The sequence below is a fragment of the Capricornis sumatraensis genome, chromosome 22, assembly GCF_032405125.1.
Source record: "Capricornis sumatraensis isolate serow.1 chromosome 22, serow.2, whole genome shotgun sequence".
Lineage (NCBI taxonomy): Eukaryota > Metazoa > Chordata > Mammalia > Artiodactyla > Bovidae > Capricornis > Capricornis sumatraensis.
The window spans coordinates 24,541,341-24,664,990 of record NC_091090.1 but is presented as its reverse complement, the minus strand read 5'-3'; the positions used below and the strand labels follow the sequence as shown (position 1 = coordinate 24,664,990).

At 40.8% G+C, this 123,650-nt stretch overlaps 2 protein-coding genes and 2 non-coding genes across 6 annotated transcripts; 1 reads left to right on the top strand and 3 right to left on the bottom strand.

Annotated features, from left to right (window-relative positions):
• Window positions 1–7,398: 7,398 nt before the first annotated feature.
• On the bottom strand, window positions 7,399–30,915 carry SLC25A27 (solute carrier family 25 member 27). The gene is made up of 9 exons (XM_068960973.1): window positions 30,810–30,915; window positions 28,121–28,312; window positions 26,254–26,338; window positions 25,508–25,630; window positions 22,632–22,744; window positions 18,965–19,049; window positions 13,985–14,077; window positions 13,277–13,379; window positions 7,399–7,470 (listed from the first exon to the last, which is right to left on the bottom strand). Exons 1-9 carry the CDS (start codon window positions 30,913–30,915, stop codon window positions 7,399–7,401), a joined length of 972 nt encoding a protein of 323 aa, XP_068817074.1.
• A 572-nt stretch (window positions 30,916–31,487) lies between these two features.
• CYP39A1 (cytochrome P450 family 39 subfamily A member 1) lies at window positions 31,488–118,987 on the top strand. 3 transcript variants are annotated; one of them, XM_068960649.1, is made up of 12 exons: window positions 31,488–31,705; window positions 43,872–44,007; window positions 46,468–46,582; window positions 49,706–49,855; window positions 50,772–50,865; window positions 56,492–56,599; window positions 64,700–64,790; window positions 85,012–85,145; window positions 93,827–93,922; window positions 94,779–94,867; window positions 114,236–114,323; window positions 117,842–118,987. In XM_068960649.1, exons 1-12 carry the CDS (start codon window positions 31,529–31,531, stop codon window positions 117,911–117,913), a joined length of 1,350 nt encoding a protein of 449 aa, XP_068816750.1. In that variant the 5' UTR covers window positions 31,488–31,528; the 3' UTR covers window positions 117,914–118,987. The 3 variants fall into 3 exon arrangements, with proteins under 3 accessions (XP_068816750.1, XP_068816749.1, XP_068816751.1); XM_068960648.1 differs by having other exon boundaries at window positions 46,408–46,582; XM_068960650.1 differs by lacking the exon at window positions 56,492–56,599 and having other exon boundaries at window positions 46,408–46,582.
• On the bottom strand, window positions 54,146–54,218 carry TRNAG-CCC (transfer RNA glycine (anticodon CCC)). The gene has a single exon. It is a non-coding gene; the product is annotated as a tRNA-Gly (tRNA).
• LOC138069863 (U6 spliceosomal RNA) lies at window positions 71,025–71,131 on the bottom strand. Its single transcript, XR_011144129.1, has one exon. It is a non-coding gene; the product is annotated as a U6 spliceosomal RNA (small nuclear RNA).
• Window positions 118,988–123,650: the final 4,663 nt, after the last annotated feature.

The following is a 123,650-nucleotide window of genomic DNA, read 5'->3' as shown; positions in this document are numbered from 1 at the left end:
TGACCTTATATCTTGTGATTTTTGAAAACTCACTTATTCTAGTAGCTTTTTTTTAATATAGATTTCTTGGGAATGTGCACAATTCTACACAATTATATGGCTACATAATAAATGTAGTTCTATCTCTCTAATTTTTATACTCTTTATTTCTCTCTCTTACCTTATTATAATAACTAAGATATCCAGTACAGTTTAGACATGGTGAGAATTGATATTTTTTCTTATTCTTGATTTAGGGAGAAAGCGTGATATTAGCTGTGTGATATTAGCTGTAGGTTTCACTTAGATCCTTTTCAAGTTGAGGAAGTTCATTCTGCTCCTAGATTGTTGAGAGCTCTTATCATGAAAGGTTATTGAGTTTTATCAAATACCATTTCACATTCTATTGAGATAAATTGTCTGTTAGTAAGTTGAATTATATTGATTTTTGAATGTTGAACCAACCTTGTATTCTTGGGATATATCCCACTTGGGGATGATGTATTATCCTTTTTATAATGCTGAATTGAATCTGATAGTATCTTTCACCTCTATATTCATTTTTAAACTTTTTTCAGATTGATTTTTTTCTGTTGCAGTAAAATATCCATAATATAAATATCCTTACTATTTTAATCATTTGTAAGTGTTCTGTGACGTGACATTAATTGTATTCACATTGTCGTGCAACAGTCACCTCTGTCCATCTCCAGGGCTTTTCATCATTCCAGACTGAAACACTGTACTGATTAAATACTGACTTCTGATTCTCCCTCATTCCAGCTCTGGTAACCACTAATCTACAATTTGTTTCTATGAATTTGATTATTCTAGGTATCTCATACAAGTAGAATCATATACTATATGCCTATTTGTGTCTGGCTTATTTCATTCAGTTTCAAGATTTATCCATGTCATAATATGTCTCAAAATGTCCTTATGTTAAAGCTGACTAATATCTCATTGTATGGACATACCACATTTTGTTTATCCATTCATTCATCTGTCAGTGGACATTTAGATTGTTTCCACCTTTCGCTTATGTGAAAATGCTACTATGAACATTGGTATATAAATATTTGTTCAAGTCCCTGCTCTCAATCTGTGGGTTATACCTAGAAGTGGAATTGTTGGATCATATAAGTCTGTGTTTAATTTTTGAGGCAACCCCATATGATTTTGTATAGCACTTGCATCATTTTCTGTTGTCACTAGCAATGCACAAGGGTTCCAGTTTCTCCACATCTTTATCAACTCTTAGTGTTTTGTTTTTTAAATAACTGCCATCCTAATGGGAGTAAAGTGGTGCTCGTGGATTTTTTCGTGTCTATGTATATAAGAGAAATTGGTCTGTAGTTTCCTTTTTGTAAATGGATTTAAGTATTTGGGGCAGTATCTTATGTATTTTGGACAGCATTTATTTTGGATGGTAAGTAAACAAATGAGAAGTCAAGGATGTCCTAAAGGTTTCCTGGTTGTAGTACAAGGTGTGTAGTGCAACAGAGACTCTTGAAGAAGAGTAGATTGTAAAGGGCAGGGAGAAAGGATTGGAATGAAAAATACTGATTTAATTATTGTGAATTCTGAGCTCACAAAGACTATGGGCCATCCTGGTGGAGATATACAGGGCGAAGTTGAGAAAACATAAGTAAAGCTGGAGGAATGAGTAAGGACCAGGAACACAGATAAAGGTAACTTCTATTCCGGGAGATAGTGAAGGACAGGGAAGCCTGGCGTGCTGCAGTTCATGGGGCCACAAAGAGTCAGACACGACCAAGCGACTAAACAATAACAACCATCTACTGAGTGCCAGTTACTCTAGGAATTACCAGTCCAAGTGTACTAGCTGAAGTCACAGAAATGTACAGGTCCTCCGAGAGAGAGAAGGCCAGGAACAGAACATTGAAGAACAAAAATTTAAGGATGTGATAACAAAGAAACAGTCAATACTGATCCGTTCAGTCGCTCAGTTGTGTCTGACTCTTCGTGACCCGATGGACTGCAGCACGCCAGGCTTTCCTGTCCATCACCAACTCCTGAAGCTTGCTCAAACTCATGTTTGAGTCAGTGATGCCATCCAACTGTCTCATTGTCTGTCGTCCCCTTCTCCTCCCACCTTCAGTCTTTCCTAGCATCAGGGTCTTTTCCAATGAGTCAGTTCTTCACATCAAGTGGCCAAAGTATTGGAACGTCAGCTTCAGCATCAGTCCTTCCAATGAATATTTAGGACTGATTTCCTTTAGGATGGACTGGTTGGATCTCTTATAGTCCAAGGGTCTCTCAAGAGTCTTCTCCAGCACCACAGTTCAAAAGCATCAATTCTTCAGGGCTCGGCTCTTTATTGTCCAACTCTCACATCTATACATGACTACTGAGAAAACTTTAGCTCTGACTAGATGGATCTTTATTGGCAAAGTAATGTCTCTGCTTTTTAATATGCTGTCTAGGTTTGTCATAGCTTTTCTTCCAAGGAGTAAGTGTCTTTTAATTTCATGGGTGCAGTCACCATCTGCAGTGATTTTGGAGCCCAAGAAAATAAAGACTGTCACTGTTTCCACTGTTTCCTCATCTATTTGCCAGGAAGTGATGGGACCAGATGCCATGATCTTAGTTTTCTGAATGTTGAGTTTTAAGCAACAAAGTATGTGTTCTTTTTGCTGATAGAAACATTTCAAATCTGACGTTCTAAATTAAGCTACTTTCTGTTTCAATTTTGAAAAGTAAAGATAAAGCTTTAAAAATCGTCTCTAAATTTGTTATTATTTGAAATTCAAAGATGCACCAGGATGAAATCACACGAGGACTAAACAAAGCCCTTGACAACCCATTAGGCATTTTAAAGCATTTATTTTAAAAATCAGAATGATGCGCTATATTTACTCACATATATTCCTGTTTGTTACCAGATATTTTCAGCAAACAGACATCTTTAAGCCTCTTCATCTGCTTTTATCAAACCTTCAAAGTGGATCCTGCTGCTGTTGACAATCACAGCAGCCCGCTAGGGGTAAAGTGTGGGGAGAGAAAAATAATCACATACTCCTCAGAATTCAGAAATAATAAAACACTTGAATGGGTAAAATGTACATACAAATAGTGACAGAATTTTCATACACACTCTAAAAGGAAGAATAATATAAACATATCACATATTTATTAATTGCTCATCATCCAACCAAATATTTTGTATTTAAAACTATCAAGTTCTAGATTTTTGCAGGACAGCTATTAAACTGATGACTACTTCTTTAAAATTACCTGTTTAAAGACACATGATCTTTTGAAAATGCAGTTAAGCACTGCATACGGTAAGGAACTGCATGAAATCGAGTGTTACTGACCTGATATAATTATCCAGAAGGTAGGAAGAATACAGCATGACTTACACGTGTACATGCTTTTTTCTCTCCACCCACCCCCACCCAATCTCTGACTTCAACAGATTCCTTCTAATTGACTTCTATTTGAAGTTTTAAAGAGAAACAGAGACAGTCCTTGCTTGCAAGAGTTCATTCATCGAGGGGAAGCAGACTCACGTCCATGCAGACAGACAGACATCTGCAGGAGGGGAAGCCATAGGAACAGAGGTGTTGAAGGTCTTCAGGTCTTCAGAGATCATTCTAGATGTTAAAGTGAAGACGAATGGGTAGTAGTGGTGGGCAAGAATGTTAGGCAAAGAGCACAACATGAACATTGCCTGGGAAGCTGCCAAACGAAGAACATCTTCAGGGGCGAGGCATTTGTGAGGAGTTTGAGTGTGGGTGTGCGGTGAAATGCAAATGTTAGAAATATGGGTTGAAGCCAGGTTGAGAGGGGCCTGGATACACTATGAAAGATTTTAATTTTTCTTGTGTGTGTGAAGGAGTAACTGAAGGTAAGAAGGTGGGATGACATGCCCACTGTTGCCTGAAGGATGATGTGTCCGCTGCTAGTTGAAGGATTTCCAGCCACATAAAAAGCTTGTATTCTGCTGTAAGTCCTGAATAAAACTTTGCTCATCTTAAAACATGAGAAATTAAATAAATCCAGGAAAAAGAAAATCCCAATAATTTTAAAAAATCTTTTCTTTTTTTAACATGACATTAATATAATGACCCTCTTCAAGTATATGTGCAAGATTCAAGAGTTCAACCACTTCGTCTTAAAAAGAAATGGACCATCAAGAGAAATGAAGGGACTTGATTATACTACTTTGTCAGAAGTAGAACCCCAAATGTTGGGTTGGCCAAAAAGTTCATTTGGGCTTTTCCACACCACGTTATGGAGAAACCCAAATGAACTTTTTGGACCAACCCAGTAGGATAAAGGTCTTGAGAATCCAAGTTCAGCCTTTTCTCCACATTTCCTGGCATTCAATAATATATGTATTTTGGGGAAATCATTTTTGTAAGAGTTCTGGTTTAACTGAGGAGAAGAGCAGCAAATATTTTCACCCTCAAGGAACCAGCAAGCATTAAAAGATTTTTTTGACCAACAAGTGTTGAATGAAAGAAAGATTTTTCCAACGGAGGTCCTGAGGGGACCTGTCTTCATACGTAAGTGGTTATGCCTAAAAATTTAAAGGTGACAGAAAATCAGTTTCTCATTTAAAACTTCCTTGAACTTGTTTCCTTCCTTTTTTCTTGGCACAATGAAAGACATTTCAGACTAGTCTTTTGATAGTCCCAGATCTTCAAATAACGAAGACAAAATTATTTGATTCATACCATCTGTAAATTTTGTTGAGTACCTAATGGCAAATAAATGCTACTAGCCCTACCACTAGTGGCTTATAATTAAAATAGGATTTGGAGCACTTGATGAAGATACATTATTCCTCACTGAAAGCAAATTTAAGAACTGTTCTCTATTTAGATATATGCTAATTCACTTATAAAGAACAAAGAACTGTATATAATTAAAAATAAGAACACGTATATTTTTTCAATGAGAAAAAAATAATTTGGGAAGGGGAAAAAAGTGGAAGCTAAGCAAAAGAAACTTAGAGGTGAAGTATTATTGATACTGAGCTGAAGATAAACACCAAGCACAGTTATGTTACAAGAAAGCGAGACTGAAGTGTTAAGGGAGACTGAAGTGTTAAGTTACAAAATTACTGAAGTTCTTTCTTTTTATTTACTGTGGGTTATTCTGGAGAGGAACAAGACAATTTCAAGGTGGTAAAATAAAGCAAAGTTCCAAGATACATTAATGAAGATGATTTCACTGGAAAAGCATGACTGTGCTAGGATATACGTGTTATCTACAGGATTTGGTCAGATTCTCGGGGGTCTTCAGGTTTTAGCTGAAGTGTTTTAGACTCACGCTTTAGACTCCATTCTAGAATGTATGCCAAAGGCAATTCAAATTCATTTAAAATGTCTATGACAAGAAAGATGCCATGAAGAAAATCCTGTTCTTGGAGGATTCAGTAGTCCTGGACTGGGATGTTACAAAAATGCCATGAGACATTTACTCAGTACCTAATTAGTGTATAACAACTATACACTGTCAGTGGTAACAATAATTAGAAGATCTGTATTTTTATCCTGATTCTGCTACTGAATAAATTATGAGCATGAACAACTCTACTTCTCCAGGCCTCAGTCTCCCAACATAGAAAATAAGACAGTTAAACCAGACCATCCCAAGGAGTCATTTCAGGTTTTTTAAAAAAATCCAATCATTCCAATCCAGACATCAAGGAATAGTCTTACTATGTAAGCAATGCTTTCACCTCGAGCCCCTCAAAGAATAAAGTTAAATAAATTTTTCCATGGTCCAGTTTGCATATAATTATTTTGATCTAATATTTACTTGGTTTACAAAATGATAAAATACACACAAAAAACAAAGTTTCCTAAAGTGGTTCCAATACAGATAATTTGAGAACTTAAGTACATATTATTATTTTAAGTATATTTAACAACTCAGTTCATACAGGTTGACAAATACAATGGAAAAGTAGACCGCCTAATGATTTTAAGAGATTAAACTCCACGTTCTATAAATTCTATTAAAAAAAATAAGCCACTACATATTAGTACATCACATTAATATATTTTAAAGTATACGTTCCCTCTTAAATGGCAGTGATTTTACATTAGGGCAACCACAGAGCACTTGTAAACTTTTTTCCCTTCAACATCATTCATACCTATGATACATCCTGTTTGGTCAGCGCCAGTGTCTCTCTTGGGTCTGAGCTTTTGGAGTTTTCCTATTTTGACAGTTACAGCCTTTTCCCATAACTGTAGCTATCCATCCAGAAATGCCCAGTGTCTGAGGCTGGGGGAACAGGTGCCACAGAGGTGAATGTGAAGAAATCTCTCACCTTTCTAAGAAAAGGGATATGATTCAGTGACTGGAGACATAATTGTGTACCACAGGCAGTTTATACAATCACTTTTTAGGCAGGAAGCTTTGTCAGACTGAGTAAGATTCAGGCTAGAGACAGCTTTTGTGTGATTTCTGAGTTCTCCTTCCCTCTCTCTCAGGCCCTTAGAGTTAGGGAAGGGGGGGATTAAGACAGGCTGTATGTCGGCTGACTTCATGTTACCTTTGCTGTTAAATGCCACTGAGAAACTGATGATACCAGATGTTTCTTTATTAAAAGGACCTGTCCACCTGAGCTTTAATCAAATAAGCCCCGTTTTTCATATATTGAGATTCTTGAGAGCGAGTGACAAATTCAGGCTGGAACGGGATATAGCACAAAGCAGACGTTCTTTTCTGTTTTCATTCAGATGTGGTCTGTGGCTGTCAGGAAGTCCTTAGCCGATGTGGCAGAGACCTAACCAAGAAGCACAGGTCACAGGGCACTGAGGGAATGAGGCTTCTTCCCTTGAGATCCAGACTTTTATTTTTTCACTCTCCTGGCAAGAAAAGGTACATCAACCTCCTTCAACACTAGGGAAACTCAAAATGTTTCTTCATTCACCTCCCTTCAGTTTATAGTATATGCACTTTAATGACAACAAAAAAGTGAATTATCAGATTTCAGTTGTAAATACTGACACAACACATTAAGTATATTCCTTGGTCCCTATGGACGGATGTATTTTTCCACATCCCTACTGTCCACTTCAGGTCTGAGATGCTGTCTCCCTTCTGGCACTTTCTCCTCTAAGCAGGCTCTACAGCATAGCATCTCAAAGCTTGAATCTTCTCGCTCAAGTTAAGTAGTCAGGATTTGATCCTTCCTTAGAAAATGCTGTGCTGGGGTCTCATTGGGTGGTCTTGTGTGATCCAATCAGATTGCTTGTGAACAAAAAGAGGAGTCAAAGAGAACTTGGGTTTCCAGGTAAAAATAAAGTGCTGCCCCCTATAAATCACAGTCTCTGTGGAGTAAGGTGTCTTCCTAAAGAGGTAGAAATAATAGGGGGTGTGTGTTGCAGATGCCCGCATTTCAATGATACTGAACACTGTATCTTTAAGGGCTTAAAATGGACTGACTCCACTCATCTCTCTGATTTTTTCATAAGTAAGCCAGAACACCAGTGACCAAGGGGTCTGAAAGATTAACCAAAGAAGTTAGTGCATATTTCAAAGCAATTATAAATCTTCTACACATATGCATACACATCTTTGAATGATGAACTCATTTTGAATCCACTTAGGCTGAAAACAAATATTTTGGCATTTCACCTTTCTAGAGCACCTTATCATTTACAAAGCATTTTCAGGTCTGATTTGTCACAGATTTCTCCAAACAATTTACAATTTATTGTTACCCCTGTTTTACAGATGAGGGCACTAAGGGTTAGCAATCAGATGCCTGCCAGCATGGTGGAGTTGGACCTTGGGCTTCTGACTTCCATTCCAGGGTTCCTTTTACTGACCATTACTGGATAAAAGGCTAGGACTCAGCATGCCTGAATTCTAGGCTGGGCTCTTTTCTTCTACATGTAGTTTGTGTAATGTATGGAGCATGACAAGGAAGCCTTGAAGAACTTGAAAGTAGAGATGAAAGATTATCCTATGAGAATTTGATCATAAAACCAACACCTGGTATATCACATAATGAATATAACAATGCACATAAAGTGGGGAAAAGGGCTTTCACCTCAGAAAGAACTGGCTATGAAGGTGTCACTGTGCCAAAAGGAATTATAAGGGGATGCTGCTGTTGCTGCTAAGTCGCTTCAGTCGTGTCTGACTCTGTGTGACCCCATAGATGGCCTCCTACCAGGCCCCTCTGTCCCTGGGATTCTCCAGGCAAGAACACTGGAGTGGGTTGCCATTGCCTTCTCCAATGTATGAAAGTGAAAAGTGAAAGTGAAGTCGCTCAGTCGTGTCCGACTCTTAGCGACCCCATAGACGGCAGCCTACCAGGCTCCTCCGTCCATGGGATTTTCCAGGCAAGAGTACTGGAGTGGGGTGCCATTGCCTTCTCCGTATAAGGGGATGAGGGTTAATCAAGAACAGAAGATAAAAATGCTAAAGACACAGATGGAGATCACAGAGGAAACACTGGAAGTAATCATCAGAGAAAGTATGTCTTGGAACCAGTTCTTATCTGGTTTGGTTCCTAAGTTATGGGTAATGTTGATCAGAGAGAAACTCTAATCACACTAGAGTATAGAGAAATAAACTTAAGCAATTAGAATGTAAAATGTATTTGCTTAGAGTGTTTATAAAGCAACATTTATGTCATATATGTTTAGAAATGTTGAGCAAGTTATACTAGTAAACTGAGAATTCACTAGTGTATTTAGGAGAATACACCTTTCCTCAGTTAAGTATATGAAGACATAGACAAAGAAGCTGTGACAACACCACAGTCTTGTGACAATAAAAATGAAGTGAGCCAAGGATATGACTGCAATTGGATCTAGAAGCAGGGGTCTCAGTTAAGTATGGACTAGGCAGTCATTCCTGATGGCTCTGGTTATCAGACTTCTTCCTCACAGCAACCAAACTATATGCAAAGGAAATAAATATTAATCAGGGATTGAGCAAAGCGAGGGCATGCTCTCTCTAACTAGTGTAAGGAACTAGGATTAGGTTTAGCTGGGTTTTGAAGAGGAGTTAAAGAGGGAGAGCCAAATAGCATGTGCAGGATATAGACTGGATATACTGAGCCTCTGCAGAAGGGCATATGGCCAGCACCTTCTTTTACTTGTTTCTTCCTCACTGGCATAGTTGTACCACTGAAAAGAATCCAAGTGTGTATAACGCCATGTTATCATAACTGCTGGAAAAAAATTTTTTTTCTCTGTGCTTTTTACTGTGGGGTTGAACACACAGGGACTCTTGGGTTGATCTTTTTCAATATCAAGTTTACAGATCAGCTCTTCCTGTTATTATTATTCTGTGTTCAGCAGGCAACCTTCTGATTATGACTTGGCTCCCCTATAGTTTGAATTTAACTATCCAGAGGACTTCAGGATTGAGATCACTGGCCAGATCTATTTCTCAGTGTGGATGGGCCCATGTTGTGGTCCAGTCGTCGGTTTCAGTGAGTCTGGCTGAAGGGCAGTTGTATGTGCAAAGGCCGATTTACTTGGAAGTGCTCATGAGTCAACAGGCTTCTACGCTCAGGTCCTGCGCTGTGGCAAATCAACAAAGCCACGCCACCCTGGTGATCTTGGGTGGTTAGCCAGTCTGCTCCAGTAACCTCTCTTCATCACCATGCCCTGTCTCTGTTTTAAAACTTCCATAATGAGCTGCAGGACCTTGAGATACTCAGTATACCATCTTAGTTAGGACCATGGGTTTAGTTGGAGTTGAACAAATCTGCAGTAGATTCCCAGCTACATGAACTTGAGCAAGTTTCTTATACTTTGAGCTGTGTTTTTCTCATCTGAAAAATGAGGATCACACTACCTGTAATGTTAGGTTCTTGTAAGACTTAAAAAAATTATGTGTGTAAAGAGCTTAGCACAAAGCTTGTCATACATTAGATATTCATTCTGGGGTCATTTATACTTCCTGAGTCTCACGTTACAAAGACAATGGGTCAGATCAAGTGGTCTCAGTGCTCCTTTATACTGGGCTGTTCTCCATCACCTCTTGGTTTCGTTTTTCATCCCTGGTCTCACCCATCCTCATGGTCTTTCCCACCAGAAACATCAAAGTCTCATTTCCCTTCTCTCCCTCCTTCCCTTTCTCTGTCTGATCAGTTTGACTCCTGTGGAGTCGAACACAAATGTTCTTGAAATTCACCTTCTCTCCATTTCTACCATCATCTCCTGGCGAGACCACCGCCAAAACTTCCCTTCTTGCATTCTAACTTTCATGATAGTTTTGACATTGCTGCCACAGTAGACTTGTCCCCAAGCAAATACTAGCACATGGCTCCTGGGTTCAAACAGGTGCTTGCTACTGCAGTTTCGCCTCAACTACTGAATTGGCCCCCCAGGTCCTTCTCAGCCTGGTGCCTGAACGCTCTTCTATGTGCTATTCCGATCACCAGCCCTCTCAGGACCTACAGTCTAGCCACGCAGAATTTTCTGCAGTTCACCAGACATTTTGGGGTCGCCCGTGACTTGCTTATGTTGCTTCCTCATGGTTTTCTTGACAAACACCTACTGATCCTTCAAAGCTCAGATCAGGGATCACCTCTGGGAGCCCTTTTGGGACTTCTCAAAGAGTTCAAGCCATTTTTCTCGACTATGTGTGTCTCCATGTTTTGTTCACAGCACTGGCAACCCTCTTTAGTAATCTGTGTCCTCTGAAGCCAGACTGCCCGGGTTTGAGCCCCTGATGCCAGTAGTTAATAACCACCTAGCCTGGCCAAGTTACTTAGACACTTCACTTTAGTTTCTCCTCTATAAATGAAATATATGATAGTAACCTTCTAAATAGATTGTTGGGAGAACTCAATGAGTTAAGCCATGAATATGATTAGCACAGCACTGGCCATATAGCAAGTGACTTCATAATCTTAACTTTATCATCTCTGTAATGTTAACTACATACGTGTCTATCTTCTCCCATCACATTGTACGCTCCTTGAGAGCAAAAAAATACACATCTTATTCCTTTGTGTTACCAGCACTTATAATAGGACCTGGTCTATGTAGGCCAGGTCAAAATCTTCCTTTCCATTAAATATCCATAGATTTGCAATAACTTCAAAGTATAATCAGGACAGTGAAAATAATCTTTTAGAGCTTAGGTGTGCTTTTGTACCAAGGGCTTTGGCTGTTAGTTTCATGTTAATAGATAGATACCTACTACCCTTGGTGACGTCATTTATCCCCAGTGCTTCAGTTATTATCTGTGTGTAGACGGTGCTCAGGTCTAATTCGCCATCCTCATGATTCTAAGATCCAGGCCAATATGTGAAGCTAGTCATCTAGATATATCTCTTCTTAGATGTCCTGCTGCTGCTGATGCTGCTAAGTCGCTTCAGTCGTGTCCGACTCTGTGCGACCCCATAGACGGCAGCCCACCAGGCTCCCCCGTCCCTGGGATTCTCCAGGCAAGAACACTGGAGCGGGTTGCCATTTCCTTCTCCAATGCATGAAAGTGAAAAGTGAAAGTGAGGTCACTCAGTCATGTCCGACTCTTCGCGACCCCATGGACTGGAGCCTACCAGGCTCCTCCATCCATGGGATTTTCCAGGCAAGAGTACTGAAGTGGGGTGCCATTGCCTTCTCTACTTAGATGTCCTATGAGTATCCAAAACTGAACCTATCCAAACTAGACTTGAGATTCCACCACGAAATCTTCTTCCCTGCAAATGATCCCATTTTAGGAAACTACATCACTGGTTGCTCAGGGCAGGAATCTGGGAATGAAGCTCGATTTTCCTTTGCTTCTCCAACCATTTCCCCATCTCCATCTGGTTGTGTTCTTTTTTATCTCCTTTCTATCCCCACCCCTCTTTTTTTTTTTTTTTTGTTTTAATCTATCTTCTTCTGTCCTCACTGTCATATTCTAGTCTGAGTTATCATTATCTGTCATCTGTCACAACTCCTGGTCTTTCGTCAACCCACACAGCAGCCAGAATGATCTTCCTAAAAGCGCACGTCATCAGGCCAATGCCCCTCCCTCTCATGGACCGTGTGGCCCCTCCCAATCCCATCCCTGCCTCTCTCTGGCCTCACCCTGGGCTTCTCTCCTCCACATCTCCGTGCCCTGGCCAGCTGGCTTTCCTTGAGTTCTCGGAGTGCATCATGTCCTTTGTCTACTCCAGCTAGTTCCTACACCCAGAGTGTTCTTTTCTTCCCTTTTAACCTAGTTAAGTCCCAGTCATTCTTCACATCTCAGTGAGAAATCCATTCTCCAGTGAGGTTTACTTAACCTCTTAGCTTAGGCGGTCCTTACTTGCTGCCTATTCTGAAAGCGCCATGACCCTCCACCCTGCCCCCTCCCAACTCTTCACTCAGGGTATGTCTTGCCCTAGACTGGAAGCTCTAGCACTGGAGTAGGGACTGGAGCTCTGAGGTTCCTCCTAAAGTCAGGGATGGAGAACAGGGCTTTGTATGGAACACGTGCTCAATTCATATGATTATTCTATACTGTGTAAAGCATTGACTGAATTTCTAAACCTGTAACTCCTATTTTTTCAAATATGTTCTAACTCACAAAATACTTGAGTGCCTTGTTTTTATTGTATTTGTTATGTTATTTAGATAAGTCTATCTAACTCTACATGTTAATTCACTTTAGTAAAAACACAGTATCCAAACCAAATGAAAATGATATGATGTCTTCTTCCTAAGCAGAGCTTTGTGGTGACAGGTATTAATGGGTGGTAGTAGTGGTTTAGTCGCTATGTCATGTCTGACTTGCTACCCCATGGACTGCAGCCTGCCAGGCTCCTCTGTCCATGGGATTCTCCAGGCAAGAATACTGGAGTAGGTTGCCATTTCCTTCTCCAGGGGATCTTCCTGACCCAGGGATTGAACCCGTGTCTCCTATATTGCAGGTGATCTGCATTGCAGGCGAATTCTTTACTGCTGAGCCACAATGGATAATCCAATATTTATCATCAAAGTAACAAATTTTGTTTGAAATAGTGACATTTTCATAACAATGGTCTCTAGTATGAAATCTGTATACCTGTCTCAAACTGCAATATTTTGGCTAAATAGCAAAAGTCTTTACATTTCAGAACAATCTATCCACTGGCTTTGTAACATCAGACTATCAACCTATTCTTTTCTGATGTAACTGAATTATTTTACCTTAATCTACCAAAGGGGTTGGAGGTAAAAGAAAACAAAAAGAGAAAAGAAAGAAAGAACCATGATTTGGCAGCAGAACCATGCCAGAAGCCAGAAGTGAAAAGGGAAAATATTGATAGATGAAAAGTAATTTAAGTACAATAAAAACAAAAACAAAGGCAAGAAAAACCTAACTTTACCATTCGAAGCCAAGATGGTAAAAATCCTTTATAGAGACTCAGGAATCCTTCTCCTTGAACAGCTTGAATCAAGCAGTCAGTAGATGATTTATACAGAAGGCCCCTAAAAAGGAAAGAAGACAATTTTGTTAAATTTCCTACATGTAAATAGATGTATAAATAAAATTAAAAAAAATAGTCTATGAAAACTTATTTAACTATCTTCTGCTAGTTTAGAACAAATAATATTTGTGCTTCTGTATACATAGGACACCTCTTTTGAGTTTAAAGATATTTTTCAAGGTTGGTTCTTGGGATTCACCCCACCCTTGGTCTGATAACTTAGAATTCACTCCATCTAGTCTCTTCAGAGAGAACATACTGTTTTATAGCCAATCAAATTACCCATGTTACTCATAAGTCATGAGCTTCTGAAAAAATGCCCTGCAAATTCTTAACAAAGTATATTTTCAAAAACTATGAAATCAACAAAGTCACAATAAACACCTTGTATCTAAACAATATGATGGTTAAATTAGCTTATTTCCCCAAATGCACAGTACTTTTCCATCAGACACAAAGTGGGTAATTGCATAAAAACAATTTCCTGGTTGAACACATGTAAACACAAAAATACATTTCCAGCAAGAATAAATATGAGGAAGAGTCTTTAAAGAACATTGTTATTATAGACATTCAGATACACGCAGACTAAGACTTTCTATCTACCTTCCTTGTTTGTCTCGTGGTTGATTCATTATTCGGCTTTTGATGACATCAGCAGGTGTTCCCAGAATAGAAGCTACCAGTCCAGAGCAAAAACTGTAGATACAAATAAATGAAATTGAAAGGTGGTATGTAGCAGCTTCCAAATTTTAAAGAAGGGGGATTTGATATTTGGAAAGAATGAAATACTAAATCTAGTCCAATAATATTCTTCGTACTGATGCTCTTTTAGCTTAAAATCAATGATAAATTCATTCATTAAAGAGCTAAAAAAAAAAATTAAAACAATATCTGGTCAACAGATATACACTGAACATCTGCTGGAGGCAGGCACTTTTCTAGGCAGTGAACAAGACAAATAAGATCCTGTCCTCAAGGTACTTAACTGGGGAGAGGCAGAGGAGAAATGAATAATTTCAGGTACGCTTAGTGCTGTGGGGAAAAAAAAATTAAATGAGATCACGTGATAGGGATTAACCAGGTGAGAGGCAGTCATGAAAAGGCTCTTGGGTGAGAGCAGATCTTGACATAGATGGTTCCTTCTCACCAGCCAGATCAGAGACTAAAGATGCAGGCTGAGAAGGCTGAGATTTTATTCTCAATGCAAAGAGAAAGGATCTTCAAGTGGGGGGGCAGAAATCACATAATCACTCCTTTTTGAAAAAGGCTTCTGGTCAGTTATTCAAGACAGACAAAATGGATGCGGCCAACCCACTGCAGACTAAATCAAGATTCTTTTAAATGAGTGACTCAACAGTTCAGAGGCCACCAGCAGCTCATTATGTATTGTGGGCATGAGAGAGGCAATACAGGAATATGACTGACATCCCATAATCCGAGAAGCCATTAACTGCTGTAAACTTTTCTAGGAGAAACACAGATGACGAGAAGATGGGTGGTCATCCTGAATCAAGCGAAATGAAGGCCGGAGACCCAGAAGTTGGCAGCTGGGTCCAGAGATGGGAATCGGGGGGGTGGGAAGATTGTCTTATCTTGGGCTAATGGAAAGCTAGAAAGGAAAACTGTGGACAACTTTTATCTCTTCCCAGAACATCAAGTGTCTCCCAGAGATAAGGACCGCTGACTTCCGGGTGAAGCAAGGCCTTTGAAGTTTCTGAAGACTGTGTAGTGGGGAGGTTGAAATTGCATTAGGAATCTTCACACTCTCTTACTTTGAACTGCTGGAGCAACAAGCACCCAAGTTCTTTTATGACTCTTTCAGATCAGGATTGATCACTCAAAGGAGAAACATACTTCAGGAATACCTGAATTCAAGAGAAAGAACCCATATAACCCATGTACATTTTCCAGCAAGTGACCCGACTGTGTATATAACTCTTCTTGGGTCTGTGTTCACACGACAGGCCTATGTGCAAAGAACTTACTGTTTCACCATATATATCCCGGGAGGGATATATTTAACATTCTTTCTTTTAACATTTTTAACATTCTTTTAAAATTCTTTCCTATTTGTTCAGATCCTCTGAAAGTCAAGATTTAATATCACAATTCTCCAGGCCAGAATACTGGAGTAGGTAGCCTTTCCCTTCTCCAGGGGATCTTCCCAACCCAGGGACTGAACCCAGGTCTCCCATATTGCAGGCAGATTCTTTACCAGCTGAGCCACAAGGGAAGCCCAAGAATACTGGAGTGGGTAGCCTACCCCTTCTCCAGTGGATCTTCCCAGCCCAGGAATCAAACCAGGGTCTCCTGCATTGCAGGCAAATTATTTACCAACTGAGCTATGAGGGAAGCCCTCATTTTAATATACCTTCATTATTTTTACATAGAAGCAGGCAACCAACTACAAAATTCACCTACATTCGAAAACTTAAGTCTACTAGAAACAGCATGCAAGACCAGTCAAGAGATGAGAAAAACAAAGAAGACAGAAAAATATACAATTTCCCCTTTTTGACTCAAAAGACTGGAAAGAAACACTACGTTTTCACCAGTTCACTTGCTTCAGAGAGGCTGGGTGCCGGCTCAGCTATACGTATGTTTCAAGAGTGGAGATTACTTCTACCAGACTGTTAATATTATTAATAAATTCTACTTTTAAAAGATAGGCAGCCCTCATTCATTAGTAGTCATTAATTAACATACTTATTAAAGGATTTTTTTAACCTGTATAATAACCACATCAAGGATCCCCTTTGGCAACTGTGGGCCTGTTCAGCACACAGACACCTTGGGGGGCAGCTGCCAGTGGCCTGCCTCATCCTCCTCTTCTCAAATTGTTTGCAGGGGGTAGTGTGATCTGGCTAGGCTCCTTTAAATATTAAGAGAGCAAATACTGCATTAAGGAGGCCTCAGGTAAGGTCGTATCTAGAGTCAAAATAAGACAGAGCCGTAAAAGTTACATCACTTTTGCTTAGATACTTGACAGGAACATGGCTACTTTTTGCTATTGACCTTTATCACTCCTTGCCAGTGATACCCGCCGAGTGAAGCCCAGAATGTTCTTAAGTGATGATAGACAGAGAATGATTGGGTATGTCCTCTGTTCTCTCCAGGAGACCAGATGGCTCTGTGCAAGGCTAGTCTGTATTAGTCCACAAGCACGGTTTCAGGATAAACAATCCTCTTCCGCATCAGCTAAATAACCATGCTCATATATGATCTTCACACAGTGTAAGCTAATCTTTTGCCCAGTTTCGCCTCTCAACAGCCTCATGATTTAAAAAGAGGGAAAGGGGGACTCTTCTGGTTTTCCCGTTCTGAGTAATTTCCTTTCTACTTCCTCCTATATTAACATACCCTTGCCACCTGCCTCCCCATCTCCCTAAAATCCTAGCCACACGTCTTCTACTGCTCCTTCCCTGCCCTAGAACTTCAGCGTACCTACACCACTGCTTTTAGCAGATGTGCTGCTCAAGTGAGCACAGACACCATTGTTTTTAATTATGGTAAAATACATATAACATACAGTTTACCCTTAACCATTCTGAAGCACCCAGTTCCGTGCCTGCACTATTTTCACTCCTCTTCTTCATATCAAACTCCCTTCCCTCGGATGTTGATGGCTCCTATAAATCTCTCGATTGCACAGCTGCAACCCTCTTTAGACCTCGGTGAGCACTCATTCTACCCTGTGATGCAGCGTCCAGGACTTCTGGATCACACAGCACTGTTTACCCAGCTGTGAGTTCATGGACAGCAACTTTTGAGCTGCCTCACGGACCACACACACTCCCCCTGACCCCATTTAAAAACCTGATCCAGTGGGTAGGGCTAAGAATGAACCAAGTACCAATCATCTCAGCACCCAATGATCTCAATCATTTGCAAAACCTGAATTAGAGAACATAGGATAAACTTATTTCAGTTAGGGCTGAATATAGTCATGGGAAATCTTATGTCTTTCCAAAACAGGCAGATCCATTAAGTGGAGCTGTGTCTATTAGGCAGATTTACATCTGTTGGGAAATCCCTGAATCTTAGGTTAGAGGCGGTATTTCAAAGATCATCTGGGTAAAGACAATGAAAAAGAAACAAAGGTAACATCCCTGTGGAGCTGTCAGAACGGAATATCCTGCTCCCAGAATAGATGGCAACACTGGAATAGCAAAGTCCCTTGAGAGTTGAGACTATTTCACAGGATGACTTGACAAGGAAGAACAGGGGAAGAAAGTCTCACAAGCAGAGAGAACAGCATGAACGGAGACAGTGAAGGGAAAGTCACGTTGGGTACAGATATGATACATATGTTTATAGGATGGAGGCCCCAAATCCTGTTTGCTTTGAAGGAGGCGGTTGGGCTATTGGCTACAGAAAATATGTTATTGCTTGTGAACATACCTGGATGAGATTTTAGAATATGAAAGGTGAGCAAAGATAGACAGAATGATTGCCCTAGCAGCATGAAAGATAACACTTATTTTAAGAGGACAAATGAAGAAAAATGATACTAAGAATATAAAGTTAAAGTGAACCTAAAATTAAGAATCATTTCTATCTAGAGCTACACCTCTAAATATCACTGACCTGGCACTGCTTAAACAGTTTTGTGTGCGTGCATGCTGAGTCGCTCAGCTGTGTCTGACTGCTTGCGACCCCACGGACTGTAACCCACCAAGCTCCTCTGTCCGTGGAATTTTCCCAGGAAAAATACTGGAGTGGGTTGCCATTTCCTACTCTAGGGGATCTTCCCAACCCAGGGATCAAACCCACGTCTCTTAAGTCTCCTGCATTGGGAGACAGATTCTTTACCGCTGTGCTACCTAGGAAGCCCTCTTATACAGTTTTGGGGTTGTCTAAATAGCATTAAGGGTTCTAGAATTTGGAAACAAGATCAGAAGCTAAACACAATCATAAGGCCACTCAACATCTATAAAGTAACTCATCTTAATGGAGAATCTGAACTTGTGTTGCAAAGAATTTAAGCTGTTTCTCCTTCCTAGGAAGCACTTCTTTATCATGTCTCTATCCATCAAGAGCCACAGCCCTTCAAAACACTTATCTAATCCTATCTCCTTTATCTCCCTTCTAAGTGGTTCTTTTTTTCTCCCTTCCCTCCCCACTGCCCAACTCTATGGTAACTAGTCCCTTTCTTTCAGCACTTACTGTGCAGTGTTTTTATACTTGTTTTGGTTTTCCCCTTGGTAAGCTCCCTGGGAAGCAGTGTCGTTTACCTTTTGTATCTACTGCAGGCCTTGCACAGTGTCTTTAATGCAAACAATGCTCAAACATACCCACTGAATTGAGTTGGATAATCAATTGTCAGAATCTGACCCTGGGATAGCCCTACCAAAGTGCAAATATTTGGGGAAATTTAACCTGAAATATCCTGCCCCTCTCTTCCACATTTTAACTGCAACACACTTTAAGAAAATTGCTCTTTATAAAGGTACTATCACCTTTCTTTAAGGGTGTTATCACTAGGTTCCCAATCAGAAGAGATGAAAGTTAGAATTTATGCCAAATATGGAAGAAAGAGTGAGACAGGAAAAAATAGAAAGAGACAAATTAAAACAGACTTACCTTGATAAGCCATGAGTCACGATGTTGTCCTCAAGTGGAGTATTCAACACCAAGTAGTGTTTTACTGTGTCGTAAGTGGTTAAATCTGGCAATACATAGAGAAAGAAAGTTTAAATGTCATTCACTCAACAATGAATGTCTTCTGTGTCAAGAATGTGCTAAGCGTGGGACAAGAATGTATACAAAGATGAAAGATCCCATTCTTGTTCTCAAGCAGAGAAAAGCAGAGCGACAGAGGGAGGGGGAGGAAAAAAGGAAGAGAGACAGACACTCAATTATATCATCTGCACATCTGAATCCAGCTTTGTTCAGAGTCAGCTCAACCCCTGCACTCTTCAGTGCTGGAGCTCACGAATTCCTTTTTTAGCCTAAGCTAGGCTGAATTGAGATTCTATCACTTTAAACAAAAGATCCTGGCCATTATTCTACATTAAGCTTTTTGTACTTTTTTTCTAATGACAATGAAGAGCTGTTGAAAGGTTTTAAACAAGGGAGGGCTAGATCACAATCATGGAATTTTATAAAGATTACCTACACCAAAGAATAGGGAAGTGAACTGTAAAGAGCTAAGAATGGGTAGATATATTTGATCATTCACCGGACATCTGAGAGCGTACCATGTGGTGGGCATTATTCTACGCACTGGGGAAAGAGCCATGGACAAAAATGAACAGAATCGCCATTCTTTGTTGAAGGAGGAGACAATAAACAAGTAAGTAAGCCACGTGGCATTTCGGATGGCAGTAACTGCTCTGAAGACAAATCAGGCAGGAAAAGGGGACAGCGAGGGTGTGAGGGTGGAGAAGGATGGTTCATATGAATTTTAAATAGAACAGCTGGAGATGACCTCAAAATAATATTTGAGTGGAGACCTTCAGGAAGTTTGAGGAAGTAAACTTTGGAGATATCTATGAGAAAGTGTCCTAGGCAGAACCACAGTAGGTCAAAAAGGCAAAAAGTCAGCTTTGTATGTTAGAGGAACGGCAAGAACACTGGTTTAACAGGAGCAGAGGAGGCAAGAGTCGGAGAAGGGGACTGGGGCAGAGGAGTGGCTGACCTGGGCTAGTATTTACAAGATGACTGTGATAGTCTACTCAGACTATCAGGAGACAAGGCACATTAGATACGACTACTAATTAGATTAGAACTACGGTTCTTCTGGTAAGAGAGAGTGGTGGCTTGGATACTGGGGTGTGGAGCACTGGTCAGATTCTGAGTGTTTTGAAGACAGAATCAACAGATCAGCCAGCAGACTAAATATGGAGGGAAAGAAAGGAAGCAAAGATGACTACAAGGCTTTGAGCTTGAACAACTGGAAGGACAGAGCTGCCGTTTATAGCGATGTGAAAATGAGAATGGACTGATTTAAATGTTTTAAAATGACAGGCACTGGTGATCCTGATGAGAACAATTTCAGATGCATAGTGGGGCAGAATGGCTGTGGGATGTATGTGTGTATGTGTGTGGGGGGACCAGTTAGGATATATTTGTAGTGGTCCAGGAGGAGGAGATTAATAGTACTTTGGACCAGGGCATAGCTCTAGGGATAAAGAGAAGTGGAAGAACTTGAGATCTCTCTGGGAGACAGAACTGGCTGGATTTGGTGACTGGTTGGCTGTAAGCAGTAAGTGAAAGCAGAGAGATCAAAATTATGCCTAGGTTTCTGGGTCGTTCAACTAAAAAGCCATCATAAAAATATGATGATATCATATTTTGAGATTGGGAAGAACAGAGAAGGAAGTGATTCAGTAAATGATTTGGTTTGGACACATTCAAAGTAATATATATTTGAGATACCAAATGAAGATGCTGAGTAGATAGCTAGAACTTGGAAGAGAACTCTGGGCTGCAAAGATATTGAAGCAATCAATTGAGGAATGATAATCTGAAAGGTTTTCTGAAAACCAGAATATCTACTAATATGATGCAGGAGACATCAATGGACTGAAACAGCAAAATATAAAACAGACTTACTTCCTTTGGTGTTAAGTGGTATGTTACTCTAACTCTCAAAACTGCTATTTATCAGTTTCTTAGAATCATATAATTTTGGTCTTAGAAAGGAGTCCATTAAACACTTGTTGATTATGTCAGAGGGACTGGGAAAATAAATGAATAAAATACAGTCCGTGCCTTCAGGGGGCTCAGAATCCAGGGGGAGGAAATAGACGCATAGAAGAAAGCAATGAAACGAGGTAAGAACATCAACAGAGCTAAGCACAGACAACTACGGAAATACACAGAGGGGCATCCAGCACACCATGGCCTGGGAGGGCTGGCTGTGGGAGGTTCAGGTAAAGCGCATGATGGAGAAGACACCTTAGCCACATATTAAAAAATCTGCAGAAGTAACTAAATAGAGAAGAGGGAAGAGGACACACAGTACAGACGTTGAGGCAGTTTGGTGTGTGTAGGCAGTGGAACCTTTTCACTTATGGCCCTGCTTCACTATGTGCTCCAGAATCAATGAACTGCTCAAACCCAGAAGGCACAGGTTGATTTATGCAGACCTTCTGTGTTATGAAATTTCCACTTTGTTCTGTGAGTGATGAGAAGCCAGTTAGGGTTTGTAGGGATACCAGTAACATGTTGAGATCTGTATTTTCGATAAAGTTCTCTGGATATTGGGTCCAAATTTGAGGGCAGTGGAAGAGATCGGTAGATGCCGTAGCAGGGGTCTAGTTGTGTTTTGATGGTTACTACTGTAAAAATGGTCATTGTAAGGATACAAGGGTAGTTGCTACTGGATGGGAGAACCTTTTTCTTTTCAATGAAATATAGCTGACGTTCAATATTATGTAGGTGTACTACACCGTGGTTTGACAGGTACGTGCATTATAAAAAGGTCACCATGACAACAAGCCTAGTAATCACTGGTCCTCATAGAAAGGTACTGCAGTATACTGGGATACTTCCTTATGCTGTACATTACAACATCCCCGTGGCTCGTTTTTGTAACTGGAAGTTCATACCTCTTAATCCCTTAAAATTACTTTGGTTCCCTACTCCTCTCCCCTTGAGCAACCACTCATTTGTTCTCTGTATCCATGAGTCTGTTTTCATTTTGGTTTGTTTTTTAGATCCTACCTTAAGTGAGATCATCTGGTACTTGTCTTTCTCTGACTGACTTATTTCACTTAGCTTAAGGCTGGAGGGGGGAACTTTTAAGAAATATTTAGAAGACAGAAGAAATCAGTGACTGACTATGGGAAGTGAGAGATGGGAATGAGTGAAGGAAACATTGAGGTTTCCAGCCTGAGGTGTCCAGCTGTACAAGATGGATTACATAGCAAGAGGAGCAGGATTACTGGGGGGAAAGATCTGTAGACTAGACGTAATGACCATCACATATGGTACATACGCCAGTTTGAATCTTAGAGGAAGGTATGGGGTGGGGAGGAACCCTTAGTAATGGTTTGGTATTATCTCCTTACTGTCACAAGTTGCTAGTTTTAGGAAATCCTTTTCATACATCATTGTAGAATAAAGTGAAACCACTCTAGGGAAAATATTCAATTACAACATTACAACATAAAATAAGACTGTTGCCAGTACATATTATTAAAAATAATAAGATAAAAATTCTCATTTTCCCCATTATAAGTGCTTATAGTTCAAATAATTAAGGTGATCAGGACTTCTCAGAACTCAATAAAGTTTCCGTTACCTCCCATATTCACCAGCGCTGCTCTTTGTATATTGGGTACCCAGCCTGCCCAAAGCCCACGAATTCCTCCTTCAGCTAAGATTTTTGCAAAGGCATGATGCACACCACGAAATCTAAAGGGAAATAATAATAAATGTGAAAACTCTATGCATTCCTGTGTATGGGATGCAACTGCATAAGCTTCATCTATAACTGTTAATGATTTGGAGTACAATAATATCTTAACTATCTAGAATTGTTAACAAGTAAAGCAACCCATGTACGTCTAATTCCCAGATAAACTTAACAGTTTTTTTAGAAAAAAAGGCCAATTTTTTATTTAAACATTTTTATGGAAATCTTTATAAACTGTAACATCCATCCTCTTCTCAGATTATTAAATAGATTAAAACTCCTTTCTTGACATTTTACATCGTCTGTGCACATATTAATTATAGGAGGGAACAGTGTCTATCAGACCTCTAAGTTCATTTTCCTCATATTATTTGAGACCTTCAAATTTTGTAATTTTATCAAATGACAACATTAAAAGATTAATTCTCATATCACTTCATGAAAGAAATGATATTTTAGACCAAAAGTTAGGATGAAGAATTTCAGGAGAGTTCTTAAAACTGAATACTTTTAGCTTTATGAAAATTTATCTTTTCCTTATTTTGCACATTTTTCTATACACAGATGAAAATGATGCTGGTAAACCAAAGTGGGAGACCTCTGATATAAAATAAAAACCTAGGTTGTATATAGCCAGAAATACCTGGTGTCAAATACCACCTTATCACTTACTAGCTGTGTGGCTTCACTTAGGCATTAACCTCTCTGAGTCTCACCAAAAAGATAATATGATCTGTTTACTGGGCATTCATAATTGCTATTCTGCTGCATAAGAAGTATGTTCATGAATAACGGTCACCATAGATAGAATTTATTTATTAATAGAATTTACTTATTAATGCACTTACTAAGCACCAGGCTTGTTTTATATATATATATATATATATGATACATTTCATTCCTAAAAACTCTATGGAATATGTTATTATTATTCCAATTCTCATCTAAACAAAGAGGCTTAGGGAAGTTAAGAACTTGACTAGGGTTATACAGCTAAAATGTGGTAAAGGCTGGATTTGAATCCCAGGTTGCTTGATCCCAAGGTTCATGTTCTTTACAGCAATTTTTTAAAACTAGTATATTAAAACCAAAATGTCTAACATCAGAGACAAAGAGAAGGAAAAATATTGAGTTGATCAGTGAAAACTCAGACATTTCTGGACCCCAACAGTTCCTTTTCTACACGTAGCCAAGCCCTGCTCCATAGTAATCAGACTTCCCTGGTGGCTCAGACGGTGAAGCGTCTGTCTACAATGTGGGAGACCCGGGTTCGAGCCCTGAGTCGGGAAGATCTGCTGGAGAAGGAAATGACAATCCACTCCAGTACTACTGCCTGGAAAATCCCATGGACAGAGGAGCCTGGTAGGCTACAGTCCATGGGGTCACAAAGAGTCGGACACGACTGACTTCATTTACATTTTTTTTTATAGTAATCAGAAGTTGTTACAAGATGACAAAATGGGTCCTGGGATGCTGTAAACTATATGGTTAAGTCAGAGTGGTACCCTTTTCTCCTCTCTGGTCCATGTTACTTAGGTCCCTATTGGGAAGGGGGCCTGGACTGCCACAGCCCACCCTCACTTTGCACTGAGTCAGCTGGAGGGGCTGGAGAAGGCAATGGCACCCCACTCCAGTACTCTTGCCTGGAAAATCCCATGGATGGAGGAGCCTGGTAGGCTCCAGTCCATGGGGTCACAAAGAGTCAGACACGACTGAGCGACTTCACTTTGACTTTTCACTTTCATGCATTGGAGAAGGAAATGGCAACCCACTCCAGTGTTCTTGCCTGGAAAATACCAGGGATGGGGGAGCCTGGTGGGCTGCCATCTATGGGGTTGCACAGGGTCAGACACGACTGAAGCGACTTAGCAGCAGCAGCAGCGGCTGGAGGGGCAGCAGGGCAGAGGGCAGTGGTCGTGGCAAACCACCAAAGGAGACCCCAAACTCTCCTCTACCTCTGGCTCAGCCAAACACCCATAGTGTTCAGGGGAGCAGACCCCTGCATGCTCAGCTCAGCACAGCCTACATTTTCTCTATTTCCTGGCAGAGGCTTATCTGTCTGTCTGCAAGATTTGCCTCTTTTCCAGAAGAAACTGCCTAAGTGATATATGAATAAACTTGAATGAGAGGCCGTTTGAAAAAAGGCAGATTTTGACAATATAGCATAGGGCAATAAGAAGATTTTATATCACAACAGTATAGTAATACTGAAGTTAAAAAAAAAAAAAAAACTTCCTTAAACTTGGGAAAAGAGGCAGAGAGAAATTAGACAGGGAAGTAGAACAATTCATATGGTTTACCTTGCTATTTCCCTTCCTGCAGGGAGAAAGGGAAAGAAAACAGGTTTTCTGGCACCTGATGAGCCAGACCTTCTGTTATGGAAACCATCTCAGATAGTGTCTCTAAAAGATGAAGAAACAGAGGCTAGAAATGTTAAGGGACTTCCACAAGGCCAAGCTGCGAAGGCAGAATTGGAATTCACACCAGGGCAACTGTTAATGATCAGATTCTTTCTATCAAGCACCAGTAGGGGACAAGTCTAGCTGCCTTGGCTGGAAAAGTAGCAGAGTGATGGACGTGCAGTCTGTCTGGTAAAAAACAGGTACAGCATACCCGCTAAAGAGAAGGCCCCCCTCCGGTCTTCTCTTAGTGAGTATCACTTCCAAACTAGGAGTCACAATGAATGCCTTTACTGAATGTTGGGGCCCAAAAATGCAGAGGTCAAAGGGGAAAGGAAAGGTACCTGTTAGTGGAGGACCTACCGCAGTGGTTTTCCTTCAAGTTTCCTTTTTCCTTCCATTTGCATTTGAACCTTCACTAGGTCAGTGGGGTTGGCTAAAAATTGGCCAACAACACCAGCCATCATCCCTCCAATCACTGATTTCCTAATTATAAAAGGAAATACATTTTTCTGAAGGTTGTTATCAATTTCACACATTTTGTAGGAAACAATACCATGCTGGTACAGCCCCTGCGTAAGAGATTTAAGACAAAGTGAAGCAAAAAAAAAAAAAAACAAACCCACACAAATCACAGAGGAGAGTAGATGGTTTGTCTACTGATGGGAGGGCTCAGGGACCAGGAGTCAAAATTCAAATCTGAAGTTTCAGGCCCCTTTAATGGCCTGAAATTCAAAGGAGGGACAGTTGCTTCAAAGATATAATTTAACTGCAGTTTAATTCTGACCACAGGGGAATAAAAACAGCATTGATGTAGTCAGTCTAACAAAGGCTGGTAAGCCAAGTTTTATAGGTTACTGTTTTAGGAGTTTTACGAAATGAAAGGGTTTTGAAAACGTTCCTCTCTTTGAAGAGACTCTGTCCCTGGACTCTTTCTCCTTTCTTTTTATAAAAACTGAAATATAGTGGATGTATGATATTAAATAAATTGTAGGTGTACAATATAGTGATTTACAATTTGTAAAGGTTAGGCTCTATTTATAGTTAAGATACTGGCTACATTCCCTGTGTTGTACAGTACAGTGTATTATTTTCAAAGCAAAACTTACCAAAGGGGATAATGCTTATCTTCACTTTTGCCAAATACAACTTCACGGAGATGTTCATAAGTGACCATTCGACCTCCAGAATACACTGTGCAAAACAGAGCATTGAAAGGATGAATTCAGCCCTACCTTTAATAAAGTAAGAGGATGCTTTGACGTAGCCTAGCTGATCTCCCTAGCCGTGTCTTTCTCTCATATAACCTAGGCTTCTGACACCTGGCCTTGGTGGTTCTCCAAATGTGCATGTCTTGTAAAGCCTCAGGCCTTTTATGTTGCCTGATCTTGAATGGATTATCCCTTCTATAATAATGGATCTATAATAAAGGATTATCATTGCTAACTCCTCCTACTCTCTCAAGACTCCACTCAAAGACCATGTTTTCCAGAAATTGCCCTCTGACCTGGCCTCCAGTGTTCTAGGCCGTCATCACACCTGTCATACTTCTGTGATCCCCAGAACTCCCCAGGTGTGTGTCTAATACTGCACTTAGAAACTAACTTGGTTTACTTGTTCATCTTTCCAGCAGACCATGAGCCTTTCAAGGCAGATTTTGTGTGTTTTCATTACACTATACACCCTAGTACAGAGCTTAGGACAAAACAGGCATTTTCATTCAATAAACACATGCAACTTCACTGGATAATTTACTATGTTAAGGTAATCAATCTCAAACATATGAAATGAATCTTAACTATAAAACCACATATGGTGGTCAATAAAATACAAATGAAAAGAAGTGAAACTCAAAATGATAATGGGAAGCAAGAAGAAGCTATTAAAGAAAAGAATAAGAAAGAAAAATCATGAAAATCAATACACAGTATTCAGAGAGAGAGCTTTTCTTGATATTTCAGGAAGTTTGATGCAGGATTTTAGGATAAAACATATCAAAATCATACAAAGTACCAAAACAATCATATTTCTGGACAGTTCCTGGTGAATATACTGTAATGTGCTCATCTGGAAAACTGAAGCTTTAAAAATACAAAGCTGGTAAATATTGGTACGGGGCACTTTTCTGATCAAAGGTCCCTACATACTTGAGGAATAATTAAGAATATATAGAGAGGAGGAAAATGCCATACCCATCCCTTCTCCTTTTGAAGGCAAGTTTATATTCTATCCACAAGCTAGAAACTCAATAACTTCTATTATTGTGGGTGCCCCACTGGAAGCAGAGCAGAAAAGTTTCTCATTGGCAGTATTGTAACTTCAACTGTTTTCCTTTCAGAGTGACTAAAGGCCCACATATTTAGCCTAGGAAGTGAGGCAAAAATCACCTGTGTTGCTTTTACTTTGTTGCCAAGGTTGGATTAGATAGTCACCCTTGCTCTATTTGAGATCAACCTGGCCTTGGACACAAGGGATAGAGACTGGTAAGATCTGGCATTGCATTCAAATATATTTTCAATTTCAAAGACTGTAAAAAAAATAAATAAATTTTGTGTTTAAAAGTTCCTCAAGCTGATAAAAATCGCAGTGATTCATCTTCTTTCTTAAAATTAAAAAACCTTCTCATTAGGAATCCTTTCAAGCATACAGCAAAGTAGAGAAAAATAATACTCTATGTCTATCATGGAGATTTATCAATTACTATCATTTTCACCTTACTTGCTTTTTCTTTTCCTCAATCATTTCCGAGTGCATTAGAAAATAGCATGACATCATGACAGTTCATCCCTAAATACTTTTGTATGAATTTACAAAGCCCTGAGACTATAATTTCTCAATAAGCATTGGTGGTTAAGAGATTATATATTCATTTATCACATTAGTAAAAGGAAACTAGCTGGCTTTTCAACACAACTCAACAGGAAAGCAGAGGAGACAAACACAGAAATCATGACAAACTAGAATCAAGATAAATACCTATGTGTCTGTAAATGGCGGGTGTCACTCCTTGCCAGAGCTTTAGAAAGCCTTCCTCCTGGACAATCCCTAGGGCGGTGCGTACCATGCCCCTGTATGGAGCAGACTCCGCTGCACCATCTCCCAACCGAGCAAGGGCGGCTTCTCCTTGTATTTGAAGTCGAGTTTTTGTGAGGTCGAGGGGAAAGGTTGCTGACAACAACAACAACAAGAAAAAACAAAACGAGGGGGAAACCCATAACATTCAGAAAAGGGAACAAAATTTTTTTTAGAAAAATCACAGGACCCAGATTTTAGTCACCACAAGATGGGTGATTCTCAAATTTCAGAATACATTAGAATCAACTAGGGAGATTGTTAAAAATTACATTGTTTCCTAGCCCCACGCTTATGGAATTTCAGTAGGCAGATGGGGTTAAGACATCAGTGGATTCTGACACACTCCCAAACTTGAGAATCACTGTCCCAGAGCACCAGAAAGAAAACAAAAAGTGACAAGCCTTGGGTTCTTTTCAGTCATAAATGTCCATCTAAAACCTACTTTTGTCCTCAATTTTTGCTTTCCAGTGGGAATAATTTCAGATATCTATAGTCTAAGATGTGCCTGGGTCTGCAACCGTGATTAAGAGCCAATGTGACTTTTAGAATACTGTACTATTATGGCAGGTTCTTAATAAATGCCAGATGAAGCTGAATTCTGTCATTTCATGGCTAATGCTCCCATGTAGGTGAATCACTGGCCTGACTATCTGAAAAATAGAAGATGCATCATAGAGTTCATCATTTCTTTTCTACCCAAGGGTTGCAGGCTCAATATTCTTTCAAGAAAGGTAGTGTTGAGTTTTTTTTTCCCCAGCACTGATGAGTTTTCTGCATGACCTCCTTAACAAAATACTAACTATACTTGAAATTTTTTTCCCAATGATTACGTCTTGAATTAGAGGTAGACCTTTTGCCTTGAAACAAGTGACGCTAACTGGCTCACATAAGGAAGATCAAGCTCTTAACTTTATATACACAACGATTCAGATAAGTTCATAAACATTAGTGACACTGCATGTCTTTCCAGTGATCACCATCTGATACAAAACCATAGCTGTGCCTTTTCCAAGAGAATAGTCAGTCTGCACCACTGGTCTTTGGAAAAGTTAATTATCTTGCTGATTGTTTTCCTAAAACACAAATTGTGTGCATACAGAGAATTTAAGCAGTGCTTTATTGACATAGGAAGCCTGCAAAATCTTAAGATATAGCCACTTCTATATTAGCATAATTATGCCTCTTCAAATAATTTTTACTTTCTTGCTGGTTACTTAAATAATGCTTCAGGTTCTGATCCTAAATCGTTTTATACTCAAAACTCTCTCATATTTTGATTCCCCTGGTTCTCACTCCTCGCCCCCACACAATTTTCTACAAGTTTTTAACAAGAGGAAGTTTCCTTTACAAAAGCCATTGGTCACAGGTGAAACACTGGGTTAAAAAAAACAACAACAAGGAACTGGGACTATAGCTAATCATTTAGAAATCTGCTTTAAAATTTTTTTAAGTTGATGAATTGTATTTCAGTGAAAACAATGGATAATAATTCTTCAGCTTTAGGGGAACCGAGAGAAAAAAAATAAGGAGGGTTCAAAGAGAAAGAATGGATGAGCACTAGGAGCAAAAAAAAATCATGTTTTGGCGCTGCTGGAAATACAAAGTAAACTTGTTTTAGAACAGGGCAAACTAATACTTACAAATGAAAACACATTGGAGCTACTGCTTTTCCTTTTTTTTTTTAATGGGCAAGAAGATGAAAGCGTCATGTTAAAATGCACAGGGAAGGCTTCACAGGTAAAACACGGGCACTATACTCATAAAATTCCTGCAAGAAGCACCTCCTGTTCTTGCAAGAGCATCATAACTCCGCTCTAAGTAGCCCCTCTGACTTGCTCACGCAGATGTAATTGTTCATCCTCTCTGCCCTTATGATAACACCTCCATTACAATAAGTAGCATAAATTAACTGTCTCTGCATGTCTCCCCACCAACCTGTAAGAAGGTCTTTTTAACCGTATCTCCACAGTCTCCTGCACTGTGGTCATTATAATAATGTCGTGATCAATCGATGCCTTGCCTTGGATTTAGCGTTTATATATTAACCTCTCAGACTCTCGCAAGGTATACACAGTGTAGCTGAGCTCAGCTCAAAGAGGTCAACAGGCAGATGCTGAGTGGATGGATGCTCGGTAAGGAATGGGTTAAGAACTTAAGTCCCACAAGTTGAGTCCACAACTTGGACCCAAAACACAACGATATAGTGAGGCTGGGTAAGAATATAAACAGAGATGTCCTCAATAAAGACGGAAAGTGGATTGTGTTTTTAAAAGGGGCATCCTCACAAAAGGGAAAATGATGCCTATAGGGGAGTAACAGCTCAGGAAGCTTCTAAAAGGACACATTCAGGTGCAACAGCACATCCGACGGAGACAAAATTGGAAGGAAGAAACCTTCGTGACCTCCACTCCCTCCTCCTCCTCCTCCTCCCAAGACTGGCCTTGCCCCCACCCCGCCACACCTGCCAGGAGGACAGGTGTGGACCGACAGGGCTGGATCCACTCGGAAACGAAGCCACCCGCCCGGCCCCCCACCCTCGGGCGGCCCCTGGAGGTCGAGCGGGGGAGGCCCAGGCTGGACGGCCGGGTACCTAGCTCGGCCACGGTGGCCGCGCAGCCCGACAGGAGGAACTTGCTCGCGCGGGGCCATCTCTGGGCGAGCGGCGAGAGCCTCTCCGCATCGTCTGGAGTCGACATTCAGCAGCAGCACGGGACGACGATACGCCCCTTCTGGCCCGCGTCCCGCGCCGCGGCTGGCCTGCCACCCGGCCAGGGCGGCCCCTTCTCAAGCGACACGCTGCGAGGCGGGGATCATTTCTCTAGCTCGGCTCGACCAGGCGGGCCCAACGAACCCGAAGCCTCCCTGGCAGCCCCAGGCTGGAACAGCCCAGGGGATGGGGAGCGGAAAACAGCTCGAAGCCCCCGAGGCTTCTGGGAAATGTAGTCCGCGTGGCTCCGCCCCCTTCGGCCGAGTTTTCTGATTGGTCGCAAGCCAGCTGCCCCTGAACCACTCCCCCGGTCTCCATGGTAACAGGGCTCCCTCCTCCACCTTCTGCACTCGCCCCAGCTGGAACCAACCCGTGCATTCTGTCCCGGATAGCCAGGACTTTAAAAATTCGTGTACGTGGGAGGAAGAGATGTTGCAAAAGTTACCTAAAAATCGGGGCGGGGAAAAGAGGCTACAGTTAAGAAGTCGAACAAGCTGCACAAGTCACAACGGAAAAGTTGGGAGGTCGAGTGAGTGCCCTGTTCCAGGGCGAAGAAGCAAGACTTTTCCCTTCTCTGACTCAGGAAGGTGCTAGACAAAAACATGGAATTCATTTCCCCAACAGTGATTATAATCTTAGGTTGTGTTGCTGTTTTATTATTTCTTCAGTGGAAGAACTTGCGTAGACCCCCGTGCATAAGGGGCTGGATTCCTTGGATTGGAGCTGGATTTGAGTTTGGAAAAACCCCTCTAGAATTTATAGAGAAAGCAAGAATCAAGGTATGTGGCCTGAGCACATGGGGTTTCCGGAAGAGATAATGTTTTCTTTTTTATTTTCCTTCGTTACATCTCAAATGCAATGTTAGAACGTGGGGAACCTACCTACTGCCCGCAGTTAAACGATCTAGCCATTTATGAGTAAGTTAACTAACAATCAACTGTCTTATGCAAGATTTTTCTAAAGAAATAGGTTTTTATGAGTTGTGAAATACAAGACAGCTTGTCAGTGCCTTTTTGGAAGTAGAAATTGATTTAAAAGTGCTCGTTACTTCATCATAGATTAAAAATCTAAAGTGTATATATATATATTAACTAAATTCAGTGATTGGGAAGACAGAAGTGTAATATAATTAATTTTGATTTATGAAAACACTTAATAAATTAGTATCCAAATCAAGATTAACACCAGGCAGTTGTAAAAATGGCTTGCAAACTTGGTCTTTACAAATACAGTGGGCACTGTATTTTCTGCTGGTATTATTTGATTATGGTGAGGTCCATTTTCACTGCACACTAAGGATATTAGTAATCATTGTGGTACGTGTTTTTGCCTTTAAAATCACTTTTAAATATATCTTTGAAAAATAGTATATAGGTTGCTGCTAACTTTTTTCTTTATTAACAGTCTCGTGTGTATGTTCCTGTGTGTTTGCACTGTTTATAGTTTTTCACTTACTGATTGTTTTGTGCTTGCCTGATTGTTTCATCAGAAAGTGAAAGTGAAGTAGCTCAAAGAGTCGGCCTGATTCTTTGCACCCCGTGGACTGTAGCCTACCAGGCTCCTCTGTCCATGGGATTCTCCAGGCAAGAATGCTGGAGTGGGTGCCATTTCCTTCTCCAGGGGATCTTCCCGACCCAGGGATCGAACCCAGATCTCCCACATTGCAGGCAGACTAACCTCTGAGCCACCAAGACAGCTCATCAGAATAAATACCTAAATGTAAGACTACCTAAAGGACATTAAATTGTTTATATTATTGTGTTGCACCTAAGGATTATGTAAGGATTAAAGAATTATGTAAGAATCCTTTTTCTTTTCCTCTGAGTGTGGGAGATTTCCTGACTCTCATATCCTGGCCCACACTAGGTACCATAATTCTTGCCAGTTTGATAGATGAAAAATACTACCTTTTAAAGAAAAACATCTTGGTCTTCTGTAGCCTTCCTTAGATATATGATCTTGATAAATCCTTATGAATGTTTCTGAAAGCTTGTCTTAGAAGCTCAAGCAAGGTCACAAAGCTTATTCTGTTTTCTTCTAAAAGGTTTATAGCTTTCTATTTTACATTTAGGTCCTAGAGCCACTTAGAGTTAATTTTTTTGTAACGTGTACAGAAGGGATGAGTTTTACTTTTTTCCCATCTCTGTGTCCAGTTGTTTCAGTATCATTTCTTGAAGGACTTTCCTTTCCTCACTGAATTGCCTTTTGCAGCATTTCGAAGATTAATTGACATGTATGTGTGGATCTATGTCTAGCCTTTCTATCCTATTCCATTGATTAAATGCCCACTCCTTTGTTAACACTAATACAGTAAATAAATACAGTAAATAAATAAAAACTAATACAGTTATAGTAAATCTTTAAAACAGGTAGTGAAAATTCTTTGAATATTTTGGCATTTGATGTGGCATTCAAGATTCAGTTCAGTTCAGTTCAGTTGCTCAGTGGTGTCCGATTCTTTGCGACCCCATGGACTGCAGTGTGCCAGGCTGCCCTGTCCATGACTGACTCCCGGAGCTTGCTCAAACTCATGTCCATGGTGTCGGTGATGCTCTCCAACCATCTCATGCTCTGTGGTCCCCTTCTCTTCCCGCCTTTAATCTTTCCCAGCATCAGGGTCTTTTCCGATGAGTCAGTTCCTTACAACAGGTGGCCAAAGTATTGGAGTTTCAGCTTCAGCATCAATATTCAGGATTGATTTCCTGTAGGATTGACTGGTTGGATCTCCTTGCAATCCAAGGGACTCTCAAGAGTCTCCCCAACACCACAGTTCAAAGGCATCAATTCTTGGGTGCTCAGCTTTCTTTATGGTCCAACTCTCACATCTGTACTTGACTACTGGAAAAACCATAGCTTTGACTGGACAGACCTTTGTCGGCAAAGTAATGTCTCTGTTTTTTAATATGCTGTCTAGGTTTGTCACAGGTTTTCTTCCAAGGAGCAAGCGTCTTTAAATTTCATGGCTGCAGTCACCATCTGCAGTGATTTTGGAGCCCAAGAAAATAAAGTCTCACTGTTTCCATTGTTCCCCCATCTATTTGCCATGAAGTGATGGGACCGGATGCCATGATCTTCGTTTTTTGAATGTTGAGTTGTAAGCCAGCTTTTTCACTCTCCTCTTTCACTTTCAGCAAGAGGCTCTTTAGTTTCTCTTCACTTTCTGTCATAAGGATGGTGTCATCTGCATATCTGAGGTTATTGATATTTCTCCCAGCAGTCTTGATTCCAACTTGTGCTTCATCCAGTTGGGCATTTCACATGATGTACTCTGCATATAGGTTAAATAAGCAGGGTGACAATATGCAGCCTTGATGTACTCCTTGCCCAATTTGGAACCAGTTAATGTTCCATGTCCCATTCTAACTGTGGCTCAAACAAAACCTTGTGGGCACCAGGATGCAGGGACCCCACAAGAGACTGAGACAGACTTGCCTTTGAGTCTTTGGGTGTCTCCTGTGGAGGCATGGGTCATCAGTGGCCTGCTGCAGGGATAAGGGCTTTGGCTACAGCAGACGTGGGAGGCTCTGCGTGTGTGTCCCATCATAGAGCCACTGAGCAGACGACCCACAAACTGGAGAACCATTATATCAAAGAAGTTCTCACACTGTTGTGAAAGTTCTAGGGCCCACAACAGGTTTTCCAACATCTGGGGATCTGGAGAGGGACTGAGAACCCCCAGGGAATTTGACTTTGGAGGCTAGAGGGATTTGATTACCGAACTTCCATAAGACTAGGGAAACACACTCTTGGATAGCACGAACAAAACCTTGTGCACACCAGGACCCAGGAGAAAGAAGCAATGACCTCACAAGAGACTGAACCAGACTTGTCTGCGTGTCCAGGAGTCACCAGCCGAGGCATGAGCTGACAGTAGCCTGCCATGGAGTCAGGGACACTGAATTCTGTAGTCTGGCATAAGTCCTTTTGAAGAAGATCACCATTACCACCATTAACCCTACCATAATTTGGCTTTAGGCCAAACAACTGGGAGGGAACACAGCCCCACCCATCAATAGACAATTAGATTAAAGATTTACTGAGCATGGCCCCACCCACCAGAGCAAGACCCAGATTCCCCCACAGCCAGTTTCTTCTATCAGAAAGCTTCCAAAGGCTCTTATCCTTATTCATCAGATGGCAGACAGAATGGAAACTACAATTACAGAAAACTAACCCAACTGACAAATAGCTGTGAAAAGAAGAGAAGTAAAAAACAAAGGAGAAAAGGAAAGATATAAGCATCTGAATGCAGAGTTCCAAAGAACAGCAAGAGAAAAGAAAGCCTTCCTCAGCGATCAATGCAAAGAAATAGAGGAAAACAACAGAGTGGGAAAGACTAGAGATCTCTTCAAGAAAATCAGAGATACCAAGGAAAAATTTCATGCAAAGATGGGCTCAATAAAGGACAGAAATGCTATGGACCTAACAGAAGCAGAAGATATTAAGAAGAGGTGGCAAGAATACACAGAAGAACTGTACAAAAAAGATCTTCAAGACCAAGATAATCACGATGCTGTGATCCCTCTCCTAGAGCCAGACATCCCGGAATGTGAAGTCAAGTGGGCCTTAGAAAGCATCACTATGAACAAAGCTAGTGGAGGTGATGGAATTCCAGTTCAGTTCCGTTCAGTCGCTCAGTTGTGTCCTACCCTTTGCAACCCCATGAATCACAGCACACCAGGCCTCCCTGTCCATCACCAACTTCCGGAGTTCACTCAGACTCACGTCCATTGAGTCAGTAATGCCATCCAGCCATCTCATCCTCTGTCGTCCCCTTCTCCTCCTGCCCCCAATCCCTCCCAGCATCAGAATCTTTTCCAATGAGTCAACTCTTCGCATGAGGTGGCCAAAGTACTGGAGTTTCAGCTTTAGCATCATTCCTTCCAAAGAAATCCCAGGGCTGATCTCCTACAGGATGGACTGGTTGGATCTCTTTGCAGTCCAAGGGACTCTCAAGAGTCTTCTCCAACACCACAGTTCAAAAGCATCAATTCTTCGGCGCTCAGCCTTCTTCACAGTCCAACTCTCACATCCATACATGACCACAGGAAAAACCATAGCCTTGACTAGATGGACCTTAGTTGGCAAAGTAATATCTCTGCTTTTGAATATGCTATCTAGGTTGGTCATAACTTTTCTTCCAAGGAGTAAGCGTCTTTTAATTTCATGGCTGCAGTCACCATCTGCAGTGATTTTGGAGCCCCCCAAAATAAAGTCTGTTTCCACTGTTTCCCCATCTATTTGCCATGAAGTGATGGGACCGGATGCCATGATCTTCATTTTCTGAATGTTGAGTTTTAAGCCAGCTTTTTCACTCTCCACTTTCACTTTCATCAAGAGGCTTTTTAGTTCCTCTTCACTTTCTGCCATAAGGGTGGTGTCATCTGCATATCTGAGGTTATTGATATTTCTCCCGGCAATCTTGATTCCAGCTTGTGTTTCTTCCAGGCCAGCGTTTCTCATGATGTACTCTGCATAGAAGTTAAATAAGCAGGGTGACAATATACAGCCTTGACGTACTCCTTTTCCTATTTGGAACCAGTCTGTTGTTCCATGTCCAGTTCTAACTGTTGCTTCCTGACCTGCATACAGATTTCTCAAGAGACAGGTTAGGTGGTCTGGTATTCCCATTTCTCTCAGAATTTTCCACAGTTTATTGTGATCCACACAGTCAAAGGCTTTGGCATAGTCAATAAAGCAGAAATAGATGTTTTTCTGGAACTCTCTTGCTTTTTCCATGATCCAGTGGATGTTGGCAATTTGATCTCTGGTTCCTCTGCTGCCGGGGTCCAGCCCTGGTGGATCCACGGTGATTCGAAGGTGGGGATGGAGTTGGCGTCCTTGGAAAAATACATATTTAATTATAGATATAGAGAGAGATTAGAAATGGATAGTGTAGTAGGAAAATTAGTTGAGAAAAAGAGGCTAAATAACTTGGTTTATGTGGAATAGCATCCATGCTCCAGATGGGAATTCAGCCAGAAAAATGGGGAGCAAGAAAGAACGACATGGGGGTATCAGTCTTTCCGGAAACTGATCCATTTCTTTATTTTTTGGGTTTGCTTATATACCTTTTGTTACACATAGGGATGAATACAGAGTCACGTGGGGGTCAGCAATCCTGACCTTTATAAAAATCAGGTGCTTCACATAAAAAGGTCTTAGGGACTTTACATCATCATCTGGCCATGAGACCTGCTGACATTTTATGATCCTTTCTGATAACCAAAAACTTATTTTTTCCAAGGGTGTTTTTTCTTAAACCAGGCACCACCCTCCAAATAAAGTTGCATTCCTATAGGATAAAGGTGTAGTGAGTTACAATCAAGAAAGGAATTTATTTAACCCAAGGTTAACATGATTAATCTTAAAGGTTAATACTTATTTCTCCTATATGCTTAAAGGTTAATGCTTATTTCGCCTATATGCTAGTTATATTCATTATAAGGGCAGGGAACATGGAGATTTAGCAGCAAACATCAGCCCAACAAATGAAAATCCTTTCACCAATGCTCCCCTTAAGATCTGTTTAGTCTTAAGATAGTGATAAAGTTACATTTTTACATAGCAAGGACACAGTGATTTATAACAAAGTACAGTGATCTATTACAAAAGAGAAAATTCGTTAACTCAAAAAGTCTAGTATTGCTAACCTTAAAAACTACTATATTTCCTTTTCTATATTCCAAATACATTGATTAATATATTCCCAGGTGCCTAAGGATATGGAGGCCTGGCGGCAATCATTGACTCAACAATGAGAAAAGCCCTATGCTAATTAAGACTTTCAAAATACTCCAAAACTCTCCGTGCTGTTTATGGTTGAGAGGTAGTAAACAATCATGTGCATGGTGGCAGGAGTATGGATAATCCTGTCACACAAGCTAGCCTGTCAGCAGAGAGGTTTGACCTGAGACACCCTTGTCACACCGAGGGCAGGGAATTAGCAGCAATTATTGGCACAACAAATGAAAAACCCTTCACCAATATAATTCCTAACCAACCCACTATACTAATAATTTCCAAAAGAATTTGCCTTTAGTATAGATGGGGAAACAGTGGAAACAGTGTCAGACTTTATTTTGGGGGGCTCCAAAATCACTGCAGATGGTGGCTGCAGCCATGAAATTAAAAGATGCTTACTCCTTGGAAGAAAAGTTATGACCAACCTAGATAGCATATTCAAAAGCAGAGACATTCTTTGCCGACAGGTCCGTCTAGTCAAGGCTATGGTTTTTCCTGTGGTTGTGTATGGATGTGAGAGTTGGACTGTGAAGAAGGCTGAGTGCCGAAGAATTGATGCTTTTGAACTGTGGTGTTGGAGAAGACTCTTGAGAGTCCCTTGGACTGCAAGGAGATCCAACCAGTGCACTCTGAAGGAGATCAACCCTGGGATTTCTTTGGAAGGAATGATGCTGAAGCTGAAACTCCAGTACTTTGGCCACCTCATGCGAAGAGTTGACTGATTGGAAAAGACTCTGATGCTGGGAGGGATTGGGGGCAGAAGGAGAAGGGGACGACAGAGGATGAGATGGCTGGATGTCATCACGAACTCGATGGACATGAGTCTGAGTGAACTCCGGCAGATGGTGATGGACAGGGAGGCCTGGTGTGCTGTGATTCATGGGGTCGCAAAGAGTTGGAAACGACTGAGCAACTGAACTGAAGTCTAAAACATCTCGTGCCCCTCAGATTGGGAGGCTGTAAACAATCACATGTGGCCGGAAGAACCTATACAGGTGGGCTAGATAACCTTCAGAGGAGTCCGTAAGCTGAAACACTCTTGTCACGCCCGGGAATTTTTATTGACTTGGAGCTGCAAGTTAACTCCTTCTCTGAGAGAAATGGTTATGGGGAGAGCCCCCCGTAAAGTCAGAGGTGTAGGTGAGAGCATAAAACAGACTCTGTTTTTGGGGTAGATGCTTGGGAACAGGGGGTTTCCTGAGGCTTGATCACGCCTTTGCATATGCCAAGCCTCCTTCCTCATGACCTTTGCCATGGGCGGAGTTCCTCACGCTGGCCCCCGGCACTCTGCCTTTTCTAAAACCAGCTTGAACATCAGGAAGTTCACGGTTCACGTATTGCTGAAGCCTGGCTTGGAGAAATTTGAGCATTACTTTACTAGCATGTGAGATGAGTGCAATTGTGCGGTAGTTTGAGCATTCTTTAGCATTGCCTTTCTTTGGGATTGGAATGAAAACTGACCTTTTCCAGTCCTGTGGCCACTGCTGAGTTTTCCAAATTTGCTGGCATATTGAATGCAGCACTTCCACAGCATCATCTTTCAGGATTTGAAATAGCTCAACTGGAGTTCCGTCACCTCCTCTAGCTTTGTTCGTAGTGATGCTTTCTAAGGCCCACTTGTTGAGCTTAGTCCATTTAGATCTTATTGTTTCCCCAACTCTCCCCAACTGATACCTTTAAAAATATGATTTTTGTAATCTACCCCTCTTTTCTTTTATCCTACACAGACACAAAAGCATCTGCATATGTTTTAAAAGCTGCAGAATATTCCCTGAGTCATAGTTCACTTAGATAGTCACCTAATGATTGACATAGTTTGTTTTCCATATTTCACTATTATAAATAATGTAGCAACAAATGTCATTTCTCTGTGTGCCAGTATATCTGTGGAGTAAAGGGTCAGATTCAAAATGTCAGTGTATTTTTTTAATTTAATTTTTATTTTAGATTAGATTATGGGGTTTCCCAGGTGACGCTAGTGGTAAAGAAAGAACCTACCTCCCAGTGCAGGAGACTTAAGACACTAGGGTTTGATCCCTGGGTGAGGAAGATTCCCCTGGAGGAGGGCATGGCAACCCACTCCAGTATTCTTACCTGGGGAATCCCATGGACGGAGGAGTCTGGTGGGCTATGGTCTGTAGGGTCGCAAAGAGTTGAACAAGACTGAAGCAATGAAGCACGCACGCACGCGTTGGGGCATAGCTGATGTTGTGTTAGTTTTAGGTTACAGCAGAGTTATTCAGTTATACATATACATACATTCATTCTTCTTCAAATTCTGTTCCCATATAGGTCATTACAGATTATTAAGAGAACGCTGTAACTTAGAATGAAGTGGGGAACTTGGTGTTTTCAGCAGAGGAGCAATGGGATTTGATTTAAATTCTAAACGGTCACTTTGGGCACCCTGTTAAAAATAAATAGAACTAGAAGAAAAAAGGTAATCTGAAGGTTTTGGCAAGAATTCAAGCTTGAGACCCTGGTGGCTTGTACCATGGTGATAGCAGTTGGAAGTTTGAGAAGTGACTGGATCTCTCTTAAAGTGGAAGCAGCAGGATTTCCTGGTGAATGGAACGTGCTGTGTGAAAGAATGAAAAGGGTCTGAGGTGACTCTAAAAAGTTGGGCTTGAGAAACTAGAACCTGGACTTCCTATCAAGTGAGATGGACAGTATTACCTCTAATGTGGCCAGAGTGCCTGTACATGTTGCCAAAGGCCACTTTCCTGATGGAAACCTAAAAATTCTCACTTGAGCAAACCTTCAACAATGAAAATGATTCATCTTCTTCTAAGTATTCAGTAATAAACCATTGAAGGTAGGGGACATGGGAAACAATGTAGATGTCTGCATCACTAATGGAAAAATATGAGGCTTCACTATTTTGGGGTATCGGCTATTAGCCCATAGTTGCCTAATAGCATCCAACAGTATGTTTCAGGAATGATCACAGGCCATTTCATGCAGATCTGGAAATGACTCATATTGAAGTGCTGATGAGCCTGATGGTACTTTGAGATATTCATAGTAACTGTTGTTGTTCAGTCACCAAGTCTTGTCCAACATTTTGGCACCTCATGAACTGCAGCATGCCAGGCTTTCCTGTCCTTCACTATCTCCCGGAGTTTGCTCACACTCGTGTCCATTGAGTCAGTGGTGCCAGCCAACCATCTCATCCTCTGTCGCCCCCTTCTTCTCCCACCCTGTCTTTCCCAGCATCAGGGTCTTTTTCAAAGAGTTGTCTCTTCCCATCAGATGGCCAAAGTATTGATGCTTCAGCTTCAGATTCAGTCCTTCCAATGACTATTCAGGGTTGATTTCCTTAAGTATTGACTGGCTTGACCTCCTTTCTGTCCAAGGGACTCTTAAGAGTCTTCTCCAGCACCACAATTTGAAAGCATCAATTTACTATAATGGGATATAAAAGTATGGGTGGTGGTTCCAAAAATAGACATGTTGAATGTGGTGCGGGAAGGTCAGTGTGGCCACAGGAGGAAATGAGAATGAGGCTTGGAAGGAAGAAGGTTATAATACTCGTGGGTCCAAGGCAAGGGTCACTGTGTGCTCTGCAGGGCCACAGCGGAAGAAACTCTTGTCAGTCAAGATGCAGAAGATGGAACAAGAAAAAGCCCCATGCACAGCATTTGTTGGAGTTTCCTCGGGAAAGCAAGGCAAGGTAGGGTAGACAATTTAGGACTGACGACCCTGAAGAGTTTCTTGGGGCTTTGAGCTCTAGGGTTGGTCTCCAGATGCCCGGTGACTTTTTCTGGGATGATTTAGGGCAAGGATCATATTGGCTTGGTGTGTCAGGGGTTGGTGATATAGACTCAAGATGGGTTGACTTCCATATGAAAGGCATGTTCCTGGTTGGCTGAATCCTTTGCTCTCTCTAATTATCAGCTAGCTCTGAGAGGGCCATGTCTACCCAGTAGTGAGGCCACTAGGCTTCCCTGGTGTTTCAGCGGTAAGGAATCTGCCTGCCAGTGCAGGAGAAGCCAGTTCGATCCCTGGGTCAGGAAGATCCCCTGGAGAAAGAAATTGTTACCCACTACAGTATTCTTGCCTGGAGAGTCCCATGGACAGAGGAGCCTGGCAGGCTACATACAGTCCATGAAGTTGCAAAAGAGTTGGACTTGACTTAGCAACTCAACAACAACAATGTGAGGCCTCCAAAGCTAAACAACATGAATAAGAAAACATAGCTCAGGAAGACAAAAGAATCATATAAGTTTGGGACTTCTGTAAATTTTGGGTAGAAGCTACAAAATGCTTTTTTGTTAGTGGAAATTGAAAGACTTGTATGGCTTAAAAACAATTAAAATTTTCTAAATATAATGGTTCCTCTTCTCCATTTGTGCTGCCTGTCCTTTTCTTTTGAAATATGAGATTGGTTTGTGTTTAAATGTGTTCATTTTGAATATTCTAAGAAAATAAAAATACATCTTAGTCAACCCTTTGTATTTTACCTCTGGTTATTTAAATGTATTCTAGAGAACGTTGACGAGAATTTAAGAGTCGTCATTTGAATAGGAAAAGAAAGAAGAAAATGTAGCTAATGTAATTCACCCTGTGATGAATGGATGGCAAATAGACACCAAATCTAAAAAAGTACGATTGGAACAGTTAAGCTCTTTTGAGGTTAGAGTTGTGGGGAAGATTGTAGTTTATTGCCTCCATTCGTAATTGAAGAAAATGTTAAATTATAATTAGAGGCCAGTGAAAATAATGATATCTTTTGGACTCCCTGAAGAAACTCTTGTCAGTCAAGATGCAGAAGATGGAACAAGAAAAAGCCCCATGCACAGCATTTGTTGGAGTTTCCTCGGGAAAGCAAGGCAAGGTAGGGTAGACAATTTAGGACTGACGACCCTGAAGAGTTTCTTGGGGCTTTGAGCTCTAGGGTTGGTCTCCAGATGCCCGGTGACTTTTTCTGGGATGATTTAGGGCAAGGATCATATTGGCTTGGTGTGTCAGGGGTCGGTGGACTCCCTGAAGCCAAACTCTTCACTAGAGGATGTTTGTAGGCTCCTAGGAGTGATCTGTGGAGAAGGCGATGGCACCCCACTCCAGTACTCTTGCCTGGAAAATCCCATGGATGGAGGAGCCTGGTGGGCTGCAGTCCATGGGGTCGTGAAGAGTCAGACATGACTGAGCGACTTCACTTTCACTTTTCACTTTCATCCACTGGAGAAGGAAATGGCAGCCCACTCCAGTGTTCTTGCGTGGAGAATCCCAGGGATGGGGGAGCCTGGTGGGCTGCCGTCTATGGGGTCGCACAGAGTCGGTCACAACTAAAGCAACTTAGCAGCAGCAGCAGCAGCAGGAGTGATCTGATAGAAAAGGCACAGCTGAAGGTGTGTGAGAGAAGGTATCCATGAAGAACAAAGAGAGACTATGGAATCCGTATCACAAGTGAAGGAGGGTAGGCATTGCCCAGGGGCAGGACCCTCCATCTGTTAACTGGAGGGGAAGCATGGAGAATGCGTACAATCCTTTGCCCTGGTGGTGAGAAGCTGAGAGTGCTCATTTTTGCCCAGTGAGTTACAAAGCAGGAACACTCAGAGTGGAGAGGGTTGGGCAGGGGAAACAGGTGAGTCATTTTGGAAAGGGAGAAAATGAAAGAAAATGAACTTTCAATTGTAGACACTGTTGAGTGACCAGGGATTGACGGTGAAATCAGTCAGCCGTTTATCTTTCTCGTGAACAAAGTTCAGCCATAGGTTGCTTATAACCCTCCAGGTATCTTGAAAACAGTGTTGGGGTATCACAGTGTTTAACCTAATTTCTAACGATTATTTCTAAGTATTATTTCCTACTACCAGAATGGTAGGTGCAAACAAATAAAAATACGATCTAAAGGAAGGTTAAATATTATGACAGAACAAATTAGGATTTATACAATTAAATTTCACTCCATCAATCAAAATTTATAACTAATTACTAGGAAATGGAAAGCCACTCCACTGTTCTTGCCTGGAAAATTCCGTGGACAGAGGAGCCTGGCAGGTTATAGTCCATGAGGTCGCAAAGAGTCAGATGCAACTGAACACACATACATTATACGTAATCTTAATAGTTTTTATTTTGATTGTAATTTCAGTTGGGGTTCTTGAGGAACTCTTGTCTTAAGAATAACCCATATCCAGTAACTTGTCTATTAGAAATGCTTACTAATCTGATCTCTACTTATGTGTTTTCTTTCAGTATGGACCAGTATTTACAGTCATTGTTATGGGCACCCGCATGACCTTTGTTACTGAAGAAGAGGGAATTAATGTGTTTCTAAAATCCAAAGAAGTAAATTTTGAACTAGCAGTGCAAAATCCCATCTATCATACAGGTAAACAGTATTTTCAGATAGTCTGTTTGAAATACAACATGGAATCCCAAGAGCAGTTTTAGGTAACAAGCACCTCTTCACTCCTCTATCAAAAATGAGGCAGACCCATTATTTTATTCTAGAGTAGGGATAGAAAAGAGTTTGTGATGAGTTTGGCCTTTGAAAAACAAATTGTGTGCTTAGTCGCTCAGTTGTGACAACTCTTTGTGGCCCCATGGACTGTAGCCTGCCAGGCTCCTCTGTTCATGGGTTTTTCCAGGCAGGAATATTGAGGTGGTAGCCATTCCCTTCTCCAGGGGAATCTTCCCACCCCAGGAGTCAAAGGCAGGTCTCCTGCATTGCAGGTGGATTCTTTACCATCTGAACCAAGCCCTAAAAATGAATTGTTGGCAATGTCATTCATTAGGATCTCCACAAGGCATGTGTAAAAGATAAGGTCACCTCACTGACGTTTACTTGGAAAATATTGGAATTTATATCCTATTAACAGCCCCCAAGATGTCACTGACTCTGTTATGCTGCTGTGCATGTTTTACGGGCTGTCGTTCTTTGTTTGATCTCATGTTGCGCCACTTAGTGAGCCCCGGTTCTTTATTTTGGCTGTGCTCCGTCTTTTTTGCAGTGCAGGAGAGCTTCTGTTTGTGGCATCGGCTCCCTAGTTGCGTGTGTTCCTTTAGTTACACCGCAGTATGAGGGATCTTAGTTCCCTGACCAGGGATCAAACCCACATCCCGTGCATTGGAAGGCAGATTCTTAACCCCTGATCCACCAAGGAAGCCCCAGTAAGCTCTTTACTATGGCATTTCCTGACATAGTCCACAGGGTTATTAAGGTGAGTGGGGCTTGGCTTCATATAATTGGTGCCCTTTCTTTCTTCATCCTCAGAGACTGCTGGACTCAACCAGTATACTTTCAGTGTGACTGTCTGCCTTTATTTCTCCCCAGGATGTGAACATGCATGCTAAGGCCATTTGTCTTCCCAGGGATACAGAGCTGGTTCATTTTGCACCTGATTCTTTCCTCTGCTTTCATAATGCCTGTGCTTGCTTCTAACATCTTTCTTTCTCTTGGCTTCCGTTTTCTGCTTCTTTCTTAGGTTCATTTTCCTATAGCTTTAATGCATTTCTTGCCATTAAGACATGAAAGTTTGTTTTCAAGGCTGTTAGTGATCAATAACATGATTATTATTTTTTGTTGCTTGCATGAAAAATCATAACATGTTGATTTCATTTTTTGACTCTTTAATGCTTCTTGATATTTAGACTGTGGCATTCCAGATCAAAGAAATATAAATACTTGGAAGATTCTTGATCTGTAAATTCGCATATTCCTTCAGAAAAATATACCAACTTACCTATCAGAGGTGTATTGAAATGATCACTTTTTTTTTTTTTTTTCAGCTCTGCCCTGCCTGGAGGACTTTCATGTTTAAATATTTCTATTTAACAGATAAAATATCATCATATTTACTCATGAGCCAGCTTCCCATTCCTTTTAAATATACCTCTACCACAGAGATGATACATATTCAAGAAATTTACAAATTATTTTTCATTAACTTATGTGAAATGTAACCTACATGTAATAGGATAATGAAATATAAAATTAAAAATTAGTTAAAAAAAACTTATTTCAAAGATAATTAAAGAGGGTTAAAGAAAAATATAAAGGAATAATGAGTTCAAAAATTCATACTCTTTAACACCCAGACCAGACCAGGTGTGTCATGAAAGGAGCATGAACACTAAGATGAAGGGAACAATGGAACAGTGTGGGGACTTCCCTGGGGTCCAGTGGTTAAGTGTTCACCTTCCAAGCCGAGGGATGCAGGTTCGATTCCTGGTCTGGGTGCTAATATCCCACATGCCTCATGGCCAAAAAACCAAAACATGAAACAAAAACAATATTGTCATAAATTCAATAGAGACTAAAAATGATCCACATTAAAAAAAAAGTCCAAAAAAAAAGGGGGAGGAAACAGTGGGGCCAAAGCTATTCATGGAGTTAGGAAGATCCTGCTGGTGGAGACAATATTTAAGACACTTAAAGCAGAAAAGTCAGAAGGAGAAATGTATATCTTATGGGTGTGCAAGGGAAGTGAGGGTTGGTTGTCAAGAATAGATAACCTTCTGAGCAGATAGAACAGTTCATGAAGATGGTGAGATGTAAAAAAGAGCGTGTTTTACCTGGAATATATATTTGGAGGGCGAAGACACTGGAAATACCACTGGAGAGCTGAAAAGAGGGGAGAAGGCCTTGCAGACTTTGTTAAGGCTTTCGCCATCTCACAGTCTGTGTTGATTCTTCACCTTTGGCTCTCATTCCTGCTGATCAAGACATGTTGACTGTTTACTTCAAGAAGTGGTTGCTTCTTCTGAAAAGTGTTTTCTCTGTTTATAGCATCCATCGCAAAGAATATCTTTTTAAAACTGCACGAGAAACTTTATATCACGGTGAAAGGGAAAATGGGGATTCTCAACCTATACAAATTCACTGGACAATTGACTGAAGAATTACAGGAACAGTTGCAGAATTTAGGTACTCACGGGACCACAGACCTGAACAAGTTTATGAGGTAAATCGATGCCTTGTTATTTTTGTTTTGTTTTCCGTTTTTGGAATAAGAAAGTTTGAAGCCTATATGTTGGACCTGAAATACAATGTGGTGGATTATGAAATCTACCTTACTAAGCAATTAAAAAATTCTGTTGATCTTTTAAATTCTAATTAATGGGTGGTTTTCATTTAGTACTTCAATTTGAAGTTAAGCAAACAAACCAATAGATCCCAGGCAGCGCTGGTGGTAAAGAACCCTCCTGCCAGTGCAGGAGATGTAAGAGATGGGTTCAATCCCTGGGCTGGGAAGACCCCCTGGAGGGGGGCATCGCAACCCACTCCAGTATTCTTGCCTGGAGAATCCCATGGACAGAGGAGCCTGGCAGGTTACAGTCTATGGGGTCATAAAGAGTCAGAGACAACTGAAGCAACTTAGCAGGCACGTAAAAACAAACCAATAAAATCATTTTAGTACATATACAATAATTTCTTCTTAGTCATTCCTTACAATTTTATATGCTCTACATGGGTTTCCTTCATATAATTGTCATGTATCCATCAGAATTTTGATAAAGCATTCACTGCAATTTGTAATTACTAGAACAAGAGGACATTGAGAGGAGAGGGGAGAGGAGAGAATTGCAAAGTAGAGGGCAAGGTTCCAGGAGATGTTTGTGAGACTTCACAAGGTGGCTGAGACAAAGCCACCATGGGCCTCAGGACTGAGCCCAGAGTCCTCTGAGAGCAGAGATGCTGAGACAGTGAGACAGGAAAGGACAGTATGGGGAGCCAGGTAGTGCTCAGTTCTGTTCCGGAGCTTTTTGACAAATGTCAGGGCTGAGCACGGGAGCCATGTGAAAAATCCCCACCACGTGCAGGGAGATTTGGTAAATTGAAGTTACCAGTGAGGCATTTTTCCATCTCAGGGGGATGCCCTGATACTGGAGGCAGGATTCAATTGTTCGGGCTCAGAAAGCACAACAACATTTACTATTTTGTTAGAAGTCTAGAAATAGAGACAGAAAAAATAAAAATGGAAACAACCAACCAAACAAACTTTTGACATGTCTAATATATACAACAAAACAAAACAAATTCTTGAATAACTTTGAAACTGTGACAGAAGGAGATCCTGAGAATTTTCTGTAAAGGAGACATGGCAAACAAAAAGGGAAGAAACAGCACTTAGTGTTACTAACCTAGAACATAATCTTTGATATTCTTTTACATAAGTATTCCACAGTAATTTTATTCACTTGAGGGAAAACTTACTGATGACCGATACCGTAGACTTCAGAAATATTCACAACCTAAAAGCTGAGAGTTATGTTTTGTTTGGTGGGAATTTTTAGGATTTCAAGCCCTAAAACTTCAACTTTAGCATCTCGAGTTACTCTGAGAGAACTGCTCTGAAAAGGTGAGACCAGGAGCCGGGTCACATAGAAGTTTTGCAACAAAGGACAGGTAGTCTGAACATCTATCAGAAGATTTTTATTAATCAAAGAAAACCACGTACCTCAGGAATTTAGCACCTTTCTTTGTTTGGGAATATGCAAGAGTCTGGGCTCACTGAAATCATTCATTTGATAGGCACCTCAGCTCTCTGGGGCTAATATCCTGTGTTTTCACATCTCGAGGCTCCTGGGGCTCACCGCAGGGAGTGGCTACAGTCTGAGGGCTGCCAGATGGCAGGTGTTCTTTTCCTTCCTGAGTTTCCTCAGGGCTCACCAGCTCACCATCAGTGGTGGCTATAGTTGCTGATGACTATGACATCCTTTGTTTACTGATATGGCAGGAAATATTCCATTTCTCACTACTTCATTTGAATTTTCAGTATGGTTCAAAGTCATAAGCTCCTGGGAGATATTAGGAATTTGGTGACTAATATTGCCCTTGATTCTTTGTTTGGTTATTTTTTTTTTTTTTTTTTTGCTGCTATCTAAAGGTAAGAACAGTATCTCGGTTATTGTTGTTATTTGCTAAAAATAAATGCTTGTTGAAATTGTGTTGAATTTTTCTGTGTATCAGCTTGATGAGGACAGAGTATAGGGACAAAATTAAATAGTTAATCCCACTAGGAGATTGCAAGTAGAAAAAAACATGGGCGGCCCCTTAAGTTAATGATTACTCAAGAAAACAGATTTACTTAACCATGAAACCAGGCAGGCTTGCTTAGCAACAAAACCATGCACAGAGGCACAAGACATGCCCCAAAACAATATAACAATAGTGGCATGAGACCCTCACCCAGCTCAGTGAGCTCAGTAAGTTAGGACATGCTCTCTGTACACATGAAAAACAATAATCTATGGACGTCGCTTGACCATGTAGGGACAAGAAAACTCCCCTGCCCAACCAGCAGGAGGAACTGATGATGGAAGCATGACATCTGCTCAAGAAACAGAAAGTCTTCTCCACTTCCCCACTTTTCCTTTGATTGTAAAACTGTAGCCCAGTAAATTCTTGGGTTGTAGCCTCCTCTGAGCCACTACTCATAAGCCTCGCAAGCATCCTATCCTAATAGATCCCTCCTTATCTATCACTCTGCCTCTCGCTGAATTCTTTCTGTGCTGAAATGTAAAGAACTATGGTACCAGAGCTCTTCAGAGCCCCTCTGAAACACCACCTAAGAGTTTTAAGCTCACATTTATCAGGATCGAACAATACTTGCTTAGAAAGCATTTGAAAATCTTTAGAAATATAAGACCACAATTTTACCCCCAAGTTATCTTGAGCACGGTAACCAAATATTAAAAGCTCTTGGGAGTGACTTCCCTCCACTAAATTTATCACATATGATTGCGTGCATGCGTGTATGCTAAGTCTCTTGAGTCGTATCCGACTCTTTGCTACCCCATGAACTCTAGCCCACCAGGCTTCTCCGTCCATGGAATTCTCTAGGCAAGAGTACTGGAGTGGGTTGCCGTTTCCTCTTCTAGGGGATCTTCCCAACCCAGGGATCGGATTGGCGTCTCTGATGTCTCCTGCATTGGTAGGCAGGTTCTTTACCACTGTAGCCTTGGCAGCCCCACATTCGACTGTCTACCCCTAGTTTATAGCTGTTCAGTAATAGCTTCTTGTATCCCGTGCCTTTCTCCTTTGGTCATTGGCTCTGACATTTTATCTGTTTCTATCTTTGCAGGCACCTGCTTTACCCAGTGACAGTGAACATACTCTTTAAAAAAGGTCTGTTTCCCACAGACGAGAGGAAAATCAGGGAGTTTCATCAGCACTTTCAGGCTTACGATGAAGGTTTCGAATATGGGTCCCAGTTGCCAGAATGCCTCCTAAGGTAGACAGCTGTTTCCTATATTAATTCCCTTTCCAGGTTCCCCTCAGCCATTAATATGTGTCACTCCTTTCTTTGTTCTCCGTAGATATGATAGCAGTTTACGTGGAAGAGACAGAAGCTAATTCTTACGACCAGTTAGGTGTGTGTGTGTGTGTGTGAATTGAGGGAGAAACGGAGGAAGAGTGATGGATCATTTCTTTAGTCTCATTTTGAGGAACAGAAACAAGAGGGGAAGGGGAGAATATGAGAACGAAATGAAGAGTCTGTTTTGAGACTGTCTATGTCGTTTCCCTGCTCTGCCATTTCCAGCTTACTCTTACCAGTCATTCCTGCATTATCACGTGTGACTTGGGTCAGAATCAGACTTTGTCCATATTCTCCCCTGAGGCAACAGTAGTTGTGGTCAACTGTATTTCTCACAATTGGCTCAGATAAAAGTTGATGAAACGGTTTGATTAGAAAGTAATGTGATTTTTTTTTTTTTTTTTTAGTTTCTTGGCAGTTCGTCTACACTGATGACTGGTCAGAAAAGATTAAAAATTTTGCTCTTGGTCGGTTTGCTTTACCTCATTTAACCTAATCACAGGTCGCTGTGCTAGTTTTTCATCCTCCTGAGACTGGCAAGAGCCAGAGTAAACTTAGGCGGAGCAAGTCATAGGCCCTGTTTTCTCATTCAGCACCAGTCCCCTAGGAATGCAAGCGTTTCTTTGCAAAAGACACTAAAATGTGGCTGCCTTGCCCCCTCAATTTTCCTTGGGTACTGATAAATCTGAAGGAAGACCTCTCATGAAGTTCCTGCTGAAAAAGAAGACATTTGGAGAGTTAAGATTCCATGGACAGTGTCCCTTTTCTGCTGTGATCTATTACTCCTAGAGTACTTTTCAGTTAATTTATACACGTATTCTTTCTCACCTAGAAACTGGTCAAAATCCAAAAAGTGGCTTCTAGCGCTTTTTGAGAAAAACATTCCAGATATAAAAACATACAAATCTGCAAAAGATAATTCCCTGGTAAGTATTCCTTAGCTTTTTTGTGTGGTGGTTGTTGTTGCTAAAAATCATGAAATGCGTTAGATACCATTTTGCTGTGGTAACTGTGTTGGATGTTTACATACGTTATTTTATTATTACATCCTCACAACAGGGAGGGAGGACTTAACCCTATTTTCCATAAAGGAAAAACTGAGACTACAGATAACAAGATAATGCAATAGTCTGAGTTTCTTTTTGAATTGATTGATGATGGCACAGTGGTAAAGAACCCGCCCGCCAATGAGGGAGACGTAAGAGACGCCGGTTCAGTCTCTGGGTTGGGAAGATCCCCTGTAAGAGGGCATGGCGACCCACTCCGGTATTCTTACCTGGAGAATCCCATGGACAGAGGTACTTGCAGGCCACAGTCCATAGGGTCACAAAGAGTCGGACATGATTGAAGTGATTTAGCATACACCCATTAATTATAGAGTTGTTTGTGTCAACAGTCTCCGGTGGGAGTTACAGCCAGTTAGGCAAAGATAATAAAGCTTGACAGAGTTGACTTTTTTCCCTGAGCTCACCACCACTCATTGTTTCTCTCCTCAAATGCAACCAGGTAGTATGATATAAAACTTAAAGAGCAAGGCGCCAGGAGTCACCCTTCTGAGCGACCTGCATCTATTGTTCTCCGCGTGTGGTCCCTAGACCGATGGTACCAACATCACCTGGGAACCACTCAGGCAGAAACCCTGGGAGACAAGCCATCTGTGGTGTAATGCACCTTCCAGATGGTTCTGATGCTTGCTAATGCATGGTTCTCAGTCCTGACCGCTCATTAGAATCCTTGGAAGCTTTGGAAAACTACCCAATTCTCCAGACTCACCCTCGGAGGCTGGGCTTCCTTTTGGCCTGGACTGCCTGGACTCAAATCCAGTCACTGCTCTGTGACCTTGGACGTGGTGCCTGACCTCCTGGTCTCAAGTTTTGTCACCTACTTCATAGAGTTGTGGGATCCAGTGAGTTAATATTTGGAAAGCACTTGGAAGAGAGTAAAGACTATGAAAGAATTTATCATTGTTAACATCACTGAAGAAATCACTTCTTATCTTTTAGCACTTAAAGATGATATCAAATATTTTTGTTCATTTGCTTTTAGTTAACAATAGCAAATGTTATTTTAAACAACTCTGCTTGAGGGGAAGTTCACTTTAGAATAAAAAAAAAGGAATGTGTGAATGTTTGGGGATCTCCCTCTTGAATAGATGGGATAGAAAGTTAGATTGGGTACCAGGACAGCTGGAGAATTAAATTATTTAATGCAAACAATCTTTGCTGTATATCATAAGCTGTCATCATATTCTGCAAGGCATTTCTGAAAAAGACAGAAAAGGGGTGAAATCGCATTGCCTTTTATTTTCTTAAATTAAAAAATAATAATACAGTAAAGTACAAAAGAAATATAATCACCATATACACGTTATTCAGAATTAAACAGTCAACAGCTAAAAGGAAAGGAAGTTAGACTGGGATGCCCTTCACTGACAGACTTTGTCTCAGCTAAGAATTCTGTTTTACAAACAGATCTAGACACATTTTTCTTTGCATTACTTTCCAGGATTTAGAGGCAAGACCATATGTGTATAAAAGCTGGACCCAAGTAGATCTGTAATCTAGGAGCCTATAAAACAGGGGTTTTAATGCCCCAGTTAAAACTTCCCGGGATTCCCTTGTGGCTCAGCTGGCAAAAATCCACCTGCAATGCGGGAGACCTGGGTTTGATCCCTGGATTGGGAAGACCCCCTAGAGACAGGAAAGGCTATGCACTCCAGTATTCTGGCCTGGAGAATTCCATGGACTATATAGTCCATGGGGTAGCAAAGAGTCGAACAGGACTGAGTGACTTTCACTTCACTTCACTTCATATAGTCCATGGACTCTCAAAGAGTCGGACATGACTGAAAGACTTTCAGTTCACTTCACTTAAAACTCCCCACTGACAGTAATTCTAGAATAGCATTTATTTTTCTTACTCTGAAGAAATGAGGTACTTTAATCACAAGTACTTGAACTTCCCCTTTGAATAAAGACAAATTTTGAACTTTGGTGAAACTTATTCGATGTTTATGGCTGGGACCGAATTCAGTTTGAACACTCATGAGCTGTGTGACTTCATTTTTTTAAAAAGGCCCTTTCTAAACAAGAGATGCAATCTGCTGGATGACAGAGAGGTTGTGGAGGTGGATCTGGCAACTTTACGGGTCACGGAGGAAACTTTGGAGGTGGTGGACGTAACCTTGGCCGTGGTGGAAACTTTGGTGGAAGAGGAGGCTATGGTGATGGAGGCGGTGGCAGCAGAGGGAGTTATGGAGGAGGTGATGGTGGATATAATGGATTTGGAGGTGATGGTGGCACCTGTGGCGGTGGTCCTGGTTATGGTAGTAGAGGAGGCTATGGCGGTGGTGGGCCAGGATATGGAAACCAAGGTGGTGGATATGGTGGTCGTGGTGGAGGATATGATGGTTACGATGAAGGAGGACATTTTGGAAGTAACTATGGTGGTAGTGGAAACTATAATCATTTTGGAAATTATAATGGACAACAGCAATCAAATTATAGACCCATGAAAGGGGGCAGTTTTGGTGGAAGAAGCTTGGGCAGTCCCTATGGTGGCGGTTATGGATCTGGTGGTGGAAGTGGTGGATATGGTAGCAGAAAATTCTAAAAACTCAGAAGAAAAGGACTACAGTTCTTAGTAGGACAGAGAGCGAGGAGTGGTCAGGAAAGCTGCAGGTTACTTTGAGACAGTCGTCCCAAATGCGTTAGAGAAACCGTAAAAATCTGCCACAGAAGGAACGATGATCCATAGTCAGAAAAGCTACTGCAGCTTAAACAGGAAACCCTTCTGTTCCGGACTGTTATACCCACAGTTTGCAAAGAGTGCAGCTATTGATTAATGCAATGTAATGTCAATTAGATGTTACATTCCTGAGGTCTTTTATCTGTTGTAGCTTTGTCTTTTTCTTTTCATTACATCAGGTATATTGCCCTGTAAATTGTGGTGGTGGTACCAGGAATAAAAAATTAGGGAATTTTTAACTTTTCAAAAAAAAAAATTGTTTCTGTTTTCCTCCAGCAGTGTTCACACAGAGTTTATGTCTTTATACCAACAATTTTTTTAAAAACATGGGCTAAGAAGGAAATAAAAGATTTTGTTGTCTTTTACTGTATAAGTGGATTCAATGACCTAGGGTTTTTTTGTTTTGCTTTGTTTTGTTTTTTACTGCACCGAGTCTTAGCGGCAGCATGTGGGCTCTAGTTCCCTGACCAGGGATTGAACCCAGGGCCTCTGCATTGGGAGCACAGAGTCTTAGCCACTGGACCACCAGGGAAGTCCCTCAATGGCCTAGTTAAGCAAAAGACTAGAAGAAGATTTTTTTAAAAATATTATACATACTCTTATCACGTCATAATTTTATCATATTTTAACTTGAATGACTTCTCCCATGTTATTCTAGATATATATTAAACTAATGTTTTTATTTAAAAAGACTGTGCTACAGAATAGCCTATCAAGAGAATGAAATATATCTGTAGGATTTTTCAATGAAATATTAACTTTGTACCATAACAACTTGCATTGTAAATCTGATAGAAATCAGGCGTAAATGAAATTTATACTTAAATTATTTTCAAACCTGCTAATCCATTGTTACAAAAACAATAAGACATCACTGACATTTATGGGGTGCTTACTGTGTCCCAGCCACAGTATTACACATTTCACAAATTCATTACTCATTTATTTTTCACAACAACTTCAATACCTGGAAAACAGGGGATTGTTAAAACCAGAAAGCCAGGGTTAATCATTTTTGAAACATTACATTCTTTGTAAGTAATAGGAACAGCCTCTAGTCATATGTTTACTTTGATGGTGATGTAATTGGTGTTTTCCATATTATAGAATCTGAAGAAAAACCAGTGCATTCTAGCGTAGTGCACTTCTCCAAATCCCTAATCCATGAGTTAAGGATTGAGTCTCCAAGGGGCAGCATAGGCCTAGTGGCTAAGATTGTTCCTAAAGGGCTTTCCTGGTGGCTCAGATAGTACAGAAAAGAATCTGCCTGTAATGCAGGAAAACTGAGTTTGATCCCTGGGTTGGAAAGACACCCTGGAGAAGGGAATGGCTACATCCACTCCAGTATTCTTGCCTGAAGAATTCCATGGACAGAGGAGCCTGGCAGGCTACAGTCCATGGAGTCTCACAAAGAGTCAGACATAACTAAGCAACTTTCACTTTCAAAGGGCAGATAGCCTAGTAGCTAAGATTATGGGCACCGGAGCCAGGGGCCAGACTCCCAGGATTCAATCCCAGCTCAACCAGTGACAATCTGTATGTATCTAGCAAAGTTCCCCAACTTAATTGTACCTTCATTTCCTCAAATGTAAAACAGTGAAAATAACAGATCTACTCCTTGGAGCTGGGGTGAGGATTGAATACTTTGATCCCTGTGAAGCCCTTAAAACAGTACTTGCCTTCCAAAGCAGTGACTACTCTTATTTCTATTGCCTATTTAAGATTCACAGTGCACAAGTAAGTTTACTGGCAATGTTACAATGTCTGAATTTCTTCATGGTGATGGAGATGACCACTGGCAGAGGCAAATCTGGGAAACCTTCCAATGAAGGAAATGCTTTCATGGAATTTGTGTGATGACCTGAGAACAGCCACAGTAGGTGGCCTTGGATGTAGCCCTGATCTGACCTGGCACCGTCCATGTCAAATGTCAGTTCTCTGCATAGTTCTAGAGTATTGCAGTATTTATAATATACTGATTTAGACACAACCAAGATGCCTTCAATAGGTAAGTGGATAAATGGATAAACTGTGCTACCTACAGAGAATAGAATATTAGTGCTAAAAAGAAATGAGTTATCAAGCCATGAAAAGACATGGAGGGACCTTAAATGCATATTACTAAGTGAAAGAAGCTAATATGAGAAGGCTATGTACTGTCTGATTCCAGTTATGTGACATTTTGGAAAAGGCAAAACTATGAAGAAAGTAGAAAGATCAGTGGTTGTTAGAGACTGGGCAGAGATGAGTAGACAGAGCCTAGAGGACGTTTTAGGGACATGAAAATACTCTGTGTGATACTGTAATGATAATAGATGTCATTATGTATTTGTCCAAAGCCATAGAGTTTACAACACCAAGAATGAGTCCTAAGGTAAGCTATGCACTTTAGATGATTATCATATATCCACTTAGTTTCATCTTTGGTAAAAAAAAAAAAAAGTGCAGTTCTGGTAAGTAATGCTGACAACAATGGAGAAGCTACGCAGATGTGGGGGTAAGGGTTATATGAGAAATTTCTGTACTCTCCTCTCAATTTTATTGTAAACCTGTAACTGCCCTAAAAAATAAAGTGTTTAAAAAATTAAGCCAGGATTTGAACCAATGTGGTAGAAGTATTGAACCCCAGAGTCCCTACTTCCAATTACTATTCTACCAGTAAGTATGTAAATCCCTTAACATGCCTGAAATCGCAAACCTAAGAATAGCAAAAATTGTATCTTTCAGATTAAAGAAAGATGATCTTTATTAATATCAGTCTTGGACACATAGCTCTGGTTTGACAATATTTTTCTTTTTAAACAGACAGTAATGCAGGCTGTACTGGACCTCCTAGAGATGGAAGCAAATGAACAGAAGAGTCCTAATTATGGGCTCTTACTACTTTGGGCTTCTCTGTCCAATACTGTCCCTGTAAGTATATTAGTAAAGGCAGGCATGCATTTCTGTCTACTGTGCTTTCAGTTTTTCCCTTCATTTTTCTTCCTTTTTTATCATTTATTTATTTATCCCTTTATTTTTGGCTGTGTTGGGTCTTTGCTGCTGTGTGGACTTTTCTCTGGTTGCAGAGAGCGGGAGCTACTCTCTCGTTGAGGTGCGTGGGCTTCTCATTGCAGTGGCTTCTCCTACTGCAGAACACAGACTCTAGCGTGCAGGCTTCAGCAGCTCCCAGACTCTAGAGCACTCTCTCAGGAGCTGTGGTGCACAGGCTTCGTTGCTCCACGGGCTGTGGGATCTTCCTGGACCAGGGATGGTACCTGTGTCTCCCTGCATTGACAGGTAGATTCTTTACCACTGAGCCACTAGGGAATTTAAAAAAAAAAAAAAAAATTTTTTTTTTCACATGGTATGGGGCAGAAAATGACTGTAATGGATTTGGTTGTGAGATAGGAAAACAAAACTAAGTGCCTAAGGAAATCTGTTAATATCACAGAGGAGGCACAGCGGATACCTGAAGTGCACTCTGTTCTTTGTAAGGCAGCATGTAAGAGGCTAAGGGAAGAATTTGCACTTTGGGGTCAGATGTGACAACACTTGTGTGTGGAGCACTTTCTGTACTTTCCATGTTGGGCAACATGCTTAATATCAGTGCTGCAAAGATGAGTAAGTCTTGACCCCTGCCTTTTATTGGGGAGAGAGTAGATAAATGGGTAGTTCAGTTAAAATTGAGCTGAATCCAGGTATCCTAGCCACAGCATAGGATCTTATGGAGGTAACAGACTCTCTGATCCTCCATTCTCTTATCGGTAAAAAGGGATAGTAAAACTCCTAGTATGGTCCTAGATTTGAGCCTTTTAATAATCCATAGCCCTCATTTTTCTACAAGATTATTGTGAGGATTCAGTGAGATAAACCAGCTGCTACCCAGGGATCATGAGTTCTTTGTCTTCCCTTGAACCCATTCTCCTTCCGTGTATCATTTCTGTGGGGCTGATGTAGACCTGAAGCTTGTCATGAGTGGAGCTGGTGACATTAGAACGCACCATACTTCTAAAGAAAGAGGAGTTTGTTTTTTTTTTTTCCTTTTTCAGTCACAGATAAGATTTGTTATAGCAGAAGGATACAAAGCAAAATCAGCAAAGGAAAAAGGGGAGTTGGGAGGATGGAGTCCAGAGAGAACCAGGTGCAAGCTTCCAAGAGTCTTCTCCCTGCAGAGTCACGCAAGATACATATCATTCCTTCAGCAATTAAGTTGTGACAAACTTTGGGAAGTGTTATGAACCAGGGAAGCTCATTAGAGACTCAGTGTCCAAGATTTTCTTGGGGGCGTTGATCACAAAAGTGCCCTCTGCCTAGCATCATCAACATTCCAGACTCTCAGAAGGAAAGCAGGTATTCCCTATAAGCCTCGTTGTTTGCACAAAAATGTAGTTGCACTGAGCCCCTCTTAGAAGTTCGGGTGATGGGGATGAGAGCAGAGATTTTTGAACTGTTTCCTTTTAAAACTGTTATGAATTAGAATAAAGCTACAAGACTTGTCTGACACTTGATGATCGATACACAACCATTTCCTGTGTCAGGAGGATTTTATGTTAGCTTAAGCTGCACTTATATAATTTGAGAGTTTAAAGGTTAAACTTTTTATATGTTTGTTTTCTACTAAACAGGAACTTTTAACCCATGTATAATGTTAAATGTATTCTTTTTTTTCTTCTAACAAATAGAAATAAGATGTGTTAAGTATTATTTGTTACTCCTTCCTCAGGCAAAAGTTGTGGAAGGCTTTCTAAGTATCAATATTTTGGTTTCCTGTAACCCATTATAAAGAAAGAGAAAGTTGCTCAGTCATGTCCAATTCTTTGGGAGCCCATGGACTATATAGTCCATGGATTCTCTAGGCCAGAATACTGAAGTGGGTAGCTGTTCCCTTCTCCAGGAGATCTTGCCAACCCAGGAATCAAGCTGGGGTCTCTCACATTGCAGGTGGATTCTTTACCAGCTGAACCACAAGGGAAGCCCAAGAATACTGGAGTGGGTAGCCTATCCCTTCTCCAGTAGATCTTCCCAACCCAGGAATCAAGCTGGGGTCTCCTGCATTGCAGGTGGATTCTGTAAAGAGCAGAAATAGAAATTCTGGCTTCTCTGTTCAAGTGTGTGTCAGTCACTAAAATATATATTTCATCTAGGGTAGGAGAAAGTAAAAATAGTCTACCCTTTCCCTTTCTTTACGTACCTCTAATACTATTCTCTGATTTTTCCTTACGCAGTTCTTTTGGAAACTGATTAAGCTATAGCAAAACTAAAAGGCAGATATCAAAAGCAACTCCCCAAGCAGCAACAAAACAGTCACTCCTGTCACAGGATTAATTTTCAAGATCTCATTAGAAAGGACCCCCTGGAAGAAAGGGACACAAAGCCCCATTGATCTGACCCAGGGGAAGTCAGTTTTTTGGAATCTGTTCCTGGCACTGGTGTGCAAGAATTTAAATCAATAATTTCAGAAAGCAAGTGTCTGACGATCAGTGAAAGTTCCATCTTTACTGCTTCTTGTTGGCACCTCCAAGAGGCAGCTGGCGTGCAGGCAGAGACCCTGAACTGGCTTTCGAGTCAAGACCAATGCCAAATCCCAGCGCCATATGACAGTGGGCCAATTGTTTAACTGCGAGCCGTAGTGTCCATATCTATAAGATAGGATGAATGTTATCTGCCTCATAGGATATTGTGAGCATTATGTTTTTAAGGAGTGGAAAGTGCCTTATAGTCCCTGGCTCAAAAAGCATTCCCTTTCTTTTCTTATAAAAAGCAACACCATTGTTTCAATCAGTCATTTTGTTCAGTGGCCCACTAATAATGAACTGCCTTGGCGTCCAAAACTTGACCTCTCAGATGCCCTAGGGTGGGAGTAGCTACTGCTGTTCCCAGCAGTGGCCTGGAGAGCCTCCAAAAGCCCTGCCAGAGGTGTGGATTATGGGGCCTGTGCTTCCCTGGTGCCTAGATCATATTCTACTCTCTGCTGTGTCTCAAGGTCCATGGAACTCAGAGCTCAGGCATCAGATGGGCTTGGTACGGGCACCAGGAGGCTCTTTGATGAGACCAAGGTCTTGGTGAACTTCGGTGGACTGGTCCAAGATATTAACCACAATTTTTGAAATTATTTCTATAGGAAACCCCATTCCAAAGTCCAAGAAATTCCTGACTACCAAATAAACTTTTCAGGAACATTGTTCGAAACCAATTTCAAAAGTTGGCGTTTTACCTTTTCAATCTGCTTCTCTGAAGCTCTTTCTAAACACTTTCAGTGATGACGATCCTCCACCCCTCCCCAACCCCCACTCAATTCCCACAGCATTTATTGTCTGTACCATCTGCTGCCTGTATATTTAGGTCATTTTTTTCTCTTGTATCTCTCTCATACTTTGAACAGACGTGAAAGTCCTTTGGGCAGGAAGTATGCCTTCTGTAAGTTTTGTGTTTACCGTGGTTGGTGGAAGACTGTCTGGCCGGTTGTAGAGATTCCACCAATATTTGTTAAGTGTTTCCTCTGTTGGTTGGCTTGTTTTCATTTGGCTGTGCTGGGTCTTAGCTGTGCACACGGGATCTTCGGTCTTGGTCATGCCATGTGGAATCCTTAGTTGCAGCATGTGAACTCATAGCTGTGGCATATGAGATCTAGTGCCCAGACCAGGGATCCAACCTGGGCCTGCTGCCTCGGGAGCTCAGAGTCGTAGCCACTGGATAAGCGGGGACGCCCCCTAGTAAATCTAGTTGTGAATGGAAGAACAAAGGAGGCTGAAAAACACGCTCAGTCCATCTTGTCCCTGACTCAACAGGCAGAGCTTTCCTCCCCATCTCTTCTTTCCTATGTTCTTACCTTTTCAAGATGATGGAAAGGCATTTTGGTGGCTGCTTCTGAAGCTCAGTGAGTCCAGTGGTCCTTCTTTTTCCCCAGCCCTTACCATGGATGTGACCCCTCTGACAAAACGTGAACTGGTACTTTTGGGAGAAGTGTTGAACTCTTTTGCCAAATGTGGTGCACAACAATCCCAGGGTCACACATTCTTATTTGTTAACTCAGTCGTGTGTATAAACTTGTTACGCACCATTGCTCTTCTCTGTGCCTTTCTGTTTAAAAGAGTGATTTTTTAAATTTAAAAGATTTTATGCAGACTATAATATAGATTTTTAGAAGAAAATCTGTTAAGAAAAGAGGCATCAAAGACAGTAACTAACACCACTGTACAACCATTTATAGTTTAACTGAATTCCTTGAGTTTGCTTTAAAAATGAGTAATAGCCAATTTTAGTCAATCTCTAAAACTGTAATTAACCACATAAAACTTTAAACCCCTCTTTTGTATAACTGAAAATATATGCAATATTACTAAGATGTATTTTTCCCCCACTTGAACTCTGAGTCTTTAATAACAAGTCCTACTGTATAGCATAGGGAACTATATTCAGTATCTTGTATAAACCTTAATGGAAAACATATGAAAATATATGTAATATTGTATTAATTTCTGCTGTACAGCAAAGTGGCTTAGTTGCATACACATGTATACATGCTTCCCAGGTTGATCAATGTTAAAGAATCCACCTGCCAAGCAGGAGACACAAGAGACAGGTTCAATCCCTGGGTTGGGAAGATCCCTTGGAGGAGGAAATGGCAACCCACCCCAGTATTCTTGCCTGGAGAATCCCAGGAACAGAGGAGCCTGGTGGGCTACAGTCCATGCAGTCACAAAGAGCCGGACACAACTGCAGCCACTGAGCATGCACGTACCCACATGTATACATATATATATACACAAATATATATAACTAAATCACTTTGCTGTACAGCAGAAATTAATTCAACATTATAAATCAATTTTGCTTCAATACAATAAATTTTTTAAAAAGATGGATTGAGTATGGAGTGTCTATTAATTAAATCCAGTAATTTCAGTAATTCACCACTTCCCCTATAGATAATGTAGAACGGGCCCATGTCGGGAGAAGGTGATGAGAGCTCACTGAGCATGTTTCCTCTGAAAATGAACTAGTTGATATCTTGGGTAAGTGTGTCCTAATCCGAATACACCACACAAAGTGAGTGGGTCTTGGGCTTGTAGAGGCCTCAATTCTCCGTTCACTTTGCTTATGTAAACAGCACCGTGTTTATCCCCACAGTATCAGTTCACTGTCACAAAGGGGACAGCAATGAGTAGGATGGAATTTGGTTTTGTATTGTGAAGAAGGCTGAGCGCCTAAGAATTGATGCTTTTGAACTGTGGTGTTGGAGAAGACTCTTGAGAGTCCCTTGGACTGCAAGGAGATCCAACCAGTCCATTCTGAAGGAGATCAGCCCTGGGATTTCTTTGGAAGGAATGATGCTAAAGCTGAAACTCCAGTACTTTGGCCACCTCATGTGAAGAGTTGACTCATTGGAAAAGACTTTGATGCTGGGAGGGATTGGGGGCAGGAGAAGAAGGGGACGACAGGATGAGATGGCTGGATGGCGTCACTGACTTGATGGACGTGAGTCTGAGTGAACTCTGGGAGTTGGTGATGGACAGGGAGGCCTGACGTGCTGCGATTCGTGGGATCGCAAAGCGTCGGACACGACTGAGCGACTGAACTGAACTGAAGCACTTCCAATGGCACCCCACTCGAGTACTCTTGCCTGGAAAATCCCTTGGGCAGAGGAGCCTGGTGGGTCGCAGTCCATGGGGTCGCTAAGAGTCGGACACGACTGGGCGACTTCACTTTCACTTTTCACTTTCATGCATTGGAGAAGGAAATGGCAGCCCACTCCAGTGTTCTTGCCTGGAGAATCCCAGGGACGGGGGAGCCTGGTGGGCTGCTGTCTCTGGGGTCGCACAGAGTCGGACATGACTGAAGCGATTTAGCAGTTAGCAAGCACTGCCCTGGTGGCTCAGTCAGTAAAGAATCCACCTGCAATGCAGGAGGTCTAAGTTCGATCCCCGGGTTGGGAAGATCCTCTGGAGGAGGGCATGGCAACCCACTCCAGTATTCTTGCTTGGAGAATCCCCATGGACAGAGGAGCCTGGCGGGCTGCAGTCCATGGGCTCGCAAAGAGTTGGATGCGACTGAGTGACTAAACACAAGCACTTCCTTTCAGTTGCTGCTTTTCCTCTTCTGACCACAGAGGGGAGCATTGGGATCATTTAAAGATGCTTAGCATTCTCAGGACGGACAAAAAAACTTGAATGACATAAAGTGTTAGACATCCGAGTCTTTTCAGGATTGGTTTTCCTAGATAAATTCTTTCACAATATGTGTTTACAAAAAAAAAAAAAAAAGGATGAAAGGGAAATGCAAGCTTCTTTTAATGATTTGGTATTTTTTCTTTAATGTGTAGTCTAAAATAGAAGCAAAAGCATCTACCTGAACTAAGGGAAAATTTTTTTGTTTTTCAATTGAATTGTAGTCTACTGGGGGCTTCCCAGGTCCTTCAGTAGATGAAAATTGCCTGCAGTGCAGGAGACGCCAGAGATGTGGGTTCAATCCCTGGTCAGGAAGATCCCCTGGAGGAGGTCTTGGCAACCCACTCCAGTAGTTTATTTACTATATTGTGTATAGTTTTAGGTGTCCAGCATAGTGATTCAGTATTTTTTCAGCATATACTTCATGATATGTTATTGCAAGATAATGGGTATAATTTCCTGTGCTGTCCAGTACATCCTGTTGCTTATCTATCTTAGTAATTTGTATCTGTTATCCTCCGCCTTCTCTTTGTTTTCTATATCTATGTTTGTTTTTCCTGTACATTCATTTGTTTTTTGTTTTCTTTTTGTTTTTTAGATTCTACATATAGGTGATATCATACAGTATTTGCTTTTCTCTGTCTGACTTATTTCACTAAGCACAATATTCTCTAGGTCCAACCATGTTGCTGCAAACGGCAGTATTTCATTCTTTTTTTGGCTGAGTAATATGCTATTGTATATGTACTACATCTTCTTAATCCAATCATCTGTTAATGGGTGACTGGGTTGCTTCCATGTCTTGGCTATAGTAAATGATGCTGCTATCAACATTGGGGTACATGTGTTTTTTTGAATTAGTGTTTTCATATTTTCTGGATCTATACCCAGGAATGGAATTTTTGGCTCCTATGATAGTTCTAGTTTTATTTTTATAAGGAACCTCCGTACTGTTCTCCATAGTGGCCGCACCAGTTTACATTCCCAGCAGCAGTGTACGAGGGTTCCATTTCCTCCACATCCTCTCCAGCATTTGCTATTTGTAGACTTTTTGATGACAGTCATTCTGACCAGTGTGAGGGGATGTTTCATTGTAGTTTTGATTTACATTTCTCTAGTAATTAGTAATGTTGAGCCTCTTGTTCATGTGCTTGTTAGCCATCTGTATGTCTTTGATGTTTAGCAGTATAATTTTATTGGTTGGTAGTATTTTCTTGGTTGTGCTATTTTATAATACCACAATGAGGAAAGATGTGAAATAATTTTGTTTAGCCTAGAGCGAGAACTTGCAAACATACTGTGTTCAGTAATACTCTATAAACTTGCAAGCATTCTTGCTTAATAGGGTGTGAAAGAACCCTAATTTTTGGTATTGAGTTTATGAGGTTTTAGATATAGTTTCTGAGGCTTATTTAAAATTACCGTGTTTCATTTGCAGAGTATATGATTTGCTAATTTATTTGTGTTTCAAAGAGATTGAATCTTTAAAAATGTCTTTGTTTTGGACTAACTTGCTTAAGTGTCATAACTTGTTGTTTCTGAAATTCTAATATGTGCTGGTATAATATTTTATACTGTATATAAGTAAAATAAAAAATCCTGATTTTCCCATTTTTTTGTAGTGAAGATAGTTTACTCTGTATAAACAATATAGTAAAGTGGCAGAATAAAATTGTAAAGTTAACCCCTCAGAGATATATAACATCTCTTTGTTCATAACATCCAGTTGTTTTCAAAGATACTCTTTACTAACATGTTTTTAAGTTTAACTTCAATATTTTAACTGTTTGTGGCTAATCCTATGTATTCTTTTGTTCACATTCAAAGAAGGTTATATTTTTTGACACATGGTTTTCTTTTTAAGGTTGCATTTTGGACATTTGCATTTGTCCTCTCTCATCCCAGTATCCACAGGACCATTATGGAAGGCATATCGTCTGTATTTGGCACAGCAGGTACTAACACTGAATTAAATTGCATAATTGCAGTTACATCTAATAATGTGTGCTTGTCACACATTCTGGGCTAAGTTAAATGCCCATAATTTAATAGAATTTCAAAATAATCCAAATTGAACGTAATTTATATGTTTCAAAAATAAGTTGATCAGGTAGAATCTTAGGATTTAATTACTGTCAAGGATTTTAGAATTCATCTGGACCAACTCCCTTGTTTCCAAATAATGAAACATAGAGATTATAATTTGCCCAACTTACCTGTTTAAACACGAGTGTAGTACACAGGGCTTTCCTTCTAATCTCCTGGCCCATTGCCTCAACTGAACCCCAAGTCCATAGTTTTGGAATTCAGGATTTTCCAGATTTTATAAAAGTAATATGGTACATATTCCTTATGCTACTTAACTGTACTAATGGGATATGGATGTTAGTTCCAAAGGAACTTTTAAAATGTTATAATTTTTAAAGGTTTTGTGGCTTTGAACTGCAGGTAGAGATTTCTACTTTGCCATTTTAGATCAGATTTGAGCTCCTCAGTTGTCATCTGTTTTAAAATAAACAGAAGCTTGAATGGAGAAAATTCCAGTCCTTGTTTATTCAGCATTACTTTACCTGTTTGAGAGTAGATTTAAAAAAAAAAAAAAACTTTAATATGTCACATTATATATTCTGATGTGAAAAAGAAACAATAAATGACGTGGTACTCTTGGAAGAACACAAAATAATAATAGGGCAAAGTGGTGTGATGACAATTAAGTTATTCCCTTCTCCCCTTTGTGATTGCTGAAAATATTTTATTTGGATTTTTAAACTTATTTTGACTACTTCCTTTCAAGTTAAGCCAAAAATCAAATTGGCTTGGCCAACATGGATATAGAAGCTGTATTGCCTCTGAGATTTGAGTGTGAATCGGCCACTGCTAGGTCATATTTCATGGAAGTGATGAGCATTAGAATCATTGAGTCCCGACAACACTAACAAGTTAGATTCTGGAGATATTACAGTGGTGGACGAAAGACAAGATGACTTGCGTTTATGGAGCTTGTATCTGCAAATCTAACGGAAATGTGCGTGCCTCTGTGTCTATAGATGACAAAGGGAATGCATCCTTGATCATCACATACTCTCCTTTATCTTACCAGAGTCTTCTTCTAACACAGTGTTCTGCAAATTCCTGGTCTTTCAGAAATAGAAAGGTAGTAAGCGTGGTGGTTGGGATAATATAAGAAGCCTACTGGACCCAAAGGCCACAATAGAAGCATAATATTAATCAAAATTTTTACTGCGTTTGAATCTTGAACTCTAAAATGCAATTCTAAAGGAGAAAGACAAAATCTTTTGTCTTTTTCTAAATTCCTGTTTTAGAGACTGTGCTTCCCTGGTGGCTCAGAGGTTAAAGCATCTGCCCGCAATGCGGGAGACCTGGGTTCGATCCCTGGGTTGGGAAGATCCCCTGGAGAAGGAAATGGCAACCCACTCCAGTATTCTTGCCTGGAGAATCCCATGGACGGAGGAGCCTGGTGGGCTACAGTCCACGGGGTTGCAAAGAGTCGGACATGACTGAGCGACTTCACTTTCACTTCACTTTATTCTCCTGCAGTCCATGGGGTCGCTAAAAGTCGAACACTACTGAGCGACTTCACTTTCTCTCTTCACTTTTATGCATTAGAGAAGGACATGGCAACCCACTCCAGTGTTCTTGCCTGGAGAATCCCAGGGACAGAGGAGCCTGGTGGGCTACCATCCATGGGGTCGCACAGAGTCGGACACGACTGAAGCGACTTAGCAGCAGCAGCAGGCTTCCCAGGGGGTGCTAGTGGTAAAGAACCCTCCTGCCAGGGTAGGAGATGTAAGAGATGCAGCTTTGATCCCTGTGTTGGGAAGATCCCCTGGAACAGGGCATGGCAATCCACTCCAGTATTCTTGCCTGGAGAATACACATGGACAGCTGAGCATGGTAGGCTACAGTCCATACGGTCACACAGAATCAGACAACACTGAAGCAACTTAGCATGAACACATTTCCCTCTAACAGAAAAAAAAAAAAAATCTTCAAATAGGTACCAGTGTGCTAGCTATATTGTGTCAGTGCTTTCAGTTATAAACTAAAAGTTTATAAAGAGTCTTCAAGAGTCTTATAAAGACTCTTGTAGAATTGAAATTAGTCTATAATGTATCAAACATTTTTTGCCATGCTTATACAGAATCAGTTCATGTCAATTCATGAATATGATATAGCAGTTCAAGAATTTAGATAATGGGAGAGGAAGCCACAGATCTTTGGAAGCTGCTATCAGGGGAGATACCCATAGGCCCAAACAAAGGATCTTGTCAAAGGAAGAATGTTAAAAGGGATGAAATAACCTGACACAGCATGCCATTTCTCCCATTTTTATGCTTCTTTCTTTTAGAAGATTGCCTCTTCCTTCTTTGAAGATGTCTTTAGTGAATTTCCACCTCCGAATCTCACTAGCCTCACCACTAGAGCCCATCTCAGACATTTTCCCCAACTTTCTCATACAATAAGTCTTAGGGTAAAGCTGCTATTAAATACTTGGTCCTTTATGTCTGGCTTCTTTCATTTGATATAATGTTATGTTTTGTATGATGATGTTTTAGATTAGCTGATTTTCATGTTTCAACCCCCTTACATTCCTGAGATACATCTTTTAACTGAGATAATTCAGTTAAAACATATGATTTTTATATATGTTGCTGGATTCAGTCTGTTAGTATTTTGTTGAGGAATTTTGCATCTTTATTAATAACATATACTGATTTATAGTTTTCTTTTTTGTGATATCTTTGTCTAGTTTTGCTATCAGAATCAGTTCAGTTAAGTCACTCAGTTATGTCTGACTCTTTGCAACCCAATGGACTGCAGCATGCCAGGCTTCCCTGTCCATCACCAACTCCCGGAGCTTACTCAAACTCACATCCATCAAGTTGGTGATGCTATCCAACCATCTCATCCTCTGTCGTCCCCTTCTCCTCCTGCCTTCAGTCTTTCCCAGCATCAGGGTCTTTTCCAGTGAGTCAGTTGTTCACATTGGGTGGCCGAAGTATTGGAGTTTCAGCTTAGGCATTAGTCCTTCCAATGAATATTCAGGAAAGATTTCCTTTAGGATGGACTGGTTGGATCTCCTTGCAATCCAAGGGATTCTCAAGAGTCTTCTCCAACACCACAGTTCAAAAGCATCAATTCTTCGGCACTCAGATTTTTTTATAGTCCAATTCTCACATCCATACATGACTACTGGAAAAACCAGAGCCTTGACTTTTGTTGGCAAAGTAATGTCTCTGCTTTTTAATACGCTGTCTAGGTTGGTCATAGCTTTTCTTCCAAGGAGTAAGTGTCTTTTAATTTCATGGCTGCAATCACCATCTGCAGTGATTTTGGAGCCCAAGAAAATAAAGTCTGACACTGTTTCCATTGTTTCCCCATCTACTTACCATGAAGTGATGGGACCAGATGCCATGATCTTCGTTTTCTGAATGTTGAACTTTAAGCTAACTTTTTCACTCTCCTCTTTCACTTTGATCAAGAGGCTTTTTAGTTCCTCTTCACTTTGTGCCATAAGGGTGGTGTCATCTGCATATCTGAGGTTACTGATATTTCTCCCAGCAATCTTGGTTCCAGCCTGTGCTTCATCCAGCCCAGCGTTTCTCATGATGTACTCTGCATATAAATTAAATAAGCAGGGTGACAGTATACAGCCTTGACGTACTCCTTTTCCTATTTGGAATCACTCTGTTGTTCCATGTCCAGTTCTAACTGTTGCTTCCTGACCTGTATACAGGTTTCTCAAGAGGCAGGTCAGGTGGTCTGGTATTCCCATCTCTTTCAGAATTTTTCACAGTTTTTTGTGGTCCAGACAGTCAAAGGCTTTGGCATAGTCTGTAAAGCAGAAATTGATGTTTTTCTGAAACTCTCTTGCTTTTTCGATGATCCAGAGGATGTTGGCAATTTGATCTCTGGTTCCTCTGCCTTTTCTAAAACCAACTTGAACATCTAGAAATTCATGGTTCATGTACTGCTGAAGCCTGACTTGGAGAATTTTGAGCATTACTTTACCAGCGTGTGAGATGAGTGCAATTGTGCAGTAGTTTGAGCATTCTTTGGCATTGCCTTTCTTTGGGATTGGAATGAAAACTGACCTTTTCCAGTCCCATGGCCACTGCTGAGTTTTCCAAATTTGCTGGCATATTGAGTGCAGCACTTTCACAGCATCATCTTCCAGGATTTGAAATAGCTCAACTGGAATTCCATCACCTCCACTAGCTTTGTTCATAGTGATGCTTTCTAAGGCCCACTTGACTTCACATTCCAGGATGTCTGGCTCTAGATGAGTGATCACACCATCGTGATTATCTGGGTCATGAAGTTCTGTTTTGTACAGTTCTTCTGTGTATTCTTGCTATCTCTTCTTAATATCTTCTGCTTCTGTTAGGTCCAGACCATTTCTGTCCTTTATCGAGCCCATCTTTGCATGAAATGTTCCCTTGGTATCTCTAATTTTCTTGAAGAGATCTCTAGTCTTTCCCATTCTGTTGTTTTCCTCTATTTCTTTGCCTTGATTGCTAAGGAAGGCTTTCTTATCTCTTCTTGCTATTCTTTGGAACTCTGCATTCAGATGCTTATATCTTTCCTTTTCTGCTTTGCTTTTCACCTCTCTTCTTTTCACACCTATTTGTAAGGCCTCCTCAGACAGCCATTTTGCTTTTTGCATTTCTTTTCTATGGGGATGGTCTTGATCCCTGTCTCCTGTACAATGTCACCAACCTCATTCCATAGTTCATCAGGCACTCTGTCTATCAGATCTAGTCCCTTAAATCTATTTCTCACTTCCACTGTATAATCATAAGGGATTTGATTTAGGTCATACCTGGATGGTCTAGTGGTTTTCCCTACTTTCTTCAATTTAAGTCTGAATTTGCCAATAAGGAGTTCATGATCTGAGCCACAGTCAGCTCCTGGTCTTGTTTTTGATGACTGTATAGAGCTTCTCCATCTTTGGCTGCAAAGAATATAATCAATCTGATTTCGGTGTTGACCTTCTGGTGATGTCCATTTGTAGAGTCTTCTCTTGTGTTGTTGGAAGAGAGTGTTTGCTATGACCAGTGTGTTCTCTTGGAAAAACTCTATTAGCCTTTGCCCTGCTTCATTCCATCCTCCAAGGCCAAATTTGCCTGTTACTCCAGGTGTTTCTTGAGTTCCTACTTTTGCATTCCAGTCCCCTATAATGAAAAGGACATCTTTTTTGGATGTTATTTCTAGAAGGTCTTGTAGGTCTTCATAGAACTGTTCAACTTCAGCCTCTTCAGCATTACTGGTTGGGGCATAGGCTTGGATTACCGTGATATTGATTGGTTTGCCTTGGAAACAACAGAGATCATTCTGTCATTTTTGAGATTATATCCAAGTACTGCATTTTGGAGTCTTTTGTTGACCATCATGGCTACTCCATTTCTTCTAAGGGATTCCTGCCCACAGTAGTAGATATAATGGTCATCTGAGTTAAATTCACCCATTCCAGTCCATTTTAGTTTGCTGATTCCTAGAATGTCAATGTTTACTCTTGCCATCTCCTATTTGACCACTTCCAATTTGCCTTGATTCATGGACCTGACATTCCAGGTTCCTGTAATGTAAGTAAAGAGCTCTTTACTTCATCAGACTTTGCTTCTATCACCAGTCACATCCACAGCTGGGTATTGTTTTTGCTTTGGCTCCATCCCTTCATTCTTTCTGGAGTTATTTCCCTGCTGATCTCCAGTAGCATATTGGGCACCTACTGACCTGGGGAGTTCCTCTTTCAGTATCCTATCATTTTCCCTTTTCATACTGCTCAGTCATGCCTAACTCAGTCAGTTGCTCAGTCATGCCCAACTCATTGTGACCCCATGGACTGCAGCCCACCCAGCTCCTCTGTCCATGAGATTCTCCAGGCAAGGATACTGGAGTGGGTTACCGTTTCCCTCTCCAGGGGATCTCCCTGACCCAGGGATTGTACCGGGTCTCCTGCACTGCAGGCAGATTCTTTACCAACTGAGCTACAAGGGAAGCCATATATATATATAGTGAATTGGTTAGCACAATAAATTTAGTTAATTCCATGACCACATGTATGTTCTTATGATGAGAACTTTTAAAGACCAATTTAAGTAAGTATCAAATATATAATACAGTATTGTTGACTATAGTTACCATGCTGTACATTATATCAACAGAACAATATGGGATACTTTGCAAATTTTAGTGTCATCCTTAGACAGGAGCCATGTTAATCTTCTCTGTATCTTTGCAATTTTAGTATATGTGTTGCTGAAGTGAGAACTGTATAATTCTTCTTGGAGTTTGTGTCTTCTTAGGAGTTTGTCTATTTCATGTAGGTTATTTAACTTGTTGGCATACAATAGTTCATGGTTTTCCCCATAATCTTCTTTATATTTGTAAGTTCTCTAGGAAAACATCTCCCTCATCCATGGTTTTAGTAATTTGTGCCCTCTTTCTTTTTTCATGGTCAGTGTAGCTAAAAGGTCATCAATTTTTTTTTCAGAGAGCTAACTGATGGTTTTGTTCATTTGATCTTATTTTTGCTATTGATTTTCTATTCTCTATTTCATTATTTCTATTTCAATCTTTGTTATTTAACCTTTTATCTCTCCTTACTGATATTCTCTGTTTAGTTCTTTAGACATGATTTCTTTAATTCTTTGAATATATTCAAAGTATCAGATTTAACATCTTTCCTTAGTAAGTCCAATATTTGAGTTTCTTCAGGAACAATTTCTGCTGATTGATTGCTTTTTCCCTGTATGGTCTATATATTCTTGTTACACATCACATTTCATATTTTTGTCATGTGTCTTGCAATTTTTTGTCGGAAACTGGGCATTTTAAATAGTATACTGTGGTAACCCTGGAAATCAGATTCTCCTCTCTGCTCAGTCTTTTTTTTTATTGCCACTTGTTATTTTTCCTTGTTTGTTTACAGAAGTAAACTCCAAAAATATTTGATGTTGTTAAATGCTATGTGAAAAAGAAAACAGCAGATTAGGGATGATCCGGAGTGCCAGAACTGGAGAATAGTGAAAGTGGCTCAGTTTGTCTGACTCTTTGCGACCCCATGGACTATACAGTCCATGGAATTCTCCAGGCCAGGATACTAGAGTGGGCAGCCTTTCCCTTCTCCAGGGGATCTTCCTTACCTAGGGATCTAACCCAGGTCTCCTGCATTGCAGGCAGATTCTTTACCAGCTGACCCACAAGGAAAGTCCAAGAATATTGGAGTGGGTAGCCTATCCCTTCTCCAGTGGATCTTCCCAACCTGGGAGTGGAACCCGGGTCTCCTAGGTTGCAGGCAGATTCTTTACCAAATGAACTATCAGGGAAACCCAGAAGGAGGTGGTAGCATTACACAGTTGGATCAGAGCTGACCTTTCTGGAAAGGTGAGATCTGAGCAAGGACTTAAAAATGGTTAGGAGTTAGCACATATCTGGAAGAGAAGCCTGTTAGAGTTAAATATTGCAGGTGCAGCCTCAATGCATTCTCACAAAATTCTTGCAGACATTCACTTTGGGTCCTGATTAGACTGTGTTTTCAAGCAGTTTTCTTTTCTAATTTAGGATTCCCACTGTGAGTGTCTGCCAGAGAGCAGAAGGTCATTCCATCTTAAAAACAAACAGTAACAAATAAAAATGCGTTTAAATTGTTACCTGGTTGCATTTGACCCTTTTCACCTACTTGTTTTGATTTAGGGTAGCATACACTGCACACTGGTTTGTTTTTTGTGACTTTTTTTTTGCCTGTGTGTTTTGTTTTTGGTTCTTGGTGGCCATTCAGTTGTAATGCACATTTAGTTGAGGGGAAAAAATAGTAAACTTTTTTCTGTTAATTTAAAAGAAATCAGGTTAATTAACAGAAATGCATCTGCATAGAAATAATTCCATAAAACATCAGGAAGTGGTTTTTTTGTCTTACATAAAAATCATGATTTGTGGATCATAAAAGACACACTACAAAATTTTCATTGGATTATAATTTTTGTCTGAAAATTTGATTCATGCCTTTCTACCTGTCACTTAGTAATTATGTGACTTTGGATAAAAGAGAAAAGTTACTCAGAGCCAATCAATAACATTTCTTGATACCGAGTCCTGATTTAGCAGCAGTTCTGCCTGGGGACAGACCAACGCTATTAAGTGACCAGATGCTATTACCTGGTGATAGTGACTCAGTGGCCACACTCATCATGGACTGGTTAGAAAGGATTTTCTCTCCTATTTATAAACAAGCCCAAAAACTAGCAGAGGGATAAATGAGGCTCAGGTCTGATGGTGATGTTCTGGGCAAATTTGATGTCATTTGCATCATTTTAATTAATTCATCAATTTTACCTCATAGCATTGAAACACTTACATTTATTCTTGAGGTCTTCTCTGCAGTCACCTCTTACCCATACTATAACATGTGTGCAATTTTTATCTGCCTGGATGTGTCCCAGTATCTTCTTGTCTAACCTAGAACAACATTCTTGGAGGATTCCATCATGGTATATCAAAGACCTGAGCCCCTCCAGCTAACTGAAGAAGCTTATTCTCATCACCACTCTGCAGCCAGCCAGGACTCAATGGCTGATAGCCAAGGTTGTGTCTATGATAGTTTTGGCCTTTATGCCACACATCAACCAAAATATTGAAGAAAGAGATCATGTAGCAGAAGTTAAGGCCACTCCAGTGGAGTTATGAATGGAGAAAGGTTATTTTATTCATTTATCTTTTACATGATTACTAAGTTTAATTCAACAGCTACACCTACTCCTGCCTTGTAAAAATAACAGGCTCCTCTCAAGGTTACATTGTGATGTGAGTACAGGTTTCTTGTTTTCAATGACAGCTTTACAAAAAAAGTGTTAGTTGCTCAGTCATGTCCAACTCTTTGTGACCCCAGGAGCCCGCCAGGCTCCTCTGTCTATGGGATTTTGCAGGCAAGAACTGCTAGCCAGACAACATGAATCTGATATGGACATTTTGGAAGCTCTAGCATATCACACAGGAATTTTTTTACATAGTCTCATTTTCATTTGCTATCCCAGCTTTTAAAAATCCTAGAATAAACTCAGAAAACATTAAATTATGACAGAGCTGTTCACAAACTACTTCTCATCCATCAATCTTGGAGAACATATGTAGATTACCTAAGAAAATGTTTATTAATGCAAGAGATTTCATTGGAAACCTGCTCTAAATGTTTAATTTTGTTATCTTCTTTTCTCCTTGGACTTAAAGACCAAGATGGTATCATTTTTGGAGCTCAGAACTCATTACTTATCAATCCACTCATTCAGGTACAAAGACCAGGGTGAAATTTCACATATAATATCTGACCCATGAGAGATTTCCCAGGAGGCTAGATTTCCTCCACTATTTTCTGCTTTGAATGCCTGAAGTGTGTCTTGTGACACTTACTCAGGAGATTTTGTGTGAAGTCATTCTGTCCTCATTTATTGCTTAGCCTCAGTAGGCGGAAAGAGATACCTCTGATGGCTGCAGATTATTTACAGGCTTGGAGATAGGTCCTACTCTGGCCCTTCTCATTTTATTAAGTCTTTCACTGTCTCACTCCAGTGTAGCACAGTTAAATCTGCTTTGTTTATCCTCTACACTTTTCATTCGGACACAGTTCTTTTCTCTGCGTGTTCCTTTAGAGAGTTATGCAGGCATTTGGATAACCTTTTTTCCTCTTTAGAAAATGAGATAAAGGTATTCAAGCCAGGTCAACATCTCTCCAGAGAACACAATCCAGAAATTTAGAATTATGCAGGATTTATAAAGAAAGGTATTCCTAGATCAAAATTGATTTTTATCTTTTATTATCTATCCATTGTTGTCTTGTTTTGTCAAAACCTCTACCTTTTACTTATTATAAATTAGGTCGTGTCCTTTATTCTTTGAAAAAGACTGTCATAATTATGAAGCAGTCTTCATTGTGTATTCCAGTAAATAGAGAAATTGATAACCTCTTTTTAATATATGAAAGAAATATTTCTGAAGATAAATAGGATATTGTTTTTTCAGAAGAGAATCTTATGTGGTTGTCTTGGTATAGTTGCATTAATCTTTTCTTTAAATGATATAATAGGATTTGGTATTTTTTATATGTGTGTGTATAAATGGAAGAAGTGACGGGATCAATCTTTTGATTCTTGACTCTATCTTCTATCTGTCTCAATAACCTGTTCTAAGCACCACTGCTGTCCTTGGCATCTTTCTCAGTTCATTGTTATCGCTGCTTCGTTCATTCCTGGTCTGTAGTTATGAACATCCAACTGAAGCTGCTGATTAGCATCTACCTCTGAAAGGTTATTGCTTATAATTTTTCAGTGGGTGTCAAGCAGAGTGCTGTGCACCAGTTAGCAATCCCAGGGGAGGACTCTAAACACTTCTGCCCACTGCATCCTGGTATCAGAGTTGTCAAGGATAACACAGTGCTGTCAGGCACTGGCTGCAACAATGCTAAACTCACATAGAGCAGAAAGAGAGCGAGATCAGCTTCAGCAGTGGGTGTGGGTCCCCTGTGGCCAGCGTGTCTCTCCCTGGAGCTAATGAAGAGGAGTTGGCCTCTGCAAACCCCTCTCACACCGCAGTGAAAGGAGCCCTGTCCTCGTCCCTCTCGGGGCAGATGTAACAGGGGGTTGGACAGGTGCCTCATCCTGCACTTGGATTAAGCAGACACAAAAGAGTGTTTGCTGCCCCTGAAACAAGGAAAGGTATTCCCACACAAGGTGACGAGCCTGGCACAGGCTGTGTGGGCTCTTTGTGTCTCGTTGAAGAACAGTTCCAGGCTTAAGGCCCACCTTTGTTGTTGGGGTTGAAAGACTGAGCGTGAGACCACCTTTCCCAGCAATAGGAATCTGTGTCTTTGATAACAAGAATTTATCCTAAATCCTTCAAATGCCGAAAATCACATCCACTGGAAAAGTCAGAAGAACCAGACCTGGGAGTTCAGGAATGACCGAGGTGTCTGGAAGAAGGTGGTGGCTGGAGGGGGAGAATGGAAGGAGCTGTGACTTGCCAGGCTCCGGCTACAATCCCTAAAGCCCTAATGCCCATTTTCATCATCCGTGGGCAATCTCTAGGCTTTGTGTTTGCTTTTTCCAGTCTATATCCACCACAAACAGCTTAAGCTGTTTTTAAGCCTCCTTTTCCATTTTACTTCTGTTGTTCCTATTAATTTAACTGGTATTTTTCTTATATAAAGCTCTTGGTTTAGGGTAGGACCCTTAGAGAGGAAACTATTAATAACATTAAAAATACATATATATGTATATTTACAAAACGATTTAAATAAAGAAAAACACATAATATGTTCCTATATGGGAAGGTTTAATATCATGAAAATGCCAACACTTTTCAAAATAATCTATATTTAATTAATTATAAAAAGAATTGCAGTGGTTTAGAGGGGGAAGAAATTAATGAAATGGCTTAAATATTTTTTGAAGAAGAAATATGATTAGAAAGACTATTAGCATGAATTAGTAAGGCCATATTTTCCCAACCAGATTTTAAAACTTATTAGAAAGCTGCTATAAGAAGAGTATACAACTGCCACAGGGCAAATAATTGGTCATCGTAGCCCTTGTTTGCTAACCTTTTGCCTCAGTAAAAAGCAAATTCAGATTCTTTTCTTCCAAAGCTAAAAAAAATTATTAGAAAAAGTCATTTTTCTATATTATTTTATATTCTCGAGGTCAAAGTTTCTAAACTATCAGCATTTGCAATGAGTTAATATTCTACAGACCTGCAGTCATTAGAGAGACTATTTTTATAGTCAGTTTATAGGGAAGAGCAGTGAACTAAAAAGCATGTAACTCTACAGCCTAGCCTAGACTTTTGTAATCTTTCATCTACTCTCATCTGTTTTTCTCTTGATTTTTAAAGATAAATTTAACTTGTATCTTTCTCACAGAATTTTGTCTCACAGAACATGTATAATAATGGGCATGTATGGTAATGAACATGCACAATAGTAAAGGAAGGAAACTAGTACTTTATAAAGAATAAAACCCAAAGAGTACCTCTTTTTCCCTCTACTGAACAAATATTTAGTGGTTCCAGATCAAGAAGGCAGAGTAGGAAGATCCTGAGCTCAGCTCCTCCTGTGGACACACCAAGACTACAACTACATGTGCAATGATTATCTCTGGGAATGACCTGAAGACTAGCACAGCAGATTTTCTGCAGCTTGGAATGTAAACAGAATGCCGTGTCAAGGTGGGCAGGAGGGTCAAAGATGCAGGCTAGACAGAACCCATACCCAGAGTGCGTGACCCACTAGCGGGAGAGATATCACAACTGTGGAGGTGCCCCCTATGGAGTGAGGGGTCCAAGTCCCACCTGGGGATCCCCTTGGTACCTGCACAAGGAAGATGAGCCCCATAACGTTTGGCTTTGAAGACCAGTGGGGCTTGCACTTGAAGAGCTGGAGGGCTGTGGAAAACTGAGACTCTGTTCTTGAAAGGTTCACATGTAGACTCACTTGCTCTGAGTACAAGCACAGAGGCAGGAGAATGTGAAGAGCGCCTGGGTCATACCCTGAAGGAGGCTCACTGGTCGTTTTGGGAGTGGTACTGGAGGGGTAGGGAGCTGGGACACTTTCTCCAGGGATGAAGGCACTGGCAGGTGCCATTATTTTTAACCTCTCCTTCACCTAGCTGGCCCAGGACTGGTAAGCAACATTTCTGTCACTCTCCATCAACTAGCTAACACCATGTGCTCCACCCCAGCATTCCCCTGAGGACCCACCCTGCTCAACTACCCCCTTAGTTAGCCCCTTCAAAGTGGCCCCTGCCCCACGTCGCATGTGACCTAGCTGGAACGGGCAACTGTACAAAGTGGCTCCACCTCTGGGGAGCCATTGCCTGCATACCACGAGCCCACAGCGGCCAAAGTAGAGCCACACAGCCCCAGCCAGGGCACAGTTGCTGTCCAAACACAGCAGGAGGATGTGCACAGCACACACATGGGACACCCCAGAGCACCTGGCTCTGGTGACCAAGAGGAATTGCCCCACAGGACACCTTCTACATAAGCCTACTCTTTCAAGAACAGGAGCTGTAGCTGATCTACCTAATGCATACAGACAGACACACAGGCAAAATGAAAAGAGAAAGGAATTCTTACAAACCGAAGCAAAAGATAAAAATGTCAGAAAAAGAACTAAATGAGATGATAGCAACTTACCTGATAAAGTGTTCAAAATGATAGTCATCGGAATGGTCACCACAGTTAGGAGAGGAAGGGATGGACTCAGTGAGAACTTGCAAAGACAGAATATATTAAAAAAAGACCCAGTCAGAACTGAAGAATTCAATAACTGAAATAGAAAACACAGTAGAGGAAATCAGCAGCAGATTAGTGGTTGTAGAAGAACGGATCAGCAATCTGGAAAACAAGTTAGTAGAAATCACCCCATGAGAACAGCAAAAAGAAAAAATGAATAAAAACCAATGAGGATTAAGACTCCCTTGGACAACTACAAGCATACTAACATTTACATTAGAGAGGTCCCAGAGGAGAAGAGAGAAAGGGATAGAAAACCTATTTGAAGAAATAATGGCTGAAGACTTCCCTATCCTGCCGAATGAAACAGACAAGTCCAGGAAGCACACAGAGTTCCAAACAAGGTGAATCAAACACACCCACACCAAGACACATTATAATTAAATGTCAAAAGTTAAAGACAGAGAGTCTTAAAAGTTTTGCAGTATTTCTTTTTACATTTATAAGAATAAGTGCAGAAAAGTGTTTATTGCTATCCCCTTCTGGGGCTTCCCTGATGGTGCAAAGGTTAAAGTGTCTGCCTGCAATGTGGGAGACCTGGGTTCAATCCCTGGGTCAGGAAGATCCCTGGAGAAGGAAATGGCAACCCACTCCAGTATTCTTGCCTGGAGAATCCCATGGATGGAGGAGCTTGGTGGGCTACAGTCCACGGGTTGCAAAGAGTAGGACACACTGAGCGACTTCACTTTCACTTTCACTTTCTGGGAGACAAGTCACCAAATAAAGTCTTCATCTCACTAAAATTTTCCAGAAATCTATAACCAGTATGTTCTCACTGCCTATAAATAACCAATGTTATAGGGTCATTGGTGTATAAAACCTATTGTAAATGCTATTATCTACTTCAGGACATTTTATCCTTTCTTACTCTTTCTGAGATGTTCTAACCTTTTCCAGTGAATGCAGATTTCTTCTGCGAAGGAAACAGTAATTTTATAAATTTATGAAAAATATTCCTGGAACAGAAGTATAATTGTTAAAATTCAATATTTGAACATTATATCTCATATTGCATTTTTTTTTTAATTCCTGAAATGAAGGATAGGGCATAAGATACTTGCTTTGTATTACTCTGCTGCTGCTGCTGCTAAGTCACTTCAGTCGTGTCCGACTCTGTGCGACCCCATAGACGGCAGCCCACCAGGCTCCCCCGACCCTGGGATTCTCCAGGCAAGAACACTGGAGTGGGTTGCCATTTCCTTCTCCAATGCATGAGAGTGAAAAGTGAAAGTGAAGTCACTCAGTCGTGTCCGACCCTCAGCGACCCCATGGACTGCAACCTACCAGGCTCCTCCATCCATGGGATTTTCCAGGCAGGAGTACTGGAGTGGGGTGCCACTCTGGAATACTGTAAATTCTTTATTTACTGTTTAGCTTTGTCTCTTCTCTAAAACCTGATTTTTTTCAGGAGCTGAGAAATATGCTAGGAAACTAGTTTTCTAACTCTGCCACCAATTGATATCATTGCTTCATGACTTTTTAAGACAAGTCAGAGAAATGCTGGTTTTTTCCAAAGGTGTTACATTGTTTCCCCAAATAACAGTATAAAGAAAGCAATAAGTTTTATTATTTGATATTGCTTTTTAAAGAAATTATTATAAAATTTGGGAAGCACATTTCATGACCAAATTTGGTAGGCATCATTGCTTAAGGTTATTACATCAGATTCTTTACTTTCTTCAACCTTTATCTCATGTATTTTTTTTTAATCCTAGTTCACCCTCCTTCGTGTGTTCTATGAACTTTTGTACACACTTTAAATTAAACAAGCTGTTGAAAGACAACCTCTGTGAAGGAAAACAACCTCACAAAATAGAACAGCAGTCAGAACTGAGAATCCTTGCTTTCAAAAGTAAAGAGGTGGTAGGATGTGCAGGGATGCACTCTTTCAATTTCAGTGGAGTTCTGTTTCGTGTTGTTCTAGCTGCTCGGCATTCCGGACCTTAGTTCCCATACCAGGGATCATCAAACCCAGGCCCCCTGCAGTGGAAACGCAAAGTCTTAACCTCTGGACCACCAGGGAAATCCCTCAGTGGACATCCCTTGTGCTTTGCCTCTCTTCATCTTTCTGTGTGCCTTCCATTTGTGGGGAAGCACAGAGCCCCCTCAGTTGGTGTTCAATCCCACCTTCTGATTCAGTCGCCTCAGAATTATGTCTCAAAAGATCTGAATGACTCAGCAAATGCCTGTCATTCTCCCTTTTTCTCAAAACATGTGTTATTTTCCCCAAATGATTAGTTAAATCTTGATGTGATGGTCCTTCAGGACTATAGGAACAGAATTTTTGTATTTTATGTATTTATTATTGAGAGAGAGTGTGCATGTATGTGTGTGTGTAAGAGGGAAGGAGCCTGAAATATGGGGCAGACAGAGGAGTCATCTCAGAGAAGGACCTGCTTTAGTGATTCCATTTGATTCGTGTTCCTTTTTTAAGTCTAAGAAGTCATATATTTTATAATTAATTTTGGAGTTTAATTTCCTTTCTCTCTGCCTGGCTGCATGCTACTCATCCTTCCAGGCCTAGCTGAAACTTTAGCCCTAGGCAAGAAGGGATGAACGCCACTGACACTCGAATTCACTCTTAAGAAACTTATGTTGTGGTTATTTGTAACCAGATATTATTTTGTGTCCAAACTCGTTTAATACAGTGACGGTGTCTTTCTCATTCGTTTCTCGTCTCAGGGAGGTGATGGGACACAGTGCACAAGTATAAGGGCTTTCAGTGTAGACGGACATAGGTTTGAAGGCTGCCCTGTCACTTTCAAGCTTCTCCTTGAACACATGATCACTTCATAGATGGCAGATCGTGATGAGGAATAAATGAAGCTGTCCAACATGTTGGTGACATTATAAAGTCAAAAATTAGTATGATTTCTTCCTATCTCTTACAGCACATGTGTTTGGGCTAGGAAGTAATAGATACAAAGCAAATTTATACTGAGTGAATAAATGGTTGCAGTAATAGAATTTTGATCTATTCTACATCCTTAACAAATATACATTACAGTTACTGCGTTCTAACATGCTTGTCATCATGTGTGCGGAATTCTAAAACTATACATAACAGTTTAGAAGCGTTCTTCGCTATTTCGGAACTCAAGAATTATCCTTTCTTTTATTTGGTTTCCAATATCCTATTATTGGTTTGACTTCTATTGCATCTGTGCCGAGAACAAAACAGATGTCTTCTACGTTTTACCCCAAATCACCCATAGCCTCTTCCCTGGCAGTCTTTTTTACTGGTCCCGGTCTCCATCAGGCACTAGCCCTCCTGATGATTACCTTGGCTTTCTTCCAAGTGGAGCCTTCTAATTTTAGAGCCAAAACACCGGGAGAACAAACCACAGATGTGCATTGAAATATGCACAGTATGGGTACAGGGCTATTTCTAAGAGTTATAATAAGAAAGATCTTTAACCTAAAGGTGTTGTTTGGAAACAGCATCTCTCCCTTTCTTTTTCTTTGTCTAGTCTAAGAATCCTACCTTATTTTTCCTACCTCACACTGGGATTTGAGAAACTAAAAATATCTTATTAAAACATTTATTTTCCAAGTGTAGTCTGCGTCTCTCCTACAATGGCAGGTCATAATAGATCCTAAATATTATTTTCAATTCAGAGCAAGCTTTTGTTTATTGTATAATACAAAACATTTTTTTGCACTTTATAATTCAATTAGTCTCCCTAAGAATACTTCAGAGGAAAAAAAGAAAACAAAACTTTTCTCCAAAAGAAAGTCAGAAACTTCACTATTACTGGAGTCCAAACTTTTTCAAGGCCAGAATTATACCTGTCTCAAAGTAGGTAAGTCACTTTGGAGTCACACAGATCTGATTTCAAACACAAATTCTGACCCTTGGCAGTCATTTATTCTTGATTAAGTAGAGAAATCTTTATTTTCTATATCCTATAACTGCAGTAAAATAAAACACAGAAAATACTAGGGGGATTGTTTAGTGAATTTATCTAATGTAGATGCTCTAGATACATTTTTTCAAGAGAAAACTCTTATTTTAAGTAAGATTTAGAATCTGAATTGCAGATTGCGTGCTAAGTCGCTTCAGTCTTGTCTGACTCTGTGACCTTATGGACTGTAGCCTGCCAGGCTCCTTTGTCTATGGGAACTCTCCAGGCCAGATCACTGGAGTGGGTTGCCCTCTTCCAGGGGATCTTCCCAACCTAGGGATCAAACCTGCATCTCTTATGTCTCCTGCATTGGCAGGCAGGTTCTAAATAGATTTTTAAAGAGAAATGTCATATTTTAAGTAAGATTTAGAATCTGAATTGTAGATTATCACTGATCTATTTGTAATGTCCATCTGGCAAGGGCCCTTCTTGCTGGGGTCACCTTGGTTTCCAAAATAAAGGTGAAATTGTTCTGAATCCCCTGCAAGAATTCTAGGGATCTCTGGAAGGAGAAGTGGGGGAGGTGGCTGAAAGTGGAGGCCTGTGCCTCTCAGAGCTTCTCTTGATTTTCAGTCTCTCACTTCCTAATTTCTCCCCTCCCACTGTCTTTTCCTTTCTGGATGTTCTGCCTCTTTTCTGAATCTCACTGCCTCCTGGACACACCCAGGTCTTTATTTCCGCAAGTGTTAACTTATGGTTTGTGCTATCTGACTTTATTAAAATATTAAAAACAAGGGACAAGGAAAGGGAAAATTGCACAGTAGTCAGAAGCAGCTTAAAAGCGAGTGTATGATATAAAGTTGACTTTTCTGTTCTTGAAAGTTTCATCCAGCATTTCTCCCATGGTGAGTTTTCTCCTAGTGCTTGTGCTTATGCTCACTCAGTTGTGTCCGACCCTTTGCAACCTCATGGACTGTAGCCCACCAGGCAACTCTGTCCATGGGATTTCCCAGGCAAGAATACTGAAGCGCGTTGCCACTTCCTACTCCAGGGGAATCTTCCTTTCCTAGGGATCGAACCTGTGTCTCTAGAGCGTTCCTTAGCCTTCTACTAGGTTGCCGGTCACCTGCCAGGTAGCTGGGTCCCCTCTTGTCTCGAAGCCCCTCCAGCCCTGTCTCACTCTCTTGAGACCCCAGCAGCCCCAGTTCCCTTGGGCTTCTTTGGCACAGTCACCGATACTCCCTTCGTCTCATGTTTCCTATTTATCAGATGACTACGTCAGTCTTCTAATATAGGCCATTAGGCCGTGCTTTTCTTTTCCCTTCTCTGTCTTTTTTCCTTTCTGAACCCAAGGAGGCTGGTGGGCTGCGGTCCTTAGTGTCAAAAAGAGTCAGACAGGACTGAAGCAACTGAGTGCGTACACGTGCACATTCTGAAAGAATCTCAGATCCCCTCATACATTTTTAAGTTGATGTTCTCCAGTGTGTTATCCTGCATTTCAATACCCTCCCTGCTTTTAACTACCTTTGAACATCTTACATCTCACAGAATGGTTTCCTTGTCTGCATGGAAACCAGTTATCCGTGCTCCTCTCTTACGGCCTGGACTGAGTGTATGGCAGGAATACCTTCATGGCTGTAACCCTGGCGGAGCCTGACTCGACTCCTGGGGCTTGCTCAGTGCTCAAAAATCTGTCAAGTTTAGTGGAGTGTATAGAGGCCCCTATGGGGATTAATAGAATCAGGGCTCAAACAAAAACCCTGGTTCCCAGACTCTGCTAAGCAAAAACATTTGCTTCTGACTCCGTGGGAATTTCGCATGTACTGACTGAAAAGGTTTCCCAGGCAGCACTCACCCAGCCCTCTCCTGCAGGATGGGCTGACTATAGAACAAGCCTTATCTAGAGTCAGACAGATGCGTCTGGAGACCCGCATTCCACTCCCAGGCACTGGTCCCAGTACAGTTGGGAAGCAGATGTGAAAGTTGACGTATTCAAACTTACCATGTTGTTGAATTTATTCAGCATACACTGTCAAAATGGAAAGCTGAGTTGTTTCAAGTAATTTTCCAAGTGTAAGCATTTTACTTAAAAGACCATTAATTAAATTGTCTCATTTGATCAAAGACCCTGGCCATATGTCGGTCCATAAAAAGACCAACTCAGGTGCCTTCAACCTAAATGTTAGTTCAGCTATACAACTTACAGTAGGAATGTTTGATGCAGCTGTTTGGGAAGCTCATAATTCCAGATGAAACACACATGTGCCATCACCCCTTTCTTAGTATTCTTTTTGCAGCCTCTGAAATGTATGATTAAATGATTAAAAACAAAAACGAAAACAGTTCAGCAGGGAAGAGATAGGAGAAGAAAGTCAGGTGGCGTCTCATATCTCTTACTTTGTACTTTCTTAAAAATTTTATTTGTTTGGCTGTGTCTGGTCTTAGTTGTAGCCCACGAGATCTTTCATTGTTACTTGCAGAGTCTTTAGTTGTGGCATATGGAATCTTAGTTACGGCATGCAAGCTCTTTAGTTCTGGCCTGTGGGGTCTAGATCCCTGTCCAAGGATCAAGGCTGGTCCCCTGCAATGGGAGTGCAGAGCCTTAGCCATTGTACCACTAGGGAAGTAAGACCCCTACTTTGTACTTTTGATACCTTTTATTGCTCTTTCCTTAAGTGAAATGAAAATTTGGACAAGAAATAATGAAATGAATAAACTTGAACTCTTTTCTGGCAGGAACTATCTTAGACATTTGGTAGCCATAGGACTTGTAAGAACCAAGGTTGGATACCAATCCATTACACTACAGTAGTCAACACTGGTTTAGTTTTTCATGCCATCCATTTTATCTTGGTAAGAGGAAAATGATAAAAAGAGATAATAAGTGACTAAACTTGGTATGCAAAGGTAATGGTAATATTGACACTTGATATCAGAGGCAGTTCTTAAACTATGCTGATGAGCTTGCATAAAATCACTTTCTGGCCTCTTTAAGTCCTTTTTTTTTTTTAAATTCTCTTTGCAGGTAAAGATAAGATTAAAGTGTCTGAGGATGACTTGAAGAAACTCCCTCTAATTAAATGGTGTATTTTGGAAACCATTCGTTTAAGAGCCCCTGGTGTCATCACTCGAAAAGTGCTGAAGCCAGTTAAAATTTTGGTGAGCTTTGATTTTGTTTTAAAATAATGAACCTTCTAGAAAAAAAGTAGATACTTTATCCAATTGTTTGTTAGATACTTTCTTAATTTCCATTAAATACTGAGTGACACAGAAACAGGTTACTAGTAAAAGTTGTGCAGCAACATTTTGTTAATATAGGTATTTATCTGTTGGCAAATATTTCAGCTAAAACACAACCCTTTTGTAATCAATTTGGCTATGTGGTTCTGTATCAGAATTAATATAATCCTGTTTCAATCAAGCAAGTAAGTTGGATAATCTCTTCTCTGTTGGACCAACCTATTCCTCAGCTGGAATAGGTTGGGGAGTTGAGGGCATGAGGAAGGTCCTTTGGGATAACTGGAAGATAGTTCAGGCCCCAGATCACAGTTACAGGTACACAGAGCAGGAATGCCACGGGTAGCTGCAACTGATGTTAGGAATTAAAAAGAGAGTGAGGTCCTTTCTATGGGCCAAGTGGGAGAATTTTCTCAAGTGCACCAGAAAAGGTATGTACATATGGCAGATGCTTAGTTCCATATACAGGCAGAACAAAATAATCTTTTTTAGATGATTGACTTGGGGCCTGAATTATCCAGATAGGTTGTATTTAGTCAGCCCTCCATTTATATTAGCTTTGTTTATACACAGCTTAAGAGCGCCTGGTTTAAATGAAGAAAATTTGGGGGTAGTAGAACACAAAAGAGACAAAAAATCCAAATTTTATACAAGTGGCTGCTTGCTAAATACAAAGGAAATGTAGTGTATTTAACTGATCTTACGCAAATTGCAGCATTCGGTTTTAAAGGGATTTTTAACAGTTTTTGCTTTTAAATAATCAAAGTATTAATTATATTAGACTATGGATATAAATGAATATATATTTAAATATGTATATATATTTTAAATTTATTTTAATTGGAGACTAAGTACTTTACAATATTTTATTGGTTTTGCCAAACATCAACATGAATCCGCCACAGGTGTACACATGTTCCCCATCCTGAACCCCCCTCCCACCTCCCTCCGGGTCATCCCAGTGCACCAGCCCGAAGCATCCTGTATAAATATTTATAAATCTAAATATATATATAATTTGTATAATAAATATATAAAAATTTATTTATTAATAAAAATATACATATTGATTGGAAATAGTCAAACAACTTGATGCAGTTAAGTAGAACAATGTGTTTATCACTCTGAATATTACTATTCAGTATAATTGTTATTGAATTTTTATTAAGCCTTATTTATATCCTGGCCAGTAGATAAGTAGCTGAATTGCAAAATAGTTAATTGTCTGACAAAGACAAGTGGATGTTTGTTTTTATTGCTGTTTTAAGCCTACTGATCCTATACAAATTCTGTTAGATCTATACCTGAGTTTTTCTGCTATTTCAGAGTTTAGAGGAGAAAAAGACCATAAAGAGAAGCTAAAAGAAGAAATTAAAAATTGCTTAGAATCTCACAAGTCAGAGATAACCACTGTGAACATTTTGATATTATTGTAATTTTAGAATTTTGTCCTGTAGTATGTTCATTAAAAAATAAATTGAGGTCACACCAAGCTAAGTTTCTTACAACTTATTTTTATTTTATTTAATAATAGATCCAAAATAGTTTTTTTTAATCAACAAAAGATATTTATATCATTTTGAATTACAGCATAATCTAATATTGAATATATGGACACCAGATAAATTTTTAAATCAATTCTCTGTTCTTGAATATGTATGTGGCTTCCACTCTTTCACTATTATAAACAATGTAAAGGTGAACATTCCTATAGCTAAATATTTGTGCACATTACTGATTATCTTCTTAGTGTAAATGAATACAACTTGGTTCTTTTAAACATCAAATATTCTCTGAAACAAAGTAGAATATCTTTGCTCAATACATTAACATGTTCCCAGGAGTTTGGACCATAAAAACATTCATAGATGGGATCACCTATGTCTTGACCCGTTGGACAACTGGTCAAGTTTCCTTGCTATGAATTCTAGAAGTATTCTCCATTGCTCTTTCCTAATGGAGTCTGAGTGGGATATATATTTTTGCTCTCGTAATTACTTCTTTATATATTTATGTATATATGAATAAGTGAGAATGGACAAACTTTATCTGCTTTCTTTGGTTTGCTCTGTTCCTTCGTTCTCTTTATTATTCCACCTTTCCAAAATTCTTAAGCCTCTACTTGTGCTCTCTATTCAAGGTTTCATATTTAGTACCAGGTTAATCTGCAAGAATACCTAGGAAACAAAGTGAAAGAAAAGAAAGTAAAGTCGCTCAGTCATGTCCGACTCTTTGCGACCCCACGGACTGTAGCCTACCAGTCTCCTCCGTCCATGAAAATTTCCAGGCAAGAGTACTCGAGTGGGTTGCCATTTCCTTCTCCAGGCGATCTTCCCGACCCAGGGATCGAACCCAGGTCTCCTGCATTGCGGGCAGAAGACGCTTTACCTTCTGAGCCACCAGGGAAGCCCCACCTAGGAAAAAACTAACCAAAAAAAGTGTTGGAAAATATGAATAATTAAGGAATATTAGTTATATTCTCAAGGTATTAAAACATGTAGCAAAACTACAGTAATTAAAATGACATGATACTGGTGTCAGACCTGATAGTCAGGTCAATATAACAGACTAGATAAGTAACAGACACAAGCTGTGCAGAATATGTAATATTGGATAGATAAATCTTTTTAAGTCCCTGAAGAAGAATGAGATTAATACATGGTTTGGGATGATTCGTTAACAAAGGGTTTTTTTTTTTTTTTTAGCTTCTAGAATCACAGTTCTCAAACTTTTTGACCTTTCTACTTTACAAAGTTATTAAGATCCTCAAAGAGCTTTTGTGTATATGAGTTCTATCTATCAATATTTGCTATATTGGAAAATAAAGCTGAGAAATTATTAAAAAGTTTATTTAGTTGTTGTTGTTCAGTCACCAAGTAATTCATTTTAAAAATAAGAAACCTAATACATGTTAAAATAATAATGTGGTTTTATGAAACATGACTCTATTTTTCAAAACACATAAAAAATAGAACATCATTTCAAGTGTTTGCAAAGATATCTGAATTCCCATATATGTGTCTGCTGTCAGTTTGTTGTGATATATTGTTTTCTACTGATGGAAATGAAAAAAATTCAGCTTCCCACAGGCATGTAACCAAAAAAGGAAGGAGTATTTTATTAGCCTTTTTCAGATATCTTTGTGGCTATTCTTTGATTCTACACTAAAACTCAACAGAGATTCTTTTTTAAGTTTGTTGCAATCTGAAGTTTTATCAATGAATTTTTTCTTTTTTTGTACTTAGTTACATTAAAATACATTGGCCTGTCATGCTTCCCTGGTAGCTCCCTCAGTAAAGAGTCCATCTGCAATGCAGGAGACTGCTTGCAAGGCAGGAGACCCGAGTTCAGTACCTGAGTCGGTAAGATCCCCTGAAGAAGGAACTAGCAACCCACTCTAGTATTCTTGCTTGGAAAATTCCATGGACAGAGAAGCCTGGAGTCCATGGGGTCGGAAGAGTTGGACACCACTTAGTGACTGAACCACCTCCACTATCCGATGCTTTGAATAAGTCTTTTATTCAGGAATGATTTTTGATCTAGCTGATTCTCTGCAAAGGTCTCAGGACTCCCAGAAGACCTACCCCACCTTTGAAAGCCACTATTGTGAAGAGATGGGAAATAGATGGGGAAACAGTGGAAACAGTGTCAGACTTTATTTTTTTGGGCTCCAAAATCACTGCAGATGGTGACTGCAGCCATGAAATTAAAAGACGCTTACTCCTTGGAAGAAAAGTTATGACCAACCTAGATAGCATATTCAAAAGCAGAGACATTACTTTGCCAACAAAGGTCCGTCTAGTCAAGGCTATGGTTTTTCCAGTGGTCATGTATGGATGTGAGAGCTGGACTGTGAAGAAGGCTAAGCACCGAAGAATTGATGCTTTTGAACTGTGGTGTTGGAAAAGACTCTTGAGAGTCCCTTGGACTGCAAGGAGATCCAACCAGTCCATTCTGAAGGAGATCAGCCCTGGGTGATCTTTGGAAGGAATGATGCTAAAGCTGAAACTCCAGTACTTTGGCCACCTCATGCAAAGAGTTGACTCATTGGAAAGGACTCTGATGCTGGGAGGGATTGAGGGCAGGAGGAGAAGGGGATGACAGAGGATGAGATGGCTGGATGGCATCACTGACTCGATGGACTTGAGTCTGAGTGAACTCTGGGAGTTGGTGATGGACAGGGAGGCCTGGCGTGCTGCGATTCATGGGGTCGCAAAGAGTCAGACATGACTGAGTGAGTGAACTGAACTGAACTGAACTGATTGTGAAGAGAGGGCTTCCCTGATAGCTCAGTTGGTAAAGAATCTGCCTGCAATTCAGGAGACCCCAGTTCGATTCCTGGGTTGGGAAGATTCACTGGAGAAGGGATAGGCTACCCACTCCAGTTTTCTTGGGCTTCCCTGGTAGCTCAGCTGGTAAAGAATATGCCTGCTATGCAGGAGACCCTGGTTCTATTCCTGGGTTGAGAAGATCCCCTGGAGAAGGGAAAGGCTACCCACTCCAGTATTCTGGCCTGGAGAATTCCATGGACTGTATAGTCCATGGGCTCACAAAGACTTGGACACAACTGAGCAACTTTCACTTCACTTCACATGAATATCATTTTGGAGAGAAGAGGGCTTCTTAGGTTTAGGATTAATCAGTGAAACCACAATGCAGATGAACAGACTGTACCATATCAAAATTTAACATGTCCTATTAAGTAGAACCTAAATTAAATGTAAGCCAAAAAATTAAGAATAAATATCAGTATTAGCACAATGCAAGTGTAAATGATTTTAGTATTTAATGAATCACAGATCAATAAGTAAAACCCTAATATTACATAGACTACTGAGGGTAGGACATGACACAAATTTTATGGAAGAAAATAACTTAAAATGAAAAATACTCAGCAAAGACATAAATTCTTGAACAGCAATCAAAAATAACCTATTTAAAATGTCAGGCTAGCAGATAAGAGGGCAATGAAATCGGTACTCTCATATATTACAGTTAGAAACATATCTTGCTACAAAATTTGAGGGAACAGTTGAGCAATATGTATGAATAGCCTTAGATATTCAGAAGACATAGGACATATATATTCTCATGTCTTCTGAACATCTTTGTTAAAGATTTTATATGAACAGTGCTTTGTGAAAGAAGATACTTGTGATAGCATTATTTGTTATAGAAATAATAGTAGAAAATGATTAGTTAAGCATCCATTGGAAAGAATTATTTTATATGAATATATAATATAAAAATAATACACTATAATATCAAGTGAACAAAGAGTCAAAAATTATTCAGTAGGGACAAAAACAATAATGTGTGTATGCTGGGTTCATTTATGCATTTGTAAATGATACATATAGGTATATACAAACAGTGGACTTCCCAGGTGGCCCTAGTGCTAAAGAACGTGCCTGCCAATGCAGGAAATGCAGATTCCATCCCTGGATTGGAAAGATCCCCTGGGGTAGGAAATGGCAACCCACTCCAGTATTCTTGCCTGGAAAATTCTGTGGACAGAGGAGCCTGGCAGGCTACAGACCATGAGGCCACAGAGAGTCAGACACAGCTGAGCGACTAAGCACACACACATATATAAACAACAAACTATATTGAAAAACAACAAAAACCTAAGCTGCTGTTATTAGCTAAAAGTACTGGAGGGAAGTCTAACCAGTTGACAACTGTCTTCTGTTGCCACAACTCTGGTTGCTTTCTATTTTTTCTATTTTCCTGAATTTTCCCAAGTTTCTAGAGAGCAGTTTTTTATTATACAGAAGAATACACTTTTGTAAAGTACTTTTTTGTAAAGTACTTTTTCTTTTTCTTTTTTTTTAAGCAGCTCTCACCAGCCAAGCTCCTGGCCAAGAGCTAGAGAGAAAGAGCTTGCTTTCTGGGGTCATGCTCCTCTGATGGATGCTTTGCCTTTACAGGACTCCTCTTTTCTTGAAGTAGAGTCTGCATTCCTTGCACCACTTTAAGTGTTGACATCCTTCTTAATTTACAGCAGAGACTCCTCTTTGCTCATCAAGAAAACTCATCTCCGGACTAGCAGATGAAGTTCATCTGACCTCACGGCATCCCTATGGGGTGGGCTGGTCAAGATCACTTCGGTTTACCTGACAGTTGCAATTAGTGCAACACAGAGAAGTTGTGACTTCCACTTCCTCGTGATCTGTGCCCAGTTCTCTGACTGTTTTGTCTCTCTCTTGATCTTTTTCTTCATCTGCCACGTTGCAAGGACAGGACCGTTTGGACCGGACATGGTGATGTCCATTTGCTCAGACGGTTCCTTTGATGCACCCATTTCTCACCTCCTCCTCACTCCCTCATCCGCCTAGCCTTTGCTGCTGCAACAGGAACTTCTTTCTAGTCTCCTCCCTGTTGCTAGTATGACTGCTGTTCCTGCAGCCTCTTCTGAAGTCTTCCTCTGCCGGCCTGCTTTGTGGGCTGCATCAGTCAGCGTCTCTGTGTCATGATGCTAGGTCAGCAGCCACTGAAGGGAGCTATGAGGGTGGGGAGGGGAAGGTGGCAGCTGCCCTGACCGGACACCTGGCCCAGGGTGGCCCCTAAACATATCAGGGCCCTCCCCAGCTGACTTCAGAACCAGTTGTGATGCTTCTATCCTCAGTTCCAACAGAAGTAGAATGAACACACAGGACTGGGATCTCACAGGTCTCTTTCCACTTTAAAGATGGTAAGAGGACAGAAGCAAATGCCTCCATCTCTCTTCATTTTGATCTAACTCTCTAGCAATCCTGGTACCGAAATCACCAGAGTCAAGTACTACTCAGCTCCCATGAGAACCAACAGGGGTCTCTTGGGTTAAACAGTGACAGCCCCCTCCCCTCCCCTCTCCACTCCCTGCTTCCATAAAAAGAGATGTTTTCAATTGTAAGATGCTACTATTCTAAATACGTAGATTTCAAGTAAGTGTTTTGCAAATACCTTGAGAAGACTTCAAAACTCTGCAGGATTAAACAGGTACGGCTTCTGCCACTTGGTACAGGGAATTACTAATAAAACATCTTCACCTCAGTAGAGGTGATGGCTCTCTAGCCATCTCACACTGTATGGGAGCTCTTTGTCCTCTGGCTTCTGAGGTGATATAAAGATGATTATTTTTATCATTTTATTTTATTATTTTTGGCTCTGCGGGGTCTTCATTGCTGTGTGCAGGCTTTCTCTAGTTTCGTGCACTGGCTTCTCATTGTGGTAGTGTCTCTTGTCATGGAGCATGGATGAGTAGTTGTGGCACATGAGCTTAGTTGTCCCACAGCACATGGGATCTTGGATCAGGGATCAAACCTGTGTCTCCTGCATTGGCAGGCAGATTCTTTTATCACTGGACCACCAGGGAAGTCGTAGAAAGATGATTTTGTGAAACAGTTTTTAGTTCTCAGGCTACAGTCCAAAGAGTCTCAAAGAGTCAGCCACGACTGAGTAACTAAGCATGCACATGTTATATATCAAGAAAACCTATTATAATAAGGTGAATGGAGAAGGATAATGCAGATTCTGCTGCTTCGGGAAACATAATGTTTATCATCAGTTTCGCAACCACCTCAAATGTGAAACAAACCCAATAAGCACACAGCACTTTCTTTGTCCTGTGTCTTCCTAATCGGTTGTCTTCGACTTCTTTCTGCCCTAACTGCTGCTGCTGCTAGAGTCAAACAAACAGAATTCTCTGCCCCTTCCCTGACACTGTCATCAGCACTCCCAATGACAGGACACCCGCTGCCCCTGTTCTCAGTGCTAATATGGCCAATGTCCTGTCTCAGAGTTAGGCTTTTCTGCTCCAGAACCTCAGAATCCACTGTGATGTCCATCATCAAGGCCACATGCTGCAAACCCCAAGGTGTGTGTGCATTCTAAGTCACTGCATTCGTGTCTGACTCTTTGCAACCCTATGGACTGCAACCCACATGGATCCCCTGTCCATGAGATTCTCCAGGCAAGAACACTGGAGTGGGTTGCTATGCCCTCCTCCAGGGTATTGACCCGAGGATCAAACCCACGTTTCCTGCATAGTGAGGCAGATTCTTTACCACCAACCCCACCTGGGAAGCCCAATATCAAACATCAAAAGCTGTATTAGAGTGTGTCTTAGTTGCTCAGTTGTGCCCGACTCTTTGCAACCCCAAGGACTGTAGCCCACAAGGCTCCTCTGTCCATGGGATTCTCCAGGCAAGTGTAATGGAGTGGGTTGCCATTCCCTTCTCCAGGGGATCTTCCTGACCCAGAAATCAAACCTGGGTCTCCTGCACTGCAGCTGGATTGTTTACCATCTGAGCCACCAGGAAGATCTCACATTAGAGCAGCCTTAAACTAATAAATATAATACTAAAAATTTCACATTATTCTACTATCTTCCCCCAGGTAACCAAAGATATATGTATGTTAACTAATCATCAGAATTAGACATCAGTAATTGCCTACATTAGAAAATAGAAGTGAGCCATCCAGGAAAGAGATTGTCTCACCATCAGTTATACCATGGATATGTCTTCTCTCGAATATGGTTGTAGAATGAATTTTAATGACTCACGATCTCATTAAAGCAAACTTCAAAACATGACTTGGAACTGATTTTTCTGTTGTAGAATTACACTGTTCCTTCTGGTGACTTATTGATGTTGTCTCCATTTTGGCTACATCGAAATCCAAAGTATTTTCCTGAACCCGACCTGTTCAAGCCTGTAAGTTGTCTCTTTCCATGTACATTGTCCTTAGATTTCCCCTTTATGCTAAGAATATGAATTCATAAATTAATTAGGGCTATTAGCATTAGGAAATCATATTTCTCTCTAGTAACGAAAGCTATGAAGCACAGATTAGATTTGTAATATAAGTAGTATAACATTTACGAATCAGAGAAATTTTTGGAATAAGCTTCACCCACTTTAAAAGAAATTTTTATCTGAAACAAGCAGGACATGGCAAAGTAAATATGCTTGATTCTGATAGAAGCCTTATTTGATGTTCTTCAGGCAATTGCTTCTGTTATTGGTTTCCATGGAGTACAAAAAATAAAAATAAAGCAAATTAAAACTGTGTTCTGCTGTTTCTTAGAATTGAGAAATTACAGTGCAAAATAGAATTTTAAGAGGTCATTTAGTCCACTCTCTGCCTTCAGGTGAAATTGTCAAAAATGGCATCCAGATGTATTCATTCCACACACCAAGCTTTCTCCAACTGGGAGGGCTGTCAGTGTCTCCTTGTTAAATTTATTACCAAGGGCAATTTTATGATGGAGCCTGAGGCCTTATTATAAATATTCTTCCTCTTCTGAGGTCAATTCTGTGGTTGATTTACGTTATTATTTACATTTGCCACTTAACAAAATTTCTTTTTTAAACCTTTTTATTTCTTAGTTCATGTTCCAAAAACTTAATGGTGGCTGATATTAATAACAGGTTGGAAAAAATGACCAACAACCCTGCAACTTTATATGCAAGGATTAGCTGTACAAGATCATTTTTAGCCTAGAGAAATAAAGTTAAGCTTATTTATATAAGACTGATTTGGAAAAAAAAAAATGCTCTCTTCCCACAGGAACGCTGGAAAGAGGCAAATTTAGAGAAGCATGCTTTCTTGGACTGCTTCATGGCATTTGGGAGTGGGAAGTACCAGTGTCCTGGAAGGTCAGTGTGACAGCTGGGTCACATTTATCCAGAAAGTCTGCAGAAAGATGAGGCCTCAGAGAGGGAAAGCTTTGGCTTACTCCCTCTTTTCTTCATTATCGAAACTAGAGGAAATCTCGGAGACCACATTCTCTTTGGTTGGCCCATCGTATTATGTGATGTCTTTCTGGGAATGTCTGCAGTGGTTTCTGATAGGAGACCTCATGAGAATTAAATATTACAGTTGCAGCTGCCAGATGAAAGCTGGGTTTGTGTTTCAAACGCTCAGCTTTCCTATAAGGATGATTTGAAGTGCTTTGACTTCTTTTTTAAAGATAAAGATAGTGTGCGTGTGTGCTCGGTCGTGTCCAACCCTTTGCGACCCATGGACTGTAGCCCACTGGGTTCCTCTGTCCGTGAATTTTTCCAGGCAAGAATACCAGAGTAGGTTGCATTTCCTTCTCCAGGGGATCTTCCTACCCCAGGGATTGAACTGAGTCTCCCCCATCTTCTGTACTGGCAGGCAGAGTCTTTATGACTGAGCCACCTGGGAAGCCAAAGATAAAGACAGAAGTATCAGTATTTCTTGATATGTCCATAATAGTGTTATGATGGACATTTGCTGGGGTTAGAGGGCATCTTTAACTTGGAGCATCACAGCAACTTATTAGGTGGTTTTTGTTTATTGATTTAGTTTGGTTCTATAATAACCTGCCTTTGATGTCTTTTAGAGTTAAATTAATATGGTACCCAGGCTGACTGTTCAATGTGATGCCCTGTTCTACTGCAAGTTACTTACTGTTTATTTAAGTAGAAGCCTTTTTGAACATCTCACCTGTAGCAGGCCCTGTACTAAGTGTTAAGAATAGAGCATGAAGAAAGATAGACATGGTCCCTGACCTTTGAAAACGTACAGCCTACATCGAATACATACCATTTCCTCATTGGAGATGGTTCTATTGGAGAAATGTAGATACCTGTTTAGAACAAAATCTCACTCAGTGAACATACAAATCCTTTAAATATTCTATGTTCGAAATATTGTAGTTTTAACTTAAGACACTCATCTTCATTGTTTGAACATAATTAAACCAATCCATATTTGTGATTATGACTTGCTCAACAGATCCATTCAACTTCTCCTTTGTTATATGTTTTATAATACCAACTTGCTTTTTGTTGTAGTTCAGTCAGTAAAGAATCTGCCTGCAATGCAGGAGACCTGGGTTTGATTCCTGGGTAGGGAAGATTCCCTGGAGAAGGGAATGGCAACCCACTCCAGTATTCGTGCCTGGAAAATCTCATGGACAGACGAGCCTGGCAGGCTAGAATCCATGGGTCACAAGAGTTGGATACAACTTAGCAACTAAACCATCACCACCACCACCAAAATGGTTATAATTAGCCTTGGCCAACCATGGAAATTCTGTCTTCCTTCCTAGAAGTTGTTCTAGAAGCTGAGGGGTAGGTAAGCAGATTGGTGCCTGGTGTTTCCCTGGAGACAACTGTTCATCCTTAACCTAAATTGGTCAATCAGATGGAAGGGAGAGACGATTTTCTTCTATGCATAGGAGAGAGGCCCCCTCTGTCCTCTCCCACTAGAAGTGAACAAGCAAGCAGGTAGCTCCAGTTGTTGATAAGAGCAAGTTCAAGAGAAATAAGCTTTAGGATGGTGTGGAGTGTGTGGACACAGAGGAGAATTATGGGAAAAGCCTGGTCTGTGAGATGTCATGCGTCACTGAATCATCGGTATTGAGGAGCTACTCTACTTACTGTTGTGATAGATAATAAATATTTTTATCTTTATAAATAATATATATTACGTGTAATATATATGTGATAAATGCTCACCGTTTTTTAAGGCAGTTTGAGTTGGAGGTTTCATTGGTTAGACGTGAAAGCATGCCCACATGCCCACCAAAGAAACTCCAAAGTTGAACATTATAATTGAGTGTCAGATACTGTAAAGGGATAGTATAACAAACAAAAACAATAATAACTACATACCTCCATGAAGCTCATCTTTCCTCTAATATTAGTTTTACTTTAGAAAAGCAGTTCTTAAACCAATAACATATTTATTATTTTTGTCATCTACTAATATCAATGTTGTAAGAGTAAGTCTTTTAAAAACATTGGCTAATGCTTTTTTCAGTCTCTTTATATGTATTCCTGCTGCTGCTGCTGCTAAGTTGCTTCAGTCGTGTCCAACCCCATAGACGGCAGCCCACCAGGCTCCCCCCGTCCCTGGGATTCTCCAGGCAAGAACACTGGAGTGGGTTGCCATTTCCTTCTCCAATGCATGAAAGTGAAAAGTGAAAGTGAAGTCGCTCAGTCATGTCTGACTTTTTGCGAACCCATGGACTGCAGCCTTCCAGGCTCCTCTGTCCATGGGACTTTCCAAGCAAGAGTACTGGAGTGGGTTGCCATTGCCTTCTCCCATATATATATATATATATTCCTAGTTGTGCCTAAAGATTTTATCATAAGCATTTTAATTGAGCAACAAGTCATTTAAACCAAGGACTGAAATGCTTTGCATGCAGCTTATAGTGTGGGCCGATGATCAAGGATTAACTGATGACTGTGGTTTCTAAGAGAGGCTATTACAATCTTACTGTGATATCTTTTGAAGCTGGCAGACATTTGCTTGAGTTTGATAGCAATAGGTCCAATAGTGGGGCCATCACATTTCAGCTCAATCAATACTGTATTTTTTATTCAGAAACTATACGTTTTTCAATGCACTGAGCTCATACTGTATGTTCTGCAGTGGGTACTGCAGAAGCTTTGGGCAAGAGTAAGACATATTCTCAGTCCTCAGGAGATGACATCTGGAGAAGGTGAGGAGAATATCATTTCGCGTTCACAAATAACTGCAAGGAACACAGGATGAGAGATGGCCAAGTGTCACGGTCTGAAGATTCAAGGGAGAGTGTATCTGATCAGGGTGATCTTAGACAGTTTTCTGGGGAGAAAAGCCTTTGAAGAGTTAGATGAACTTCTGGACAGAAGAAGCAGTAAGCAAAGGGTCATTTGGTCAAGGGTATGTGGCTTAGGGGTTATGGTTTTACTATTACCGGGGCCAGTAGTGACTAGAAGTGACTAGTAGTGACTAGAAGACAGATTGAAAAAGAACATTGGTCCAATGATGTATTACAAAGATTTGGGTAGAGCAGACTCATGTGGGGCATGCCTTATGTTATAAGGTCATGCTAACATTCCATCTCAGAGACATGAAGCGGTGGAATCTATCAGATTTGGAAAATGATTAGAAATGGTGATCAGCTGAGAGGGAGGATTTGAGGAGGATGGTGGCTTTGAATCTATGTGGCTGGAAGAGATGGTAGAAATAGAGAAATTAGGAACAGGAGCAGTTTGGAGGACAAGATATTAGGTTTTCCTTCGAAAACTTTTGAGTGCAAAGTGTGGCAACATATGTATCGTATAACTGAAATCTGTAGGCTGAATATGAATGTTGAATAAAACCAACTTAGTTTATTTAGTTTTCTATTAAGTTTCTATTTTTAATAGCCGTAATTTTTCTGTTACTTATTTTAAACAGCCAACCCAGAAAACATTTAAAAAAAAAAAAGAAAAAAAAGCAAACAAAAACCAGAAAATTGTTCATGAAGGCAAATGACTTCATTTGGACAGCGTGTGCTAAGAAAGATCTTTGCACTAGAAATGTAATCCCACAAAACCTTAGTATAATCCCTAGAAAATGCACCTATTCTTAGTTTGTATGCCTCGAGCCAGTTTATTTGCTCATGTACCAAATACTCAGTGAGTCAGAGAAATTTGCCTGTAAACTAGCTGATGATCAAAGTTTGTCAAGAAACACTGCGGGCTTGCAGCTGTCACCCCTTGGTGTTTAGGCCACCAAGCCAGAAGAGCCCCTCTCCGAAGTGAACACTGAGTAAGAACTTGATGCTGCCATCAGCCGCCAGCCAAAAAGCAAAATGGAAGAACTAGAGTTCCTCCTTGAAAGACAGGAGTCCAGAAAATATATCTGGAGGATGAACCCCTGGCGAGACACGTTTCTGCAGCGGAAGGGTATTCTTCCCAAATAAATCTCCTGCTGGAGAAGTCTAGTGATTTTGCAGAAACACAAACAGGAGGAAACACGTGAGCTACTGGACTGTACCAGCCATAGTAGCCTACAAAATGAAGAATGGACATTTTCCTAGTGAACTGTGAATTTCATTGGAGGAGTAGGATGGGGGATTTCCAGTGTCAAGTGGGTGTCTCTGAGAGTCGATGATCTTAGCAGAAAGGGATGTGCCTGCCATACCCACCCCTTGGAATGCACACCAAAGCCAACAGTCCTGTTTGCCCTTGGTGCCCATCCCTGCAAGAGGATCCCAGTGGGCTGTGTCATTGTGCTAATTGATATGGGTTAAATTCCAGTGTAAAACACTAGCTCTGATCTTTGGCAAGAATACCCTCCCCCCCTTACAAAGGCATGCTTGGATAAGAAAAGGGTGTAATAAGAGGACGGCTGCAGTACTTGAGACATGGAAATGAAGCATGGACTTCTCAGGAAGAGAAATTGTGATTTCTACTTTTTGTGTGTATTTGAGTTTTTCATGTATCCTAGGGCAGGCAGTCCTAGGTCACAAAGTCATGGATTTATCTTGAATTACTAATGAAAATCACATCAATATTGGAAAATTAATTCAAACATAGGTCCAGCTGATAGTAGATTCGATTCCTGGGTCGGGAAGTTCCCCTGGAGAAGGGATAGGCAACCCACTTCAGTATTCTTGGGCTTCCCTGGTGGCTCAGACAGTAAAGAATCCACCTGCAATGCAGGAGACCTGGGTTCGATCCCTGGGTTGGGAAGATCCCCTGGAGGAGGGCATGGCAACCCTCTCCAGTATTCTTGCCTGGAGAATTCCCATGGACAGAGGAGCCTGGGGCTACAGTTCATGGGATTGCAAAGAGTCAGACACAACTGAGTGACTGAGCACATTGCTGTTATTTCTTGGGCACCTAGTATTCATATGATTATCCTTCATTCAATAAATAGTCATCAGTTGTACGCTATATGTCTGGGTAGAGTTCCAGGAGTTACCCTGGAAAACAAAATAATGGACAAAGTCCCTTTTCTCAAGGAGTTTATAGTCTAACTCAAGACACCTCAAGACACTAGAGAGATTCAAAGACACACAGCATTCCTAAATTGCTTATAATGCAGTTGGAGAGATGAGACATAGCAACATGAAAAACTTACTTAACAGCATAAGATGGCATTAGAGAAATGCCAGGTGATTCATCTATATCCTAAATGCCATAGGAGTTCAGAGGAAGGAGCATTGAAAAAGGCTTTGTGGACTAGATGAGAATAATCAATAAAATGCACAAAAGAAAGCATACCTGCCTGAAAGGGAGTGGTATCAAATGCTGAGGGGAAAAAAAAGCTAAGCGCTTGTAGGAATGTAATGTGCCTACAACTTAGTGCTAGCAAGGCAGCTTTCTATTTGTGGTTTGTGAAGCTCTGAGTACAGTTGTTTCTATGTGTTTATTATATTAATGATAATGTAATTTGTGTGTGTGGTGGGGGACTTCCCTGATAGCTCAGTTGGTAAAGAATCCAGCTGCGGTGCAGAAGACCTGGGTTTCATTTCCGGGTTAGGAAAATCCCTGGAGAAGGGAAAGGCTACCCACTCTAGTATTCTGGCCTGGAGAATTTCATGGAGAGTATAGTCCATGGGGTTGCAATATGACTAAGCGACTTTCACTTTAATGTAATTTTAATAATTGTGCCTCATTCAGTAAAATATCTTTGGGCAATCTTGCATTTGAGAAGCACTATAAGTAGTGCTTTCCCCCTTTTCATGCTTCAGTTCCGTTCAGTTCACTAGCTCAGTCGTGTCCGACTCTTTGCAACCCCATCAATCGCAGCACGCCAGGCCTCCCTGTCCATCACCAGCTCCTGGAGTTCACTCAGACTCACATCCAACAAGTCAGTGATGCCATCCAGCCATCTCATCTTCGGTCGTCCCCTTCTCCTCCTGCCCCCAATCCCTCCCAGCATCAGAGTCTTTTCCAATGAGTCAACTCTGCTCATGAGGTGGCCAAAGTACTGGAGTTTCAGCTTTAGCATCATTCCTTCCAAAGAAATCCCAGGGTTGATCTCCTTCAGAATGGACTGGTTGGATCTCCTTGCAGTCCAAGGGACTCTCAAGAGTCTTCTCCAACACCACAGTTCAAAAGCATCAATTCTTCGGCGCTCAGCCTTCTTCACAGTCCAACTCTCACATCCATACATGACCACTGGAGAAACCATAGCCTCGCCTAGACGGACCTTAGTTGACAAAGGAATGTCTCTGCTTTTGAATATGCTATCTAGGTTGGTCATAACTTTTCTTCCAAGGAGTAAGCGTCTTTTAATTTCATGGCTGCAGTCACCATCTGCAGTGATTTTGGAGCCCAAAAAAATAAAGTCTGACACTGTTTCCACTGTTTCCCCATCTATTTGCCATGAAGTGATGGGACCGGATGTCATGATCTTCGTTTTCTGAATGTTGAGCTTTAAGCCAACTTTTTCACTCTCCTCTTTCACTTTCATCAAGAGGCTTTTTAGCTCCTCTTCACTTTCTGCTATAAGGGTGGTGTCACCTGCATATCTGAGGTGATTGATATTTCTCCCAGCAATCTTGATTCCAGCTTGTGTTTCTTCCAGTCCAGTGTTTCTCATGATGTACTCTGCATATAAGTTAAATAAGCAGGGTGACAATAAAGCCTTGACGCAGTTCTTTTCCTATTTGGAACCAGTCTGTTGTTCCATGTCCAGTTCTAACTGTTGCTTCCTGACCTGCATACAGATTTCTCAAGAGGCAGGTTAGGTGGTCTGGTATTCCCATCTCTTTCAGAATTTTCCACAGTTTATTGTGATCCACACAGTCAAAGGCTTTGGTATAGTCAATAAAGCAGAAATAGATGTTTTTTTGGAACTCTCTTGACTTTTCAATGATCCAGCGGATGTTGGCAATTTGAGATCTGGTTCCTCTGCCTTTTCTAAAACCAGCTTGAACATCAGGAAATTCACGGTTCACATATTGCTGAAGCCTGGCTTGGAGAATTTTGAGCATTACTTTACTAGCATGTGAGATGAGTGCAATTGTTTGGTAGTTTGAGCATTCTTTGGCATTGCCTTTCTTTGGGATTGGAATGAAAACTGACCTTTTCCAGTCCTGTGGCCACTGCTGAGTTTTCCAAATTTTCATGCTTAGAGGATGCCTTTTTTGTTCGATGGCTCAGTCGTGTCCGACTCTTTGCAGCCCCATGAATTGCAGCAGGCCAGGCTTCCCTGTTCTTCACCATCTCCTGGAGCTTGCTCAAACTCATGTCCATTGAATTGGTGATGCTGTCTAACCATTTCGGACTTCCCTGGTGGCTTAGAGGGTAAAGCGTCTGCCTGCAATGTGGGAGACCGGGGTTCTATCCCTGGGTCGGGAAGATCCCCTGGAGAAGGAAATGACAACCCACTCCAGTACTCTTGCCTGGAAAATCCCATGGACAGGAGGAGCCTGGTAGGCTACAGTCCATGGGGTCGCAAAGAATCGGACATGACTGAGTGACTTCACTTTCACTTTCTAACCATCTTGTTCTCTGTCATCCCCTTCTGCCTTTAATCTTTCCCAGCATCAGAAAGTGAAAGAAAGACCCAGCATCAGGGTCTTTTTCATTGAGTCAGCTCTTCACATCAGGTGGCCAAAATATTGGAGCTTCAGCTTCAGCATCAGTCCTTTCAGTGACTATTCAGGACTGATTTCCTGTAGGATGGACTGGTTTGATCTCTTTGCAGTCCAGGGGACTCTCAAGAGTATTCTCCAACACCAGTTCAAAAACATCAATTCTTTGGTGCTTAGCTTTCTTTATAGTCTAACTCTCACATCCATACATGACTGCTGGAAAAATCATAGCTTTGACTAGATGGACCTTTGTTGACACAGTAATGTCTCTCTTTTTAATATGCTGTCTAGGTTGGTCATAACTTTTCTTCCAAAGAGCAAGCGTCTTTTAATTTCATGGCTGCAGTCACCATCTGCAGTGATTTTGGAGCCCAAGAAAATAGTCTGTCACTGTTTTCATTGTTTCCCCATCTATTTGCCATGAAGTGATGGGACCGGATGCCATGATCTTTGTTTTCTGAATGTTGAGTTTTAAGCCAACTTTTTCACTCTCCTCTTTCAGTTCCATCAAGAGGCTCTTTAGTTGCTCTTTGCTTTCTGGCATAGGGGTGGTGTCATCTGCATATCTGAGGTTATTGATGTTTCTCCCGGCAATCTCGATTCCAGCTTGTGCCTCTTCCAGCCCAGCGTTTCTCACGATGTACTCTGCATAGAAGTTAAATAAGCAGGGTGACAATCTACAGCCTTGATTCTGATATACTCCTTCCCCTATTTGGAACCAGTCCGTTGTTCCATATCTGGTTCTAACTCTTGCGTCTTGACTTCTTAGAGGATAGCCAGTTGCTTTTGAGGAGTGGGGAACCCCAGTCGCTCTGGATTTCATAAGAAGTTGCAAATTCAACTCATTCTGGGGAATTTGTTACATAAACAAATGCATCCTCTCCACTCCAGCTGATAAATGGAACTGAATGAGCTGGATTCACTTTATGCTTGTTTCCATTTTCACTGTGTCTGTGCATGTGTCCTGGAGGAGATGGGGAAAAGGGCCGGGAGTGGGAAGAGCGGATGTGGTTACCTGCAAGACTGAGTGAGGCAGCCAGGTCCCTTATTAACTTCCAGCCACCCCTCTCTCTCTCCTTTCTGCTTTACTAAAGAGCACTGACTCACTCGAAGGGGCACAGAAACCATTGGCAAAGTTGCAGTCATTACTTCCCCAACCATTTCATTCTGACACTTCTATGCGGCTAAGATTTAAGTCTCTCAAGAACAGAAGCAGCAAACGCCAGAGTGATTTTTGATACTTAAGCCAAAGTGCTTCCAAAATAAAACATGCTCATGTGTTCATTTCTGCTCCGAAAATGCCAGCAAGGACCCTCTTTTACTTTTGTTTACCAAATAGATTGCTGGCCCCTCCGTGGTGCACAGAACACCTGCATAGGATTTGTATCTGTTGGAAAAAATGAAAGGCCACTTGGGCTGGATATCTCCCCATCACTTTTTTTTCCCCGTGGGCTTTCTCCCCTCATTAAACTGAACTGCTGCTCTTTAGTAAGTTTGGTCACTCTCTTGTTCAGAAATAAGTTTTAATTCCTAGGAAATGAGGACTGGAATTAAAGCTATGCTATATCACAATATTGCCCATGAGGTTTTTTTTAATTTAACTTTTACTTTATATTGATGTATGCTTGATTTACAGTGTTGTGTTAATTTCAGGCTTCAGCACAGTGGTTCAGTTATACTTATATCCATTCTTTATCTCCCCATCATTGACTATCTCCTTCTCGCTTGCTAATTGCCCTAGTTTTCCTAGATTTTCCAGCATCCTAGATTCATGGGATGCTGGGGTGCTTTTTCCACCCCCAGCTCCGTAGTAATGAAGCACTGTTCCCTAAACCGACCCTCACATCCCTTCCCTTTGCCCTGCCTCCCCTCCCATAGTGATTGATTTTAGTCTTGCCTTGTGTTTTAAGTGATACAGTTAGCTACCAAGTGAAAGTTTCTATTGAGACTTCTGGGTCAGAAATAATCATTCCCTGTAGGATGTGAATAAAGAAGCACTTGGCCGCAGAAACTGTCAGCAGCTATTTTGAAACTGCAGACGCAGGATGAAGTTGGTACCATAGAGCAAGGCAGCAGAGGCGAACTGGCTCCATGGTTACGTCATTGAACTGTTAGAGTGATCTCTGCCCGAGGCCAGTACCAGCTCTAGATTTTTTAGGTGCATAAAGTGATACAATCCCTTCCATACAGAAACCAGCCTGTTGTGGATTATTCTGTCACTTGTAACCAAAAGCATCCTGTGAGTGAAAGTCACTCGGTCATGTCTGACTCTTTGCGACCCCATGGACCATACTGTCATACAGTCTGTGGAATTCTCCAGGCCAGAATGCTGGATTGGGTAGCCTTTCCAACCCAGGGATTGAACCCAGGTCTCCCACATTGTAGGCAGATTCTCCCACATTGCAGCCACAAGAGAAGCTCTAAAAGCATACTAAGTAATGTATAATTTCCTTAAGAGCAAAAGCTTTCTTTCAAGATCTATTTAACTCCATGGCATATCATTAACATATACTAACCACATGAGTTAGTAGCTTTCTAAATAGCTTGGCCTTCTTAGGGGATTGAGTTTCATTTAAGGTGGGTCTATCACTAAAGAAAATAAAAACAAATGTCACTTCTTCACTTTTTCCTGGAGGGTCTGGAATTTAAGCTATAGCATAAGATCGTTTCTATTTGGTGAATAGTTCATCTTAATGAAGTCAGTAGTATTCTTTTGCCCTTTTGTTGAATAAGAACATTTAGAAAGCGATATCAAATGTCTAGCTCACAGCTCCTACATATAAGAGTTTTTCTTCCAGGAAGATCACTGTTAAAATAATCCTGGCTGCAGCTCTGAAAACCAGTGGCCTCAGAGACTGTACTCCCACTAGGAGCTGATTCTCATCTCCCCGATGAAACAGTGTCTCAAGTCAAGAAGCTCTGAGGTCCTCTGCTTTCTGTCCTCCTTTCCCCCATTTAAATATGGCCCATTCCCTTCTCGTCTGTTTTTCACATGTCTTCTTCTTTTCCTTCTCTTCCAGTTTACCCTAATCTGATTCTTCTCATTTTATTCTGGATTTATTTCGCCTTATTTAATATCACCATCTGTCTGCTCACTCTTTCAGATTTTGCCCACGCCATCATTCCCAATCAAAAGTTTGGTACCCCAGGCATAATGTTTCCTGTGTAGCTGAGGTATGCTTGGTCATTTTAATTTTATGTGCTAAAACTAAAAGATTTGATAGACGACAGCTTTTTAAGAAGTTAATTAATTCATTTTAATTAGAGGCTAATTACTTTACAATATTGTAGTGGTTTTTGCCATACATCGACATGAATCAGCCACGGGCGCACATGTGTTGCCCATCCAGAACCCCCCTCCTATCTCCCTTCCCATCCCATCCCCCAGGATAAACTACAGCTTTCACCATATTTTCCCCTTTCTGCTTGATCATGTTCCTCTGATAATAATTCTAAAATATGTTCCCCATACCACTAGTAGCAACATTATGTGGAAACGTAAAAAGTACAAATTGGGTGACCCATCCCCAGATATACTAAGTCAGAAACATGGGGGGATGGGTCCAGTGACGTGGATTTGAACAGCCTTCCATGTGATTCCGATGCATGCTGAAGTGTGAGAAACCCTGGTCTAGATAATTTTTCCTCCTGTCACCAGATGGTTTTCATTTTCCTATAAGATTTCTTAAAGGGAATGAGGGTGTGGGAAAAGTACTTCCCCTTTAACTTGACCAGCCCTGCTTCAATGAAGGATGCCTGTGAAAGTATGTCTGTATGCTGCCTCCTCTGAATTCCAGGGCAAGATCATTCTATTTTCATAAGCTGCAGCTGGTAGCAACTTGGAATATACTTCAGAGCCCCTGCTCCTGGCAACAGTGGCAGTTTTCCAGCCCATGCTAGCACTGCCCACAATGGCTTCTAGTAGGACAAAAAGAGAGATTTTCTTTTAAAAAGGAAGAGAGGGATTCAGTCTCAAAATCAAGACATCCAAAATGAAAATGATGACTTACTGCTAAGCCTAGCGTTCCGTCTGTGCTCCTTGTTCCGCTTCTGTTTATCACTGATTTCCTAGACACTCGGCTCCTAGAGCCACCCTTCACCCCTCTCTCTTTTCAGTCTGCTGCGTCCACTCCCACCTCCTAACCTAGGTCATCTTGCCCCAGGAGATGTCATGGTTTTCTTATCCTCCTCCCCATTATCTCTTCTTTCAATCTGTCTTACTCACCACATACAGATAAATTTTCCTTAAATAATCATCTCTAAGTTGTTACTTTCTTGTTGAAACTGGGCATCACTGCCTACTGGCCAAACCCATCAGCCTAGAACTCCAGACTCTTCGGAATCTGACACAAATACATCTTTCTGAACATCTAGGAATGCCCACCCTAGACAGTCTACCAGTTGTCCCCTGTTGACCATGCCCATTCCTCCTCTGATTCTTGCTCTCTCCTGGGACTGGAATGCCCCACTCAACATGTGTGCTTATCAAAGCCTGTCCTTCTCTCCAGGACTAGCTCAAGCATCACCTCCACATGGAGTTGATCACTCCAGGCCACGGTGCTCGTTCCAGCCTCCAGATCTCCATAGCCCTTTTGTCTCCACCTTTATCTCACATTGTCACCTTTCCCATCTCTCCGTGTGCATTACTAGCAATGTGATCATTGGGTCTGGGTTTTGTAGAGCTTTATGTGCTCAGTGTTTGTGTAGGTCTCCTTGAGCATTTATTTACAAATGGGGAAAACATGCAAGTACTCGGTATTTAAGGAATTTTCAACATGTTTATATTTTAATGAGCTTTATTTGTAGATGTGTAATGTTGTTCTTGCAAGTGTAAAAAATAAATCTGTTATAAATAATATGCCTCATTACTTTCACTGTTTTGACATTAGAAGTATTAAGAAAACATTCCTAGCATGAGCATAGCTCAACTTGCTTCTGAAGAGCTTTTGTAAAAATATGGATTTATGAAGCTCTCTTTCTTTGGAGCAAAAACTTTTAATGTCACAGATATGTGTATGTTAGTCCCTAATATTTTAGACATCAAAACAAAATTCAGGGTAAAGGCTTGTAAACACAAATTGCTTTTTGCCATTTTGAAAAACATTAACTTCATTTTAGTGAATAATTGAGGTAGTGATTCTGCTAGAATATCCAAATATTTGGAGAAAATAAGAGTTTTAGCACATATTATTTTATTACCTGTTTTATTAACTCATCTTTTTCTTTAGAATATCAGAATGTTCAGAAATGATGGCAAATATGATATTAATATTTATACTATTTCAATACCTAATACTAATTTAATAACTGAACTAGCTTACCCCTCAATAACAAAAGAAGAAAAATTTTGAAGCCTCTGTAATGCACACATATCAGTTGGTCAAAAACCTAAATTATAGTTTTACCCTAAGGAAATTCAGTCTTATGATTTTTAAGAACATCACAGAGACTAAAATTAGTTCAGGAAATGCTTACAGGTTCCAGGGGAAAACTATCTTAATGAACTAATAAACATTAGTTCTATTTCTAATCAAAATATACATAGTGTTTCTAAAATAGTCCAATTTGTTTTCTTAAATAGCATATGAACTATTTCTTGTTTACATGTTTGCATAATAGAGGAAGTATTTGTGGAGGGCCTCTTATGTGTGATAATATTTAAAGAGCCTTCATTTTCACATAGAAGTATCACTTCTCAGTACAGTTTCTTCACAAGGTCTATTATAGTTTCAGGGTCAAAGTACCCAGCACCGGCACGTGACTCATTCCAGCCCCTCGGCAGCCTGTTCCTCAGTTCCTGCTGCTTTTCTGGCTCTGTCGCTCATCACCACGCCTTCTGCAGGGAGCTGAGGGCCTTCTTCCCTGCAACAGCCCCACCTCCCCATCAGATAGTCCACAGTCTTGATTGTCACGGTGCCTCTCCTCCAGGGACTGGAGAGGAGGGGTCCCAGGCACTCTTTCCCCACGGGGCTGAGTTCAGAGAAGTGCTTCGGTCCCAGCAAGCTAAACTTAGAAAGGGGCTAAAAACAGACTTCTAAGAAAATGGGATTTGTTTGGATAAAGGAGAACCTATAAAACTTTTATAATTCACAAATGCAGAATTAACGAGCATTTTTTTCTAGTGCTGCTGAGCAGCTGCTAAAGATCGAGGAGTCACTGCTTATTCTACTGAACGCAAAATGACAGTGACTATCTAAGTCACTTCTAGAGAGGGAGCTGAGGCCTGAGAAGAATTGGCTGTTTTATGTGAGCAGGAACTTTAATATTTCTTTTCACACGTGGGTACTCATTGCCATGGGCTTCCTCGGTGGCTTAGTGGTAGAGAATCCACTTGCCAATGCAGGAGCTACTGGAGATACGGGTTCAATCCCTGGGTCCGAAAGATCCCCCAGGGGAGGAAATGGCGGCTCCACTCCAGTATCCTTGCCTGGAAAATTCCATGGACAGAGGAGCCTCGCAGGCTAAAGTGCATGGAGTCACAAAGAGTTTGATATGACTGAGCAAGTGAGCACACATGCCGGCTCTCATTGTCAGCCTTTCCCACTAGATCTGAAGGAGCTCAGGCCCCCATGACATGCTTTCTTCCCTGGACTTTGAAGATAATCAGTCTTTTCACTATCCTACTACTCTGGCTACTTCTTAGATTCCTTTGCTGGTCATCCTCACCTTTCTAACCTCTAAATTTTGGACTGCCCCAGAGCTGTCTCCTCAGATTTCTTTTTTTTTTCTGTTTAACCTATCCCCTACGACTTTATCCTATTCCTTCAGTTCAGTTCAGTCACTCAGTCGTGTCTGACTCTTTGCAACCCCATGAATCGCAGCATGCCAGGCCTCTCTGTCCATCACCAACTCCCGGAGTTCCCTCAGACTCACATCCATCGAGTCAGTGATGCCGTCCAGCCATCTCATCCTCTCTCGTCCCCTTCTCCTCCTGCCCCCAATCCCTCCCAGCATCAGGGTCTTTTCCAATGAGTCAACTCTGCACATGAGGTGGCCAAAGTACTGGAGTTTCAGCTTTAACATCATTCCTTCCAAAGAAATCCCAGGGCTGATCTCCTTCAGAATAGACTGGCTGGATCTCCTTGCAGTCCAAGGGACTCTCAAGAGTCTTCTCCAACACCACAGTTCAAAAGCATCAATTCTTCGGCGCTCAGCTTTCTTCACTGTCTAACTCTCACATCCATACATGACTACTGGAAAAACCAGAGCCTTGACTAGACGGACCTTAGTCGGCAAAGTAATGTCTCTGCTTTTGAATATGCTATCTAGATTGGTCATAACTTTCCTTCCAAGGAGTAAGCATGTTTTAATTTCATGGCTGCAGTCACCATCTGCAGTGATTTTGGAGCCCAGAAAAATAAAGTCTGACACTGTTTCCACTGTTTCCCCATCTATTTCCCATGAAGTGATGGGACCAGATGCCGTGATCTTTGTTTTCTGAATGTTGAGCTTTAAGCCAACTTTTTCACTCTCCTCTTTCACTTTCATCAAGAGGCTTTTTAGTTGCTCTTTGCTTTCTGGCATAAGGATGGTGTCATCTGCCTATCTGAGGTTATTGATATTTCTCCCAGCAATCCTGATTCCCGCTTGTGCTTCTTCCAGCTCAGCGTTTCTCATGATATATTCTGCATATAAGTTAAATAAGCAGGGTGACAATATACAGCCTTGACGTACTCCTTTTCCTACTTGGAACCAGTCTGTTGTTCCATGTCCAGTTCTCACTGTTGCTTCCTGACCTGCATACAGGTTTCTCAAGAGGCAGGTCAGGTGGTCTGGTATTCCCATCTCTTTCAGAATTTTCCACAGTGTATTGTGATCCACACAGTCAAAGGCTTTGGCATAGTCAGTAAAGCAGAAATAGATGTTTTTTCTGGAACTCTCTTGCTTTTTCGATGATGCTTGGCTTTATATAATTGTCCGAATACTGATGACTCTATTTATATCTCTTGTACCTCCATCCCCGACTGAATCCCCCCAAACACCAGGCTCGTCCCTAGTCATCACTCAGCATCTCCACTGGATGTCTCCAAGGCACTGGTCAATAGCAAGCTGCAATGAACAGGTCCAAAAGTGAGCTCTGAGTGATAACTCCTCAACCTGCTCCTCCTTCAGCTTTCCCCATTGCTGTACCCTTGTCTTTCCTCAGGCCAAAAACTTGGAATCCCCCTTGACTCCTTTATTAAGTCTTTCACGTCTGTCATGCAAACCATCAGCCTATCCTGCAAAGTATATCCAGATACTAACCATGACTCATGACTATTTCCATCATCCTGGCCCATTCAGGTCCAAGTTTTTCCATTGCCTGAAAGATTATAATTGTTTCCAAATCAGTCTTCTTCCATCACCTTATATTTTATTCTGAAAGTAGCAGCCAGAATAATTTTTTAAAAACGTAAGTCAGATTTGTTCAAAACTGTCTAATGGCTTTTTGTCTCACAGAAATGAAGTATTTAGCATGCCCACAAAGTTAAGATGATAATCAGTCATTCTGCAGAGAATCTGAAGAATAAACATTTGGATATATCTCTTTCTAAAAAAAGCATAATGCAAAGTATTTATTATTGATAGTTACATACAGTAATAATCAACAACAATTAAACACCGCTGCAGTTCCCAGTGTTTATGATTTATGCTATCTTCTTCATTTCAGAGTTATACATTATGGACATATCTTAAGAAGATATGGTGTGCCCATCATGGGCTGCTCATGTCCCAAGGACAAACATCATAGCCAGAAATGGACAATATAATTTGTTAGAAGCTTGACAAAAAGTTAATTGTGAGGAATTCTGAACCTGCAAATTAGCAAAATTGCTTTTTCTTGGAATTGCTGCTTAATTTGATCCAAATCAGTAAAGATTGAATTGTTCTATTTCATAGGCATTGACATTCCATTGAAATGAATTATCTTTAGCACTTCTAAGTTGTTGTTGTTCAGTCTCTAAGTCGTGTCTGACTCTTTGCAACCCCATGGACTGTGGCACACCAGGCTCATAGGTAGAATTAAATTTACATCACAAATATTTGTGAAGAACTGATATATCCAGGTAGGTTCTAACAATACCTGGAGCACTCCAGATTTCATTTGAAACAGAAATATAGGCAAGATGTTTCAAGAATACCAGTGGGAAATAAATCTAATTATCTGATACAAATAGCAGATTGTTCATATTCATTCATCCACTCATGCAGTCAACAAACACTGAGGATTCAGTGATAATACCTGCTTCCTGTTTTTGTGAAGGTTGTAGTCTTTAAGGGGAGACAGACATGAAGAAGATTAAGTGTAATAGGGTGGGATTGTAGGATAACGGTGTTAATTGAGGGATGTTAAAAGTGCCACAGAAACATAGGAAAAGATGGAAAGATAAGGAAATTGAATCTGCTTTATGAGGGCATCTCCTTCCATCATTGTTCATTTTATCAGTCAACGCTAGATACTAGCAGAGCTCTATGCCCTGTGCTAAGACCCAACAATATAATCCCAGGAGAGAGATAGCTAATAAACAGTCACAATTCAGTTCAGTAGATGCAGTGGCTAAAGTGTGCCCAGGGAGCCATGGAATGGGCAGGAAGGACACCTCAGCCCAGGAGCAAGCCGGCAGGGAATGCTTCCTGAGGAAACTGAGCCTCAGGGAAGAGAAGGGTTGCAAAAGATGGCATTGCCATTCAGAGAACCTCAAGTATACAGTGTGGCAAGAGCATGGATTTTAAGGAGGAGCTCTGGGGGAAAGGAGGCTGGAGAAATACGTAGGAGCCAAGTCTTCAATGGCTGGCAGTGTTTCTTGCGGCATTTAGAAGGAAATAAGAAGCATTGACAAATGGAATGGGCTTCCCTGGTAGCTCAGCTGGTAAAGAATCTGCCTGCAATGCAAGAGACCCCGGTTCAGTTCCTAGGTCAGGAAGATTCCCTGGAGAAGGGATAGGCTATCTACTCCAGTATTCTTGGGCATCCCTGGTGGCTCAGATGGCAAAGAATCTGCCTGCAATGTGGGAGACCTGGGTTCCATCCCTGGGTTGGGAAGATCTCCTGGAGAAGGGCTTGGCAACCCATTCTAGTGTTCTTGCCTGGAGAATCCCCATGGACACAGGAGCCTGGCAGGCTACAGTCCATGGCCTTGCAGATAGTCGGACATGACTGAGTGACTAAGTACACGTGTGTAAAATGAGGAAATGGCAATAAATTTCTGTTTTAGAAAGTTCTCTTCGGCAGTAGGGCAAAGGACAGAGTGGAGAGAAGTGATACTGAAAGCAGAGAAGCCAATCTGAAAGCTCAGGTGATTCAGGAATCCAGGACATCAGTAAATGGTGAAGACCTAAGTGGGGAGCAGTGCAGGGACGAGAGTGAAGGGGATAAGGAGAAGGACTGGGGAAGCTTTAGGGAGATAAAGCAAAAACCTTGGTGCCCAACTGTGCAGGAAGGGTAACAGAGAGTGTTGTTTCTACGATGGCATACAGTTTTCTGATGTTGGACTAATCGCACTTATTAGAAGCCATTCCCTCTAAAATGATCTGCCTCCCCTAAGGAGAGCTCAAAACAGCCCACTGGGAATGCCAGGAACAGTGGCAGAATTTCATTTACACTTTTCTCAGTTTTTAAATTTCTGTGTATATATGTGTGTGTGTATACAAAGTCAACAGTAAACTAATACAATGGTATATATATACAATTTTTAAAAAAAATATTTGTTTGGCTGTGGTAGGTCTTAGTTGTAGCATGTGGGATCTAGTTCCCTGACCAGGATTCGAACCTGGGCCACCTGCATGGGGAACGCAGAGTCTTAGCCACTGGACCACCAGCGAAGTGCCTATAATTTACAAATAAATGAGTCTTCATATATTATAGGGTATGCACAGTATTTTCTTATCAGAGATGTATGATCAAAAAACTTGAAGCCTGAGTGCAGGATTATAGTAGAGAAAAAAATTGGCAGTTAGGGGAAATTTAAAGTGCATCCAGAATATCTAGGCAGAAATTCCTACAGGACTGTCCTATGGAACTTTCTGTGATCATAGAAAAGTTCTAAATATGTGTTGTTCAGTATGGTGACCAGTAACTACTTATGGCCATTAAGCACTTGAAATGTGGTTCATGCCACTAAGGAGCTGAACTTTTTAATTTTGATAAATTTAAATTTATTTAAATAGCCTCATGTAGCTAATGGCTACCATATTGGAAAGGACAAATCTAAAACTTAGAGGAGAGACCTGGAATCTCATTCATTAAATGCTTCCACTGGCTAAGCATTTTATACACATTTTAAAACACTGTAATCACCCCAACTCCCTTATGGAGTAGACAGTATTATAAAAGAAAAGAGTTAAGTTTTTCTTTACTCTGTCCTCTTGATAGTGAAGGTTTATATTGCAAGGAAGAGCACATTTGCTCTGAAATATGTGTAGTTAGAGATATTCTTCAGTGTTAGTCACTCAGTCGAGTCTGACTCTTTGTGACCCCATAGACTGTAGCCCACCAGGCTCTTCTGTCCATGGGATTCTCCAGGCAAGAATACTGGAGTGGGTTGCCATGCCCTCCTCCAGGGGATCTTCCCAACCCAGGGATCAAATCCTGGTCTTCTCCATTGCAGGCAGATTCTTTACCATTTGAGCCATCAGGGAAGCCCATACTCCTTACTGGAAGATACGTATGCATCTTCCAAGCACAAATTTTCTTTTCTTTTTCTTTCAGGTGGCTGGCTCTGTTGGAGATTCAAATATGTATTATTTTAATATTTTATTATTATGACTGTAGTCTTCTGGACCCATTGCCCAAACAGGTAAATCTTCAGAATTTTGAATAGCATGACTTTCAAATCTGAGATAAAGTCTTCATTTTAATTACTGGATATGAGCTAACTGATCTCCTCAGTTAGGCTCATCTTAACACTTCGTCTCCGCAGACTGAGAAACATTCCCTTAATTCTAAGTCAATTCTGTGTTCCCCATTATCACAAGACTGGGATCTAATGATAGTGTTTTCACCACTTAGTGTTAGGAGATCCCCAATGAATTATCCATGTTAACCCTTTTATCTGGGTATAATAAACATGGCCTTGATGTCAGGCTTGTTTCCCTAGAAAGGCATGTCTGTGTGTCCACAAGTGAGCCATGAGCCACGAGTCATAGCCCTTAGTCCACTTGGTAGCAATGACATAGAAGGAAATTAACCCAACAATAGAAACAGTGAACCGCAATGTGAAGACAGTGACCTTTCCCCACCTCTGACCTTTGGCTCTCTCAACCATTTAACTTGGTGTTTCTGTGGTTCTCTTCTCTTGGGCCAATGGCCCTCAAACTGGTGTGAGCATCAGAATTAGCTGAGATGGAGGGGGCTTGTTAGAACACAGAATCCTTGGCCCTAGCCCTAAAGCTCCTGATGAGTAGATCTGGTAAAGGGCTTGAGAATTTGTATTTCTGATAAGTTCTGGGTGCTGCTGCCGCCACACTTTGAGGACCACTGTCCGAGGAAACAGGGGGAAGTCCAATTTAATTCCAGGTGTTTGGATGTCCCTTTGAAAACTCTGGATAAAAGGTGCTATTTAATTTAAACTGAGGCTGAAGCTCAGAAATTAACGATTGCAATCTCAGGGCTATTCACATAGCATTTTGTGCTATGATTTACTCTTGACATACTAAGGGCTAATATATGGAGGGATAAATAAAACTCCTGGGTGACATTTCAACAGAAATTCTGTAAGTGCATAAATGACACTGAAAATATTATATTGCTCACAAATGTGCACATTTCAGCACTTTGCCTTGATTTCTTTTGCACTTCTATTTTGAGTACAAGCAACAGTGATAAAGAGCTCTCAAAATCCAATGATGAAAGGGAAATCAAAACACCCTTCACAAAGGTTTTCAGCTGAGTACAGTTTTGTTGGCAAAATGAAGATCCGGGCCAGGATTTATAGGCACCAAATACTAGTTTCTGATCTTCCAAGTTAAATGTTGTGATATTGCCCAGGACTGACTCAGCATCTATTTTCCCACCAGTCAGAAGACACAGGAATGCCTTTTCACATCAGAAGGATGTCAAGCCATGTGACACATAAAACTGGAGATCGGTCATTTTGACCAGATCCTTAGGCAGGGTTTTTTCCAGCACTTTCTTCCCCGCTAAGAATTCTAGTATGTTTATACCTTTTTTTGGTTTGTTTTAAAATACATCCTATTTCTATTTTGACCCTACTAAGAACATTTTTCAAAGAGATGTGACCTCAGTTTGTAAAAAGTACAAGTCTGAGAGAATCCTCGTCTCAAAGGGCATTTCATTTCACAGTTCTTATTTTAGAAAGATCAATTAATATTATTTAATTGTTGAACTTATTTTACTAAGTTGTGAAAGGAGGTGATCAAAAACTAGAGGCAGTGACCTTCCAATTACCAGGCTCGGATACGCTGCAGCGGGGAAGGGGGAGTCACCGGGGCATGCTCCAGACACTTAGTCATCACGTGCAGGAAGATCATGGGGCTTGGAAACCAGCTCCCCCAAAGGAATTTTCTTGCCACGGTACCCCAAATCAAATGCTACCATCTCCAATTTTACTTTTGTAAGAGTTTTATTTTACCTCAGTCTAAATAAAATAATTTAATCTTAATTCTCTCCCAATAAGAGCCAAACCATAAGGAAACTGCAAAGCTTTCCAGGATCTGTGATTGGTCAGTTGCGTCCAAATGCTGGCAATGGGAACTATTTCATTTTAAGCACTCACAAGAAGACCCACTTCGGTTCTTTCCCAAAAGCAAGCACATTTTTTGCTAACACAGTGAGGTTTTTATTTGGCTGCCTGGTTTTCTTCTGCTGTGTTTTTGGGAGTAGGGGAATGGATTCTTAGAAAATCTCACAAGATCTATGGATCCCCCTACTAGAAAAGTACACACTTCTTCATACACACAAAATGATGGACAGATGCAATTTCAGAGAGTCCGTGCAAGTTCTGCAACTCATTCTATCAACTGACCTAAGAATCCGCTTGCTGAGAAACTGTGCCCCATTGCTTTCAGACTCATGACAAAAAAAAATCATCATCTAAGGTGGATCACCCTCCTCCTTCCTCGCCCCTCCTCTTCCTCCAACACTCAAAGTAGACAGAACAGGTTGGTTTTCTCATCCAAGCTCCTAAGCTTCAGCAATCTCTTTGCTTTATTTGCAATGAACTGACCTCCCATCACCCCCACATCTATTCACCCCTTGTTCATAACTAAGATGTAACAGAACCTATCAGAACATTTGGTACCCACAGAATATCCTTTTGGACAGTTTTGATCTTAGGTTCACTATAATAGTGGTTTGCACCATTAACACCATGTTGTCTTAAGAATATCAGTAACATGTGTCATAGAAGTCTCACTCAGCAATTTTAGATGAGGTGTCAGATATTGGGGGCCAGAAATGCATTGAAAGAGCTTTATTTGTGGTATCCTCTTCACCCAGCTAAAGTGAAGGGTGAGTCCTAGGCTCATAGCCTTGGGATATGTGAAGCTGTGAAGAAGCTGCTATTAGAATAAGGGATTGGTACTGATGAACCTATTTGCAGGGCAGCAAAGGAGATGCAGACATAGAGATCAGACTTGCAGACACAGCGGGGGAAAAGAGAGAGTGGGACAAATTGAGAGAGTAGCATGGAAACATGTACATTACCATATGTAAAATAGACAGCCAATGGAAATTTGTTGTATGACCCAGGGAGCTCAGACTGGTGCCCTGTGACAGCCTAGAGGGGAGGGATGGGGTTGGAGGTGTGAAAGAGGCTCAAGAGGGAGGGGACATATGTATACCTCTGGCCAATTCATGTTGATGTATGGCAGAAACCAACACGATATGGCAAAGCAATTATCCTCCAATTAAAAATAAATAAATTTCTAAAAAAGAGTAAGGGATTGCCTCCTTTTCTGTCCCTTGAATAGTAGTGTTAATCGCTCAGTTGTGCCCGGCTCTTTGTGACCCCATGGACTGTGGCCTGCCAGGCTCCTCTGTCCATGGGATTCTCCAGGTAAGAATACTGGTGTGGATTTCCATCCCCACTCTAGAGGATCTTCCCAACCCAGGGATCAAACCTGGGTCTCCCGCATTGCAGGAAGATTCTTTACTGTCTGAGCTACAGGGAAGATCCATCCCTTGAATAGAAGACTAAAATTGATGCTCCCCTTAGAGAACTCATCAAGTAAAACCATCCAGCCTTCCAAACCTAAACTCTGCCTTTCGGGAACAATCACACTGACTAAACCTTAGGTCCATACTGGTGGCTTACGTCCCTTAACTTCTATCCTCTTTCTGCATTTCTGCTTTTAGAGTTCTCTCCACTTGGTGGGTGTCCAGCAGCCGGAAGGACGATGCCGGATTCAGTTTAAACAAAGAAAATGATGTCTGCTGGAGGGCCAGGGCCATCTGGAGGAATGACTGCCCCCTCATCCAGTAGCCTGGTGGCACCTAGACCTGAATTTGACAAGAACACGTCACTTAATTTTATTTTAGGATTTAGTTCAAGACAATGTCCGGGTGGCAAGTGTATTTGGTATTTTAAGTGTAGACGAAGAATCAGACATCACTCTCACTGATATCGAGGCCCAAATACAGGGTAAAATGTTTCAGTGATCCAAAAAGAGGTATTCTTCAGAAGTTGGCATTGGTTTCATACATTACTGCAGCAGTCCCCAACCTCTTTGGCACCAGACACCTGTTTCATGGAAGACAATTTTTCCACGGATCAGTGAGAGAGGCGGAGTTTTCAGTTTCTCCCACTACTCACCTCCTGCTGTGTGGACTGGTTCCTAACAGGCCAGGGCCCAATACTGATTCGTGATTGGGGAACCCTGCATTATTATATCAAAACTTTAAATAGAAATAATGTCATTTGAATGAAATTTTTCATACATTAAATTCACTGTGAAGACAACATACTTTAACTTCTATTTTGAAAAAGGCTAATAGTCTTAGACTTGAAAGAGTATTAAATAATGATTTCTGGAAAGTTGCTATTTTTAATATGATTCTTAACTAGCAATTGGAATTCTTTAACCACTATTAATTTAATTATTTATGAAACATGCCTAATGCTACATATATGAAGAAAACGATCACTTTCTAAGACCTGTGAAGTCAGGGATCATGTCTGACGCTCATTTCTAGCCTCCACTCTGCCTAGGACAGCACTTCTCTATAGGGTGTATCCAATACATGTAAGTTGACTGATTTATTCATTTGTATTTTAATTAAGATGAAAGCACCCTTTTGATTCAAGGTGTTTATAATTGTAGTTGAAGAGATAATATTTTTCCTAATTTGTAGAAGCTCTAAGTGACGTGTCAAGTCAAATAACATTTCAATCCACTACTTAAGACTTTTGCCTGAAATATTTACTATGAAACCCAAAAAAGAAATCCTATCCTGTTCAGGGGAAATATATGACCCCAGTCGCAGTGTGATTTGTCCTCTAAGAGTCAATAAAATGCCGTCTGCTCCTTGGTTTCACAATAAATAAGCTTTGCAATGCATGTGGCCTCTGGATTACTTGCTCCCCTGTGCTAGAATTATCCCGTGGGGTTGAAAACGATTGCTTACTCATCTGTCTCCCACCAATGGGCAGATGACTCGCTAGGAGAAAATTAAGCACTTTGGAATGCATTAACTCTTCAGGACTAATATAGTGATTTTGAAGCTTAGCTAGCAGCTTGCTGCTTAGCTTAGCAGGCTGGGGGTGTGAGGACTGAAGCGAATGAAGAAGGCAGTTGAGAATCCACAGGAGAGCTGAGAACTGCGGACCACTATCTGGCAGTTCTTCTAAATATGGCAGGTGTGCTTCCAGGGAAGGCATGTCCTCTTCTAGACAGCTGGGGCCCACAGCCAAACATGGTATTTGCAAATAATAGACACTTGAGCTAAATCTGCAGACATTTGGGGCTAGTGTTTATCTCCTTATTATTGCTTGGTAAGGTTGAAGTTAGCTGGCAAGTTTATGCACTTAAAAAAAAAAAACTGTACAGATGTGGGAGATCTATAACCTTTGAAATCAAGAACAGTAAGAGGAATATACCAGTAAGAGGTCCCTACTTCTTTTCTTTTTTTTGTAAATTACTTTAATTGGAGGCTAATTAATTTACAATATTGTAGTGGCTTTTGCCATACATTGACATGAATCAGCCATGGGTATACATGTGTTCCATCCTGAACCCCACTCCCACCTCCCTCCTCATCCCATCCCTTAGGGTCATCCCAGTGCACGAGCCCTGAGCACCCTGTCTCATGCGTCGAACCTGGACTGGCAATCGGTTTCGCATATGGTAATATACATGTTTCAATGCTATTCTCTCAAATTGTCCCACCCTTGCCTTCTCCCACAGAGTCCAAAAGTCTGTTCTTTTTCTCTGTGTCTCTTTTGCTGTCTCGCATATAGGTTCATCGTTACCATCTTTCTAAATTCCATATATATGCATTGTTATACTGTATTGGTGTTTTTCTTTCTGACTTACTTCACTCTGTATATTAGGCTGAAGTTTCATCCACCTCATTAGAACTGATTCAAATGCATTCTTTTTAATAGCTGAGTAATATTCCATTGGGTATGTGTACCACAGCTTTCTTATCTATTCACCTGCCGATGGACATACAGGTTGCTTCCATGTCCAAGCTATTGTAAACAGTGCTATGATGAACACTGGGGTACACGTGTCTCTAATTCTGATTTCCTTGGTGTATATGCCTAGCAGTGGGATTGCTGGGTCATATGGCCATTCTATTTCCAGTTTTTTAAGGAATCTCCACACTGTTCTCCATAGTGGCTGTACTAGTTTGCATTCCCACCAACAGTGTAAGAAGGTTCCCTTTTCTCCCCACCCTCTCCAGCATTTATTTTTTGTAGACTTTTTGATATTAGCCATTCTGACTGGCATGAGATGGTACCTCATTGTGGTTTTGATTTGCATTTCTCTGATAATGAGTGATGTTGAGCATCATTTCATGTGTTTGTTAGCCATCTGTATGTCTTCTTTAGAGAAATGTCTGTTTAGTTCCTTGGTCCATTTTTTGATTGGGTCGTTTATTTTTCTGGAATTGAGCGGCATGAGCTGCTTGTATATTTTTGAGATTAATTCTTTGTCAGTTGCTTTGTTTGCTATTATTTTCTCCCATCCTGAGGGCTGTCTTTTCATCTTGCTTATAGTTTCCTTCGTTGTGCAAAAGCTTTTAAGTTTAATTAGGTCCCATTTGTTTATTTTTGTTTTTGTTTCCATTACTCTGGGAGGTGTGTCATAGAGGATCCTATTTCTTTTTATTTCCCTAGCCTGAGATTTTATATAGGGTTTCCCACATGGCTCAATAGTAAAGAATCTGTCTGCCAGTGCAGGAGATGCAGGAGACATGGGTTCAATACCTGGGTCGAGAAGATCCCCTGGAGGAGAAAATGGTAAGCTACTCCACTATTCTTGCCTGGAAAATTCCATGGACAGAGGAGCCTGGTGGGCTACAGTCCAAGCGGTCACAAAGAGTCAGATGTGACTGAGCCCAGCACACACAACACATATTAATCAAAGGTATATTCATATATATATATATACATAAAGTATATATATGTGTTAACTTGAGTTTGCCACAAAGTGGAGCCTAAGACAAATTTGTATGCAGTGCAGAGAGTTCATTTGAGACGTGTTCCCAGGCAGCAAAAATAAGGGATCAGAAAGAATATGCCACAATCTAGTTATGTTATTAAGGTAGGTGTCCCTGACCCTATTTCAAAGGACAAGCCATGAGAGATGAGGGGACCATGTTCAAGGGCATGTGAGGAGTGGCTGGAGCATGGTGGGGTGAGGAGCATGGGATTCTGAATGTAGTTTTGATCACGTTTTAATAGAAATGTGAGATCTATATGCAGAACATCCTTGTGGAGGTAGCCATTAAGGCTCATGTAATAATTAATATTAATCCTCCTTTTTCGTGTCCCTGCAAAGGGCTTATAACTTCGTTTTTACTTAGCAGCCTGAAACAGAGAAGAGTTCATGTATTTACTGATGAAATGGCAGAACTAAATGGTAGTGCCACTGGAAACTTGTAATTAAAGCAGGAAATGGGAAAGGAGGGGCCGTTAAAACTGAAATTAGGAAGTCACCTGGTGAAAGTTAAGTGTGACCCTTTAGATAGAGTATGTCCTCATTAAAAGGCATGTCTTTTCAAGATTTCAACATGGACGAAAAAGGAAGGGTCTAAGTCTGTTCAGGCTATATCACAGAATACCGTAGAATGGGTGGCTGATAAACCACAGAAACGTGTCGCTCACAGTTCTGAAGGTGGGTAAGTTCAAGATCAGGCTGCCAGCATGGTTGAGTTCTACTGAGACCCTCTTCCTGGTAAGGTCAGTGATTTCTCAATGTCCTCACACAGTAGAAGGAGTAAAGGATCTCTGAGGTCTCTTGTAAGAATACGCATTCCCTTCATGAGGGCCCCACCCTATTCTCATGACCTAATCAACCACAAAAGGCCCCAGCTCCTAATATCATTAGCTTTGGGAGGATGGAACGTGTGAACTTGGGGAAGGCACAAATATTTAGACCATAGCAGGAAGTAATCCTCCATAGTTGCTCAACTTTCTAAGTAGTATTGAAAGTATTTTGTTCCAATAGAAGACCCTGGACAGCATTTGGACATGCAGGTGATTCCTCCTCTTTGGGGCCCCAAATCTCTTAATAGAGCAGCCAGGAGCCTGGGATTGTCTCTGTGAGCATCCACATGGGAGTAGACCATGATACTTGGCTTTCATCAGCATAGCATTTTTTTTTTAAGTTTTTAGAATAAATGTCTCCATATTTCTTCATTAATGTTGGGTTTGGGTAGTTTAAATGAACTTATCAAGGTTTTATTGTTAGTTTTAAAATCTTATTTTTTGTTATTTTAATGAATGGCTATGGGTGGTTACCAACAAGGGTACAACCCATATTAAACTATTTTCTTGATGAACTGCCTATTATTACACTCTAGAAGCCAATCATATGAGCTTCTGTCACTTGAATAATTACTTTGAGGCACTTTGCTAAGCCCATTGCACTCACCCACTTTTATCCTCACAATAATCCAATGTATCAGGTGGGTTTCTATGATTATCATCACTGCTTTACAAATAAGAGAAATAGGGTTTAGAGAGACTGAGTGACATGCTTGAGGTCACACATCAAGGAAGTGGCAGAGGCAGGATTTGAACCCAGAGAGTCTGGCTCCGGGGCACATCCTAACACTAAATAGAGTGGCATCCTTCTCTCTCACTCTTTTGGAAAAAACATTTTAATCTTGGTTTTTTTTTTTGGCCTCACAATGAGGCATGTGGGTTCTTAGTTTCCCAACCAGGGATCAAACCCATGCCTCCTGCATTGGAAGCTCAGGGTCTTAACCACTGGACCACCAGGGAGGCCCCACTGCCTCCTTCCGAAAGAGAAAAGTGTTCCTCATGAGAGACAACACCATTAACCTTGTCACCGTAATCCACATTCTGGGTTCTCTAACTGGATGATTTGTCACAAAGCCTGCGTTACAAATGGAAAAGGAAAGAACTCCCGTTGCTTACCAGTGCCTTTCCTCGTCAGCTTCTGTCTCCAGGAGCCTCCAGGCACCACCCTTCCTTGTGAGTATTATACAGTGGACCAGCCTCAGATGAAGTGTAGCATCTAAGAGAGATGGCCATTCACTGTTTGAAGAAAAATATCTGATAAAAATACATCTTTTTAGTGAGGTCATATAAATACAAATTTGGGGACAAATGTTATAAATTCTAAAGATATATTTTAGCAGGCACTGTCTATTAATAGCAATTGACTTTTTTTTTTTTAAAACAGTGTTCTACCTTGTTTCTTCACAAAAATCGCCCTGGTCATTAGAGCCCCACTAGGCTATAGGGTAAGGGAGATATATGGATTTTTCTCCCTCTGGCAGAGACAGCAACTAGATGAAATCTGAATGGTCTTAGTTTAAGCTTTGTCTTCAGGTGACTTAGAAATTGGGGAAGAGTTATTTTGAAAGCACTTAAAGGAAGGGACGTGATGTTTACTTCACAAGGCCTATGAACTCTCGTTTGATTTTTATTGTTATTACTGGAAAGAAACATGTTAGAATCATAATACAG

What these genes read in the sequence shown, in the direction of transcription:
- CYP39A1 (XM_068960648.1), top strand. Translation starts at nt 31,529, where the DNA reads ATGGAATTCATTTCCCCAACAGTGATTATAATCTTAGGTTGTGTTGCT. An exon ending in CTGCAAAAGATAATTCCCTG is followed by an intron (nt 50,866 to 56,491) that starts GTAAGTATTCCT and finishes CTTTTTAAACAG; the next exon opens with ACAGTAATGCAGGCTGTACT. An exon ending in CTCTGTCCAATACTGTCCCT is followed by an intron (nt 56,600 to 64,699) that starts GTAAGTATATTA and finishes TTTCTTTTTAAG; the next exon opens with GTTGCATTTTGGACATTTGC.
- SLC25A27 (XM_068960973.1), bottom strand. Translation starts at nt 30,915, where the DNA reads ATGTCGACTCCAGACGATGCGGAGAGGCTCTCGCCGCTCGCCCAGAGA. An exon ending in CTTGAAGGAAAACCACTGCG is followed by an intron (nt 22,745 to 25,507) that starts GTAGGTCCTCCA and finishes ATTTCCCTTTAG; the next exon opens with ATTTCGTGGTGTGCATCATG. An exon ending in TACCATCTTGGCTTCGAATG is followed by an intron (nt 7,471 to 13,276) that starts GTAAAGTTAGGT and finishes TTAATCTTTCAG; the next exon opens with ACCCCTTGGTCACTGGTGTT.